Source organism: Pelophylax lessonae (assembly GCF_965119305.1).
Source record: "Pelophylax lessonae genome assembly, chromosome: 7".
In the NCBI taxonomy this organism is placed as follows: Eukaryota; Metazoa; Chordata; class Amphibia; order Anura; family Ranidae; genus Pelophylax; species Pelophylax lessonae.
Window position 1 is genome coordinate 63176952 of NC_138774.1, and position 144179 is coordinate 63321130.

The window sequence follows — 144179 nt, forward strand, 5'->3', positions numbered from 1 at the left end:
TTTAGTAACACTTTAAAGCGGTAGTAAACCGCTATGTGTTTTTTTTTTTCCTGGAACCTGCAAGGTAAAGCCATAATGTGCTAGTATGCATAGACGTGTACAGTCTATTGCATTAGGGTGTGCATCTCAATGCTCAAACATGCATTCCTTTCCCTGCAGCCTCAGTTGCATTGGACAGTGAATGAATGGGAAGTGCTCTGTGTTGAGTGGCTTCCTGTTCATTTACAAACGGAAGCATAGTTAAGTTTACTATGCTTCAGTTATGCATGAACACAGTGAGTGAGTGAGATCACCGTGTTCATTTAGAAAAAGAAGGCATCAGTAAATTACATATTTACTATCCCCTTCCACCGCTCTCCATCCCAAAACATCCCCCGCAGCAGCCAGGGGAAGAGGAGGGTAGTTAGCAGCACTGCGGGGTGGCCAACAAGGGGGCCCAGGCAGTAGGAGGAATCGGCACCGCACCTAATGATTAGTGTCCCCCTGCGCACGCCTATGCTAGTATGCATCACATACTTGCACATTATGTGAAACTTACCTTAGAATGAAGCACTCTCCAGTGGAGAGCTGTCACCGCTGACAAGGCTTCTATCTTCAACTGTCTTCTTTCAGGGTTCATGGACTCCGGCTGTGTGACTGGCCGGAGCTGCGATGACATCACTCCCGCGGCCTTATTATAGGCTTACCTATAGGTACAAAGTATGCATGGGAGTTTACTCCCACTTTAAAGTAGTTGTCAAGTCAGAAGATTTTTATCCTAATGCATTCTATGCATTAAGATAAAAAGCATTCTGTGTGAAGCAGCCTCCCCAGCGCCCCCTAATACTTACCTGAGCCCCATCTCTGTCCACGAGTCCCTTGGCTGTCAAAGTCACTTAGCCAATCAGGAGAGAGAGAGGGGGCGGGCCGAACCGCAGAATGGACAAACAGGAGCTGCTGCTCTGCACGGGTGCCCCCACCATAGCAAGCTGCTTGCTGTGGGGGGCACTCGACAGGAGGGAGGGGCGAGGAGCAGCAATGAGGGACCCAAGAAGAGGAGGATCCGGGCTGCTCTGTGCAAAACCAACTACACAGAGGAGGGAAGTATAACATGTTATTTTATTTTTTTAACTAGTCTATACAATCACTGTAACCAGGGCCGGTGCTTCCACTAGGCAAATTAGGCAGCCACCTAGGGTGCATTGCCACCTAGGGGCGCATTGCCACGAGTCAGCACTCATGCTCCATCATGCATGATCCTTGTGAGCTGAGGAAAGGGGCGGCAGTGGGGGAGGAAGAAGGGACAGAGGAAGATGCCAGGTGTCTGGGGCAGTGGCAGAACTACCAGGCCCTGGCTTTCCACCATTGTTGGGGAGTGCTAGCTGCATAATGATCCTCTTTGTCTGGAGCTGAGCGGCCTAATCCCTGGGCGGGAAGTGACTCTCTAATCTGAGCTGGTGGGCAGCCATTCATTTCCCTGGGTTGGTATTAAGCAGGGAGTGGAGGAGAGCTGAACCTGAGCTCGGCATTGGAGGGCGGCACCTTTACTGGAGCAGAAGCGATGAGGCAAAGGAATGGTCTGAGAATGTTGGTGATGAAGGATGTGCGGAGCTCTCTGACTGCTGCTTCTCCCTCCACCAGGAGCCGGTTGGAGCTGTGATGAGCACTGTAGTCCAGGAGAGGAGCGTCCTGGTAGAAGGAATAAGCAGGATCATGGTGAAGAAGGGCAGAGTGCGGACCACTCTTCATACTGCCCAGTAAGTGTCCCCAGAACAGGGAATCAGGGTCCCTGGGTGTGACATGGAGTATCCCTGGTGTGAAAGAGAATTGCGGTCACCAGGTATGCCATGGGGAATCTGAGTCACCAGGTGTGACATGGGGGAGAGGGGTCACAAGTGTAACAGGGGTTTGGGGTCACCAGGTGTGCCATGAGGAATTGGAAACCCTGGGTGTGCCATGGGGGATTGAGGTCCCCAGGTGTGACATGGAGGAACATCAGGGTCCCCAGGTGTGATATGGAGGAACATCAGGGACCCCAGGTGTGACATGGAGGAACATCAGGGTCTCCGGGTATGACATGGAGGAACATCAGGGACCCCAGGTGTGACATGGAGGAACATCAGGGACCCCAGGTGTGACATGGTGGAACATCAGGGACCCCAGGTGTGACATGGAGGAACATCAGGGTCTCCGGGTATGACATTGAGGAACATCAGGGACCCCAGGTGTGACATGGAGGAACATCAGGGTCTCCGGGTATGACATGGAGGAACATCAGGGACCCCTGATGTGATATAGAGGAACATTGGGATCACTGGGTATGACAGCATTACATGGAGGAACAATCAGATCAGGGTCACTGGATATGACATAGAGCAGTTTCTAACCCCTTCCCTTTTTATTTATTTTTTTTTTTGGGGGGGGGGGCGCAAGTAGCTGATCTTGCCTAGGGCATAAAACAGTCTAGCAACGGCCCTGACTGTAACAGACAGAGACAATCTGCTATTCACTAACCAGCTCGAAAGAACAAAATAAAAAATGAGTTGCCAAAGGCAACATAGCCAGTTCTTTCAGACCCATGGTAAGAGGCCTGACATTTGCAATCAAAACCAGCAATCTGGTTCTCTTTTTTGGGCTCGGCTCTCAGTAGGGGTGCATAATCCACTCTCATGGGAGCCGTTTTAGTTGCTGTGGCAACCAAGATCAGTCCAGCATAGCTGAAAGCCGTGCTTATGAAGCACTCGGCTGTAAATGATCCAAGTCTATAGAAAATCCTGTGCAGACAAGGTAATGCAGAAATGTTTTATTGAACACAACAAACAGCAATTAAAAAAGCAACGAAAAAAAAAAAAAAAAAAAAACACTGAAAACAACTAGAATATTCTAGGCAGTAAACTCCTTGACATGACACAGCCAGCATAGTCCTTTAGATCCAGCAGCGTCAGCTCCTGTGCTGTAAAACCCACAGGTATAAATACAGAAATACCCACATCCTGAGCAGTCCGGTCCTGCGGAGAAACAATCCTGCTGGGCATTTAAAAATGAATACAAGAAAAAATAAAATAAGTCACTGACCCTTCTCCAGCTTTAAAGAGCCAGTGGAGAGGGCATTGCATTGATGATGGCCTACATTGCAGCAAGAAAGGCATTACATTGAAATTCTCCGCTCTTTAGCGTATGTGCTTCAAGGTAGCCATATTGTACCTGGATTCACGCAGCCTATTGAATTACATGGAATAATTTATGCTCCACACATATTAACAGGTAACCACAAAGCTGCAGTGCAAAATGCAGAATCCTTGGCAGCCAGGATTCACTTTACCAAAAGTGGACCGAATAGTAACCTTACAAGCAGTGCCGCTGATAAGGCAGTACAACCGGTGTTCTATCAGATTTCCCTACCCCATCAGATTTCCCTACCTATGTAATTTCCGGTTGAGATCAGCTGTGGATTCGTCATGCAGCACCTTGTAGCCGCGTCACACGTCCTATTGAGCATGCGCAGAATAGGTAGGGAATTTTGATAACATCGTCAGGGGTCAGGCAAAAGTCCTTGCGTGCATGCGCCGGCGCATGCGCACTAACAGGTCGGGCAGCGGGATCTCTTATAACAAACATCCATCCGATCTCCATGCCCCACACTGCGCCGACCCGACAATGAGACAGTGGGGGTGCGCGTGTGGGTAGGGAATAGGATTGTCGCAGTGTGTGCCATGGAGTGTGCCATGGCGATCGGATGTATGTTTGTTATAAGAGATGCCACTGCCCGATCCGTTGGTACGCATGTGCCAGCTCATGCACAGTAGGACTTGTGCCTCACCCCTTACGATGTTATCAAAATTCCCTACCTATTCCGCGCATGTGCAGTAGGACGTGTGACGTCACTACAGCTGGTGCATGACGAACAGGCACCGGAAATGATGTAGGTAGGGAAATCTGATGGGGTAGGGAAATCTGACAGAACACCGGTCCTGTAGTACTGGGCCCAGGCCTCATCAGCTAAACAGGGGGGCCCAGGGCAGCTTTTGTTCATTTCTGTCTACACAAATAAATTAATTTTACCAGACCACACCCCCGCTCCAACTTGCTTACCAGTGATAAAATTACATTTCTCTGGGCCCCGTCGGGTCAACAGAGGGGCCCAGAAGTTGTGACTTTTTTTCATTTTTGGGGCATAGGTGGATAAAGTCAGTGTCACTGTGTTTACTGCACCTTTGGGGGTGGGAGGGGTGTAGGTGGAGTTAGGGGGGCCCAATCAGGTAGCCTGTACGGGGTCCCATGATTTCTAACAGCGGCCCTGCTTACAAGTATGCACAAATACTTTCCTAATATGACAAAATATACAACAATTATAATTTTTCATTTAAAGAGTAACTCCACTTTTGTTGAGAAAAAAAAAAATATTCCCCTCTGGGTGATCTCTGTACATTGTAAGGATTTTACCAAACTTTGTTGCAGATCCCTACTTTTTGTTAATCTGGAGAAATAGCTGTTTGTTTGTCTGTGTCCATGTGTGGAGTGAATCTGTATGGGAGTGGTTTTATAATTATTAACCAGCTGCTGCACCTGCAAGGCTCTAAGGAGGAAACTGTAGGGTCTGCATCTTTTTAGATGTGATTTCCCTTTGGGAATATCTAATCAAAAATGATATTTTTGTTGCAGGCGATGCTCAAAATTGAATTTGTATTAGTGTAGACTTCAGGTGAAAAAAGTGAGCCAATCACACAAGCAGGAAACGACAAACCTGGGGGGCATTCTGTACACCATCTGTTTACAGAACGCCTCCAGGTAGCCATATTGCATTGTATTTTACAGAAAAATACAGAGCTGCAGATTGAAAAGGAAAGGCAATTTTTAATAACATTCAATTACAACATAGTTAAGGTTGAATAAAGACACAAGTCCATCCAGTTCAACCTGTGCTGTGTGTGAGTTTACATAAATATTAAATCCCATATCCCTGTATGTTGTGATCATTAAGGCCCCTTTCAGACTTGTGCGACTTGTCATGCGATTTGGGACTGCAAAATCGCATGACAAGTCGTTCTCCATCGTTTCCAATGAGTCCCATTCATATCTGTGCGACTTGAAGTCGCACCGACTTCAAAGTAGTCCCTGCACTACTTTGGCATGATTTTGATGGAAAAGACATTATAAGCCCAGTCAAACTTGCATCAAAATCGAGTCAAAATCGTGGCAACAAAGTTGCATCAAAATCGCAGTAAAATCGCACAAGTGTGAAAGGGACCTAAGATGCCTGTCTAAAATTTTTTTTAAACTAGTGACACTCCCTGCTGATACCACTGCATGTGGGAGTTCCAAATCTTCACCGCTCTGACAGTAAAGAACCCTCTACACAGTTTAAGTTTAAACCTCTTCTCCTCCAGTTTCAATGAATGGCCGCGTGTCACAGTTGTATACACTAGATTATATTTTTTATTTGCTTATTTTATTTTCCTAGGAAAGTGGAGTTACCCTTTAAGTTACTTCGGTCTGCTGCAGGAAGGTGGAAGTATTTCCTCACTTTCCTCTCCCCCAGTGATCAAACTTTGCATTGTAACTTTGTAGCAAGACACAAGATGAAAGGCAGTAGCAGGGGCCGATCTGTGTCTGACATTTGCAAACAAAACCAAGATCTGCAGAGGCACCAGGATTTACAGGATTGCATCATCTGGCATATCCAGGACTCTAGAGGAAGCCCGGACAAATATGGCTGTCCTTTTGGAGTGAAAGGGGGCATTGTCAGGGGGAGTACTGTGATTTCTATGAGTGGTAATAAATACCTGGAAGTGTTACATAAACACATTACCACCACATTATAAAGTATGCACCAAATATGGAAACCTATATATGATGCTGGGTCCACTCCAAGTCTGATTGGCTGCCATAAGCTACTGCATTTTGCCTGGTTAAGCTCCCAATTTCAGCCAAAATGCTTTTTTTTTTTAATGTTTTGGATTGTATGTGTGGAGGAATGGGGGATTTAAGGATCCCGGTTACATTTTATTATTTTGGATTAGTAATGGGAGTCCCGAGGTCCGGAGATACATGTTTAGTGACACCTGTTGTCAAAAACTAGGGCGGGGAGGCAGTAAAATCGGGCTGTATTTTTTGGCTTGGTTCACATATATAAGAATTGGATGCATTTAACCGCATCCAATTTTCATAACATGTGAATCAGACCGACTTTAAATGGAGCCGGTTCACACATGTCCGGGGCGGCCACGGTCTGTTTCTGAAAAGGGTCAAGTGCGATTTTGGGTTCGGTTTGGGTGCGAATTAAAGTAAAAATTTGCACCTGAATCGCACCTGAAGCAATGAACAAAACCGCACTAGACTCCAGACTGCAAACAGCAGCCGGACACGTGTGAACGTAGCCTTAGGGTGGTCTTTGTTGGGGAGACCTTACTTCCTGCCCTGTTATTAGGGGTCAGAGACACAGGATGCCATAGGAAATCTCGACATTTTAGGAACAGACGACAAAGGAAGGCAACCCCTTTAAAGCGGAGATTCACCCAATATGGGAAGCTTCGCTTGTTTGCTTCTTCCCCTCCACTGCCAGATTTAGCACCTTTCAGGGGGAGCGGATAGCTATCCAAACCAGGTAAGATCGCCCTAATCGTTGTGCGGTGAAGTACGAAATTTCCGGCCCCTGCTCCTTCCCCCCTGCTGCCTTCTGGGAGACACACACAGGTCCTAGAAGACAGCGGGACCATTCAGAAAGTGCAGCGCGACTCGTGCATGCGCAGTATAAAACAGACTGTGAATTTGCAAGGCTTCACTCCCCGTTTCCCTTAGTAAAGATGCCGGCGCCTGCACCTGGAGCCGATGGAGCTTGGGGTGCCGACATCGCGGGATCCCAGTTCTTATATTAGAAGTCAGCAGCTACAGTATTTGTAGCAGCTTTTATTTTTTTTTTTCCCAGGCTGAAACTACTATTTACGTTTTTTTGCCATCTGTGCTTTCCTGTCCCGGTAACTTATTCCCCCCATTTCTTTCCCTGGTGTCACAAAAATTAAAAGCAAGGGAAAATCTCCCAAGTGGGGACACAGGCATCAATAAATAGAAAAGGAATTGCAGGCAAGCTCTTTGGTGCAGAAGAGATACGGTGTGACTTTACTGCAATAAAACAAACTTTCCTGCTGTATCTCAGTATTCTTTAGAATGTGCAAATTATTGTACATTCTCTGCAAAACTTGGTGCCGCAACAACTTCTGTGCACATGCGTGGGAGTTCTGTCATTTTGCGCGCGAAACACGATGGCCAAAGGTCCCAAAACTGGAAAAAGGTAAGAAGAAGGAAGTATAGATTCTCTTTAATAAAGTTCAAACCTTACCCCATGCTATCCAAACATAGAAAAAAGCTTGGGTTGCAGTTGGGCTTTAACCACTTAAGCCCCGGAAGATTTTACCCCCTTCCTGACCAGGGCCTATTTTGCGATTCGGCACTGCGTGACTTTAACGGACAATTGCGCGGTCGTGCAATGCTGTACCTAAACGAATTTGATGTCCTTTTTTTCCCACAAACAGAGCTTTCTTTTGGTGGTATTTGATCACCTGTGCGATTTTTTGATCATGCGCTATTAACAAAAAAAGAGCGTCAATTTTGCAAAAATAACTATATTTTTCACATTTTTTTTTTATATGAAATTCCCCCCCAAAAAAAATGTAAAAATCAAAATTTTTTAACATTTTCGGCCAATTTGTTTTATGCTACATATGTTTGGTAAAAAAAAAAAAAAAAAAAAATCGCAAAAAGCGTATTTTGATTGGTTTGCGCAAAAAAGTTATCGCGTTTACTAACAAAGGGAAAGATTTTTGTCATTTTTGTTGTTTTTTTTAACGCGTAATGGCGGTGATCTGCGATTTTTTTTGCGGTACTGCGACATTGTGGCGGACAGATCGGACCCTTGACTGACATTTTTGACACTTTTTGGGGTTACCAGTGACATTACTGCAGTAATCAGTGCTATAAATATGCACTGTTACTGTAAGATTACACTGGCAGTGAAGGGGTTAACTTTATTTGAGAGGGAGGGGTTAATGTGTGTCCCTAGGGGCGTGATTCTAACTGTGATTGGCTGTGGCTTGAGGTGTAGGAACACTGATCAACGGTCCTACATAGTAGAACCGTATGATCACTGTTTCTACACAGGGGAGAATGACAGGCGGCTTGTTTACATTAGCCTCCTGCCTTTCTCCCTCTGCACCGACGATCGCCGAGTGACCGGCGGACATCGGGTCCGCCGGTCACACGCGCGCAGGGGGGGTCTGTGACCGCGCGGGGGCGAGCGCTCGCTCCCTAGACCCTCACAGGCTAGCGACGTAGTACTACGTCAAGCGGTTAAGGTATTTTTTTCCAAGCAAATCAAAGAAAAACCAAGATGTTTGCCATAAAATCAATATGACTCCAGCTGTCACTTTAGCCCAGGCTAAAATCAGTTAGCTGTTCCCTAACTGGCTGGATTGGGTAACACCTTTTGATTTTAGGGTTCTTCATTGAGGTTCATAAATCAACCTCAATGAAGCCACTAGTGCCCACTGGGGTCCGCATGGTGGCCACACACACATTTAAAGGATTGATTTATTTTACAATCGGTATAATCAATCTATAGTCAACAACCTATTCAATCAAAATGCTACATGCAGGGAAGTGGATTTCGACTGATAGTTAAAAAAAGGATCATAACTTATGATCGTAAGCTATCAATCACATCTCTGTTTCCACCATGTCATTTCATAACCTGATTGATCAAAATACAATCAGAATTATGAACAAAGCATCTCACTGCCGCCAAATGAAGCAAAAGGATTGATCATTTTCTGCCCTGGCCAATCATCGGATTGATCAGATCCAATTTAAATTGAGCAAAAATAATCAGAAGGGAAGATTTGGCTATTCAATTTTTTGCAGATTCAATCATCTTAATTAAATTACACATTGATCAAAAATAAATAAATAAAAAATAATCAAAGTGTGCATGGCCACCATTACACATTGTCAATGCTATGAATTCAAGCAAATCTTATTAGAAGTACCCAGACACAAAAAAAAGATTTTTTATAAAAACCTCTGATTCCGCAAGTGTTGCTGCAACACAAGTGAAGAGTTGCTTGTTCACTGCCTGCAATCCGGAAGACGATCTGGGACAGGGAGTCCTAACTGGACAATGATCCTCACAGTGCGCAGGACTGCTTGTTTTACACTAGAGCTTCCTTGCACCTGCAAATGTTCATGTACCCAATTTTAATTTTTAAAATTTTACAATTGATTTTAACAATTTTTGCTAATTTAAATTGGTTAAAATTAACTTAAATTTTAATTAAAATTAATTTATTTTACAATCCATTTTTTCTTTAAAACTTTTATTTCCATTAGGATGGATTGTATACAACCTATACTCTCCAAAATGTAAAGCTGCCCATGTATGGATCAAACCTCGGCCGAGCCCTGGTGAACTGGCCGAGACTTGATCCATCTATGAAACATGTGTCAAACACAAGGCCCACGGGCTGAATCCGGCCCTCCAGGCCATTTCATATGGCCCTAGCACCTGTCCTGCAGCTGCAGTACACCCAGTGGAGAGGCTTGTCTCTGCCCATGTATGGATCAAACCTCGGCTGAGCCCTGGTGAACTTGCCGAGACTTGATCCATCTATGGCACATGTGTCAAACACAAGGCCCACAAGCCGAATCTGGCCCTCTAGGCCATTTCATGTGGCCCTAGCACCTCTCCTGCAGCTGCAGTACCCCCAGTAGAGAGGCTTGTCTCTGCCCTCCTGATTTAGCAGTCAGCAACAGAGCGGAGGACAAAACTCCTCCTACAGATCCTGTGCCTCTCTGTGCAGCCGCAGCACCCCTTGCCTCTGTCTCCCCTGGTCTCAGCATTTAGCAGACTCCAGCTCTCCTCTGGTTCTCCTCCAGACCCTGGACTTTCTGCTTCACAGCTGTGCCCCCAGCTTCTTCCCAGAAGCAACACAAGGTAAGAGGGGTGCACTGTGATGTAAGGGAGACTCTTGACTTCTGTTGGTGGAGAGCTCTTGACATCTGATGTCAGAGGGGTGGGGTGCTCTGGACATCTAGTCTTACAGATGCAACCGGCCCTTTGAGGGCAACTATAATGCTGATGCGGCCTGCAATTAAATTGAGTTTGACACCCCTGATCTATGGGCATTGATAGACTTCGTACAACCAGCCTGTCAGATTTTTTGCACCCGATTACGGGCAACGGCTATAGTAGTAATCATTGTGTTCTGCCAATAGGGAAGGTTCCCCACTGGCAGAATAAAATAGCGAAGCGGGAGAGGTTCCCCAATCAGCACTGACTTGTGGCTTCAGGAAAGAAAATCGCATCATCTATGGCTTGCCTTATGGCGCTTTTCCACTGCATGGAACCGAACGGTTCGGCTAGCTTTTGTGCTTTTCCACTGCTGGTACCGCATGGTATAGTGTAGGAACGGTTCGGTACGGTACGGCGGCGCTTTTCCACTGCATGGAACCGAACGGTACGGCTCTCAAAAACAGTACCACCTCGGTTGTGGTTCCAAGAGGTACCATACCCGGTACCATATCCCACAATCCTTTGCATGCAGTCACTACTAGCCACTGATTGGTCAGAGAATCCCACCACCCCATTTTTATCCCACCCACTTAACTTTAGTCCTACTTTAGTGGAAAAGCAAACCATACCGTACCGTACTGAACCGTTCCAACACCGTACCATGCGGTACCAGCAGTGGAAAAGCAAACCGGGCCAAGCAGGGCCGAGCCGGTACTTGCAGTGGAAAAGTGCCATTCGTTTAGTGGCCTTTAACAATTTGTGTGCAGTCTTCCTGGACAGCAGACAATATGTCCTCTGCTGCCCTTTATAGTAACCACTGGGTTTAGCAGAAGGCCAATCTGCTCACACTCAAGAATCACCAACCATCTGTTAAGAATCAACAGATTTGGAGATGTCACATCTGAATATGGAAGGCATCTATGGAGGCAGGAACCACACCATCCTAATCCTCTGCTTTCACTGGTATAAGATCTATTAGAGGAGACATAGAGGGGAATATGCTTATTAGAAAACATCATTCAAAACATCAATCGGCACTGTTATTTAGGGATTATTCACACCACAGTGGGCGCACTATTGTGCGCACAACGTGTGCATGATCCTATGTTGAGTGAATGCACACTGCTATACATTACAATGCATTGTTATTACTTTGCAGTGACTGTTTATGTTCCTTCCTTTTTTTTTAACATCTATGTAATTCTATGTCCTGCAGCACGCTGCAATGCATTTTAGTGCAAAAATAAAAAACTTGCACTTTTTATTCAGAGCACATCAAAGTAGCATTTGTTGTGAACTAAATCCATAGGACATAAAGCAGATTGCCTTGTTCTTGCATTGAAACCCTTGGGACTCTTGTTAATAAGTGGGAGACTGTTATGACCGCGTGGTAGGGGGTGAAGACATTAATTACTGCAGAGAAATCTTAAGCACTTGAATCTGCAAGAGACATAAGCCGGTTGGAAATTTCACTCCAAATTGAAGAACAGTTTTTAGCGGTGGAGGCCTTGATCTTTCAACCTTTTCCTTCATGTCCATGAGCACTTTTTACAACCAGATAATATTAGCAGACATCTCCACGTTCTAGTCTTCTAAAGGGTCTAATTGACTCAGTGTCCATTCATCACGATCTTAACTCCTGTATACAGCCAGAGAAATAGTTGGAAAGGTCCATTTCGTACGATCGTTTCTGCCTAAGGGTACCTTTTGGAGGATTCATAATTTTTGCCATAAGGAACTTTAAAAAGCCCCCAATATCAGCCCATTGTTCGACAGCAGATGATTGAGGTGTGGAGGTAGAGGATCCCTGTTTAGTAATAGATAATTACCAGTTGTATAATGGCAATGACCACCCCCCCCCCCTCCTCCCACAGTGCAAATCGCTTCCAAAAATTCAGTTTCCTATAAAAGGTTACAAACAGAACTTTATCTACCTTCAGAAAAAAGTCTTGGGGGTTATAAAGTACCCTAGATAGCCCATTGAATGTTAGATAATGCAAATGAGACCCCCGTCCTGGTGATGTAGAGCAAGGCGCACTACACTTGAGTCATGAAATGAAGTCATGTGACCTGTAGATGAAGGGTTGGTTGAAAGGGATTTAGGTTCTCAAAAAAGGACAAGAGAGGATTGCAGCTGACCGCAGCACAAGAGACGGGACTGGTAAGCTCGATACTGAGGTGCAGAAGGTCCAAGTCAAACTGCGGCAGAGAGAAGAGGAGGCCTCAAGGAGGTATATGGCAGATGTGTGATAAGCAGATGTAGACCACTGAGACGTTACGTGAGCCACTTCTCAATGCATTCCTTATAGACCGTCTCGTTGGAGTGCCACATTGTGTGAACCACTCCTGGGATGGAGTAGACTGAGATCCCTCCTCTTTTATCCAGAGTGCGGAGACCAAATGTATCAGCATCGTACACCTAGGGACAAATAGCTTTGTTTAATATGAGAGAATATTAAAGGGAATTAGCACTAAAGAAAAACACCTGTGTGACTGATTTTGCTGGTTGACATGGGCTATCTGTGCAAACATGGAGCCCCGATGCTTAAAGCAGAACTAAACCTTCAAATCCTTGATAGCTGAGGAGGCTGCCATCGTAGCCTCTGTTTGATCTGCAGTTGCCAAGGTGCTGCACATGTAATCAGTAACATCAGCCAAGCTCGGTTGAGAAGCTAATCGATTGTGACAGTTATCATTCACGGCATGCCTTGAATGTACTGTAACGATTTTGGGAAAAGGTTAAATTGAGGGGTTTAGTTCCGCTTTAAAGCTGAACTCCAGGAACTCAGCCAAACTGTCAAATGTGCTGGCATACTATAAGCTAAATCCAACGGGATGCATGCCACCTGGTGGATTTCTCTCTTTAAAGCAGAGTTCCAGCCTTTTCTGTGTTTATTAAAAGTCATCAGCTACAAAAAGTGTAGTTGCTGACTTTTAACCGGTTGCCGACCGCCGCACGACGATATACGTCGGCAGTCAGCCCCGGCCAGGCAAAGTGACGTATATATACGTCACTAGCCTGTCACTTGCTTGGGAGCCAATAGCGGGCGAACATCGGGTCCGCCGGTCACACGCACGGACTTGCTGGGGAACGAGCCAGGGCGGGAGAGCGCCTCTGCGGGCGCGCGCTCGCCCGCTATTGGCTCCCAAGCAAGTGACAGGGTAGTGACGTATATATACGTCACTTTGCCTGGCCGGGGCTGACTCCCGATGTATATCGTCGTGCGGCGGTCGGCAACCGGTTAAAAGTCACTCGCCGATCGTTGGTGCAGAGGGAGAAAGTCAGGCGGCTGATGTAAACAAGCCGCCTGTCATTCTCCCCTGTGTAGAAACAGTGATCATACGGTTCTACTATGTAGGACCGTTGATCACTGTTCCTACACTTCAAGCCACAGCCAATCACAGTAAGAATCACGCCCCTAGGGACACACACCACCCCTCCCTCTCAAATAAAGTTAACCCCTTCACTACCAGTGTCATTTTGCAGTAACAGTGCATATGTATAGCACTGATTACTGCAGTAATGTCACTGGTAACCCCAAAAGTGTCAAAAATGTCAGTCAAGGGTCTGTTCTGTCCGCCGTAATGTCGCAGTACCGCAAAAAAAAAAAAAAAAAAAAAAAAAAAAAAAATCGCAGATCGCCGCCATTACGCGTTAAAAAAAAAAAAAAACACCACCAAAAATGACAGAAATCTTTCCCTTTGTTAGTAAAACGCAATAACTTTTGACCAAACCAATCAAAATACGCTTTTTGTGATTTTTTTTACCAAACATAGGTAGCAGAAAACAAATTGGCCAAAAATGTTAAAAAATTTTGATTTTTACATTTTTTTTTGGGGGGGAATTTCATATAAAAAAAATGTGAAAAATATTGTTGTTTTTGCAAAATTTACGCTCTTTTTTGTTTATAGCGCAAAAAGTAAAAATCGCACAGGTGATCAAATACCACCACAAGAAAGCTCTGTTTGTGGGAAAAAAGGACGTCAAATTCGTTTAGGTACAGCGTCGCACGACCGCGCAATTGTCCGTTAAAGTCACGCAGTAAAAAAAAAAAATTGCAAAAAAAACCCTGGCCAGGAAGGGGGTAAAATCTTCTGGGGCTTAAGTGGTTAATAAACACATACTCACCTGTCCCACAGTCCAGTGATGCGGTCGCCCGAAGCCTCGATCCTCTCCCTCTGGTCTCGGCGGCACCGGCATCACTGGTGTGGGCACTCGGCTGCGACAGCTTGCGGCTTCACAGCCAGGTATGCACTGCGCATGCGCGAGTTGCGCCGCGCGTCTTGATTGGCCGGCAATCTGTCCCAGAAGATTGCAGGGAGGGAAGGGGAGAGGAGAACTTCCGCTCAGGGTGCCGCGATGCTCCGAGCTGAAGTGGGAGTGGGTACCTGTCAAAACTAGGTACCCGCTCCCCCCCAAATAAAATGACATGCCAAATGTGGCATGTCAGGGGGTTAGGACTACCCAAAGCGGATAATTTTATGGAGCTCTGGGAATACAGCTATCTCTGCACTCCTGGAGCTAGGGCAGGAGAGAAGCTCCCCTATGCTGTCCATTCACTTGAGCCTTTGTATTTGGTAAATAACGTTCACATAACACAAAAACACTCTGTGATTGGGCAGGAGGAATGGAGTGGTGGGCACAGCGGCATAATGCCACACTGCAGCTGTTGGAGCTGAGACTATTGGATACACCGTTGGAAGTGTAGCAAGAGCTATGCTACTGGGGCTCTGAAAAACAAAATTAAAATGGAATTTAAATAAGTCCATGGCGTCGCATGCACCTTGTTAGACTTAACCCCAAAACAATGCAGAACATTTTCCAAAGTGGATGAATTCCTGGAGTTCAGCTTTAAAGGCATGAGAGTTTTCAGTCTCCATGAGAATTTTCTATAACTGTAACACAAAGAAATACTCATTTATAAAACAGGAGGAGTTAGGGACTTTAAGGTGGGCAGCTATGGATATATAAACTGTCACCCTCTAAAGCAGGGTTTCTCAACCAGGGTTCCTCCTGAGGTTGCTAGGGGTTCCTTGAGCAATGGGCAATTTCTGCCTGTTCGATAAGTTCCCAATGACACCATTGTTCCTTTTAGCTGGTAATTCTTCCCAATGATGACAAGAGTAAGGAGCATTCTTCCCACTGACTATCACACTAATGTGTCATGAGTTGTAGATTTTTAATTTCTATCGGGGGTTCCCCAAGACCAGAAATCTATTTCAAGCGTTCCTCTGTGATGAAAAGGTTGAGAAAGGCTGCTCTAAAGTCGTGCAATGGGAACCGATAGGAAATAAGAAGACAGCGATTACCCAGCCCATCTGATACCACTTATATTTGAAATAGTACTACTCAGTCTATTTAGCCAAGAAAATCTGAGGACACCACACACCTGCTGTTGTTGCATCTCCACCACCGTCTCGTTTTCATCATAGAATGCAAAGTGGCTAAAACAAGATAAGAAAGTATTATGGGATATAACAACTAGGGATAAAGCAATTTCCTGGGCTTACTGCAATGGCAAAACAGGACAGCAGAGGGCCCCATCACTCACTACAGATAGGTCACCTGTTCTGCAGTGTTACAGTTAAAACATATACCTGGACTCCCAGGGAGTAATGACGCCATCATTAGGGCCTCCTATGAGAACTAGTTTTCTGAGACGTAGGAAGTTTTGCCTCCATTCTGCCAGAGAAAGATTGAGAGAATAGAATTGAATATATTAGGACAAAAATCTGGCTCAGCAGATATGTACATCTCAATCAGCTGAATTTTCTCTATATACTTGACCATCATTATATTTCAAGTGTATGTAAACCCAAAATGTATTTATATAGGTTTGGCATCATGATGCAATGTATACATTTTTCTTCAATTCATTTTTGTTAATCTTTTAGAGTTTCTTAGCTAGAGATCCAGCCACAGACAGCACTTCCTGTTACAGGCTGACAACGCTAAGCTACAGCTTCACAATTAGCACCAGCGTTGTCAGCCTGTTGTAGGAACTCCTTCAGCTGGCTGTTAGGCTGGACACACACTATCCAACTTTTGTGGTTAGATTTCCTTCAGATTTACCTTTTCTATGTAGTGCGAGGGCCTGCCAGACTGCATACAAATTGAAAGTGTTTAGGTTTGACCTCATATTATATGGTTTTGATAAGTCTGAAGGAAAAAGTCTTCAGAAAATCTTACAGTGTGTATGGCCCATTAGGCTGCATAGGCATCTAAATGGCCAACTGAAGGAATGCACCAGGCAGGCTGACAACACTGCTGCAAATTTAGAGGAGTAGCATTATCACCCTGTAACCGGAGTGCTCTTACTGGCTGGAATGTAAATAGAAGAAACTTTGCAAAAAACATCACAAAAATGTATTCACCACAGAAAGTGGCATACTGAAAACAAATTGAAGGTGTACATACTATTTCATGGATGACTATGGCATAGTACAACAATGAAAATGAATGAGTCCATCTTACTCATCTATACCCTGTCGGCATATTCTGTAGCAACCTACATGGAACACCAAATCATACATATACCGTATTTTTCGGACTATAAGGCGCACTGAAAATCCAAAAATTTGATCAAAAACCGCCTTATAATCCGGTGCGCCTTATGGCACTTTTCCACTGCAAGTACCGGCTCGGCTCTACTCGGCCCTGCTTGCTTTTCCACTGCTGGTACCGCATGGTATAGTGTCGGAACGGTTCGGTACGGTACGGTATAGGTTTGCTTTTCCACTAAAGTAGTACTAAAGTTAAGTGGGTGGGATAACAACGGGGTGGGTGGGATTCTCTGACCGATCAGTGGCTAGTAGTGACTGCATGCAAAGGATTGTGGGATATGGTACCAGTTTGGTACCTGTTGGAACCACAATCGAGTAGGTACTGTTTTTTCAGAGCCGTTCGGTTCCATGCAGTGGAAAAGCAAACCTATACCGTACCGTTCCGACCCTATACCATGCGGTACCAGCAGTGGAAAAGCACAAAAGCGTGCCGAGCCGTTACGGTTCCATGCAGTGGAAAAGCGCCATTATATATGAACCTTGAGTATTGAAGGGAATCTCAAAACAATTTCTGTTTCACATTGCACAGCAACAAACTTGAAGCAGAAATCCTGTAAATCCAAAGTGACTTCAAAATGGCTCCACAAAGGAGACTTGCTTACGAGGCAGATTTTAAATTGAAAGCAATCAACCATGCAAAAGAACATGGAAATAGATCTGCAGCTAGAGAATTCAACATTAATGAGTCCATGGTGAGCAAGTGGAGAAAGCAAGAAGATGACCTACGTCTTGGAAAGAAGACGAAGAAAAGTTTCCGCAGCAATAAATCAACGTTGCAAAAAAAAAAAAAAAAGTGGGCCTTATAATCCGGTGCGCTTCTATATGAAAATAGCTTGAAAATTTACCGTTAACTGATACTGCGCCTTATAATCCGGTGCGCCTTATGGTCGTGAAAATACGGTAAGTCCTGCCATTTAAAGCTGAAGTTTATTCTGCTTTTATTTTGCCTGCCTTGCGTCCTTCTTACACCCCCCCCCCCCCACCTCATCAACATGGTAATGACATTTTTAATTTAAATAAAGCTTTTCCATTTTTATTACATATCTTTTTATTTTAGACCCAGTGATGTCATCATTGCGTGCTTCTCTATGCAACTCAGACAGATCTGGCAAGGGTGCTATATACAGCTTTGAAAAAAACATCACAATGGTCGGGCGGGGGGAAGCCACCCCCCTGGGGTGATTATCGCTAGCGGCTCTAGCGATTATCGTAAGTGAATCCGGCAGGCTCGTTGTACCCAAGTTGATTGAGCGATCAGCTTGGTACATTCAGCCTGCCCATTAACGGTTCAAATCTCAGCCGGTTCGGCAGGAGATTCAAACCGTGTATGGCTGGCCATAGACGCCGCTGACAACACACAGAATACACGGACCAGTGAGCAAAATAATAGCTTCTTATTTCCAAACCTGAGAACAAAAACATGTCAGCTGACCCACCTGTTGTGTTCGGTTCCGGTCTTTCGGAATTTATAGGTGCCAGGAAATCACTGACGTTAATATACATATCATGATGATGAGGATCTGTACACAAAAAGATCACCATTAAGAAAAGAAAAATCCACTTTTGTTTGAAATTTTATAGAATATAAATAAAAGCCATTATATAAACCCACAGAGAAAAAATGTAATATCATGCAGATTACGAGTTCTTAGGTATGGTGGTTGCCCTAACCACTTGCCGACCCCCCGCTGCAGTTTTACTGCGGCAGGCTGGCTCGGCGAAACGACAAAGCCCTGCGTCGTCACGCATGTGGTGCTGGGGGGAGAGCACGAGCCTCCGGCGCGCTTCTGCCCCCACTAGGCAGCGGGGATGCCGATCCGCAGAACCGGCAGCCGCGACTGCCGTCGGGCACCCGCGATCGCTCCATTCACACCTGAGCGTATGATTTTCATGCGTTTTTTTGGGCGTTTTTCAGGCGTTTTGGAGGCAGGCATTGACATCTAACAAAAAAGCTTGCAATCTGCCAAAAGAAGCTCATGTGCTTTTTTGAGCTTCAGGCGTTTTGCTTCAACTGACAAAACGCTCATATGTGAACAGGGGCCATTGAAATGAATGGGATTTTGCTTGTTGGGCATTTTGAGACTTCAGAGATAAGCGTTTTATGAGCTGAAAAACGCTCAGGTGTGAGCAGGGCTTTAGGCAGAACTGCCAAGCTCAACTGCCTGCTACAAGATGTGGTGGTACGGCGCTGGACCTTAAAGTATATTCCGGAACCCAATCCAGCTTTTAAAGGTTGAGGTCTGTTACTTGGAGTGTTCCTAGAGCTTCCTAGATTAGTATGTAGAATATGTGAAGGCACCACAAGTCTAGTAAAGTTTTATTTCTCATAAACAGGGCAAAAGATGCAGCCAACACATTTCAGGAACTCCCAAATCCCCCTTCACCAGGGCTTTATGCTGGTAATGAGAGATCATTGAAGATAACACCGGGCAGGTAAATGCAGAAAACAAAGCCTACAGGAAAAGCAGTGCCAGTTGCCTGTCAATCAGCCGACATCACTGATATCATTGTAATTGTGATCTGCATTTGCGTCAAACATTAACTTCAATCATCTATCAATACTAGGATAAACCCTAATAAAGGGGAATTTCTGAGCCCCTGAAATGCATTAGTTATATCTTTTGATCACTTGTTTACTGGACTTGGTCTAGACTTGTACCGCCTTCATCCTTGTATATACTCTACCAGCACAGCTGCTTGTACAATTAAAGCGGAACTCCACCCAAAAGGGGAAGTTCCACTTTAAGGACTCCTCCCCCCGCTCCTCTTGCACAACTGGCACTTTTGAGGAGCAGGGGGGGGGGGGAGCAGGTACCCGATTTTGACAGGTACCAGCTTCCCACTTCCTCCCCCCCCGCAGTGTTATGGGACACATATGGCGCTTTTCCACTGCATGGAATGGATCGGTTTGGCGCTTTTCCACTGCATGGTTCTGCATGTACGTGTTAGAACGGTTCGGTACGGTTTGGTACGGTGGCGCTTTTCCACTACATGGTACGGCTCGGTACGGCTCGCTTAAACAGTACCACCTCGGTTGTGGTTCCAAGCGTTCCGTACCTATACCATATTGCACAATCCTTTGCATGCAGCCTTGATTGTTTGTCACTACTAGCCACTGATTGGTCAGAGAATCGTTGTAATCCCACCCACTTACTACTTTAGTGGAAAAGCAAACCGAGCCGAGTAGAGCCTATACAGTGCCGACTCGTACCATGCAGTGGAAAAGCAAACTGAGCCGAGCTGGGCCAAGCAGTGCAGAGTGGAGCTGAGCCAGTACTTGCAGTGGAAAAGTGCCATTACAGGTCCCAGAAGATTGCTTCCACCATTCACAATGCACAGTGTGACTTGTGCATGCGCAGTGGGCACCCGGCTGTGAAGCCGCAAGCTGTCACAGCTGGGTGCCCATAGTGAAGATGCCGGCGCCGCAGAGGGAGGACAGAGGATAAAGACGGCTGGGGTGAGTGCACAGCTGGACGGTGGGACGGGTGAGTGGCTGTTTTTTAAAAGTCAGCAGCTACAGTTTTTTGATAGGTGGCTGGAACTTCTCTTGAACCACTTGAAAACCAGGCTTTTTCTGGAAACTTTACAAGTTTAAATATTTTTTGCTAGAAAATTACTTAGAACCCCAAAACATTATATATATATATATTTTTTTTAGCAGAGACCCCAGAGAACATAATGGCGATTGTTGCAATATTTTATGTCACACTGTATTTGTGCGAGTGGTCTTTCAAACGCAATTTTTTGGGAAAAAAATACACTTTAATGAATTAAAAAAAAAAAGACAATAGTTACCCCAATTTTTTGTATAATGTGAAATATGTTACGCTGAATAAAATCAATACCTAACATGTCATGCTTTAAAATTGCACACACTCGTGGAATGGCGACAAACTACAGTACTTAAAAATCTTTATAGGCAACCCTTTAAAAATGTTTACAGGTTACCGGTTTAGAGCTACTGAGGTGGTCTTGTGCTCTCACTCGAACAATCGCAGCGATACCTCACGTATGGTTTAAACACCATTTACATATGTGGGCGTGACTTACGTATGCGTTCGCTTCTGTGTGCGAGCAATGAGGGATGGGGCGCTTTACATTTTTTTTCTTATTTATTTTACTTTTTATTTTTACACTGTCCCTTTATTTTGATTTTTTTATCACTTTTATTCTTATTACAAGAAATGTAAACATCCCTTGTAATAGAAATAAGCATGATAGGTCCTCCTTATTGAGAGATCTGGGGTCAAAAAGACCTCAGATCTCTCATTTACCTTTAAAAGCAACAGAGAAAAAAAATTGTTTATGCCCAAGAATGGGAAGTAATGTTGAAGGTCGCTCCGGTCCTCCAAGGGCAAAGAGCCGAGTGGGGGCCATCTTGCCCTCACTCGACATCCTACCCAGCAAGCGGCTGCATCATATCACTTCCAGGCTTACCCGATGGCTCCAGTAAGCTCGGAAATGACCGGGAAGCGGCGGGAGGGGGCATCTCTCCCACTGCCTCTAAAAGTGATCCCGCGCAAATGTGCCAGTGGGATTACTTTTAACTGACGCAGAATCGCCCATAGTAAAAAAATAACACCGGGATAATGGCAGCTAGCTGCTGTCATGATTCTAGTATTAAATGTCAAAGCAATGACATATTTTTACTATGGGCCTGTCGGCAAGTGGTAATAAACCCTACAACCAGTATTGTAGGTGGGGAGGCATACTAGCTCCATTGAGTGCAGCCCAATGCATGAAGGAACAAAGAGGCCTCACAAGCCCTACCAAAATCTGATCAATGAATGTTCAGTCAGACAGACACTGTACTAACCACCTTAATTTTCATAGTTTTCACTTTCCTGTTACAGCAGTTGTGCAGGGCGTCTACATATGGCTTTGCAAACCAAATAGGCACCAAAGTTGGACCACATTGCTCACTGGACTCCATAATCAGAAGTGGAACTAAACCCATCGATGTAACCGTTTCAAAAACAGTTACGTTCCCGGCACATGCAGGGAATGTAACTGTCACATTGGTTGTGCTCTCCACCAAACTGTCAAACCATCCAATGGCTGGTGTCATAACTGATCACATGTTCAGCATCATGGCAGTTGAAGATCAAACAGAGGCCAAGATGGCAGCTTCCTTGTTTGAAAAGGATAGGAGGGCTTAGTTCCCCTAAACAGTTTAGTTTTTTAGCCCAAAAACCAGACTGGAATGGATGGATGGATGGAGGAATCCGTCCCTACCGGGACACTGTATCCTGACAGAGGGACTCGCCACTGTCACAACACCCTGCTTAGCAGCTGCATCTGCTGATCAAAAAAAAAAAAAAGTTTTCCAGCATGTCCCTTCGAGAGAAATTGAGTAAATGATCAACATCTGCCGAGTGCGGACAGCGACACACGGATCAAAATTTGGCTGGTCCCTGCTAAAACAGCCGAAATTCAGTCTGCGTATGGTCAGCTTCAGTCCGACACCCTCAGCACTAGAAGTCTGTATGAGGATAGATGTGATGAGTTCTGTGACCATTACGCATGTCTGCCAGTATAGAGCACTGAAGTAGGAAGGCAGAAAACTCAGTTGCACTATGGAGGGGGGGGGGGGGGGATGTATCTTAAGGCATTTCCAAAGGAAGTAGGTTAAAAATCATAGCATATGGTGGTACAAGGTTAAGACAGTCCCGAAGTACACCAAAATATGAAGCCCTTATGCTCACTGACTCCCAGATAGGATTACCAGACCCCTCCTAGACCTTGCCTATCCTTTACCAACACAGAGCTCTGGGCCGTGAATGTACACAGCTGATCAGCAGATATAAAATCACGTATGCGTGCACCCTAAGAGCTGGTTCACACTGAGGCGATCCGACTTCGAGGGGCGACCTGTGAAGTCGCGGTGCACAGCATGCACCGTGACCTCGGTGTGACTTGCAGGGACTTCACATAATTGAAGTCAATGCAAGTCGCTCCCAGGTAGTACAGGACCCTTTTTCTAAGTCGGAGCGACTTTTGTCGCTCCTATTAGAACGGGTCCTGTGCTAATCAATGGCGAGCGACCGAGCGTGACTTGTCAGGCTCACAAGTCGCCTGACAAGAAGTCGCGCTAGTCTGAATGGGGTCTAAACCTGGAAGAAGGCAGCGATGTATCAGTAAGTGGTTATTGCACGACATTTCATAATAAAGGATCAAAAAATAAATAAATCGAACCCCCCCCCCGATGTACAGCCCTGGCTTAGGATTCAGTGAGGCTATACAAGAAGATGCCGAAATGCAAGAACCCTCTTGTGTAGCCCCATTGAATCCTAAACCCAGGCTGTACATGGGGGGTTGACTTCTGTTCAGGTGTTGACCAAGCCCTGCCTTTTTTTGGTGCTGAACAACACCCCCTTCAAATACCAAAGCCTACTGCCCTATGCCATTCAAATACCAAAGCCTACTGCCCTATGCCATTCCAATGCCTATTGCACCTTACCATTCCAGAAATTGCAGATGGAGTAAGTCTGGCCATACTGTGTGTAGCAGAATCTGTACAAATTGGATTTCACATAGGTAGGGAACAGATACCGAAGATAATCCGTGTCTGCAAATCAAAACAGAACCTATTAATACTTTTGCGGTTTATGTCAGTCTGTTGTCTGCAAACAATGCAGTAAGTAAGGAATTGATTGAACATTCTATTGTTCTCTGTGCCCCTCTTGGCTGGAGTTCCACTATACATTTCTTGGTGGCTAGTCTGGTTAAGGTGGCAATTGTTTGGTAGAGGACCAGACTTTTGTACTAAGCCAAGCAAAGAACTACTAGGAGGGAACAAGAAAATATAATGCTGCAAACAACGTATGTAAGAATGTAACAGACACATCAAAACAATTTTTAGAGGAAAAAATAGAGACACTTGTAAAAAAAAAAAAAAAAAAAAAGAAGGATAGAAAAACAACCATTGCTGACCGCTATTATCTACAGTTAAAATAACCAGAATACTGCACAAGTAAAAAGGAAACAATCACTTCCTTATGGTGTTCCTCTTTTAGTGACAGAATGTTCATAAAGGAATGTGGGCACATGTGACTGGGGACCCTTCACTAAACATTCCTAGCAATATAGCAGGATATTTATATAGAAAACTAGGACTGGAAGTGTGGGTATGTTATCATTCGGAGACACTGTCAACTGCCAGCGGAATCCATCCTTTACTGATCTGCCTCCAGTTAAGGAAAATCTAACATCTTATCACCGCCCTTAACACTGTCGTGTTTAATGAGGTCACAGTTGTGTGTCATTGCTCCGAGACCCTAAATATCAGTGTTGGGATTGATTTACTAAAACTGGAGAGTGCCAAATCTGGGGCAGCAGTGCATAGAAACCAATCAGCTACCAGGTTTTATTCATTCAAAGCTAAATTGAACAAACTGAGGTTAGAAGCTGACTGGCTACCATGCACAGCTGCACCAGATTTTGCATTCTCCAGTTTTAGTAAATCAACCCCCAAGTGTCAGTGTATCATTACTCTAAAGCCCCGTACACACGTACCGATTGTCGGCCGCAAATATTCGGCCGCCAAACGATCGGCCGATTGTCGGCTTGTTAGTATGATGCTTCCGACAACCGACAGCAACTTTTCCGCCGAACAGAATCGGGTGTGCAGGCTATAAAATTTTTGTTGGCCGTCACCAGAACGGCCGATTGCTCGCCAGTCAGTACAGAATTCGGCCGACAAACAGCAGATTAGCAAGACTGGGCATGCTCAGAGAAGAAAAAACACACGGAAAGTTAACCATCACATGACATCACTTCTGCAGTCGGCTGTTGTTGGCCGACAAAATTCGTGTGCAGACTTTTGCACTTTTCAGCCAACAGGACAGCACTGGACAAAAGATGGCCGATCGTTCGGCTGACATTCGGTACGTGTGTACGGGGCTTAAGGCTCCAAGTGGTGCACCGTTACTCAAAAATCCCAAGTGTCAGTGCATTATTACTCTGGGACTACTCCCAGCCCCCCCCCCCCCTCAATTGTCAGTGCATCACTGCTGTGAGACCATGATTTTCAGTTTGTCATTACCCTGAAACCTTAAGTGTCATCATTAATTTGAGACCCAGTGAATCATTACTCTGGAACCCCAAGTGTTAGTGCATCATTGCTCTAAGACCTTGTGAGTCAGTGTGTCATTACTCTGAGAGCCCAAGTGTCACTGCATCATTATACCGGGAACCCAAGTGTCATTGTATTATTACTCTGGAACCCCAAGTGTCACTGCATCATTATGCTGGGACCCCAAGTGTCATTGTATCATTACTCTGGAACCCCAAGTGTCACTGCATCATTATACTGGGACCCCAAGTGTCATTGTATCATTATACTGGGACCCCAAGTGTCAGTGCATCATTATACTGGGACCCCAAGTGTCACTGCATCATTATACTGGGACCCCAAGTGTCATTGTATCATTACTCTGGAACCCCAAGTGCCACTGCATCATTATACTGGGACCCCAAGTGTCACTGCATCATTATACTGGGACCCCAAGTGTCACTGCATCATTATACTGGGACCCCAAGTGTCACTGCATCATTATACTGGGACCCCAAGTGTCATTGTATCATTACTCTGGAACCCCAAGTGCCACTGCATCATTATACTGGGACCCCAAGTGTCACTGCATCATTATACTGGGACCCCAAGTGTCATTGTATCATTACTCTGGAACCCCAAGTGTCACTGCATCATTATACTGGGACCCCAAGTGTCATTGTATCATTATACTGGGACCCCAAGTGTCAGTGCATCATTATACTGGGACCCCAAGTGTCACTGCATCATTATACTGGGACCCCAAGTGTCATTGTATCATTACTCTGGAACCCCAAGTGCCACTGCATCATTATACTGGGACCCCAAGTGTCACTGCATCATTATACTGGGACCCCAAGTGTCACTGCATCATTATACTGGGACCCCAAGTGTCATTGTATCATTACTCTGGAACCCCAAGTGTCACTGCATCATTATACTGGGACCCCAAGTGTCATTGTATCATTACTCTGGAACCCCAAGTGTCACTGCATCATTATACCGGGACCCCAAGTGTCATTGTATCATTACTCTGGAACCCCAAGTGTCACTGCATCATTATACCGGGACCCCAAGTGTCATTGTATCATTATTCTGGAACCCCAAGTGTCAGTGCATCATTATACCGGGACCCCAAGTGTCATTGTATCATTACTCTGGAATGCCAAGTGTCAGTGCATCATTATACCTGGACCCCAACTCTCATTGAATCATTACTCTGGGATCCCAAGTGTCAGTGCATCATTAATTTGTGACCCCAAACATCAGTGTCTCATTGCTCTGAGTCTCTACGCAAGTGTCCTCGCAATATTACTATGAGTTCCCAAGAGTTAGTGCATCATTTCTCTGAAACCCCAAGTGTCAGTAAATCATTATTCTGGGACCGACAGTGTCAGTGTGTCATTACTCTTGGACCCCAAGTGTTAGAGTCTCAAATTATTGATGCACTAAGTGTTAGTGTGTCATTACTCTGAGTCTCAAGTGTCAGTGCCTAGTTACTCTGCGATCCCTGTGCAGGTTTCCGCATCGCATGTCTCTCACAAGCAGTTCAAACTGCCCCTATGCGAACCGCTGCAGGTGTCAATACAAAGTTTATGACACCCCCAGATCGGTTCGCAGATCACAGTGCAAAAAGTGAAATGGTGAAGGAATCAAACCCCAAACAAGGTTCCTGCACTATTTTGGTCTGAGTGCGATGCGAATTCAGCCATACAATCTGTATGGCTAAATTTGAATTGCACAGACATCACATGTGATCCGCACAGTAATACAGTGCGAATCACATGCAATGTCTGACATCGCAGTAGTGTGAACCCAGGCTCAGTGTGTCATTACTCAGGGACCCCAACTGTCAGTGCATCATTCATTTGGGACCCCAAAGTGTGAATTTACTAAAACTAGAGCAGACAGAATCTGGAGAAGCTGTCACAGTAGCCAATCAGCTTCCAGTTTTAGTTCTGCTAAGCTTTGAAAATTAGGGCCCTTACACACAGGCTGTCCCATCAGGTCCGCCTGTCAGTTTTTAGGCGGACCTGATGGGACCCTCCATTCAACCCTATGGAGCGGCGGATGTCCGCTGACACCCGCCGCTACTAGATCTGGTCTGCAAAATCCAGACGGATGGTGGTCCTATTTTCCATCTGTCTGGCAGATCAGATCGGATAGGATCAGATGAAAAATGGACATGCAGTCCATTTTCACACAATCTCCCCATAGAGGAGAACAGGACTCTGTCTGTCTCCGCTCTGCACAGTGAGCGGGGGCAGACATGTCTTCTGCCTGCTCAGCGGGGATTAGTGTAGCGATCCCCCACTGAGCAAGCGGATTCCGCAAAATGGAGGCATCTGTGTGAAGTGGGCCTTAAGGCCAGACGCTAATTTTTGATCATACACAGCTGCTTCAGATCCTGGCTGCTTCAGTCTTGGTAAATCCACCACCAAGTGTCAGTGCATCTTTACTCAAAGACTCCAAGTGCCATTACTGGGAAACCCTAAATGTCAGTGCGTCATTATTCTAAAACCCTGTGTGTCATCGTGTCATTTCTCTAAGACCACAAGTGTCATTGTGTCATTATTCTGAGACCCCAAGTGCTATCGTGTCATTACTCTGAGACCCCAAGTGTCATTGTGTCTTTACTCTGAAACCCCAAGTGTCATCGTGTCATTACTCTGAGACCCCAAGTGTCATTGTGTCTTTACTCTGAAACCCCAAGTGTCATCGTGTCATTACTCTGAGACCCCAAGTGTCATTGTGTCTTTACTCTGAAACCCCAAGTGTCATCGTGTCATTACTCTGAGACCCCAAGTGTCATCGTGTCTTTACTCTAAAACCCCAAGTGTCATTGTGTCTTTACTCTAAAACCCCAAGTGTCACAGTTTCTTTACTCTGAAACCCCAAGTGTCATTGTGTCATTACTCTGAGATCCCAAGTGTCATTGTGTCGTTACTCTGAGACCCCAAGTGTCATTGTGTCATTACTCTGAGATCCCAAGTGTCATTGTGTCGTTACTCTGAGACCCCAAGTGTCATTGTGTCATTACTCTGAGATCCCAAGTGTCATTGTGTCGTTACTCTGAGACCCCAAGTGTCATTGTGTCATTACTCTGAGACCCCAAGTGTCATCGTGTCATTACTCTGAGATCCCAAGTGTCATTGTGTCGTTACTCTGAGACCCCAAGTGTCATTGTGTCATTACTCTGAGACCCCAAGTGTCATTGTGTCATTACTCTGAGACCACAAGTGTTTTAGAGGAAGAAAGACATTTGGAAAAAAAGAAGATAGGAAAACAACCATTGCTGACTGCTATTATTTGCACTAAATACTCAGAAAAAGATGTACAAGTAAAAAAGAAACAATCGCTTCCTTTTAGTGTTCCTCTTTTACTGACAAAAAACAATTACACAGAAATGTGGGCCACATGTGGCTGGGGACCATTCACCGATCTTTCCTAGCAATATAACAAGGCATTAATATAGAAGACTAGAATTTGAAGTATGGGTTTGCCATCATTCTGAGACACTGTCAGACTTATACCATGAATCAAAATGCCAGTAAAACTCACTGATCTGCCTCCAGTTGAGTGAAATCTAACATCTTATCACCGCCCTTAGCACTGTCAGATTTAATGAGGTCACAGTTGTTGTGTGTCCCTTCTCGCTGAGTGTCAGTGCATCATTGCTCTGAGACCCTAAGTATCAGTGTGTCATTACTTCAAGGCACCAAGTGTCTGTGCATCATCAATTTGAGACCCAAAGTGTCAGTGCATCATTATTCCGAGAACCCAAGTGTCAGTGCATCATTATTCCGAGAACCCAAGTGTCAGTGCATCATTATTCCGAGAACCCAAGTGTCAGTGCATCATTATTCCGAGAACCCAAGTATCAGTGCATCATTATTCTGAGAACCCAAGTGTCAGTACATCATTATTCCGAGAACCTAAGTGTCAGTGCTTCTATACTCTGAGACCTGAAATGTAAGTGCATCATGGCTCAGAAATTCTAAATCAGTATTATTGTTCTGAGGGCCCAAGTGTCAATGTGTCATAACTCCAAATCCCAGTGCACAGTTAACCCTGTGTAAGTTACATGTTGCTTCTCCCCTCTCTCATGTGACAGTGTCCAGGCCTGGCAATAGGCCACTCAGGGTTGGGTAGTACACCCTGGAAGGAAGTGGAGAAAGTCACTTTGCTCTAAATCATAGGTATTTAGGCAGTTAGAATTCACAATACATTCAGTATCTCACAAAAAAGAGTACAACCCTCCCATTTTTGTAAATATATTATATATTTTCATGTGACAACACTGAAGAAATGACACTTTCTACAATGTAAAGTAGTGAGTGTACAGCTTCTATAACAGTGTAAATTTGCTGTCCCCTCAATATAACTCAACACACAGCAATTAATGTCTAAACCACTGGCAACAAAAGTGAGTACACCCCTGAGTGACAATGTTCAAATTGGGCCAAAAGTGTCAATATTTTGTGTGTCCACCATTATTTTCCAGCACTGCCTTAACTCTCTTGGGCATGGAGTTCACCAGAGCTTCACAGGTTGCCACTGGAGTCCTCTTCCACTACTCCATGATGTCATCATGGAGCTGGTGGATGTTAGAGACCTTGCGCTCCACAACCTTCCGTTTAAGGATGCCCCACAGATGCTCAATACGGTTAAGGTCTGGAGACATGCTTGGCCAGGCAATCAACTTTACCCTCAGCTTCTTTAGCAAGGCAGTGGTCATCTTGGAGGTGTGTTTGGGGCCGTTATCATGTTGGAATACTGCCCTGCGGCCCAGTCTCCGAAGGGAAGGGACCATGCTCTGCTTCAGTATGTCAAAGAACATGTATCCATTGATGGTTCCCTCAATGAAGTGTAGCTCCCCAATTCTGGCAGCACTCATGCAGCCCCAGACCATGACACTCCCACCACCATGGTTGACTTTAGGCAAGACACACTTGTCTTTGAACTCCGCCACACACGCTTGACACCATCTAAAACCAAATAAGTTTATCTTGGTCTCATCAGACCACAGGACATGGTTCCAGTAATCCATGTCCTTAGTCTGCTTGTCTTCAGCAAACTGTTTGCAGGCTTTCTTGTTCATCATCTTTAGAAGAGGCTTCCTTCTGGGATGACAGCCATGCAGACCAATTTGATGCAGTGTGCTGCGTATGGTCTGAGCACTGACAGGCTGACCCCCCAACCCTTCAACCTCTGCAGCAATGCTGGCAGCACTCATACATCTATTTCCCAAAGACAACCTCTGGATATGACACTGAGCATGTGCACCCAACTTCGTTGGTGGACCATGACAAGGCCTGTTCTGAGTGGAACCTATCCAGGTAAACCACTGTATGGTCTTGGCCACCGCGCTGCAGCTTCGTTTAAGGGTCTTGGCAATCTTCTTATAGCCTAGGCCATCTTTATGTAGAGCAACAATTATTTTTTTCAGATTCTCAGAGAGTTCTTCCAATGCACTTCCAATGACCAGTATGAGAGAGTGAGAGAGCGATAACACCAAATTTAACACACCTGCTCCCCATTCACACCTGAGACCTTGTAACACTAACAAGTCACATGATACTGGGGAGGGAAAATGGCTAATTGGGCCCAATTTGGACATTGTCACTTAGGGGTGTACTCACTTTTGTTGCCAGCAGTTTAGACATTCATGGCTGTGTGTTGAGTTATTTTGAGTGGACAGCAAATTGACACTGTTATACAAGCTGTACACTCACTACTTTACATTGTAGCAAAGTGTCATTTCTTCAGTGTTGTCACATGAAAAGATATAATAATATATTTACGTGAGGGGTGTACTCACTTTTGTGAGATACTGTACATTTCAACTAGGTTTGGCCAAAGTTCCGCTTTTATAATGCAAGTGAGATGAGAGGAAGAGAGGCCAGTCTATCATAAGACTAGTTTCAGGGAACGAAAGAGAAATAACCCTTTTAACCTGGCTTCTTCCCTATTTAGGTTTTCATGTCATGACATGTAAATATACTACTCGACTCTCTGTTTGCAGATAATAAAGAATGACATTTTTTAAGCATTTCCCCAGTATGTCAATAAGGTGCAGACTACAGGACCAAACCTCACTCTGTAAACATACTTCACCGTGAGCACAACCTTAATAGAGTCCTACAAGCTGGGGAATGTGCCAGTTACAGTAGTGACGCACTCTAGAGATCAGTGGCGTGACAGCTATCCATCTACCTTCGGAAAAAAATACTTCTAGACCATGATTTAGCTATGACCTTAGAAGCTAGAGGATGGGCATGGCAGCCAAGCAACCAGCATTTTCAGAAAAACGGTTTTCTTTAACCTAAATACCTCATATAGTAACTGATATCTGTGGATTCAGATTTCTGGCAAAGAAGGTAAATATAAAGTGACATATCTATAGGTTTGTACTATTGGCCAGAAGCATTATATTCTATTCACCGCCTTATGATTCCAACTTCAGCACACTGCACAGCTAGGCAGGTGCCACATTTCTGTGTAACTTGCCTGCCCATTCGACAAACTAAAAAAGGGTGGCAATGCCAATTCACTGTCTGATGAGTATCAAGGAAGCAAAGAAAGCAGCAAATCCTGTATTCTTGAGTTTAGAGAAAATCTGCCCATTCCTGAGTCTGATTATATAATTAGGATAACTAAACCTAGCAACAAAAATGTAATATATTGCAGCCTACCAGACCTTAGATGTGACGGCTGCATTCCATTTTTTTTTTTTTTTACAGGCTAAGTAAAACTTCTTCAAAGAGGAAGTAAACTTCATTTACGTAAATGCATAATGTGCTAGTATGCAATGCATACTAGCACATTATGTGACACTTACCTGCAACGAAGCCCACGATGTCCCCACTGCCGGCCGCATCCATCTTCGCCCGTCTTCCTTCTGGGTCTGCTGACTGTGGCTGTATTACTGGCCGGAGCCGCGCGACGTCACTCCCGCGCATGCAATGTAAATATCTCCTAAACAGGGCAAGTTTAGGAGATGTTTACAGCACCTATAGGTAGGCCTTATCATAGGCTTACCTATAGGTAAATGTCATCAAAGTGGGTTTACAAGCACTTTAAAGTGGTTGTAAACGCTTACATATACCCAGTGAAGTGACTGGGCCCAGGTGACACACAGAGATTAAACAAATCCTCCTACATAAGTTGTACCTGTTTATCTACAGTTGTCTTTCCCCTACATCCATTCAAAGGGCAGAATTTACACAGGGACTCTCAGCTCTGAAAATCAGGGGGTGGGGAGCTAAAAATACATCAATGAGGAGAGCTCTGGGAGCTGATTGGAGGGAAAGGACACCCCCCCCCCTTCACACAGCACATAGGAAAAGAGCCGAGGTTTTCAATCAGCTGGAAGTCCCTCCCCTGTCACCATTTTTCTCTTGGTGTCAGGAAAACGTGTCAGAAGTGATTAAAGCTGATAACAGAGGCAGCAGACAGAAATGACACTTAGTGCATTGAATTGAGACAGGTACACACTATAGAGGGAAATGCTTTGTTCATATTTCAGTACAAAAGGCTTTACATGAAAATGATGGCTCCTTTTGTACATTTTATTTGCATTTTTTAAGGTAATGTTTCTGTAAAAATCTTTTTTAACAGCTTAACTCCAATTTGCAATAAAAAATAATTTTTATGTGGCTGACCTACCTTCCTAAATAGCAAGGTTTAATGGCTAATTTAGACTAGGGGTGTGTAAAGTAGACAAATACCTTCCCTACTGCTCACTTCTGCAGACTTGCTTCCCGTACAACCGCTCTCATTAAGTTATTCCTCCTTACAAGCTCATGCAGGTGCATAGAAACTGCAGAACCACTGGTAGGATTTCAAGGGCCCACCCCCACTACTGGAAATGGCGGAGATTTCTGAATGCCGATGAGTGAAGAATAGGAAAAGTATTCCTTTACTCTACAGCCCCCTCTAAATAATATTTCACTGCCAACTGGAGTTCAATTTAGGCCCCTTTCACACTTATGCGACCTAAAAGTCGTGAAAATTTATCGCAATTTTGTTGCAGCAATTTTGCCACGATTTTGACTGGACTTGAAGCAATGCCTATGTCTTTGGACCTCAAAAAGCATTAAAATCATCCCAAAGTAGTGCAGGGACTATTTTGAAGTCGTTGCGACCTGAAGTCGTACAGATATGAACGGTACTCATTGGAAATCATGGAGTACGACTTGTCATGCGACTTTGCAGTCCTAAATCGCAGGACAAGTCGAACAAGTGTGAAAGGGGCCTTAAAAAAAAAAATTCAATAGTGCTGTAATTCTACCTTGCTATATAGCTAGCACTACAGACTAGTGATCGACCAATATCATTTTTTTTATTGCCGATACCGATATTTTGGTCATCGCATATAATGGTATCGGCCGATATTTTCTGTAATTTTTTTGAATTTGGCGCCGAGTACCCGGAAGTGAAGTCATGACATAACTTCCGGGTCTTTACACGGAGACCCGATCAGCGCTGAATGCGGCTTTGATCGGGTCTTCGGGGCCATGCAGGCTGGAATGGGAGACCCGGGCGAGCTGCGGAAGGTGGCAGGAGGGGGGGTGAGAGACGACGACATCCCCTCCCACTCCTTGTAATGACAGCCGAGTGGCTTCTCAGCCGCATCGGTTGTCATTACAAGACAGTCGACCATCGGCTATGGACGCCGGTACCAGGGTGATGCCTCTAGCTGCAGACATCACTCCGGTACAAGCACTTTCCCGAAATATCGGCAATATCAGTAACCTCTGGGGCCGATTTCGATATTTCGGGGAAAGTGCATATCGGCCCTTGATATATCGGCTTTGCTGATAATCGGTCGATTCCTACTACAGACTAGAACTACTAATCCTTTGGCAGGTAAGACAGTTCACTTAAATCTACTTCAACTGTGCATCTACCTGTTTGCCTGGAGTTCTACTTTAAGCCAAATGAAAAAAACAAAACAATCTGCTTTTGCAAAAGTCTTACCTCCATACTGTCCCATCTGAGGAGAAGACAAGGAAATGAATGTGTCCACATTGTGATCTGGAATGGTCTCCAAGAGACCCCGACAGATTAATCCTCCTGTATAAAGAAGAATACGATAACATGAAACTAATTTTGCTGAAGGAAAAACAAAAAATATATTACAGGTCAGATAGATACTGTATTTCACATAGCAGATCCTTATGCTTTTCTTTTTCCCCTGGTGATCCTGCCAGTAAAACACTTCCTGTCCTAGGCTGTTCCCTTACTCAGGCTCAGGACAAGGGGTGGGCAGGAGGGAAAGCCACCCAGGGCACAGGGGTAGGGAGGGTGCCTCTTCACCACATGCAATCTCCAGATCAGTGGCTAGCAACCAGCACGGCATTCAGGTCTACTCTGACAGCTACTAATACCACGCATGCTCCAACCCCATCTGCCCACAGAAAACACACTAGGCATAATGATATGAATTTTCATCGCATTCGGACACAACTCACACAGGACTATTTTTTGGGTCCGCAACAGAATCGGATCGAAACTGACAGTTCGCACTGCGATATGCAAACTGATCTGGGGGTGTCGTTAACTTTGTATTGACACCCCCAGCAATTTGCATATAGCAGTGTGAACTGCCTGCGATTTGAATGCGATGCGGGAACCCGCAGTGGAATCGCAGGGTTCCCGCATCGCATATATGTGAACCGGCACTCATTGGGTATTTTTTTTTGCCTTTCTGTGGATGAACTGTGGGTAGAGGATGGCATATACGGAAGTTTTCTATGTGTTTGTTCTTTTCTTTTCTATGTTGGTTCAACTGGACGGACTTGCTCAACGTCTTTTTTTTTTTTAAGAAGCTTAACCACTTCTAGACCGGAAGGTTTTAACTCCTTAATGACCAGGCAGCTTTTTGTAATACAGCACTGCGCTACTTTAAATGACATTTGCGCGGTCATGCAACACTGTACCAAATACAATTGATGTCCTTTTTTCCCACAAATAGAGTTTAATTTTGGTGGTGTTTGATCACCTCCGCGGTTTTTATTTTTTGCACTACCTGTATAAACAAAACAATTAAAAAAAATATATATATATATTATAATATATATATATATATATATATATATATATAATTATTTTTTTTTCTACTTTCTGCTATAAAACACAGCCAATAAAAAAAAAACTAAAAAAAAAATCACTTTTTTCATCAATTTAGGCCAATATGTATTCTGCTACAAATGTTTGGTAGAAAGAAATTTCCAATAAACATAAATTGATTGGTTTGCGCAAAGGTTATAGCGTCTACAAATGATGTGAAATTTTTATTTATTTCTTTTTTTTTTTTACTAGTAATGGCAGCAATCAGCATTTTTTTTTAGCGGGACCGACATTGCGCCGGACAAATTGGACATCTGACACTTTTGAAACTTTTTGGGGACCAGTGACATTATTACAGTGATCTGTACTAAAAAAAATAAAAATAAATGCACTGTCACTGCATTAATGACACTGGCAGGGAAGGGATTAACATCAGGGGTGACCAAAGGGTTAAGAGTGCTCCTAGGGAGTGCTTTCTAACTGTGGGGGGGGGGGGTTGCACTGATTGGAGCAAGACAGAGATCCTGGTTCCTGTTCAGCAGGAACACAAGATCTCTATCTTATCCCCTTGTAGAACGGCGATCTGTGTGTTTACAAAAGGCAGATCGCTGTTCTGCCTCTCCCAGGATTAACCGCGGGTGGCCAGCGGACGCTGGGCCCCCAGGACCTGATTATTGACATCCCCGCTAGCCAATAAAGGTGCAATCGCACTTCCGGCAGCACGATGGCACCATCTAATGTTTATTGAACTAAACGTTTCGCGCAATAGTGACACTTTGCCACAGTATACACATCGCGGCCGGTCGGTAAGTGGTTAACTATAATTTGATAGACACTGTCAATTTGGGTATTTTTTTGCAGGCTGGCAAGCGTGCTGGGACTTTTTTTTTTTTAAATAATCTATTTTAGAAATTGACAGAAAAAAAAAAAAAACAAGTTTCGGGAAATTGTTTATTTGTGATGTGCAAAGCCTTTCCATGTACACCCTACTGCAAAGGCTAGTTATACAATTTGGTAGCTTAGGAGCAGCATTGTTACCCGAGGACAGGACAGGATTTAGAACTAGAAAACACAACCCTCTCCATAACATAGGGAGATGCTTTTAGTTTCCAGAGATAGCTGGGAACAATGTAACTGATAAGAGTACAGCCCAACATCAGCTTTGCAGATTTCTGGCAGGATCAATAGGTATTTTGGCAGAATCAGGCAGGATCAATAGGTATTTTGGCAGAATCAGGCAGGATCAACAGGTTTTTTGGCAGATTTCTGGCAGGATCAATAGGTATTTTGGTAGGATCAGGCAGGATCAATAGGTATTTTGGCAGAATCAGGCAGGATCAACAGGTTTTTTGGCAGATTTCTGGCAGGATCAATAGGTATTTTGGTAGGATCAGGCAGGATCAATAGGTATTTTGGCAGATTTCTGGCAGGATCAATAGGTATTTTGGCAGAATCAGGCAGGATCAATAGGTATTTTAGCAGAATCAGGCAGGATCAATAGATATTTTGGCAGGATCAGGCAGGATCAATGGATATTTTGGCAGGATCAATAGGTATTTTGGCAGGATCAGGCAGGATCAATAGGTATTTTGGCAGATTTCTGGCAGGATCAATATGTATTTTGGCAGATTTCTGGCAGGATCAATAGGTATTTTGGCAGGATCAGGCAGGATCAATAGGTATTTTGGCAAAATCAGGCAGGATCAATAGATATTTTGGCAGGATCAGGCAGGATCAATGGATATTTTGGCAGGATCAATAGATATTTTGGCAGGATCAATAGGTATTTTGGCAGGATCAATAGGTATTTTGGCAGAATTGGGCAGGATCAATAGATATTTTGGCAGGATCAGGCAGGATCAATAGGTATTTTGGCAGATTTCTGGCAGGATCAATAGGTATTTTGACAGATTTCTGGCAGGATCAATAGGTATTTTGGCAGGATCAATAGGTATTTTGGCAGAATAAGGCAGGATCAATAGGTATTTTGGCAGAATCAGGCAGGATCAATAGATATTTTGGCAGGATCAGGCAGGATCAATAGATATTTTGGCAGGATCAGGCAGGATCAATAGGTATTTTGGCAGAATCAGGCAGGATCAATAGATATTTTGGCAGGATCAGGCAGGATCAATAGATATTTTGGCAGGATCAGGCAGGATCAATAGGTATTTTGGGAGATTTCTGGCAGGATCAATAGGTATTTTGGCAGGATCAGGCAGGATCAATAGATATTTTGGCAGGATCAGGCAGGATCAATAGATATTTTGGCAGGATCAGGCAGGATCAATAGGTATTTTGGCAGATTTCTGGCAGGATCAATAGGTATTTTGGCAGAATCAGGCAGGATCAATAGGTATTTTAGCAGAATCAGGCAGGATCAATAGATATTTTGGCAGGATCAATAGGTATTTTGGCAGGATCAGGCAGGATCAATAGGTATTTTGGCAGATTTCTGGCAGGATCAATAGGTATTTTGGCAGATTTCTGGCAGGATCAATAGGTATTTTGGCAGGATCAGGCAGGATCAATAAGTATTTTGGCAGAATCAGGCAGGATCAATAGGTATTTTGGCAAAATCAGGCAGGATCAATAGGTATTTTGGCAAAATCAGGCAGGATCAATAGATATTTTGGCAGGATCAGGCAGGATCAATGGATATTTTGGCAGGATCAATGGATATTTTGGCAGGATCAATAGGTATTTTGGCAGGATCAATAGGTATTTTGGCAGAATTGGGCAGGATCAATAGATATTTTGGCAGGATCAGGCAGGATCAATAGGTATTTTGGCAGATTTCTGGCAGGATCAATAGGTATTTTGACAGATTTCTGGCAGGATCAATAGGTATTTTGGCAGGATCAATAGGTATTTTGGCAGAATAAGGCAGGATCAATAGGTATTTTGGCAGAATCAGGCAGGATCAATAGATATTTTGGCAGGATCAGGCAGGATCAATAGATATTTTGGCAGGATCAGGCAGGATCAATAGATATTTTGGCAGAATCAGGCAGGATCAATAGGTATTTTGGCAGGATCAGGCAGGATCAATAGATATTTTGGCAGATTTCTGGCAGGATCAATAGGTATTTTGGCAGGATCAGGCAGGATCAATAGGTATTTTGGCAGATTTCTGTCAGGATCAATAGGTATTTTGGCAGAATCAGGCAGGATCAATAGGTATTTTGGCAGGATCAGGCAGGATCAATAGGTATTTTGGCAAAATCAGGCAGGATCAATAGATATTTTGGCAGGATCAGGCAGGATCAATGGATATTTTGGCAGGATCAATAGATATTTTGGCAGGATCAATAGGTATTTTGGCAGGATCAATAGGTATTTTGGCAGAATTGGGCAGGATCAATAGATATTTTGGCAGGATCAGGCAGGATCAATAGGTATTTTGGCAGATTTCTGGCAGGATCAATAGGTATTTTGACAGATTTCTGGCAGGATCAATAGGTATTTTGGCAGGATCAATAGGTATTTTGGCAGAATAAGGCAGGATCAATAGGTATTTTGGCAGAATCAGGCAGGATCAATAGATATTTTGGCAGGATCAGGCAGGATCAATAGATATTTTGGCAGGATCAGGCAGGATCAATAGGTATTTTGGCAGAATCAGGCAGGATCAATAGATATTTTGGCAGGATCAGGCAGGATCAATAGATATTTTGGCAGGATCAGGCAGGATCAATAGGTATTTTGGGAGATTTCTGGCAGGATCAATAGGTATTTTGGCAGGATCAGGCAGGATCAATAGATATTTTGGCAGGATCAGGCAGGATCAATAGATATTTTGGCAGGATCAGGCAGGATCAATAGGTATTTTGGCAGATTTCTGGCAGGATCAATAGGTATTTTGGCAGAATCAGGCAGGATCAATAGGTATTTTAGCAGAATCAGGCAGGATCAATAGATATTTTGGCAGGATCAATAGGTATTTTGGCAGGATCAGGCAGGATCAATAGGTATTTTGGCAGATTTCTGGCAGGATCAATAGGTATTTTGGCAGATTTCTGGCAGGATCAATAGGTATTTTGGCAGGATCAGGCAGGATCAATAAGTATTTTGGCAGAATCAGGCAGGATCAATAGGTATTTTGGCAAAATCAGGCAGGATCAATAGGTATTTTGGCAAAATCAGGCAGGATCAATAGATATTTTGGCAGGATCAGGCAGGATCAATGGATATTTTGGCAGGATCAATGGATATTTTGGCAGGATCAATAGGTATTTTGGCAGGATCAATAGGTATTTTGGCAGAATTGGGCAGGATCAATAGATATTTTGGCAGGATCAGGCAGGATCAATAGGTATTTTGGCAGATTTCTGGCAGGATCAATAGGTATTTTGACAGATTTCTGGCAGGATCAATAGGTATTTTGGCAGGATCAATAGGTATTTTGGCAGAATAAGGCAGGATCAATAGGTATTTTGGCAGAATCAGGCAGGATCAATAGATATTTTGGCAGGATCAGGCAGGATCAATAGATATTTTGGCAGGATCAGGCAGGATCAATAGATATTTTGGCAGAATCAGGCAGGATCAATAGGTATTTTGGCAGGATCAGGCAGGATCAATAGATATTTTGGCAGATTTCTGGCAGGATCAATAGGTATTTTGGCAGGATCAGGCAGGATCAATAGGTATTTTGGCAGATTTCTGTCAGGATCAATAGGTATTTTGGCAGAATCAGGCAGGATCAATAGGTATTTTGGCAGGATCAGGCAGGATCAATAGGTATTTTGGCAGGATCAATAGATGTTTTGGCAGGATCAGGCAGGATCAATAGATATTTTGGCAGGATCAATAGGTATTTTGGCAGGATCAATAGGTATTTCGGCAGGATCAATAGGTATTTCGGCAGGATCAATATGTATTTTGGCAGATTTCTGGCAGGATCAATAGGTATTTTGGCAGAATCAGGCAGGATCAATAGGCATGTACTGAACGGACATAACAATTCACTTTCAATGGTACATCTTACAGACTGAAAGGGAGCAAATAAGAGAAGTTCACTGGAGTAAGACGGATGCGGCACTAGTAATGCGGCACTAGTAATGAGGCACTAGTAATGCGGCACTAGTAATGAGGCACTAGTAATGAGGCACTAGTAATGAGGCACTAGTAATGCGGCACTAGTAATGCGGCACTAGTAATGAGGCACTAGTAATGCGGCACTAGTAATGCGGCACTAGTAATGCGGCACTAGTAATGCGGCACTAGTAATGTGGCACTAGTAATGCGGCACTAGTAATGAGGCACTAGTAATGCGGCACTAGTAATGCGGCACTAGTAATGCGGCACTAGTAATGCGGCACTAGTAATGCGGCACTAGTAATGCGGCACTAGTAATGAGGCACTAGTAATGTGGCACTAGTAATGCGGCACTAGTAATGAGGCACTAGTAATGCGGCACTAGTAATGCGGCACTAGTAATGCGGCACTAGTAATGAGGCACTAGTAATGCAGCGTCAGTCTTACTCCATCGCATGTGTGGTCTTGGGTGAACACAGGAGAATGCCGGCACCCCGTCTCCTAGGATCAAAAGGAAGAATCTTCCCTCTGACTTCAGCGGCACTCCAAGTCTTCTATTTAGGTCGCAAAGAGAAGTCCGTTGTCACAATTGCTGGTTGTGCCTGGATTTATTACAAGAGCGGATGTGTTTTAAAAGAGCAGCTGTCCTTTAGTCTGGGTTCACACTTATGTGATGCGAATAGGTGCGATTCTCATGCAGATATTTGCTGGAGTTCGGTGCGATTTGTGCTAAAGACAGTGCGATTGTATTACGAATTTATTGTGTTTTCGGATGGGATTGGGCGCAGCTCCGATTTCTGCGAGGGGGGGGGGAATATGTAAAAATCTACACAGAGAAAGCAGTATTCGCACACATCTGAACACAAGATGTCGTTTCCATTAATGTCTATGGAGAGGAAAAAAAATCAGTCGCACCACAACGCAGTAAAGTCGCACAGGACCCTTTTTGTTTCCGGATCCCATTCGCAAAGCAATTACAATGCATAGATGTGAAGGACTGTCATTGAACACAATGTGTTTTTGGATGACATCTGAATCTAGGCTTTTTGTAAAGCATCAAATTTGCATCAGTGTGAAGCGGCACTTAAAGCCGCTGTCATTGCTCAGCCCACAGATCCTCTGTTCAAATACTATTTGTCAGAGATTTTACAGCCAGGCTAATGCTGACCCAGCATTAGAATTCAGAACGTATGAATAAATGATAGTGATTTCATGAACGGATGTGTATAAGGAAGAGAGCTGAGATGGTGATGTGTACATGTCTACACGTGCCTAAGGCCAATCTATGTGCTGAGTCATGTGACTCATACCCAGGAATGAAAAGCATGCCGCGGGATTAGATGTCACGGTTATCGTTGCCAAGATGGGAATGAGCTGGCATGTGACGGCCACAGAAGAAAAACACTGCCTCATTCATATACAAGAAGATGGGCATTAGGGCGGGTTAGTGGGATCCATGTGAGCAGATGAGACAGAGGTTACAGAATGCCTGGGGTCAGCCTGTCACAGTGTCACACAGTCATTAGCAGCGCATCATGCGGAATGAATGTGCTGTGACTGCAATCATTCATTGAATAACAACACGGGACTCCAGCAACCGCACTGCTGTCCCTTCTAGGAGCAGATTGTGTGAGAGCATTAAAGGGAACCGGTCACCATCTGATCAGCACATAGCTTGGAAATCAGATTTCCAACAAATAAGTATGGCATCAGTCTTGCGATTCGTCTCAGACCAATCTGCATACATTCAGGTGAATCAGAAAACTGTGATCCCCCAATAAAGATAGAATGCAAAATTCACAAAGAAAGAGATATGCTATGGGCCTAATACCAGGCACTAGATGGCATCTTCATAAATCTGTATACACATCAATGCCATGTTTGGATGTTCATACCCAGGTGCAAGCTATATCCTGAGTCAAAGCTCTGGCAGCCCCCCCACCCCCACCTAAGGCCCCTTTCACACATACGGTCCATTCAGTTCATCAGTTCAGTCACGTAAAAATGTATCCGTTTTCCATCCGTTTTTTCGTCAGGTGTCATCCGTTTTTCTTGTCAGGTGACATCCGTTTTTCTTGTCAGGTGTCATCCGTTTTTCGTCCGTTGTCATCCATTTTTCATCCGTTGTCATCCATTTTTCATCCGTTGTCATCCATTTTTCATCCGTTGTCATCCATTTTTCATTCGTTGTCATCCACTTTTCATTCGTTGTCATCCACTTTTCATTCGTTGTCATCCACTTTTCATTCGTTGTCATCCATTTTCCATTCGTTGTCATCCACTTTTCATTCGTTGTCATCCACTTTTCATTCGTTGTCATCCACTTTTCATTCGTTGTCATCCATTTTTCATTCGTTGTCATCCATTTTTCATCCGTTGTCATCCATTTTTCATCCGTTGTCATCCATTTTTCATCCATTTTTCATTCGTTGTCATCCATTTTTCATCCGTTGTCATCCATTTTTCATCCGTTGTCATCCATTTTTCATTCGTTGTCATCCATTTTTCATCCGTTGTCATCCATTTTTCATTCGTTGTCATCCATTTTTCATTCGTTGTCATCCATTTTGTCATCCATTTTTCATCCGTTGTCATCCAATCCGTTTTTTTGACGGATGAAAAATAGGGCATTCATCCGTTCAAAAAAACGATTGACAACGTCAACGGACATTGACGGAAGTGGATGAAAACGGATGTTAACGGATGATCATTCGTTGTCATACGTTTTTACATAAAGATGCATTGATGTCCGTTTTTCATCCGTCAACGGATGGATGAAAAACAGACAAACAGACAGCATGTGTGAAAGTGGCCTTAGGGCTCTTTCACACAGGCGGACCATTCAGATCTGCCTGTCCATTTTTTAGGCGGATCTGAACGGTTCCCCCATGCTTCCCTATGGGGCATCGGATGTCAGCGGAGACATGTCCGCTGACATCTGATCCTGTCCGTCAAATCTGGACGGATGGAAACCCTATTTTCTATCCGTCCAGCGGATCGGATGGGATTGGATGAGAACGGACCAACGGTCCGTTCCCATCCGATTTCCCCCGTAGAGATGCATGGGGAATTGACAGCTGTGTCTCCGCACACAGCGCGGAGACACAGCTGTCATCCTCCTGCTCAGCGGGGGATCGGTGGATCGATCCCCCGCTGAGAAAAACGGAGTCCGCCCGAATGACGGAGTGTGTGAAAGGGGCCTTACTCTTTTTTAGTTATAGCAGAGGTACTGGAGTTGTATGGGTATCAGGTGAGCCCTTGAAAAGTAATTTGGCAATGTCCTGACCTCTTGTGCTGTTTTTTACGAGTGCTCATTGCTTTCATTCTGTGACGGTCAGAGACCCAGGATCTGGGACAAAACAAGGGCAAACCACTATAGGTATGAGATACCTGCAACAGCCCACCCAAACAATTTATAATAGCCAAATCCAGGGCATTTAGACAGGACACACTTCAACTTTTCTGACTGTCAGAGCTTACCACTTTCTTGCCCCCACACATTCCTATTAGCCCATCTCTGACAATGGGAATGTGCAGGAAGCAGAAAGGCACATCCAAGCAAAGCTGAAGCACAGTCACAGATATGAACATGGCGCTGTTTTATCTTCCTTACCCCCAGTAACTAAATATCTTTAGAACTGAACACGTAACGCACAGCTTAAAGGAGGTTGTAAACCCCCCAAAAATAAAAAACCCTGCAAGACAAAGGCATAATGAGCTAGTATGCATCGCATACTAGCTCATTATGAAATACTTACCTTAGAATAAAGCCCCCACAGTGCCGCCCACTCACCGGTGACACAAGAGTCATGTTCGGTCCTCCTGCTTCCTGGTTCGCATCCTCCGGCCATCTGATTGGCCGGAGGTGCAATGACATCACTCCCACGTATGCGCATGGGAGCCGCCGTTAACGGCACAGGGCTCTGAAGGAAGGGCACAGGTGGCCGTTCCTTCAGAGCGCATGTGCCGATGACGTCATCGGCTGCATGAAATGTAAATATCTCCTAAACGGTGCAAGTTTAGGAGATATTTACAGTACCTATAGGCAGGGCTTTTTTTCAGTAGGAACGCGGGGGAACGCAGTTCCGGCACCTCCAGCACTGAATGTATGTAATGGCAAGGGGTGTGCTGTAGAGCAGTGGTCCTCAACCCTGGCCTACAGGGCCCACTAACAGGTCAGATTTTAGGTATTACCTTGGGGAGATTCAGACTAGAATACTGCAATCACTGAGCAGCAAATGATATCACCTGGGATGTATTTCAGTTAACTTGAAAATCTGGCCTGGTAGTGGGCCCTGTAGGCCAGGGTTGAGGACCACTGCTGTAGAGTCTACTGATGCTGGATGCTGGCTGAATCTCATGTTGCTGTAGTGGATCTATTTTTTCGAGGCTTTCTATTGTTGCTGGAAGGGATCTACTATTGTGGGAGGGATCTATTGTACCTAACTGCTGGAAAGTCTATTGATGCTGGCTTTTGGAAGATCTTTTGTTGTCAGGGGTCTATTGTTGCTTAGGTGATATTTTGTTGCAGGGGGTCGACAGTTGCTGGGGTAATCCAATATTGCTGGGGGGGGGGGGTATATTGCTGCTTGCTGAAGGGGGGGGGGGTCTACTTTACAGCTCTTCTTGTTATCATTAACAAATTACTTAGCACAGCAAAATGATACTTGGCTCTGTATTCCCTAAATGAGGTGGTGCTTGGAGGTGGGTAGGGGTTGGAAACAAGGGATGGTGCTCGGAGGTGGGTAGGGGGCAAAGACACGAAAAGTCTCAGAAGGGGGAGTTCCAGTACCTTTTCACTGAGAAAAAAAGCCCTGCCTATAGGTAACCCTTATTAAATGCTTACCTATAGGTAAAAGTTATAAGAGAGGGTTTACAACCACTTTAATGCACGGATTAGATACATATATGTATGTCTATCAAGCCTTAAGATTTACACAGCTCTGCCACACAGCACAGCAGAGAAGGAGACACCTCCAGGTCTTGCCCCTCTTTAGTCTTGAGAGGGATGGTGAAAGGATAAGAAGCAGACTGATGAAGTCATCTCTCTGTCATTCTTTTCTCTCCTCCTATCAGCATGTACCTTTTTAGCACAAGAGCACTGCGACACAGTTGGCTGGCTTATTGTGTTGCTTGTCCCTCCCTCAGTCGGAGCTCCACTGTACAATGGACTGCAAGAGGCTAATATAAAGTTAAACTAATTTGTCTGCATTTACAAAATGACATTTAAGGAAGTGTTTATAAATATAGCACAACATTAATTTGTGTCACTTATATTTGCCTTGAATTTAGCTTTTTACATTTATTCTCTTTATTTCACTTTTGTGGAAACCTCAATACAGCGGTCAGTCTTCCAGCAGTGATCAACAAAGGTGGCCACACTGCATTCTTCTTTATAATGGCTTCACAGCCAGACTGATTGTCTAGGACAGTGATGTCAAACCTTGGCACCCCAGATGTTTTGGAACTACATTTCCCATGATGCTAAACTACACTGCAGATTGCATGAGCATCATGGGAAATGTAGTTCCAAAACATCTGGGGTGCCAAGGTTCGACACCACTGGTCTAGGACCTCAGTGCTTGGGAAAGAAATTGTCTGCACACCTCCGCCGGTCCAATAGATTTATTGAACCATGTATAAAACTGCCACCAGAACAAAGACACAGACCATAGAAAGGTTGACGCGTTTCATACCACCAACGTGCTTCTTCAAAAAGAAGAATCACATTGGTAGTGTGAAACGTGTCAACCTTTCTATGGTCTGTGTCTTTGTTCTGGTGGCAGTTTTATACATGGTTCAATAAATCTATTGGACCGGCGGAGGTGTGCAGACAATTTCTTTCCCAAGCACTGAGGTCCTAGACCAGTGATGTCGAACCTTGGCACCCCAGATGTTTTGGAACTACATTTCCCATGATGCTCATGCAATCTGCAGTGTAGGTAAGCATCATGGGAAACGCATGGTTCAATAAATCTACTGGACCGGTGGAGGTGTGCAGCCAATTTCTTTCCCAAATTGTATACACGGATGCAAGCCGGGGCTAGCACCCAGTCCCACCTGTCCTCAGGATTACACCTCTCACCTGCAGCAGCGAATTGGCCTCTCTGTTTTCCCCAAGGACCTTACTGCACTGGAAATGTCACAGACTAATAAAACTGCACATATATGTTCAAGTTGAGATGTGTTGCATTCACTCGACTGAGGCTGTGTGCTCATCTGCTGGTGACAGGTTCCCTTTAATGCTGTCACACACTCTGCTCCTAGTAGGGACATCAGTGCAGTAGCTGGGGTCCTTAGTAACAGTGCTATGGGCTCCCACATTGCTTGCTATCAACAAAATAAGGAACAGTAATTCTGTTTGGCCTACAGCATTATTAAAGGCCTGGGATGTTCCTCACGCTTCACGATGATCATCTCAGCTTAATGTGAGCAGACAGAGTAGAACCCTTCATAGCAAGTGGTTACCATCTATTTCTAGGCTGTGATTAGCCTGAAAGTCACTCACCTTGAGAATAGCAGAGTAGGTGCACCCCTTCACTGCCAGCATTCTGCATGATAGGATAGATGGCATCCCTGAAGCCCATCACCTGCTTCCAGAGGGGCTGTAAACTCGCTTTGTGGTCAAACAGGTCTATAACTGAAATATTAGTACCTGGATGAGACTGCAGGAACAAAAAGATGAGAATGATATCACCAACACATTGAAGTATAGAAGTTTAGGTCAATTCATAATGTTTATTAAAACAGATGTGACACCATCTGAATCCTCACCAGCTCAATGCAGTACACATGTGGCATAAACCTCATACTGGTGTAACGTGAGAAAACCATACCTCGTGGAAATTCCATACCCACGTCACTTCCCGTCAGAAACGTAATGGAACAGCTGAGCAGCGTAGCAGTGCGCATGCTCACAGCTCCGGATACATCATTGAACAGGCTGAGGAGCTTACTAGTGCACATGCTCAGAGGGTATGGAATTTTCACGGTAGTGTGTTATAACGTTACACCGCCTCAGCTGTTGGGGCGGTTACATTAGAACAGGGGGGCTGCAACATGAGTCATCTCCGCTCCTACCCCTGTCACTTCCCTGATCTCGGCTAGTAAATGTAAAAGCGGCGGCGGGTGTATGAAATCTAAATCACGGAGATCTCGGCTCCGTGATCCGCTTTGGCATTTAGTAGCCAAGTTCAGGGAAGTGACAGGGGTAGGAGCGGAGATGATTCAGGACTGTCCTTGACTGACATTTTTGACACTTTTGGGGTTACCAGTGACATTACTACAGTAATCAGTGCTATACATATGCACTGTTACTGTAAAAATGACACTGGCAGTGAAGGGGTTAACTTTTTTGGAGAGGGAGGGGTTATGTGTGTCCCTAGGGGCGTGATTGTAACTGTGATTGGCTGTGGCTTAAGGTGTAGGAACAGTGACCAACGGTCCTACATAGTAGAACCGTATGATCACTATTCATACACAGGGGAGAATGACAGGTGGCTTGTTTATATCAGCCGCCTGCCTTTCTCCTGCTCTAACGGACGATCGTGCGTGACCGGCGGACATCGGGTCTGCCGGTCACACGCGTGGGGGGGTGGGGGTCCTCCGGCGGCGCGCGCTCGCTCCCTAGACCCTCACAGGCTAGCGACGTAGTACTACGTCGCTTTGCCTTTAAGGGGCTGACCGCCGCAGTAAATAGTCGTGCGGCGGTCGGCAAGCGGTTAAAAACGTATCTTGGTGTTCACAGGCAATTAACATCTTTAGCACAAACAACATCTATTGTACGTGTAATAGATGCCAAAAAATTACTATCACATGAAAAAAGTAAATGGTCACTTACTGACCTTTAACCCTAACAAAGCTCCTTAACCACTTGCCGACCGCCGCACGACTATCTACGTCGGCGGTCAGCCCCTCACAGGCAAACTAACGTAGGGCTACGTTGTTTGCTTGTGAGGGTCTAGGGAGCGAGCGCGCGCCCCCCGGGGCGCGCTCCCGCTCCCGCGTGGTCACGGACCCCCCCGCGCGTGTGACCAGCGGACCCGATGTCCGCCGGTCACTCGGCGATCGGCGGGGGAGAGGGAGAATGTCAGGCAGCTTGTGTAAACAAACTGCCTGTCATTCTCCTCGCTGCAAAGACACTGATAAAACGGATCTGGTATGTAGATCCGTTGATCAGTGTCCTTACAGCTAGAGCCACAGCCAATCACAGTAGAAACCACGCCCCTAGGGACACACACAGCCCCTCCCTTCCAAATAAAGTTAACCCCTTCACTACCAGTGTATTTTTACAGTAACAGTGCATATGTATAGCACTGATTACTGTAGAAATGTCACTGGTAACCCCAAAAGTGTCAAAAATGTCAGTCAAGGGTCCGATCTGTCCGCCGCAATGTCGCAGTACCGCAAAAAAAATCGCAGATCGCCGCCATTACGCGTTAAAAAAAAAAACAACAAAAATGACAAAAATCTTTCCCTTTGTTAGTAAACGCGATAACTTTTGCGCAAACCAATCAAAATACGCTTTTTGCGATTTTTTTTACCAAACATAGGTAGCATAAAATAAATTGGCCGAAAATTTTAAAAAATTTTGATTTTTACATTTTTTTTTGGGGGAATTTCATATAAAAAAATGTGAAAAATATTGCTATTTTTGCAAAATTGACGCTCTTTTTTTGTTTATAGCGCGTGATCAAAAAATCGCACAGGTGATCAAATACCACCAAAAGAAAGCTCTGTTTGTGGGAAAAAAAGGACGTCAAATTCGTTTAGGTACAGCGTCGCACGACCGCGCAATTGTGCGTTAAATTCACGCAGTGCCGAATCGCAAAATACCCCCTGGTCGGAATGGGGGTAAAATCTTCCGGGGCTTAAGTGGTTAAAGTGTCACTAAACTCACATCATAAAAAACTATCAATAAATTATGTATTACATGCTGTTCATACTCACTCGCTCACTGTCCCCAATTTAGATAGCAGCTGTAGTGGCAACTCTGCACATGCTCAGTTTTCAGTGAGTTTCTATGCTGAGCATTTCCTCCCGATCACATCTGAAAAGCCCATGTCACTATAGTCACACTTGTACTTGAAAAAGTATTTTTACCCCATTTTGTCATGTTAGAACCAAAAAATGTAAATGTATTTTATTGGGATTTTATGTGATAGCCCAACACAAAGTGGCACATAATTGTGAAGTGGAAGGAAAATGATAAATGTTTTTTTCAATTTTTTACAAATAAATATCTAAAAAGTGCGGTGTGCATTTGTACTCAGCCCCCTTTACTCTGATACCCCTAACTAAAATCTAGTGAAACCAAATGCCTTCAGAAGTCACCTAAATAGTAAATAGAGTCCACCTGTGTGTAATATATTCTCAATATAAATACAGCTGTTCTGTGAAGCCCTCAGAGGCTTGCTAGAGAACCTTAGTGAACAAACAGCTTCATGAATGCCAAGTAATACACCAAACATGTCAGGAATAAAGTTGTAGAAAAGTTTAAAGCAGGGTTAGGTTAGAAAAAAAATCTCCCAAGCTTTGAACATCTCATGGAGCTCTGTTCAACCCATCATCGGAAAATGGAAAGAGTATGGCACAACTGCAAACCTACCAAGACATGGCCATCCACCTAAACTGACAGGCCGGGCAAAGAGATCATTAACCGCTTGCCGACCGCCGCAAGTAGATATACTGCGGCGGTCAGCCCCGGGCCAGGCAAAGTGACGTATATATACGTCACTAGCCTGTGACCGGTTTGTGAGCCAATAGCGGGCGAGCGCGCGCCCACTGAGGTGCGCGCCCACCCCGGCTCGTTCACTGAAGAGTCCGCGCGTGTGACCGGCGGACCCGATGTCCGCCGGTCACACTGCGATAGTCGGTAAAGCGGGAGAAAGGCGGGCGGCTGATGTAAACAAGCCGCCTGTCATTCTCCCCTGTGTAAAAATGGAGATCAGACGGTTCTACTATGTAGAACCGTTGATCTCTGTTTTTACAATAGTAGACATGTCCCATCACAGTTAGAAACACGCCCCTAGGACACACTTAACCCCTCCCTCTCCAATACAGTTAACTCCTTCCCTGCCAGTGTAATTTTACAGTAACCGTGCATATTTATAGCACTGATTACTGTAGTAATGTCACTGGTAGCCCCAAAAGTGTCAAAAATGTCAGTCAAGGGTCCGATCTGTCAGCCGCAATGTCGCAGTCCCGAAAAAAAAAAAAAAAAAAATCGCAGATCGCCGCCATTACTCATTAAAAGAAAAAACACCAAAAATGACAAAAATCTTTCCCTTTGTTAGTAAACGCGATAACTTTTGTGCAAACCAATCAAAATACGCTTTTGCCGATTTTTTTTACCAAAGATATGTAGCCTAAAACAAATTGGCCGAAAATGTTAAAAAATGTTGATTTTTACATATTTTTTTTTTGGGAATTTCATATAAAAAAATGTGAAAAATATTGTTATTTTTGCTCTTTTTTTGTTTATGGCGCATGATCAAAAAAAAAAAAAAAAAAAAAAAAAAAAAAAAATCGCACAGGTGATCAAATACCACCAAAAGAAAGCTCTGTTTGTGGGGAAAAAAGGACGTCAAATTCGTTTAGGTACAGCGTCACACGACCGCGCAATTGTCCGTTAAAGTCACGCAGTAAAAAAAAAAAAAAAAAACCCTGGTCAGGAAGGGGGTAAAATCTTACGGGGCTTAAGTGGTTAAAGCGGAGTTCCACCCAAAAGTGGAACTTCCGCTTTTAGGCAGTTCTAACCAGGGCCAGATTAACGTAGGGGCTATTGGAGCTGCAGCTCCAGGCCCCTACCCTTTATATAGGCCCCGGGTTGGCCATATTCACTGTTACCGCTCTTCTGTCACTTGTAAACACAGAAGTCTGGCTTCTATGCTCGCTTCCCCAGGCAGCTCCCTCAGAACCTCCCCACACAGCACGAAGGCCGGACAAGGAGGGACAGTTGCCGATGCATGGATGTGTTTATGGGCTTCAGAGACAGCATTCCATGTTGAATTAGGCATGCATGGCTGCACCCTTCCTCCTCTGGGTGCATGCCAAGGCACGGCCCTTAAATCCCTTCAAAATCCTCAGCACCAAGCCCATGATGCTCTTAATCCGGCCCTGGTTCTAACCCCCTGACATGCCACATTTGGCATGTCATTTTTTTGGGGGGGGAGCGGGTACCTAGTTTTGACAGGTACCCGCTCCCACTTCAGCTCGGAGCGCCGCGGCGCCCTGAGCGGAAGTTCTCCTCTCCCCCCTCCCTCCCTGCAATCTTCTGGGACACGTCAGAGGTCCCAGAAGATTGCTGGCCAATCACGACGCGTAGCGCAACTCGTGCATGTGCAGTGCGTACCCGGCTGTGAAGCCGACAACTGTCACAGCCGGGTGCCCACACCAGTGATGCCGGCGCCGCAGATAGAGAGGGAGAAGAGCGAGGCTTCGGGCGGCCACATCGCTGGACCGTTGGACAGGTGAGTGTGTGTTTAGGCTGGAACTCCGCTTTAATCAGAGAAGCAGCCAAGAGGTCCATGGAAACTCTGGAGGAGATGCAGAGATCCAAAGCTCAGGTGGGAGAATCTGTCCACAGGACAACTATAAGGTTTCATGTACACATTAATGGCATCCCTCTCCAATATAGACCCTGGACCACACATGTCCTGCTGGCTACCAGAACACTGGAAAACCACAACCACTCCAAATCTGTCTGATGTCATCATATCCCTACTATGCATAAACTACCAGTTCGAAAAGTCCTTAGCGATTAATAACATGACATTAAACAAATTTAGTAGATATTGGGATTTCTGGTCAACCAAGTGACAGCATGTTATCCTCATTACTACTGCATGTACCAAGGCTTGCTACTATTATGGTTATTGTTAAGTTACTGTTGTTACCATTACTGTCATTGCTATCATTGTTGACTGCACACTTGTTTGTTCAAACCAATGGCAATGCAACATTATTCTTTGCTTGTTATGCTTTCAAACGTTAATAAAAATTAATTAAAAAAAAAAAAGAAAGAAAAAGAAGACACATTAATGGCAATAACTACTTTCACAACCATGTCCATGTATCACCCACCTCGTTGATGTACTCCACCAGTTGCTTGAAGCTCGCAGAACTGTCAAAAAGTCCATGAACCATGATAACTGGTTTATACCCCAATGTAGGATCTACCAGCCACAGCAGAAGCGGCACGAAGAAGAGGAGTGTCGGCAGTGCCAAGGGGCACCCAGCGGCCATGTTTGATGTCACCTATAGACAAACAGAGAGGTAGTGTTATTGACTAGGTGCCATCCAACTCCGGAACAGTGCTATCTGAAGGCAGCTATATATGTGTGAGTGACACAATCCTTACTAACACATACATCCAGGTGGTTCAGATTCATAAACACCTGACGTGTAACCTTCCTGCTCCTCCCAATCTATAATCATCTCTCCATTCCTCTATCTACCTCCTATTTCCTTAATTAACCTTCCTTCCCTATTGTGTCATAACCTCTGATCAGAATGATCTTCTCCCGGCCAGGACACTGTTCCTGTACAGTTTGCTCTCTCTTCCCCTTTCCATTCCTTTGCTCCACCACTTCCAGTTACTTCTCTGTAGCCTCCGGCAAACGCAGATCTAATTTTATCAGGGCTGTTAACTCCACAGAAGCCACAGAGGGAGGTCACAGCCTGCCTGCAGATCGCACATGGATTGCTTCGTTAAAACAGGGAGGGCAGAAACATTTTGTTTTGGTGCCTACTGCATGCAACTGAATTCAGGCATTTGGGTTGGAAAATGACAGCTGAAATCTTATTAGTAGATTAGGACTCACCCTCTTTATTATTCTCGCTCATCTGCTGACACTTATGAAACTCGTCTTGTGATCCATCAACCAATTATGTTTCTTCAATAAAAGGTGCGTTCAGCCTCAAACTCTTAGCCAGCCAACACCTTTTGTTCTTGGTTTCAGAGTGGGGAAGGATTAGAACCCGTTATTTTTATTTATTTTGTGTTTACTTAAAGCGGAGTTCCACCCAAAAGTGCAACTTCTGCTCATTTGTTTCCCCCCCCCCCCCTCCCCTCCAGTGCAACATTTGGCATCTTTCAGGGGGGAGGGGGGAAAGGGTACCTGTTTTTGACAGGTACCCTTCCCCATTTCCGGGAGACGGCACCATCCCTCGGAAGTTTGGCCCCCTGCTCCTTCCCCCGCCGCCAAGCCAATCCGAATGCGCAGCATGCTTCGCGCATGCGCAGTAGGGACCCGCAAGGCTTCACTGCCAGGTTCCCTTACTGGCAATGGCGGCGGCAGCACCCGACAGAAACGCCGGCTGTGGTGCCGACACCGCTGGACTCCAGGACAGGTAAGTGTCCTAATATTAGAAGTCAGCAGCTACATTAGAATATTAGAACTCCGCTTTAAGGTAATTTCCCATTACTGCCCATTTTTTCTTCGGAACAAAAAGTGCATGAAAAAAATTTAAATTTATTTAAAAGAGGCTGTAAACCTCAGAATTTTTTTTTTAAAAAAACGAACACCTGAAAGACAAACACATAATGAGCTAGTGTGCATCGCATACTAGCGCATTATGAAATACTTACCTTAGAACGAAGCCCCCGCAGTGCCGACCGCTCACCTCTCTCATGGGTGACATGTTGTGTCGCCCTTCTTCTGGGTTTGCGGCATCCGGCCATCTGATTGGCCGGAGCCGCGATGACTGTCACGGTACGGGGCTCTGAAGGAACGGCACAAGCGGCTGTTCCTTCAGAGCGCATGCGCAAGTGACTTCACTGGCTGTATGCAAAGTAAATATCTCCTAAACGGTACAAGTTTAGGAGATATTTACAGTACCTACAGGTAAGCCTTATCATTGGCTTACCTATAGGTACAACTTGCAGAGGAGGGTTTACTTCCTCTTTAACCACTTGCCGACCAGCCTGTAGTAATTTTACTGGTGGCCGGTAGCTCCCCTGGGCACCGCAACGTACCTGTAAGTCACGCCAATTTTCCTGGTGTATGGCGCGCGTGTGCCCCCTGCCTCTTGTGCTGTGGTTGGACACAGCACAAGTTCATCAGCAGGCTCGGAGCCAGTGATTTTGGCTGTGAACCTGCTGATTGCGGTGGCCAGATCTGTGTGTGTTAGTAAAAAAACCCAGGTCTGGCTGTTTTTTTCTCCCCGATTCCATGTATGCACTGTTACTGTAATAATGACACTGGCAGGGAAGGGGGTTAACCCTGTGGGTGATCAAGGGGTTAAAGGTGTACCTAGGGGCTTGATTCTAACGGTGGGGGGCGTGGCTTGTGAAATTATCACAGTGACCTGTGTTCCTATATATAAGCATCACAGGGGCTCTGTGATCATTCCAGAGAGAACGGTCAGCTGTGTTTACAACGGGGAACGATCGTGGGTGTCAGACGGCAATCAGAGCCGCCTGCCCCATGTATCGGAGTCTCCGCTGCCGAGTGGGGGCGGGATCGCTTGCCCCCCAGCTGCAGGAGCGTGACCGACGTAGACCTACATTGTTTCGAGCAGGAGGGTCGCCCTGCCGCAGTAAATCGGCGGTGGGCGGTCGGGAAGCAGTTAAATCTCCCTGTTCACATCATGTTTTTGCAGTAACACGCAGGTTACCGTGTGCTTTACCACAACATGTGGCAATGCACATTGATAGCACTGGTGCGATGCAGTGCCACTTATTCTGAATGGCACCCCAACACACCTTCCAAAAGACATGCCCTGCAATGCAAGCATGCCAAACAATGTTTCAGGCACCATTCTGTGTGCTCTCTTGCTGTCTTCTGTCCATCGGAAAGTGCATTTTGGTGCCATTCAGAATTCATGGCAACGCATCGTTGTGCTTGGCCTGCGTTGCAGTGTAACATGGTGCAAATAGACCCTAAGGCCCTGTTCACACATGAGCGATTTTCAGCTCATAAAACGCCTATCTCTGAAGTCTCAAAATGCACAACAAGCAAAATCCTATTAATTTCAATGGCCCCTGTTCACATATGAGCGTTTTGTCGCCTGAAGCAAAGCTTCTGAAGCTCAAAAAAGCACATGAGCCTCTCTTTTGGCAGATTACAAGTGTTTTTGTTAGATGTCAATGCCTGCCTCCAAACACCTGCAAAAAACGCCTGGCAAAAAAGCCAGAGAAAAATGCCAGAAAAAAGCCAGAATAAAACGCCTGAAAATGATACGCTCATATAGAGCATCAATTAGCAGAAAAAAACCCAAGAGGAGTGTTACCTGTCTAACTTTATTCCAGGACTAGACAGTAAGCTTTTGGCTTCACATAGATTATCATTCACATGCGATTGAGTGGCTGAAATTCTTTTGTGTAGCTGGCCCCTAATAAATGGACACACACTGTACAATCCATTTATACAATCTTATGTTCACACTGTAATTCATACAAATGTCACCCTACACAGGAATGAAAAAAGTACAATATGATGGTGACTGCGGCACGACTCTGTACTACTTCGGGGGCGACTTGTGAAGTCCCGTGCACCACGACTTCGGCGCGACTTGCACGGACTTCCTATAATGAATGTCTATGCAAGTCGCTCCGAGGTCGTCCCGAAGTAGTATAGGACCCTTATTCTAAGTCGGAGCGACTTGTGTCGCTCCTATTAGAACGGGTCCTGTAGCACTGCATGGACCGCGACTTGTCAGGCTGACAAGTCGCCTGACAAGTCGCGGTAGTGTGAATGGAGCCTTAGGCCTCATACACACTGGAAGTTATCAAAATGTCAATAGAAAGCTGCAGCTGTAGAGGAGTTTTTCAGCTTTTTTGCAGTAGCTGTTTTTTTTTTTTAGCTTTTTTCAGCTGTAGCGTCTTTTAGCTTTTTTTTTTAGCAAAACTATATTCCTACAAAAGCTTATGACTCAAAAACGTAGATAAACGGCGAAAAGCCACGTTTTTTTTAGCATTTTTACAGCTGAAAAAGGACTCTTAAAACCCACTAGTTCTGTTTTTTTTTTTTTTTTTTACAGACAGAAAACGCCCCTGCCAAAAACTGCTGATAGCAGCCCATGTATGAATGTAGAAAAAATGGCTGTAGAAAAAAATGGCTGACACCAAAAACAGGAGTTTTTCAGTTTTTTTGCGGTAGCGATTTTCAGCATTTTTTAGCTTTTTTGCAGTAGCATTTTTCAGCAATTTTTTGCATTTTTCAGCTGTAGCGTTTTTTAGCTTTTTTTTTTTTTTTTTTTAAGCAAAACTATATCCCTACAAAAGCTTATGGCTCAAAAATGTAGATAAACACAGAATATACAAGTTTTTTGGCGTTTTACAGCAGTTTTTAAAACCCACTAGTTCTGGGTTTTTTTACTGCCAAAAACTGCTGATTAAAGCCTATGTGTGCATGGACACCTAGGAGAACATGATGGGGAGTTTACTGGCTGTAGAAAAAAACGTCTGACACCAAAAACAGTCACTGTAAAAACGTCCCGTGTGCATGAGGCCTAAGGCAGGATCCTCAAACTTTTTAAACAGGGGACCAGTTCACGGTCCCTCAGATACTGTTGGGGGCCGGACTATAGTTTGAAAAAAAATATGAACGAATTCCAATGCGCATATTTTTTATTGTTTTATTTATATAGTGGCGGCTGATGCTCAAATTTATTTTTTGGGGGGGGGGGGGGGGGCGCAAACAGAAAAATGTAATAGGCATTGCTTTGCGGCAAAAAACGCTGTAAAAAATTGCGTGACTTTGAGGTCACAACAGTGTGAAAGGGGCCTTCAGTAATCAAGGTATAGCGTGCCCCCTTCAATGCAGAGTGACCACAGTGTGCCCCCTTTCAATGCAGAGTAACCACAACGTGCCCCCATCAATGCAGAGTAACCACAACGTGCCCCCATCAATGCAGAGTGACCACAGCGTGCCCCCTTTCAATGCAGAGTAACCACAACGTGCCCCCATCAATGCAGAGTGACCACAATGTGCCCCCATCAATGCAGAGTGACCACAACGTGCCCCCATCAATGCAGAGTGACCACAATGTGCCCCCATCAATGCAGAGTGACCACAACGTGCCCCCATCAATGCAGAGTGACCACAGCGTGCACCCATCAATGCAGAGTGACCAGCGTGCCCCCTTTCAATGCAGAGTGACCACAGTGAGCCCCCTTTCAATGCACAGTGACCAGCGTGCCCCCTTTCAATGCAGAGTGACCACAGTGAGCCCCCTTTCAATGCACAGTGACCAGCGTGCCCCCTTTCAATGCAGAGAGACCAGAGTGCCGTGCCCCCTTCAAAGCAGAGAGACCAGTCAGTGCACTGCACTTACCTGCAGCGGCGGCTTCTCCTCAGTCCCCCGCATCTCCTCGAGTCCTCCCGCCTCCTCCTCGGCCAATGGCATGGATACGCCTTTCGGCCAATCAGGAAGCGGGTCTCGGACACGCTTCCTGATTGGCCAGGAGGAGGATCCATGAGACAATAGCGAATTTTCATTCGCTATTGTCACATAAATGGGTGGGCTAGGGCGCAGTGCTCTGTGCCCTGGGTCCACCCTTTTCTGAAGCCCATTAGAGCCTCTGGCTCTAATTAGGTGATTCAGAAAGAAAACAACATGAATGATACATCCCGGCCGGGTTCAGGACCCTGGCGGGCCGCATGCGGCCTGCAGGCTGTAGTTTGAGGACCCCTAGCCTAAGGCCTTGTGCACACTGGAAGTTATCTAAACGTCAGTAGAAAGCTGTAGAAGGAGATTTTCAGCTTTTTTGCAGTATCGTTTTTGAGCATTTTTTAGCTTTATTCAGCTGTAGCGTTTTTTAGCAAAACTATTTTCTTACAAAAGCTTATGGCTCAAAACGTAGATAAACACAGAATATACAAGTTTTTTGGCGTTTTACAGCAGAAAAACACCTCTTAACCACTTGCCTACTGTGCACTTAAACCCCCTTCCCATCCAGACCAATTTTTAGCTTTCAGTGCTCTCACACTTTGAATGACAATTGCACGGTCATGCAACACTGAACCCATATAAATTTTTCGTCCTTTTTTTCATAGAAATAGAGCTTTCTTTTGATGGTAATTATTTTGTGCGCTATAAATGAAAAAATACCGCAAATTTAAAAAAAAACGTTTTTTTTTTTTAGTTTCTGTTATAAAATTTTGCAAATTAGTAATTTTTCTTCATAAATTTTGGCCAAAATTTATATTTCTACATATCTTTGGTAAAAATAACCCAAATAAGTGTATATTATTTGGTCTGCGTGAAAGTTAGAGAGTCTACAAGTTATGGTGCTAATCATTGAAAATTGATCACACCTAATGTACTGACAGCCTCTCTCATTTCTTGAGACCCTAACAAGCCAGGAAAGTACAAATGACCCCCAAATGACCCCTTTTTGGAAAGTAGACATTCCAAGGTATTTAATAAGAGGCATGGTGAGTTTTTTGAAGTTGTCATTTTTTCCCACAATTCTTTGCAAAATTAAATTTTTTTATTTTTTTTTTTTTTACAAAATTTTCATATTCAACAGGTTATTTCTCTCACATGGCATATGCATACTTACAACTACACCCCAAAACACATTCTGCTACTCCTCCTGAGTATGGTGATACCACATGTGTGAGACTTTTTTACAGCCAGGCCACATACAGAGGTCCAACATTGAAGTAGCACCTCCAGGCCTTCTCGGAGCATAAAATACACTTTTCATTTCTCAACCATCTATTACACTTTTGAAGGCCCTGGAGCACCAGCACAATGAAAAAGCCCACTAAATGACCCCATTTTGGAAAGCAAACACCCCAACGTATAATCTATGAGGCATAATGAGTCTTTTGAACATGTCATTTTTTTCCAGAATCTTTCGGAAAATGTGGAAAAAAAATGAAAACGCATTTTTTTTTACACAAAGTTGTCCATTTATAAGATATTTCCAACACATAGCATGTACATAGCAAAAATGACACCCCAAAATACATTCTGCTACTCCTCCTGAGTATGGCGATACCACATGTGTGAGACTTTTACGCAGTCAGGTCACATACAGAGGCCCAACATGCAAAGACACATAGCATGCACATACCATGAATTACCATGAATTACACCCCACAATACATTCTGCTGAGCAAAGGGTAAACAAAAGCTTACCTGTAGTTTTAGAAGCGCAGTTGTCCACAGGAGGTGAGTCCAGGCAGCCGGCAGGGACTTGGTCAGCAACAGTGCATGCAATTCTCCAGGCAAGGATACCAGTCCAGTGTCAGTGCATGTGGCAGGCAGAGGCATGATGGTAGTAAGTCCTCTAGTAGGGCCTCTGTCGGGATAGAATGGGGACAGGGGTAGAGGCTTCTCCCACCCAAATCGCTTTGAAGCCTCTGGGATCCAGACCCTAATCTGAGAAGAAGAAAAACAAAAAAAATTGTTTTCTTCATCCAGAAAAACAATTCTGGTCCCCTCACATATGCGAGACCCCTGTGGTATGAATCCCACTACTTCCAGAGGCAGGCAAAAATCGTGGTCAAACAGTCCAGGGTCAGTTCCAGAGCAGGCAGAGGTAGGTACAAAATCAGCAGGCAGAAGCATGGTCAAAAAACAGGCCAGGGTCAGTTCCGGAGCAGGCAGACATATGTACAAAATCAGCAGGCAAAGGCGTCGTTGAATAACAGGCCAGGGTCATTTCAGGAGCATACAGTGGCATAAGGGGTGAAGGCGGAGGACTACATTTACCATACTAATAATTTAGACAAGTATGGTAACGGCGGAAACAGTCTTCTACACAGAGGCCTGGTTGGGAAGGACACTGGGGACAATAATAGCGGGTGTCTTTTCGAATTCCAGCCTTGGTACACACCCTACATTTTTTCTGCCGTTTTTGGTCTCTTTGTGTGGGAGGGATTTTACTGGGAAAATGGCGTTCAGACAGTCTACTGATTACGTCAGATCGAATGTTTTCTGGTGGGCCGTTTGGAAATATAAGGGCAGTGAAGATTTCCTACAGGTAATAAAAGAAGGGTTGGGGGCTTTCGGTGGACTTGCGGTATAATATGTACGTATTGTATGTGGCCAAATGAAAAAGATAAATTGCTACTTTTTTGTACCAATGATATGTACGTCTTGTGGGTAGATAGGGTTCCATCATTTGGTCGTTGAAATCCACTCCCCCCATGAACAAGTTGTACTCATGTACACACGTTGGCTTTCGGATTGGGCCATTCCTTCTTCGGGCCTCCACGTAGTTGTCATTGTGGATTGAAGACAACATGTAGACGTCTCTTCTGTCCCTCCACTTCACAGCCAGAACTTCCTCATTTCTCAGACTCGCCGTCTCCCCTCTTCTCAGCTTGGTGTTAACGAGCTTTTGAGGAAAGCCTTTCCGTTTTTTTCGGACCGTGCCACATGCAGGAGTCTTCTTTCTGTGAAGGTTTCGGAACAGGGGCAAACTGGTGTAGAAATTATCTACATAAAGGTGGTAGCCTTTTTCCAGGAGAGGGTAAATGAGGTCCCAAACTACTTTCCCGCTTGATCCCAAGTAGTCCGGACATTTAGGGGGATGCAGCTGGGTGTCCTTCCCTTCGTACACCCTGAAGGCATATGTGTACCCTGTGGCTCTGTCACATAGTTTGTACAGCTTCACCCCATAGCGGGCCCGTTTGCTGGGAATAAATTGTTTGATGCCCAGCCTGCCGGTAAATTTAACCAGGGACTCATCCACACATACATGTTGGTCTGGGGTAAATAATTGAGGGAATATTTCCGAAAAATAATTTAGAAGTGGCCGAATTTTATATAGCTTGTCAGATGCTGGGGAATTTCGGGGAGGGCACTGGGTATTGTCATTAAAATGGAGGAACCTCATGATCATCAAATACCTGGCCCTGGGCATTACTGCAGAGTAGATGGGCATATGGTAGATAGGTTTGGTTGACCAATATGCTTGCAATTCATTTTTTTTTATTGAGTCCCATGTTGAAGGTGAGGCCTAAAAAGATCTTGAACTCCTCCACCTTTAGGTCTCTCCACTCAAAGGGACGGGAATAAAATGACGTGGGGTTGCTCCGAATGAATTGTTGTGCATACAGGTTGCACTGGGCCACAATGGACGTCAGCAGGTCCTCCGTAAAAATTAAACCGAAGAAGTCTATTGGGGCAAAGTTCTCCGTGTTGACCTGGACTCCTGGCTGGGCAGTGAAAGGGAGGTTGATGATGGCTTCTCCTGAGTTGGGAGGAAGCCACAAGGGGTTCTGAAGGGCATAGGGAAGGCTGGCGTTGGTCCTAACCCTTTGGGGGCGAGGTGACACCCCACTTGAACTTGGCCTAATTTACTTCGGAGTCAGACTCTGACTCCGAAGAAGATTCCGAAGCAGAAAGCTCCCTGTTGATATCCTCGTCCACACTGAGGATATTGAAGGCCTCCTCGGCTGAAAAAATTTTTTTTGCCATCGTTGGTGACACTGATGGGCACGGTGAGACTGATGGGCACTGTGAGACTGGCACACTGATGGGCACTGTAGGCACACTGTTGAGCACTGATGAGCACTGATGGGCACACTGATGAACACTGATGGGCACTCTGATGAGCACTGTGGGCACACTGATGAGCACTGTGGGCACACTGAGCATTGGGCACACTGATGAGCACTGGGCGGGCACTGATGGGCACACTGGTGGGCACTGGGCACACTGATGAGCACTGGGCACACTGGTGGGCACACTGGTGGGCACACTGATGAGCACTGGGCACACTGATGAGCACTGGGCACACTGGTGGGCACTGGTGATCACTGTGGGCAACTCACGATCTCTCCTCTCCTCACACTGCAGTCTGTGTGTGAGGAAGGAGAGCTGGCAATGAGAGATGATCTCATATGTTTACATTTGAGATCATCCCTCATTGGATGCCTCGATCGAGTGACGAATGGCCGCTGTGATTGGCCATTCGCCACGATCTGTGATTGGCTGTGTCCAAGGGACACGGCCAACACAGCTTTTGCCCGATGCGCGCTCGCGGGAGCGCGCGGGGGGCGTGTTACTGGGAGGCCGTTTAAAGACGGCCTCCCGAAAATTCAAGTCCGCGCTGCAGCCGTATATAGGCTATAGCGCGGATGGCAGCAGGTTAAAACACACTAGTTTTGGGTTTTTTTCCAGCCAGAAAACGCCCCTGCCAAAAACTGCTGATAACAGCCTGTGTGTGCATGGACACCTAGGAGAACATGCTGGGGAGTTTACTGGCTGTAGAAAAAAACATCTGACACCAAAAACAGCCGCTGTAAAAACGCCCCGTGTGTATGAGGCCTTAGTCAAATCCTAGAGACTACGACAGAAAACATTATGCAGAAATTTACAATCACAAAACAAATCTCCTAAGATCGAAAGAAAAAAAAAAAAAAGTAAACTTATCACTGTCTTGCTTAAACCAATATTCAAAGCAGTATTATTCCCAAATCCAAATATGTAAGATATTGCAGCTTACTAGGGCTGCAACTAACGATTAATTTGTCTGTCGACTAATCTATCGATTATTTTTACGATTAGTCGACTAATCTAACGATTATTTTTATTTTATTTTTTTTGCTTAATTGAGTGTTTTTTTGATTAGCTAATTAATCCTGTAATTAATACAGACCCCTCAGTAAGCCCCCCTCCCAGTACAGACCCCTCAGTAAGCCCCCCTCCCAGTACAGACCCCTCAGTAAGTCCCTTCCCAATACAGACCCCTCAGTAAGCCCCCCCTCCCAGTACAGACCCCTCAGTAAGCCCCCCTCCCAGTACAGACCCCTCAGTAAGCCCCCTCCCAGTACAGACCCCTCAGTAAGTCCCTTCCCAATACAGACCCCTCAGTAAGCCCCCCCCTCCCAGTACAGACCCCTCAGTAAGCCCCCCTCCCGGTACAGACCCCTCAGTAAGCCCCCCCTCCCGGTACAAACCCCTCAGTAAGCCCCCCCTCCCAGTACAGACCCCTCAGTAAGCCCCCCTCCCAGTACAGACCCCTCAGTAAGCCCCCTCCCAGTACAGACCCCTCAGTAAGTCCCTTCCCAATACAGACCCCTCAGTAAGCCCCCCCCTCCCAGTACAGACCCCTCAGTAAGCCCCCCTCCCGGTACAGACCCCTCAGTAAGCCCCCCCTCCCGGTACAGACCCCTCAGTAAGCCCCCCCTCCCAGTACAGACCCCTCAGTAAGCCCCCCCCTCCCAGTACAGACCCCTCAGTAAGCCCCCCCTCCCAGTACAGACCCCTCAGTAAGCCCCCCTCCCAGTACAGACCCCTCAGTAAGCCCCCCCCTCCCAGTAAAGACCTCTCAGTAAGCCCTTAAATGGAACCTGCTGGCTAACCAAGGCTGTCTGTAATAGAACAAATTACTGGACCTTCCTGACCCAGATTTTTACTACACAGGGTTGCTGTAGATGAAGTGGAGAGGCACTGTTGAGCACCTCAAATGTCTTCAACACAGGGATGCTGTAGTTGTAGCGAAGATGCACTGTCCAGCCTCTGTAAAATGTCACCTACGCAAGGCTGCTGTAGATGTAACGTGTAAGCAAAGCCCTTTTTAAATGTCACCTACACAGGGCTTCTATAATTTTAGTAGAGAGGCACTATCAAGCACAAATGAAGTGCCATCTAAACAGAGCTGCAGTACATTTAGTGGAGCGGCACCATCAAGCACCTAGAAAATGTCACTTCTGCATGACTGCTATAGCTGTAGTAGAGGGGCTTCGCCAAGCATGTGTAAAATGCTACATGACATTGTATGAATATGCTGTTGTATACAGCATGTCTAGTTTGTGGCTGTACCACCATTTGACACACTCAGAAGAAATATAGAAGAATGACAGTTCATACTGAAGACATTTTTAGGTTTTGTGGCAATCTTTCTGCATTTTGTAAAAATATGGCTAAGCTTTAATTATGTCACAAGTTATGACAATGTTTTATTTCAGTAAGTAAAAAAAAAAAAAAAAAAAAAAAAAAAAAAAAGGGCATTTTACTAACTTTTGCACCAGCAGAGCATTGCACCACATCACTGCCTCAGTGTGCAGAGCGTCGCTCGCCTCCGGGATGTCATGCCGCTCGCCTCCGGGATGTCATGCCGCTCGCCTCCGGGATGTCATGCCGCTCGCCTCCGGGATGTCATGCCGCTCGCCTCCGGGATGTCATGCCGCTCGCCTCCGGGATGTCATGCTGCTCACAGCGGCTGGAGCGCAGCGGGGGCCGGGGACGGGGCAGTGAAGCCTGCAGCGGCCCTAATCAATGCAACGGCCGGCCGTCAATGCGAGCAGGGGGGCATGTGACGTCACGCGTGACGCGTCGACGCCTTTCACGCACGTCGACTAATTTTTGTAGTCGACTAGGTCGACGAGTCGTGGCAGCCCTACAGCTTACCAATCAGTAGATATGGTGGCTGCATTCGTTTTCTTATTTTAGACTTTTTTCCCCCCTCTTTGTTCACCCGGTGTTCTGATCAGTAACACACCTCCTGTATTAAAGTGCCCCCACATCGGATGAAGGAGCATAGGGGGCACCTTGGGGACAGCAGAATTGTCAGTCGGGTGGGGGGGGAGGGTTAGATGTACTAGCAGATCATGGCTGACATCAAAGATGGGAGTGGGTGGCTGCTCTATCTTTTACATGGCAGTCACAGTGGATGTGCGTTGTTGGTCCCTGGGATGTGGCAAGGTCCAGGGTTGACAAGCATTGTTGCAGCCTTATTACTGCAACTGTCTGTATTCAACTATTATTTATATGTTGTTATTGATCTATCATACAAGGCATACCCCCGCTTTATCCCCATAAAAAGTATTTTTTCCGAAACGCGCTGGGTTATGTCCGGGTGTCTCTACTAAAGTTTAAAGCAGAGCTCCATCCAAAAGGGGAAGTTTCGCTTTAAGCACTCCTCCCCCCCTCCTATGCCACATTTGGCATGTCATTTGTTTTTTTTTGGGGGGGGGGGGGCGGGTACCTAGTTTTGACAGGTACCTGCTCCCACTCGGATCGCTTATTCTCCTCTCCCCCCTACAGTCTTCTGGGACATGTCACAGGTCCCAGAAGACTGCCGAACCATTCAGAAGTCGCAACGCAACTCACGCATGTGCAGTGCACACCCGGCTGTAAAGCCGCAAGCTGTCACAGCCGGGTGCCCACAGCTGAAATGCTGGCAGGGGGAGGAGAGGGAGACAAGCAGCGGTTCGGGTGACCACATGGCTGGATCCCTGGACAGGCAAACGTGTGTTTATTAAAAGTCAGCAGCTACAGACTTTTAATAAGCACCAAAACGACCAGAGGCTCCTCTTTAAGCCATGCTAGGTATACTACAAGTTTTTTTTTTTCTTTTGGGATAAAGTTTTTACATGAATAAATAAAAGCTGATAATTGTAAGCACCCCTGTCAGTGGTAAATGGTTTTTCTCAACACTTAACTGATACATCTGCAGTTCAAGTTGTTTGGTGAAAAACAAGACTTATTGGCCAGATCGACATATGAAAATAAAAGAAAAAAGCCTGAAAAAAAAGAAAAGTAATTCCGCCATCACATCTAAGAATTGGTAATCTGCAATATAATTAATGTTTGCTTTTGGGTTTGACACTGCAATATGTTTAAATAGGGTATGAGGTCACCCCAAATGTCAGCATTTCTGAACAATATAAGGTAGAAGGATAGGCTTTGTGTTAATACGCCTTCTATATGTTGCAGGCCCTACTGCTCTTATATTTCTTACATATAGTTTCAAATAAATATAAAAGTAAATATCTTAATACTTTTCCAAGCAGTCATATGACCACAAAGGTCTGGCAAGTGTGTTTTTCTATGCAGCTGATGGGTAGAAAATCATAGAAAATCAGGGTTGGCAACACCTAAGGGTCCTTTCACATGGCTTTCCCGCCTCAGTTTTGCTCAGTGGGGACGGTCTGTTTCCATCCGATTGCCCTATAGAGGAGAGCGGGGTTCTCGTCGTATTTATGTGTAAATTTAGTATCAGTTTTTCTTTTAAATAAAGCTTGGTTGTTAGTTTAAAAAAAAAAAAAACTGGCTCCAAACTTTTTTAGCTGGCTCCTAGATTTCAGGCAAACTTGTCAAGCCCTGCCTAAGGGTATTAGTTGCCACACCCTTATCTACTCCATCTTGTAAAAATTCCAAAACCATAGGAATAGAGGTGGATGCGAAGTCTCTTTGCCTACGCCAGGTACAAAAAGTTTTCCAAACTTTAAGATATATATTTCTAGTGACTGGTTTTCTGCTCAGTAAGAGTGTGTCTATCACTCTGTCTGAGCAACCCTTCATTTTTAGGATCTGGCGCTCACTAACCAAGCTGTCAGATGGAAAAATTCTGGTTTGGGATACACAACCGACCCCTGAGACCGCAGGCCTGGGAGATTTGGGAGTTCCCAGGGGGGGAGCTACTGACATGGCTTTCAGAGTTGCAAACCAAGCTCTCTTTGACCTCTAAGGGGCAATTAGGATAAGGCGCAGGCCCGGAGACAGAGTTCGTTTCTGTAGAATTCTGGGAATTAGCGCCAGGGGAGGAAAGGCATACGCTAGCTTGAACTGCCATGCTTGAGCTAGGGCATCCAAGCCCAACATCTCTTTCTCCTGTGTAAGGGAAAAGAATCCTTTTACTTTCCTGTTTTGCAGGGTGGCAAATAAATCTATCTCTGGGTACCCAAACCTTTGGACCAACAACTGGAAAATTTTGGGATTTAGCTCCCACTCTCCTTCTCTTATGGGGTGACGACTGAGGAAGTCGGCTTGCCAGTTGTTTCTCCCCCTTATGTGAATGGCCATCAGGGAGATTACTTTCCCTTCGGCCCACCCTAGAATTTCCTTGGTCAGTGCTAAGAGGGAATTTGACCTGGTACCCCCTTGACGGTTTATATAAAACCACAGTTGTAGTGTTGTCAGATAGGATCTGAACTTCCCTGCCTAGGACAGAACTTTTGAATGCTGTTAGCTCAATCTTGTCAGGAGGCAATTACAAGATGATATACGACCCTTCAGTCCTAACTCCTCTTGTATAGTGAATTCTCTCTCCGCTGGCCAGGAGATGCGACGACACAGAGCACTTAAGCAAAGCGTAGACACATCTATTTTATTTCAAGTTTCGCTCATATTTAAAGGAAGTTTGAGTGGCAAAAACTGCTTTAAACCAGTTACAATTCATGGGTCAACTTAACAATAGAACATATCTCCACAAAACAATACATAAAAAGGTCCTTGTGTTCCCCATCCATCTTTGTCAATGTGAGGTGTCTCCTGTCTGGAATTGTGTTTTGTGGGAGAGCCGATCCGTCTGTGTTTAGCTATCTGATGTGTTAATGTAAGCAATTGTCAATTGTGTTTAGGTGGTGTCAGTAATCTCTATGCGAAGCCTTAACTTGTCAAGTGTCCAAATGAATGAATGAAAAGGTGTTTAACATGTAAACACCTATCAATGTCTTGTCGTCTATATGCAAAATATCCAACTGTCAAGTGTCCAGGGTGTATGAATGAGGTGTGTCAAATGTCTCGTTAATGTCATTTGCAAGAGCCCACATTCCATCGTAGAATGGGCCCTAGCTGAAATGTAGTATGAAAATATAATATTTTAGTAAGGCACGTTGATACACTCTTTCAAATGTTTTTAGTGCTTCTCCCACTGCTTTCAACTCCCTGAAGTTGGATGAGGCCTGGGCTACTTGTTTGTCCCAGATCCCCTGAGCTTGGGCTCCTTCTAGGTGAGCCCCCATACCCACGTTCTCGCGTCCATAGTGATTTTTACAGGGTTGCACTGACCCCATGGTCTGCCTTTCCCCAAATTGCTTGGGTTTAACCACCACTCTAGTGATGCCTGGACTTGAGGCGGGAGGTTGACAGTCTCTTCTAGGGACTCCATCTTTCTGTCCCAGGAGGACAGGTGGAAGAACTGAAGGTCTCTTGAGTGGAGCTGAGCCCAGACCAACGCTGGGATGCTGGCTGACATTGGTCCCAGGACTCTTCGGATTTCTCTCCTGGAACAGGAGGGTGCGTTTTTGAGAGCTCCTACTGAAGAGACTATTTTTTCCACTGGAAGAAAGAGCCTTTGTGCCTTTGAGTCTACACGGTACCCCAGATAGGTTTGCACCTGGGTTGGTTCCAGGGAAGACTTTTCTAGGCTGATTAGCCAGCCTAGTTTTTGTAGGAATTTTATCCCCTGCCGAGTGTCTGAGTTTACCTGATCTGCTGACATGCCAAAAATCAGCAGGTCGTCCAGATAGGGGATTAAGGCTATACCCTGGAGATGGAGATGGAGATGGGTCACTGCATCTGCTAGAGTTTTCGTAAAACTTCTTGGGCTGGCTGCTAACCCAAAGGGAAGTACCCTGAACTGCCAGTGTGCTGTTCCCTCTTTGGTAACTACCGCAAATGTCAGAAAGGGCTAGTGTTCCTGATGAATAGGAACATGCAGGTATGCATCTCTAAGATCCAGGGTAGTCATGAACACATCTTTCAGTAGGTTTTTGCGTACTGAATAAATGGTTTCCATTGAAAACTCTTTGTATAGTAGAAACTTGTTCAAGTTCTTTAAGTTTATTATGAGGCAATGTTTTCCCGAGGGTTTTGGTACTACAAACACATGGGAGTAAAATCCTTGGAAGAGCTGATCTTCCGGTACAGGGACTATCACTAACTGCTCTGCCACTTTTTGAATCCCCTGTAACAGGGCTTCCCTTTTTGGAATTTCCATAGGAGGATGGGTAAGAGTTATCGTTTGGGGGGGGGGGGGTATTGATGTAAATTGCAGGCGATAACCTTCTTTTATGAGGGAGTGGATATAAGGGGGTCACTGCAATTTCTTCCCATTGGGACAGAAATTGGCTTAGTCTGCCCCACACTTTGATCCCCGCGTTACTTATTATCTCTTGCGCCAGATGAGGGAAAAAGCAAACTGTTTCTTTGCCTCCCTCTTCCAAAGCCCCATCTTTTAGCAAGTTCTTTCCTGTTTTTTCACTGCCTTTGTCTTGGGAGGCCACGAAAAACTTTTCTGGCTCTATCCCTTCTGGGTTTGGCAGGAAACCTTTTCCCCTTTTCTGAGGATCTGGTCAGAACTTCATCTAGGCCTTACCCGAAGAGTAATGACTCCTCAAAAGGCAAACCACGGAGCTTGGTTTTTGATATGAAGTCGCCTTCCCATTCCTTAAGCCAGATGGCCCTTCTGGCTGAGTTCAGAAGAGCCCCCGCTTTAGCTGAGGCTATAACTGATTCCACTGCAGCGTCAGCCAGATAGACAACCGCTTTACCTATAACTGACAGAGTCCTGTAGGTCTTGGGTTTTAACCTGAGACAGGTGTTTAGTCAGTCTTTCCACCCAACAGTTAGCGTTTCTTGCTATACAAGAAGCATCTAGGGCTGGGGCCATTGCTGATGCATTGGCATACCAAGCCTTTTTTAGTAAGGACTCTGCCTTTTGGCTCATGGCATCTTTAACCACTTTACCACTGGAGGATTTTGCCGTCTTACGTCCAGGCCACTTTGCGCTTTTAACTGACAATTGCGCGGTCGTGCGACGCCATACCCAAATGAAATTTACGTCCTTTTTTTTCCCACAAACAGAGCTTTCTTTTGGTGGTATTTGATAACCTGTGCGATTTTTTACTTTTTGCGCTATAAACAAAAAAAGAGCGTAAATTTTGAAAAAATAACAATATTTTTCACATTTTTTTATATGAAATTCCCCCCCAAAAAAAATGTAAAAATCAAAATTCTTTTACATTTTTGGCCAATTTGTTTTCTGCTACCTATGTTTGGTAAAAAAAAAAAAAAAAAATCACAATAAGCGTATTTTGATTGGTTTGCGCAAAATTGATTGCGTTTACTAACTAAGGGAAAGATTTGTCATTTTTGGTGTTTTTTTTTTTTTAACGAGTAATGGCGGCGATCTGCGTTTTTTTTTTGCGGGACTGCGACATTGCAGCGGACAGATCGGACCCTTGACTGACATTTTTGACACTTTTGGGGGTACCAGTGACATTACTACAGTAATCAGTGCTATACATATGCACTGTTACTGTAAAAATGACACTGGCAGGGAAGGGGTTCATTTTATTGGAGAGGGAGGAGTTAATGTGTGCCTGGTGCTTACTAACATGTGTGGGGGGAGGTGACTGAGTGACACAGGGACAGATCGCAGGTTCAGCTAAGCTGAACCCTGCAATCTGACCCTGTCTGTCACCTAGGAGATCTGCCCGCTTTGTTTACACAAGCGGGCGGATCTCCAAACTCGATTCCCCGACGATCGGGGAAGAGCGGTGGTGATCGCCGCCGCTCCTCCCCTGGCCCGACTCCCGCTGTGACTGAATTCAGCGGGAGCGAGCCTCCGGCGGCGCGCATGCGCCGCCCACAAGGGGAGGAGTCCAGCGACGTAGGTCTACATTGCTGGACGGGAACGAGCCACTGTGCCGCAGTAGAAGCACAGTGAGCGGGGGTAAAGTGGTTAATATTGCCTGTATCCACAAAGTAGAGGTCAGACCTCTTTGTTACTTGTGACAGTGGGGCATCCAGTTTGGGTTTTTTTTTTTTAGAAACCTTTCCACCTCTTCCTCTTTAAAGGGAAACCTTCTTTTCCATGACTTTGGTTTGACTAACTTACTTTCTGGAAACTGCCACTCTTGAAGGATTAATCCTTTCAAGGACTGATGCACAGGTACAACCTTTGAAGGGTTTTTTCCTAGCCCCTTATACATTCTGTCCTGTGCCGAAGTTTCCTTCGGGGGTCAGGGATCTCTTTTGAGGCATAAATGGCCTGAAGGAGTCCTTGCATATCCTCCAACTCAAATAAATTCCTATTTACTCCTGAGTCCTCGGCTTCACATTCTGAGTCCCTTTCTCCCTCACCTTCTGAACTGGTTTGGGAGTCTGAGCGGTTTGCCTCAATTGTCAACCTTTCTTCCTCTCTGGGCTGTGCTGGGGGGAGGTTCTGGGAAAGTGGTAAAAACCCAGAAGGACCTGCCCTGGAAGCTGAGCTTTCCTGGGAAGAAACACCTTCTTTAAGGGTAGGCTCACTGGGCTCTGTGACTTGGGGGGAAGCCACCGAGGAACGAAATGACTGTATTGTAGCCAGCATTTCTTCCTGGACAGATTTTAAAGCGGTTGTAAACCAGAAAAAAAAAAAAAAAAAAACCTGCAAGACAAAGGCATAATGAGCTAGTATGCATCGCATACTGGCTCATTATGTACTACTTACCTAAGAACGAAGCCCCGACACGGACCCCCGGACATCGCTGCGGGCGCTGCCATGATCCCTAGGCGTCTCTTCCAGGTTCGGCGGCTCCGGCCAATCACAGCGCCGGAGCCGCCGAGTGATTTTCCGGCAAGCTCCCGGCAAGGAAAACTGAAGGTCCCCCCGGACCTTCAGAGCGCATGCGCCGCTCGCGTGAGCGGCTGCATGCACTGCAAACATCTCCTAAACCGTGCAGGTTTAGGAGATATTAATTGTACCTACAGGTAAGCCTTATTATAGGCTTACCTGTAGGTAAAAGTGTCAAAAAGCGGGATACTACCGCTTTAAAAAATCTTTCATTAATCCAGATGCCTCTTTACCAGCTAATTTATTGATGCATTTATAGCAGAAAGGCTTTGTGTGGGAGCTAGATAGTCTATCCCCGCAATTACCACACTTTTTTGAGGTACCAGTGCCTGTTGATAAGGGGGGTACAGTACTAGAGGTTTCTTGTGAACCGCTATGGGACTCTGGAAGAAAAGATACAGACAAAAAGACAAAGGTATCACTCTTCCATAAAAATAGACCCCGTAGAAAGGACAAAATATGGGTCCGACTAGGGTCAGGGGAAAGGACCTTCCAGGGTTCTTGTTAACGCCAGCAATTAACGTTAGCAATCAGACAGTCAGAACTTACCCGGTTCCAACCTAGGTTTGGCTGCAGTCACCTGGACTGGCCACCTGGACTGGCCTCCAGTCCTAGGTTTGGCTGCAGTCACTCTGTGCCTTCTCCGTGAGGTGGGTTGTAATAGGCTTCATTTCCCCTGCAGCTGTCCAGGCTCCTGGGGCCTGGGAGTCTGCTTTCCCGCTAGCAAGCGGGTCCGGCATCTCCTCCACACTGCTTTTCCTCTTCCGTGCGGCGCTCCGCATGCTCCGCCTCTGACGCTACTCCGGAAGTTCCGGTTTCACAGCGAGGCTTGAGACGCCCATCTGGCGGGCTTTTCGAATTTCTAGCCACTGGAGGAGACTTGCTGGATAGCCGGAGACAGGCCTAAAGGGACACCCTGGTGACCGACGGCCTGTGCAAATGGGGGCGACCTGTGAGAAGCCTGGGGAGGCGGCAGGTAGAGTGCAGCTCTCACCGGCACTCCTGAACCTGGCTCACAGGGGGACCATCAGACTTCCAAGTCTTCAGGTCAGTGAAAACAACAAACGTTTCCGTGTGCAAGAGGTCTAAGAGCTATGGATCCCGGTGGGGGGTCACTGCTCCAAAGATTGGGCGGCATTGTCGGCTCTGCACAGATAGACACACTCGCCAGAGCTTTGAAAAAAGCTTAAGAAAAAGTATTTACATTGAAATTTGGTAAAATATGTGCTGGAAATATGAGAGCAGTAGAGAGGCAACATATAAAAAGGTGAGTTAATGTATAGCTAAAAGAAGAGAGACCATAACAAGGCGGGGGGGGGGGGGGGGGGAGGGTTATCACGAGATATGTTGGTCCTCATGCACTCCCTGGACAGGCCACAATCTTCTATTCCAATCTATTCGGTCGATGGGTTTAAAGCACAGGGGAAAACACTAGAGAGGGGGAGGGGAATTCAATAAGGCTGCTTTCAAAAAAATACATCAAACATATATGCGTCTTTTGCTGCGTTTTCTATGTCTTTCCAGTGCATTTTCTGGGTGCCTATTACCCAGCATGCACCTTTGAAACTTGGACATGCGACTCAAAAAGTGCAAAAAAGCAACGCAGGTTTGATGGGTTTTTGGTGCCTTTTCTATTTCATTTCACAACACCAAAGATGCTACAGGACACTTTTCTGGCGGTATGGCACCTTTACCATGGCCTGTGCCTAATTCATAAAAGCTGTGTGTCAGTTTCGGTACCAGTACCAACACATGTGCCAGATTCAGGTTTTTCTTACTACTGCCGCTTATGGAATCTGCCGTATGAATGTGAAAGATTCTAAAAGAATTACCACCAGTTCACAGATGAGCAACATGGCACTAACAAGACCAACTCTGAGTTGGCATACAGAGAGAAGCCAGTGCTCGTAGTTGGACACGTGTGTCCTGAAGCAGTCATTAACCCCTTCCTGACCGCGCTATAGCCAAAAGACGGCTACAGCTCGATCACCCGGTTCTTGGCAGGCGTCTATGAATGTCCTTCCAGAATCACACCCCTGTGCGCCCGCTTTGGCGCGCTCTGTGCTCGGGGTAAAGGGATAATCACATTGGCCCTTTACTATGTGATCAGCTGTGTCCAATCACAAAAAAATTGAGGCACAGAGGACTTTCATGGTACCGTAAGGACACTAGGCAAAAACTTGTTTAAAAATAATACAAACAAACAAATAATAAACACGTTTTTGCTTAGAGTCCTTAGTCCCCGTTCACACTGGGGCGACCTGTGAGGCGACCTGGTCACCTCACAGGTCGCCGTAGGTCGCCTTCCATAGGGAAGCTGCGGACCCGTTCTAATAGGAGCGACACAAGTCGCTCAGACTTAGAAAAAGGGTCCGGAGCTTCTTTGGGGCGACCCGGAGCAACCGTCATAGACTTCAATGTTATGAAGTCCGTGCCGGCCGCTCTGAGGTCGCGGCGCGCTGCTCGCACCGCGACCTCGGAGGTCGCCCCGGGAAGTCGGATCGCCCCAGTGTGAACGGGGCCTTACGGTACCATGAAAGTTCTCTGTGCCTCGAATTTTTTATTTTTTGTATTTCAATTTAGGACGAGGGTACCATAGTTTCTCTATTCAAGTAGCATTCCCCCCCATTTTTCTTTTCTTTTTTAGCGTGAACGCAGTACCCCACTACCACAAATCATGCATTTGGGGAAATCACAGGGGTCAGCACAGCCGGAGCGCAACGGCTGAGCCTCGTCCTGGGAGAACCACCTCCATGATCATGGCATCTCCCTTGCCAAGTAAGTATCCCCCCCCCTTTTTTGTATGTGTCCAATCACATGTAAACAAACATTATCGGGCATTCCTTTCCTCACCCAATGTCACAACGGGAGGAGAAGAGAGCTGGTAACTGGCAAGCGCGACAGGGGACATTTACACTGATAATTAGAACACAGATCATTAGTGTCCTAATTATCAGTGCTGCCCCAAGAGTGCCGCCCATCAGTGCAGCCTCATCATTGCCCATCAGGGAAGGAGAACATTTACTTATTTGCAAATAACAGAAACTAAGAAAACATTTTTTCATTTGTTCAGCAAAAAAAAAAAAAAAACCCAGTAGTGATTAAATACCACCAAAAGAAAGCTCTATCTGTCTCAAAAAATGATAAAAAATTCATGAGTACAGTGCTGCATGACCGTGTAATTGTCCTTCAAGGTGTGACAGCACTAACCCTAGGTTCAGACTGAGGCCGTTTTGAAATTGTGCAAGTTGAGCTGAACTCGCATGATTTCAAGCTGGCATTTCAGTCCAACTTCAGGGGCAATTTCAAAAACATTTGTGCGGGGTCCAGCACAGATGTCTTTGGAAATTGCCCCCTGAAGTCACCAAAAGTAGTAGAGAAACTACTTTTGGGAATCGGTGCGGCCCCGCAAAGTCGGCGTCGCACCGGTTCAGACGGTGCAATTGCCAGCAATCAGCTCCGATTTCACATCTCAAATCGCATGTCAAATCTGACCAATTTGAACGTGGGCTAAAAGCTGAAAATTGGCCTGGGCAGGAAGGGGGACTGCTAATTAAAGCGGTGTTCCGCCCCCCCCCCCTTCAAAAATTAAAAGTCAGCAGCTACACATACTGTAGCTGCTGACTTTTAATATTAGGACACTTACCTGTCCTGGAGTCTAGCGGCACCTGATGTCTCCATTAGCTGTCGGATGCTGCCGCCACCATTGCCAGTAAGGGAACCCGGCAGTGAAGCCTTGCGACCTCACGGCTGGGTCCCTACTGCGCATGTGCGAAGCATGCTGCACTCGCTTACTGGCCTAGAAGCAGAGGGAGGAGGAGGGGGTGGAACCTCTGACATGCGGCAAGGTCCGACGGAAGTGGGGACAGGGTACCTGTCAAAAACAGGTACCTGCTCCCCCCAAAAGGTGCCAAATATGGCACCAGAGAGGGGAAGGAAACAGATAAGTGGAACTCCGCTTTAAGTGAAACCGGGCTCGTGGTTGCTAGGATGCAAGCAGCCATCAGCTTCCTAGCAACCGACTCAAACCCAATTCCGTTCAGCTGCCGGCCTGGAGATTCCTCAGCCAATGGGTGAAAGTAAACAAAGAATGGGTTTGCTTAACGCAACTCATGCAACAGTGAGTAAGCAAGGACTACTGTCTAGAGGGGGCCCCATAAGAAGTACCAAAGGGCTGCACGCTTAGCACCAGGGATCTGAACGCTCTTCATCACATGGAACTTTAACCCAACTGTCACAGGCAACGCTCAAAGACTGCTTGTTTTCATTGGGTTATATGTGCCTACACTGGGTAGGATGTGCAATTTCAATCAGCCATGTGACACCAGCTATACATGAAATAAAAAAAGAAGCTTTACAGATACCGTATGATGGGTAACGATCAGGGGTGAATGCATGCACGGGGATGGAAAGTGCAGTAACCCACGGCAACCAGATCTGGGCTTTAATAAATCTGTTGCAGTGACAACAATCTATAATAAGCTCTGGTCTCTGTTGGTTTTACTCTTTTATGGAAAAAAAAAAGAATGACGGGAACAGATGGCAGACCAACGGAATATAAACAGAGAGAAGAAAGAGGGCAGAGGAACAGAGGAGATACCTCCTACATAAACAATATATCACAGATTCACATCGTTCTGACAAGAGGAAGAAAATACAAAATAAAAAAATAAAAAGACCACAACAGGCAGATCAGCTCTTACTCTGTGCGCTCTCATTCTTCTCCCGGGACCCCAGGGCTCTCTTATTTTATCTCACCAGCCGTCTCATCCTCCTGCGTTCGCTCTTCAATATCAGCAATTCATGGCTGCTACCAGTCACATGCAACCCACCACTTCTAGGATCTCTTATCTAACTGGAACACGGGTGACTGTCTCTGCCACTCAGCGCTCTCTCTGCTCTCTCTTTGTGCAGTCACTCTGCACACAAGTAAAGTTCAGATCTTGATGGTGACAACAGCTGATGTTTAGGTGGTGCTGTATTCACAGGGAATTACCGGACTCTTTTATATTTTACTTTCTGTGCTCTCTCTCTCTCTCTCTCCCTGACTGATGTCTCTGTGCTCTCTCTCACTGACTGATGTCTCTGGGCTCTCTCTCACTGACTGATGTCTCTGTGCTCTCTCTCACTGACTGATGTCTCTGTGCTCTCTCTCACTGACTGATGTCTCTGTGCGCTCTCTCTCCCTGACTGATGTCTCTGTGCACTCTCTCACTGACTGATGTCTCTGTGCCCTCTCTCTCCCTGACTGATGTCTCTGTGCCCTCTCTCTCCCTGACTGATGTCTCTGTGCTCTCTCTCACTGACTGATGTCTCTGGGCTCTCTCTCACTGACTGATGTCTCTGTGCTCTCTCTCACTGACTGATGTCTCTGTGCTCTCTCTCACTGACTGATGTCTCTGTGCTCTCTCTCACTGACTGATGTCTCTGTGCTCTCTCTCACTGTCTGATGTCTCTGTGCTCTCTCTCACTGACTGATGTCTCTGTGCTCTCTCACTGACGCCTCTGTGCTCTCTCTCTCTCTCTCTCCCTGACTGATGTCTCTGTGCTCTCTCTCACTGACTGATGTCTCTGGGCTCTCTCTCACTGACTGATGTCTCTGTGCTCTCTCTCACTGTCTGATGTCTCTGTGCTCTCTCTCACTGACTGATGTCTCTGTGCTCTCTCACTGACGCCTCTGTGCTCTCTCTCTCTCTCTCTCCCTGACTGATGTCTCTGTGCTCTCTCTCTCTCACTGACTGATGTCTCTGTGCTCTCTCTCCCTGACTGATGTCTCTGTGCGCTCTCTCACTGACTGATGTCTCTGTGCTCTCTCTCTCCCTGACTTATGTCTCTGTGCGCTCTCTCACTGACTGATGTCTCTGTGCGCTCTCTCACTGACTGATGTCTCTGTGCGCTCTCTCACTGACTGATGTCTCTGTGCTCTCTCTCTCTCCCTGACTGATGTCTCTGTGCTCTCTCTCTCTCACTGACTGAAGTCTCTGTGGCCTCTCTCTCCCTAACTAATATCTGTGTGCTCTCTTTCTGATGTCTCTGTGTTCCCTCTAAAGTCTCTGTGCTCTCTTTCTTTCTGATGTCTCTGTGCTCCCTCTGATGTCTCTGTGCTATCTATTTCTCTCTGATGTCTCTGTGCTCTCTCTTTCTTTCTGATGTCTCTGTGCTCTCTCTTTCGCTCCGATGTCTCTGTGCTCTCTCTTTAGCTCCGATGTCTCTGTGCTCTCTCTTTCGCTCCGATGTCTCTGTGCTCTCTCTTTCTCTCTGATCTCTCCCTGATTGCTGTCTCTCTTTACTTTTAGCTGTCTACTCCACCTGTCACTTAGTGAGGTGTCTGTGCTGTCTGGTGTGGTCGGTCTCTCATTGAGTTCTCTTCCTCCTTGTTATCTCTCACTTCCTCTGCTCTTTCCCAGTCCCTGCATCCTTCCTCTCATTCCTCCATCCTCTTAGCAGTCTCTCTGCACTCTTCTCCCCTCACTGTCTGCAGTCTCTCAGTAATCAGTGCACTCTCATCCCCTGAGGTCTCTCTCCCTTCCCAGCTTGGATCTTAGGAGTGTTCAGTAAATTAGAGCAAGTTTTCCTACCTACAGTAGTGTTGCTGTCTGTGTGCAATCAGTGCTCTCCCTGTAATTATCAGTGCAGTCTGTGCTCTCTCCTCTGTGTCTGTGTGCAATGTCCTCTGTCTACTGTGCCCTCTCCTCTGTGTCCCTGGCTGTCTCTCTCCTCCCTGGGCTGTCTCTTCCCCTTCCCTTGTTTACATTGCCTGCAGATGGCCCGCACAAGCCCCGCCCCTCGACCATGCCGTCACTTCCGCCATCCGTTACCCTGGCAACCCTGCTAGGAGGAGTGATTGACAGGCTGCCTGTTCCTACAAACCCCCGTTGTCATCAGTTAAAGAGAACCTGTCACCAATGATTTATCTATGAAAGGCGATGGAATGATGCTAGCAATAGAAATAAAGGGAATCAGCACACTGATTATTACATTGGATCAATCTTCCTTATTCCTGTGTCTGTAGATCAGCATGAAGCCTTGTAAAATCGGGGGGCTCATCCACACCAGCATTGCGTCTTATCCCAGTAGCTATGTGCTGGATGTCCTATGGACTCAGTTCGGTTGGATGGTTCATGTTTGCGCATTGTGGTTTTTTTGGTGCACCGTCCTGCAGGTTCTGCAATACCAGGCCGATGCGAGGAGTGGACGGAGCAAACTCCTCTTCCATCTCCCTTTTCTAAAAAATCCATTTACCACTTTCCACCCCTTCCTACCCAGACCAATCTTCAGCTTTCAGCGATGTCACACTTTGAACGACAAATGCACGGAAATGGTACGCTGTGCCCATATGAAATTGGTATCATTTCTTTGAGACAGATAGAACTTTCTTTTGGTGGTATTTAGTCCCCGTTCACACTAAGGCGACCTGTCAGGCGACCTGGTCACCTCACAGGTCGCCGTAGGTCGCCTTCCATAGGGAAGCTGCGGACCCGTTCTAATAGGAGCGACACAAGTCGCTTCGACCTAGAAAAAGGGTCCGGAGCTTCTTTGGGGCGACCCGGCGCGACCGTCATAGAGTTCAATGTTATGAAGTCCGTGCCGACCGCTCCGAGGTCGCGGCGCGCTGCTCGCACCGTGACCTCGGAGGTCGCCCCTCCAAGTCGGATCGCCCCTGTGTGAACGGGGCATTAATCACCACTGGGGTTTTATTTTTTGCTAAACAAAAGAAAAAATACTGAAAATTTTGAAAAGTTTTTCTTGGTTTCTTTCATACCATTACCTAAAGAAATGTTTCACCTTCACTCATGTGCACTGATAGGCAGCACTAATGGGCACTGAGGTGGCACTGATGAGGCTGCACTAATGGGTATTGATAGGCTGCGCTAATGGGCACTGATAGGCACTGATAAACCTGCACTAATGGGCACTGAGGTGGCACTGATGAACCTGCACTAATGAGCACTGATAGGCTGCGCTAATAGGCACTGAAGCGGCACTGATGAACCTGCACTAATGAGCACTGATAGGCTGCGCTAATAGGCACTGAAGTGGCACTGATGAACCTGCACTAATGAGCACTGATAGGCTGCTCTAATAGGCACTGAGGTGGCACTGAGAGGATGCCCTAATCGGCACTGAGGCAGCACTGATGAGATGGCACTGATAGGCTGCAAATGGGAACTAAGGAGACGGCACTGATAGGCTGCACTAATGGGCACTGATAGGCTGCACTTATGAGCACTGAGGTGACAGTGATAGGCTGCACTAATAGGCACTGAGATGGCACTAGTGGGCACTGATGAGATGGCATTGATGAGGCTGCACTGAGGCGGCACTGATGAGGTGGCACTAATGGGTATTTATAGGCTGCGCTAATGGGCACTGATGAGGCTGAACTAATGGGCACTGATAGGCTGCACCAATGGGCACTGATGAGGCTGCACTAATGAGCACTGAGGCGCCGCTGATAGGCTGCACTAATAGGCACTGAGGTGGCATTTATGAGGCTGCACTAATGGGCATTGAGACGGCACTGATGAGGCAGCACTAATGAGCACTGATAGGCTGCACTAATGGGCACTGATGAGGTGGCACTGATGAGGAGGCACTGATGAGGCAGCACTAATGGGCACTCATAAGCTGCACCAATGGGCACTGATGAGGTAGCACTGATGGGCACTGACAGCCAGCACTGATGGGCACAGATTGTCAGCACTTGTGGGCACTGTTTGGGCTGCACTGATCATCAGGACACTGATGATCAGTGCCCTCATTATTAGTGTAGATGTCCCGTTTCGATTGCCGCTTATCGTCTCTCCTCACGCGCTGTCAGCGTGAGGAGAGGAATGCCGATAACCAGCAAATTCCGTTTACACTGTGGCTGGACACAGCTGGTGACATGGTAAAGAGCTACTGCGATTGGCTCTTTACCCCGATCTGTGATCCACAGCTGATCACAGATCCGTGCCCATTTGCGCCACAGGGGGTGTGCGGGAAGCAAAATCACAGGAGAACGTCCATACATGCCTTCCCAGCAATGTAAGCCGGAGCTGTAGTCGTCTATCCACTATAGTGTGGGCAGAAGGAGGTTAATATATGGTCCCCAGATAGGGGATATATCAGATATTACACTGATAAGAACAGATACTACACTTGATCTTAGCCAAAAGGCAGAGAATGCACACTGTTTTCTGATGTGCTGTGGTGCATTGCAATTACATACAAGTTTAAATTAAAAAAGGAAAAAAAAAGGACTGAAAGGGATTTTTTGAATAACGTACTGCATTGCACATTCACACTGTGCATAAGTGTGGTGCACACAGTAAGGCATGCTGGATAGGTCATTTAAGAATGAGATACAATGCCTGCAGCCCCTTCCATAGACATATACTTAACAAGATCCAGACCTTGGGTAAAGCATAAAAACAGATGGACAGGGAATACCACATCCTATCACCACAGATCTAATTAACCACTTGAGCTCCTGAAGATTTTACTCCCTCCATGACCAGAGCATTTTTTTTTCCAACTCAGCACTGAGTTAAGCCCCGTACACACGTACCGATCGTCGGCATACAAATGTTCGTCTTTTCTCCCCGGGATGTCGGTGTCTGTTGAAAAGTGCAAAGACAGCACAAGGACAGCACAAGAATTTTGTCTGCAGACTTCAGCTGACTGCAGAAGTGATGTCATGTAATGGTTAACTTTCCCTGTGTTTTTAATTTTCTGAGCATGCCCAGTCTTGCAAATCTGCGGTCTGTCGGCCGAATTCTGTACTGACAGGCGAACAATCGTCCGTTCTGGTGTCCGCAGACAAAAATTTTCATGTTTGCACGAAAGACTTTTGTCCGCGGATTGTGCGCAGACATCTGTCGGAGGCACCATACTAACACGCGTACAATCGGCAGATCTTTCGTCCGCCGACGTTTGTATGCCGACGATTGGTACGTGTGTACAGGCCTTTAGTTTAACTTGCCATTGCACAGTCATGCAACACTGTATGCAAATTACATTTTTATAATTTTTTTTTCACACAAATAGAGCTTTCTTTTGGTGGTATTTAAACACTGTATTGTTGGGGGTTTTTTTTGCAATATAAATGAAAAAAAGATGGAAAATTTTGAAAAAAAAAAAAACAATTGGGTTGATTTACTAAAACTGGAGCAATCAGAATCTGGTGAAGCGGTGCATGGTAGCCAATCAGCTTCTAACTTCAGTTTGTTCAGTTAAGCTTTGGCAAAAACCTGGAAGCTGATTGGTTTCTATGCAGTTCTGCACCAGATTTTGCACTCTCTAATTTTAGTAAATCAAACATAGAAACATAGAAACATAGAATGTGTCGGCAGATAAGAACCATTTGGCCCATCTAGTCTGCCCAATATATCTGAATCCTATGAATAGTCCCTGGCCCTATCTTATATGAAGGATAGCCTTATGAATATCCCATGCATGCTTAAACTCCTTCACTGTATTTGCAGCTACCACTTCTGCAGGAAGGTTATTCCATGCATCCACTACTCTCTCAGTAAAGTAATACTTCCTCATATTACTTTTAAACCTTTGCCCCTCTAATTTAATCAACCCCAATATTTTTTACTTTCTGTTATAAAACATATCCAATAAAAAATCCCATTAAGTGTATATTAATTGGCTTGAGTGAAAGTTATAGCATCTACATTATATGGTATATATACTGGAATTTTTATTTTTACATTCTTTTTATACTAGTAATGGCGGTGATAAGCGATTTATAGCAGGACTGTGATAGTATGGCGGACAATCTGACACTAACTGACACTTTGTGGGAACCAGTGACACTAATACAGTGATCGGTGCTAATAATATACACTGACTCTGTACTATTGACACTGGCTGGGAAGGGGTTAAAATCTAGGGGCAAGGCAATCAAAGGGATAACTGTGTGCCTAACAGTGCTTGGTGCATTCACAGTCTGCTATTTTTCCTAAGGGGTGCGCTGGTTTTTATTCCCTGCTTTGCAGGGAAACAAAAACAGGCGCATGGCCACTGTCAGAACAGAGCTCTGTCCTGTCATCCACTTCGCCAATTACTAATCACAACACAGCCACAACGGCGGGCACGGGTCCACACTCCCCCTACCAGGAAGAGCTGGATTACATATTAAATATGTGAGCCAGTGTAGCAGTGTCTCTCTGCACTGTAGTCCTATGTCAGGCGGTCAGCAAGCTGTTATGAACGAGATGTGATGCTAACAGTTCCTTCCACAGACATATACATACCGAGATCCAGACCTTGGGCAAATAAAAAAAACAGATGGACGGGAATACCACGTCTTATCACTAGAGATCTAATTAAAGAAAAAAAACGTACATAGATTTTCTCGGTACCCCATAGAAACATACAACAATTTATTCCAAAATATACATTCTATTACACAAATCAAGTTTAAAAAGCACAAATACATTATTAAAAGATCAGCCTCTACAGTCATGGCGAGAGTTTCCCTTGGCAACTATAAAAGTATAGATCTAATACCCCAATCCCAGAGTGAGGCACATAATAAGGGAATACAAACTCTAACCATATTATGATCCTCTACATCAGGGGTGTCAAACTCCCATTTCATCGAGGGCCGCATCAGCATTATGGTTGCCCTCAAAGGGCCGGTTATATGTGTAGGATTAGATGTCCAGAGCACCCCATGTCCTGGGGGGGCAAAGAGAAACCTTTCTACAGCTGCACAGAGGAGTGCAGGGTCTGGCAAAGGAGTTCTGTCCTCTCTGCTGTCGACTACAGAGATAAGGTGGGGGCAGAGACAAGGGGGGTGCCGCAGCTGCAGGAGACGTGCGAGGGCCACATGAAATGGCCTGGGGGGCCGCATTCGGCCCGCGGGCCTTGTGTTTGACACCTGTGCTCTACATGTTTCACAGTGTGAGCCACTTCTTCAGGAGGCAGAGATGGAGGAAGATTTTATTAACTGATCCACTGCTTGAATGGCAGGAACCCACGCAGAAATCGAAAGCTGAACCCAGGCAAGATCCCTCCCCAAGGGTGGATAGGGGAACAGACCAGTGCAGGTGACAAAACATAAAATCAAAGTCAATAAACCAAGGCTTGTTCAATCCTGCTGAAAGGAGAGGGGAGGCAGAAGAGTATACATGTATATAAAATGTCCTCCAAGCATCCAAAAGCAGTTCACTCACAGGGTCCAATTAAAGGCAGTATGCCAAATCCATTCCAATATGGTGCCTCTCATCACTTTCAGTGTGAAAGCAGCATGGTGTCAGGTGCCCTAAAAAGTTTACTTACTGTGATGCAACGCTCACAGCCCCCTCCTTGGACGTGCATTTACTAAGATCCAACGTTCACAGCCACCTCCGCAGACGTATACTTACCGAGATCCAATGCTCACAGCCCCCTCTTTAGACATGCATTTATCAAGATCCAACGCTCCTCCGCAGATGTATACTTACCGAGATCCAGTGCTCACAGCCCCCTCTTTAGACATGCATTTATCAAGATCCAACGCTCCTCCGCAGATGTATACTTACCGAGATCCAGTGCTCACAGCCCCCTCTTTAGACATGCATTTATCAAGATCCAACGCTCCTCCGCAGATGTATACTTACCGAGATCCAATGCTCACAGCCCCCTCTTTAGACATGCATTTATCAAGATCCAACGCTCCTCCGCAGATGTATACTTACCGAGATCCAATGCTCACAGCCCCCTCTTTAGACATGCATTTATCAAGATCCAACGCTCCTCCGCAGATGTATACTTACCGAGATCCAATGCTCACAGCCCCCTCTTTAGACATGCATTTATCAAGATCCAACGCTCCTCCGCAGATGTATACTTACCGAGATCCAACGCTCACAGCCCCCTTTGTAGAAGTATATTTATTAAGATCCAACTCTCACAGCCCCCTCCATAGATGTATACTTACCAAGATCCAATGCCTGCAACCACCTCCATAGAAGTGTACTTACCCAGACTTTTGCAGATGTAAGCTTACCAAGATCCAACGCTGACAGCCCCCTCCGGGAATGTATGCTTACCGAGATGCAATGCTCGCAGTCCCCTCCAGAATGTATACCGAGATCCCACTCCAACAATCCCCTCTGTAGAAGTATACTTATGGAAATCCAATGCTCACAGCCTCCTCTGCAGATGTATAGTAGAGTTACTTGGATCCGACTTGCCATTAAGATCCATATCCATTCATTAAGTGATTGCTTTGTTTTCTCTTTTTTTTTTTTTTCAACTTTATTAAACTTGGCATTTAATTTAAATTCATTAACAGCAGAGCGTTGCAATGCATTATAGTGATTCTCAATGCAATGAGCTGTTAGGAAAGGTTTCAGTACACACCAACTATTTGAAATAATAGGACATAAAGCAAATTGCCTTGTCTTTGCGTTGGAACTGCGTTGGGAAACACTACCCAATGGGGCTGGTGTGAACAAGCTCTTAAAAAGAACCATGCAGGGTAAAAAGACAGCATCTCTGCAAAGGGCAACCCCCATGGGAGATGGACTGCTGGGGAGGGAGCCAGAACACCAACCTCCCTTGTTACCAGATGACCTGTCACCTTACCAGGTACCATGCCTAATAACTGGTTGCTTGTAGCTTGTTCCTTCACTTGGTTACCCATAGCAACTATACTTCTCTACCTTGTATTGCTGACTTACCCTTTTGTAGCAGTCTTACTTCATACCCCGTATGTGCTTTACAGACCCAGGTTCTTTGGACTACGCCAGAACCAACATGCACCCCGTTTAATAACTTCATACCAGGCTTAGATAGGTCAATGTAACTTTAGAAATTCATCATGATAATACAGAACGAACAATGTCCTTTCCTTAATCCTAACATGATGTAGTGGCCCAGGCATACCTCAGTGAGGTGAGAGACCATAGAGGCTTTGTCCATGACTTGGATGCTGTTTGTGACACCCAGTGTCTTCACTTCTGCTCCTCGGCAGGGCTCTACAGTAGTCTCTGATGGGCAATTACCACTGCAGTTATTGATTCGACGGCTGTCTCTGATCTTAGCGGTCTTCCTCTATATATAACACAGGTGGGCCTGTCAAAATAAAAAGGCCCAGGAACTAGGCCAAAGGGGTCTTAACCCCTTCCCTGCTGCTGGAAAATAACTAAATGCATTTCAACTTGCCTACACACTGCAAGGCAGCAATGCCTGTATTGTGCATTATTGTATGTTGCCATAAAGCATCTGCAACACGGAAGTGTAAATTGTCAATGTTGTATCTGCCTTTATCTGGCCATTGGGGCACCATTCCTCCTACTGAGACCAACAATGGGGGCATAATTCTTGCCACTGACACCAACAATCAAGCACTATTCCTCCCACTGATACCAATTATGTCCACCCTTCCACCCACTGACACCAATGATGGGGCACTATTCCTCCCACATACACCACCAATGGGGTGCTAGTCCTCCAACTGATACCAATGACGGGGCACTATTCCTGACACGTACACCAACAATGGGACACCATTCCTCCCACTGATACCAATGATGGGACACTATTCCTCCCACTGATACCAATGATGGGACACTATTCCTCCCACTGATACCAATGATGGGACACTATTCCTCCCACTGATACCAATGATGGAAGACTATTCCTCCCACGTACACCACCAATGGGGTGCTATTCCTCCAACTGATACCAATGACGGGGCACTATTCCTCCCACGTACACCAACAATGGGACACCATTCCTCCCACTAATACCAATGATGGGACACTATTCCTCCCACTGATACCAATGATGGGACACTATTCCTCCCACTGATACCAATGATGGGACACTATTCCTCCCACTGATACCAATGATGGAAGACTAATCCTCCCACGTACACCACCAATGGGGTGCTATTCCTCCAACTGATACCAATGACGGGGCACTATTCCTGACACGTACACCAACAATGGGACACCATTCCTCCCACTGATACCAATGATGGGACACTATTCCTCCCACTGATACCAATGATGGGACACTATTCCTCCCACTGATACCAATGATGGGACACTATTCCTCCCACTGATACCAATGATGGAAGACTATTCCTCCCACTGACACCAATGACGGGACACTATTCCTCCCATGTACACCAACAATGGGACACTATTCCTCCCACTGATACCAATGATGGGACACTATTCCTTCTACTAATACCAATGATGGGGCACTATTCCTTCCACTGAAACCAATGATGGGACACTATTCCTCCAACTGACACCAATGATGGGACACTATTCCTCCAACTGATACCAATGACGGGGCACTATTCCTCCCACTGATACCAATGATGGGACACTATTCCTTCCACTGAAAGCAATGATGGGACACTATTCCTCCAACTGACACCAATGATGGGACACTATTCCTCCAACTGATACCAATGACGGGGCACTATTCCTCCCACTGACACCAATGATGGGACACTATTCCTCCAACTGATACCAATGATGGGACACTATTCCTCCCACTGATACCAATGATGGGACACTATTCCTCCCACTGATACCAATGATGGAAGACTATTCCTCCCACGTACACCACCAATGGGGTGCTATTCCTCCAACTGATACCAATGACGGGGCACTATTCCTCCCACGTACACCAACAATGGGACACCATTCCTCCCACTGATACCAATGATGGGACACTATTCCTCCCACTGATACCAATGATGGGACACTATTCCTCCCACTTATACCAATGATGGGACACTATTCCTCCCACTGATACCAATGATGGAAGACTATTCCTCCCACTGACACCAACGACGGGACACTATTCCTCCCATGTACACCAACAATGGGACACTATTCCTCCCACTGATACCAATGATGGGACACTATTCCTTCTACTAATACCAATGATGGGGCACTATTCCTTCCACTGAAACCAATGATGGGACACTATTCCTCCCACTGACACCAATGATGGGACACTATTCCTGCAACTGACACCAACAATGGGGCACTATTCCTCCCACCGACAACAATAATGAAGCATTATTCCTCCCAATAAAGATGTGGCATTGCTTACTCCCACTTACACCAGAACATTGTCTAATTCCACTGGCCACAGTCCAGTCCCCCTAAGGTCTGAAGGAGAGTAAACTGGCCCTTTTGTTTAGAACATTTGGAAACCCCTGTTGTACAGGTGAGCAGTAATTTTTTGGGCACAACAATTTTAACTATCAAAAGCCATCTCATGGGTCTTTTCGATTTTTTATTATTTTAATTCATTATTTTATCAACACCTATGCTCTCCTAAATAGATACCTGACCTGAATGATATCAATTATTGCTGATCAGAGGTCAGTGGTATCTTTGGGAGGAAGAAACCTCTGCAATAATTTTTGAATCTGCAATTGCTATTCCTCCCACTGATACCAATGATGGGACACTATTCCTCCCACTGATACCAATGATGGAAGACTAATCCTCCCACGTACACCACCAATGGGGTGCTATTCCTCCAACTGATACCAATGACGGGGCACTATTCCTGACACGTACACCAACAATGGGACACCATTCCTCCCACTGATACCAATGATGGGACACTATTCCTCCCACTGATACCAATGATGGGGCACTATTCCTCCCACGTACACTAACAATGGGACACCATTCCTCCCACTGATACCAATGATGGGACACTATTCCTCCCACTGATACCAATGATGGGACACTATTCCTCCCACTTATACCAATGATGGGACACTATTCCTCTCACTGATACCAATGATGGAAGACTATTCCTCCCACTGACACCAATGACGGGACACTATTCCTCCCATGTACACCAACAATGGGACACTATTCCTCCCACTGATACCAATGATGGGACACTATTCCTTCTACTAATACCAATGATGGGGCACTATTCCTTCCACTGAAACCAATGATGGGACACTATTCCTCCCACTGATACCAATGATGGGACACTATTCCTCCCACTGATACCAATGATGGGACACTATTCCTCCCACTGATACCAATGATGGAAGACTAATCCTCCCACGTACACCACCAATGGGGTGCTATTCCTCCAACTGATACCAATGACGGGGCACTATTCCTGACACGTACACCAACAATGGGACACCATTCCTCCCACTGATACCAATGATGGGACACTATTCCTCCCACTGATACCAATGATGGGACACTATTCCTCCCACTGATACCAATGATGGAAGACTATTCCTCCCACTGACACCAATGACGGGACACTATTCCTCCCATGTACACCAACAATGGGACACTATTCCTCCCACTGATACCAATGATGGGACACTATTCCTTCTACTAATACCAATGATGGGGCACTATTCCTTCCACTGAAACCAATGATGGGACACTATTCCTCCAACTGACACCAATGATGGGACACTATTCCTCCAACTGATACCAATGACGGGGCACTATTCCTCCCACTGATACCAATGATGGGACACTATTCCTTCCACTGAAAGCAATGATGGGACACTATTCCTCCAACTGACACCAATGATGGGACACTATTCCTCCAACTGATACCAATGACGGGGCACTATTCCTCCCACTGACACCAATGATGGGACACTATTCCTCCAACTGATACCAATGATGGGACACTATTCCTCCCACTGATACCAATGATGGGACACTATTCCTCCCACTGATACCAATGATGGAAGACTATTCCTCCCACGTACACCACCAATGGGGTGCTATTCCTCCAACTGATACCAATGATGGGACACTATTCCTCCCACTGATACCAATGATGGGACACTATTCCTCCCACTGATACCAATGATGGGACACTATTCCTCCCACTGATACCAATGATGGAAGACTAATCCTCCCACGTACACCACCAATGGGGTGCTATTCCTCCAACTGATACCAATGACGGGGCACTATTCCTGACACGTACACCAACAATGGGACACCATTCCTCCCACTGATACCAATGATGGGACACTATTCCTCCCACTGATACCAATGATGGGACACTATTCCTCCCACTGATACCAATGATGGAAGACTATTCCTCCCACTGACACCAATGACGGGACACTATTCCTCCCATGTACACCAACAATGGGACACTATTCCTCCCACTGATACCAATGATGGGACACTATTCCTTCTACTAATACCAATGATGGGGCACTATTCCTTCCACTGAAACCAATGATGGGACACTATTCCTCCAACTGACACCAATGATGGGACACTATTCCTCCAACTGATACCAATGACGGGGCACTATTCCTCCCACTGATACCAATGATGGGACACTATTCCTTCCACTGAAAGCAATGATGGGACACTATTCCTCCAACTGACATCAATGATGGGACACTATTCCTCCAACTGATACCAATGACGGGGCACTATTCCTCCCACTGACACCAATGATGGGACACTATTCCTCCAACTGATACCAATGATGGGACACTATTCCTCCCACTGATACCAATGATGGGACACTATTCCTCCCACTGATACCAATGATGGAAGACTATTCCTCCCACGTACACCACCAATGGGGTGCTATTCCTCCAACTGATACCAATGACGGGGCACTATTCCTCCCACGTACACCAACAATGGGACACCATTCCTCCCACTGATACCAATGATGGGACACTATTCCTCCCACTGATACCAATGATGGGACACTATTCCTCCCACTTATACCAATGATGGGACACTATTCCTCCCACTGATACCAATGATGGAAGACTATTCCTCCCACTGACACCAACGACGGGACACTATTCCTCCCATGTACACCAACAATGGGACACTATTCCTCCCACTGATACCAATGATGGGACACTATTCCTTCTACTAATACCAATGATGGGGCACTATTCCTTCCACTGAAACCAATGATGGGACACTATTCCTCCCACTGACACCAATGATGGGACACTATTCCTGCAACTGACACCAACAATGGGGCACTATTCCTCCCACCGACAACAATAATGAAGCATTATTCCTCCCAATAAAGATGTGGCATTGCTTACTCCCACTTACACCAGAACATTGTCTAATTCCACTGGCCACAGTCCAGTCCCCCTAAGGTCTGAAGGAGAGTAAACTGGCCCTTTTGTTTAGAACATTTGGAAACCCCTGTTGTACAGGTGAGCAGTAATTTTTTGGGCACAACAATTTTAACTATCAAAAGCCATCTCATGGGTCTTTTCGATTTTTTATTATTTTAATTCATTATTTTATCAACACCTATGCTCTCCTAAATAGATACCTGACCTGAATGATATCAATTATTGCTGATCAGAGGTCAGTGGTATCTTTGGGAGGAAGAAACCTCTGCAATAATTTTTGAATCTGCAATTGCTATTCCTCCCACTGATACCAATGATGGGACACTATTCCTCCCACTGATACCAATGATGGAAGACTAATCCTCCCACGTACACCACCAATGGGGTGCTATTCCTCCAACTGATACCAATGACGGGGCACTATTCCTGACACGTACACCAACAATGGGACACCATTCCTCCCACTGATACCAATGATGGGACACTATTCCTCCCACTGATACCAATGATGGGGCACTATTCCTCCCACGTACACTAACAATGGGACACCATTCCTCCCACTGATACCAATGATGGGACACTATTCCTCCCACTGATACCAATGATGGGACACTATTCCTCCCACTTATACCAATGATGGGACACTATTCCTCTCACTGATACCAATGATGGAAGACTATTCCTCCCACTGACACCAATGACGGGACACTATTCCTCCCATGTACACCAACAATGGGACACTATTCCTCCCACTGATACCAATGATGGGACACTATTCCTTCTACTAATACCAATGATGGGGCACTATTCCTTCCACTGAAACCAATGATGGGACACTATTCCTCCCACTGACACCAATGATGGGACACTATTCCTGCAACTGACACCAACAATGGGGCACTATTCCTCCCACCGACACCAATAATGAAGCATTATTCCTCCCAATAAAGATGTGGCATTGCTTACTCCCACTTACACCAGAACATTGTCTAATTCCACTGGCCACAGTCCAGTCCCCCTAAGGTCTGAAGGAGAGTAAACTGGCCCTTTTGTTTAGAACATTTGGAAACCCCTGTTGTACAGGTGAGGAGTAATTTTTTGGGCACAACAATTTTAACTATCAAAAGCCATCTCATGGGTCTTTTCGATTTTTTATTATTTTAATTCATTATTTTATCAACACCTATGCTCTCCTAAATAGATACCTGACCTGAATGATATCAATTATTGCTGATCAGAGGTCAGTGGTATCTTTGGGAGGAAGAAACCTCTGCAATAATATTTGAATCTGCAATTGAATTTTACATAAAAATACTCCAAAATCAAGAGCCTGATGTGCAAGCTGTACATTAAGCTGATCTGTCAGATGGATCCTTTAAGGCCACGCTGATCTCAAAAACTAAAAAGGCATGATAATGAGAATACAGCATCATTGTACTTTAGTGAATTGACCTTCACGCCAGTTGCATTTTATTTCAAATTCTTGTTCTAAGTGAACAATCTAAGTAGCTGGAAACCCTATATGAATGGCATTTGTTTGCTCAAGCGCCATGTCTCATAAAAGATTTCTTTTTTTTTAGCTTGTGTTGCTGATCTCTTGCAGCCTCTTTGCAGCCACATACTGTCTATATGCACTCCAGCAATTACATTTCTTTTTTGTAAATTCTATTGAAAATTTTATTGAAAAGGAAAAGGCATATGACAAGTCACAAAAAGGAATACAATGAGCAGTATCAAGATAAAATAGAATACGTAGCTCTCAGTCAACTTTTCTAGTATGAGATAACAGAATAACAATGGACTGGAACGTGAAGATGGATATTATACAATATAATTACGTTGCCCCCTGAGAACATAGCACAGAGAGAGGTATGTTACCAGGTGTAGAACAATAAATGTAAGGACTATCCCGGGGCAATCCCCCGTCACCACCGGCATCTATCACATGGCCGACTACAGGTGCGGGGCGCACCCAGACAGTCACCAGACTGCTCCACGGTCCCAGAGGGGAACGATATAAGCATGTTCGACCGGAGGTAGGACATGGAGCAAGCAGAAAGCTAGAGAAATATGCCGAAGAGGTAAATTTAGAAATAAAGGAGACAGCGAAGAGAGAAAGTCTAATCTGCGGTATCCAGAGATAAGGCAGATTAGAGGCAGTAGGTAGAAAGAGAGGTAAGGGGAGCAGAGGGATGACTGAAGGGATAAGGGGGGGGGGGGGACCGCGCGGCCCGGCGTCACCCGCTTCATCAGATCAGTAAGGCACGATATTCCGTCGTAAATGGGAATCCATGCCAGTAGTACCAGCGCTTCGAAAATTTCTCTCTAGTTCCCCGCTCCGTCGCCATCAGGTCTTCCATTTCATTGATGCATTTCACTTTACGGAGCAACATGGCCACAGTTGGGGGCTGAGTCTGTTTCCAAAGGGGGGGATGCAACTTTTCGCCACCGTGAGCAACAACGGCAGGATGGACTTCCGATAAGACGCCCTTGGAGCAATTACATTTCTTAGGGTGGGTTTTGTGATGGTGACAAATGTGGACCGTACCTATGTAATATGTATGGATTAGCAGCATAACTGGTAGACAGGGACAGTGTTGTCACCCCATAAAGGAATAAAGGCTTTCATGGCAGGTCCACCAGGTATTTTTTAAGGCAAACTGCAGAATTAAACACATTGAAATATACTTTTGAAATTACTTTAACATGATAAATCTTATTTGAGATTTTAATGATTGGGTTTGCATCACTTTATAATGGTTACTGCTGTGGAGATAACCCCACTAGATACACCAAACCTTGGACATGTTGGACACAATATCTGATCTCCAATCAAATTTGACCAATCTTTTTTTCAACTCAGATAAACAAATTTAAGGCATAACCAACTTCACCCATACCCACTATCTCACTCCTCACTGTTTGTGTTCTCTTTTCCTATACAATCAAAGGACACAAGAAAAGAACCATCAAAAACCAGAATACACCTTAGGTAATGGCTGGAGACCACCCTCATAAAGGTAACTGACCATTCCCTCAACCAGACACAGTAAGATCCCTTCAGGGGTGCCCGGAAATGCTCCCTCCAAATAAGAATGTACTGGTTGACCTATTTCCCTTGACCAACATGGCCTTTCCTCTCCCCCTTCTTCCTCTCCTACCCTTATTGACTGTCTATGTGAGTCATAATATATTGTGCCTTGTATTACTCTTGTCCTCTCCTATGAGAGAGATCCACAAAACATGTATACTTACTTATTATTGGAATAAGGAAATGTTGTACTTTGTACTTGACAAACATTTTCAATAAAAATACAGTTAAAAAAGAAAAAAAATATATGGTTACTCCTGGACTACTGAGAAAGTCATGTGTAGTTGGAGGTACTTAGGATAACACACAGGTAAGGGAGAGCCCATGAGAGCTGTAGCCACTGTACTGATGCTCACACGTCCACAAGCAGGCAGGAGGTATGGCAGTGGTACTGTTTGCAGAACTACAGCCCCTGAAAAGTCTTGTCACCCTTCATATGCAGCTACAGAATATACCACAGCAGTGGTAAATGGAACATAAAAGTACATGCGGACATAGTCGATTTTGGGCCATCCGCTTGCTTTTGGCAGTGTTGGGGGTAACGAGTTACAAAGTAACTGATTACAGTAACTACATTACTTTTTTTGGTAACGAAGTAATGTAACTAATTACAATACTAATATTGGTAACTACACTACTTTACTAGGCTATAGGAGGTAACTACACTACTTTACTAGGCTATAGAAACGCGCTTTCCTGCGTTACCCAAGCCGTGCGATACAATCGTTATTTCGAAGAATAGAGAGGGATGAAGTTTATGACTTTTTGTTGCACTTTATGTTTTATTCTGTTTTTTCAGGTTTTGTTCTCATGTTTCCCAAAGCCTGTGTTTATACAATAAACTCTATGCAGAAAGAGTGTCATGTATCTTCTTCTACACGGTCAATTAAAGCGGAGTTCCGGGCACGAAAATGTTTTTTCAATAAACATACCCCCGGGACAGTCAGGGCTAGTACATTCCACAATGGCTAGCCTCTGATCTGTCCCGGTTCGCACTTACCTGCAAGAAGAAATACTCACTTATAAAATTTCTTCTCCAGCGTTGCCATCTCTGTTGTGGGCAGCTGAAGCCGGCACGATCCTCTTCTGCGTCCTCTTCCTTGTCTTCTTCTCCCAGAATGCGCCTGCACCGGCCCCTCTCGTCACTTCCGGTGCGGCGCCGCATTCCTCCACAGCTTCTGGACATGCCCAGAAGCTGTTTAGCAGGGAATGCGGCGTCGCCCCGGAAGTGACGAGAGGGGCCGGTGCCGTCGCATTGATTCCTGGGAGCGATGACGTTCAGCTCCCAGGAATCATCGCGAGGCAGGAAGTGACGGTGGAGCCGCGGCACAGAGGGAGGAAGTGGAGAATAGGTGAGTATTTTCTATCTACAATTACAAGGTGAGTAAAAAAAAAAAATATACCTAACTATCCAATTCCTTTTCAGGTGAAGAAGATCCAGCGGATGGGCACAAAATCGATTAGGTCGATTTTGTGCCCGGAACTCCGCTTTAAGAAAGAGGAAAGTAAAGTAATAAGTAGTGAAGTTACTTTTCAAATGCAGTAACTAGTAAAGTAATCTCATTACAATTTACAGAAGTAACTAGTTACATTTTTTGAGTAACTACCCCAACACTGGCTTTTGGTCACCTGTAAAATAAATGGATAGTTACGATTTTTTTTTTTTTTGTTTACTTACCTTGTTATTGAAGAAACATATACTCACCTTTCTTCCACTTCCTCCCTCAGCGGCCGCGGCCCGCGTTGTCACTTCCTCTTTGCATTGATTCCTGGGAGCTGAACGTCATTGCTCCCAGGAATCAATGCGCCGGCACCGGCCCTGCTCGTCACTTCCGTTGCGTCGCCGCATTCCCTGCTAAACAGCTTCTGGGCATGCCCAGAAGCTGTGGAGGAATGCAGCGCCGCACCGGAAGTGACGAGCGGGGCCGGTGCAGGCGCATTCTGGGAGAAGAGGACACGGAAGAGGACGCATAAGAGGACGCGCTGGCTTCAGCTGCCCACATCCGAGATGGCAGCACTGGAGAAGAAATTTTAAAGGTAAGTATTTCTTCTTGCAGGTAAGTGCGACCCGGGACAGTTCAGAGGCTATACATTGTGGAATGTACTAGCCCTGACTGTCCCGGGGGTATTTTTATTGAAAAAAAATTTTCGTGGCAGGAACTCCGCTTTAATGTAGCACTGTCCTAGATAGGTGCTAGGATTAGTTGGATTTAGCACTGGCTCACTGTGTTCAGTGGAGCTGGGTGTGTTTTGATAGCTTGCCTCACTGTATCCAGTGTGGTAGTAATTATTGTTAGGTAAATTTCGTTCTGCTGACTGTAGCCAGTGCAGCTGATTAATTTGGTTGGTTCAGTGCTCTTAGCTGCTGCCAGTCATAGCTCCCTCTGTTTTTGCTGAGAACTGTGAGAATTCTCCAGAACATAGGTGTGGAGCCAATCAGATAGCCGGAGGACGCGAACCCGGAAGCAGGGCGGCCGGACATGTCGCCGTCCTGTTGCTGAGGTGGCGGCATGGCGGGGGCTTCGTTTTAAGGTAAGTACTACATAATGAGCTAGTATGCGATGCATACTAGCTTATTATGCCTTTCTCTTTACAGGGCTTTTTTTTTCTCGTTTTTTTTTGGGGGGACTTTACTTCCTCTTTAAAGGCATACCAATGAAGATTGCCAGTGTCAGCTTAAAGGCACATCATGGAAGATTGCTGGACTTGGCTTAAAGGCATACCATTGAAGATTGCTGTGCATGACTTAACCACTTGCCGACTGCCTAACGCCGATCTACGTCGGCAGTCAGCCCCTCACTGGCAAAGTGACGTAGGGCTACGTCACTAGCTTGTGAGGGTCTAGGGAGCGAGCGCACGCCGCCGGAGGCACGCTCCCGCTCCCGCGTGGTCACGGACCCCCCCGCGCGTGTGACCAGCAGACCCAATGTCCGCCAGTTACTCGGCGATCGGCGGGGGAGAGGGAGAATGTCAGGCAGCTTGTGTAAACAAGCCACCTGTCATTCTCCTCGCTGTAAAGACACTGATCACACGGATCTAGTATGTAGATCCATTGATCAGTGTCCTTACAGCTCAAGCCACAGCCAATCACAGTAGAAAGCACGCCCCTAGGGATACACACAGCCCCTCCCTCCCAAATAAAGTTAACCCCTTCACTACCAGTGTATTTTTACAGTAACAGTGCATATATATAGCACTGATTACTGTAGAAATGTCACTGGTAACCCTAAAAGTGTCACAAATGTCAGTCAAGGGTCCGATCTGTCCGCCCCAATGTCGCAGTACCGCAAAAAAAATCGCAGATCGCCGCCATTACGCGTTAAAAAAAAAAAACAACAAAAATGACAAAAATCTTTCCCTTTGTTAGTAAACGCGATAACTTTTGCGCAAACCAATCAAAATACGCTTTTTGCGATTTTTTTTACCAAACATAGGTAGCATAAAACAAATTGGCCGAAAATGTTAAAAAATTTTGATTTTTACATTTTTTTTTGGGGAAATTTCATATAAAAAAATGTGAAAAATATTGCTATTTTTGCAAAATTGACGCTCTTTTTTTGTTTATAGCGCGTGATCAAAAAATCGCACAGGTGATCAAATACCACCAAAAGAAAGCTCTGTTTGTGGGAAAAAAAGGACGCCAAATTTGTTTAGGTACAGCGTCGCACGACCGCGCAATTGTCCGTTAAAGTCACGCAGTGCCGAATCGCAAAATACCCCCTGGTCAGGAAGGGGGTAAAATCTTCCGGGGCTTAAGTGGTTAAAGGCGCTCCACTAAAGAAGGTATATCTGGGCTTAAAAGGAACACCACTGAAGATTGCTGGCCTTGGCTTAAAGGCACCCCAATAAAGATTGCCAGCCTTGGTTTATGGGCACACCAATGAAGATTGCCAGCCTTGGTTTAAGGGCACACCAATGAATATTGCCAGTCTCAACCTAAAGGCACACCATGAAAGATTGCTGGTCTTGACTAAAAGGCACTCCACTAAAGATTGCTGTTCTCACCTTGAAGGTACACTTCTAGCAGAGTTGTATAAAGTACTCGAAACCCATACTTGAGTAAAAGTACAAGTGCTCGATCAAAAAGTGACTTGAGTAGAAGTGGAAGTGCTCGATCAATAAGTGACTTGAGTAGAAGTACTAAAGTATTCAACATTTTTTGTACTTAAGTATTGCAAGTAGTGTTTTAAAAAAATTTGCTACTCAAGTACTGAAAGTAAAAGTACAAGTACTGTGTTATGTAGTTATTAAAGAAAGAAGTCAAAAGTTTGAACATCATATTATTTTTTATTATTTCGAATGCAGCTTTTATTTATACATACAGTAGCATTTATTTTCGTATGCGCTGATAATACACATGTTTTGAGCTTCATGAAACCTGCCATCTACCGTTCTGGCAGTGGTAATTTTTATAATTGTAACGAGTAACTATGCAGCACAAAAAAAATCATCGGAGTAGAAGTATTGAAATCATCGAAAAAATGTAGTTAAGTTAAAGTAAAAATTCTACTCCAGGAAAGTACAGATACCGCCTTTCGGTACTTAAGTACAGTAGTGAAGTAGTTCTACTTAGTTACTATACATCTCTGACTTCTAGCCTGTAGGAAGGGCTGAAGATATTACTTGATTGGAAGTAATATTTTGTTGCTGTTTTAGGTTTCCTGTAATCCCTAACCTGTAAAAAACTGTAAACAAAGATTAACAAAGGGGATGTTGGTAATTTGCTCACTACTGGTGGGTCACTGAATGTTTTGGGGCAGCTGAAGGGCCAGAGATCATCAATAGATTTGCTCAGAGGGCCATAAAATCCAGCAGCTCCTTCAGAGGAGGTGAGGGGGGCGCTTCACAAGTAATTCCAGTTTAGCAGCTTCCAGTGAATGTGCCAATTAAATCTGATTGGCTGCCAGGGGCTACTACACATTATTGCTCTGTATTCCTATTAGCTAACCCCAGAAGTGTTAATGTCTGAGCTAAGCCTCCTATGTTGTAATTGATTCAGGCACAGAAGTAAAGAATCATTCATTCATCTTTGTAGTCATGGCAACATTCTTCACTTTGCTTGAATTGCTTCAGGATCAGATGCGGCATCTCCCAGTTGTGCCCTTTAGCAGCAAGAATTCATTGTATTTTCTGCATATAACAGCTGCAAAGTTCTTGGATCTCCAAATCTCTAAACACAAAAAATAAGTGAGGCGGGCCATAAACAGACAGATAATTGCAAGCAATATTCTCAACCTTGAGCTTCAAATGAAGCCACTTCTGATCTCCTCGGGGGGTGACAACAAGTGTCTCTGATGGCTGGAGTCACTTGGTACTACTCAGATAGATTTTACAGATTATGTGACAATATCCCTGAGCGTTTTTTAAACCCAGTGCAGCAGGGTAGAGTATGTAACATACAGCATAGTGCGGTGTATGTAATGTACAGCACAATGTATATTAAGGTGACCAGATTTTTAAAATTAAATCCGCGGACATATCATTTTTTTTACTGGTAATGGCGGTGTTGTAAAATTTTGTCGGACCCGTGAAAAAATCGGACCTCGTCACTTCCGGTGACAGAGCATCACAAAACAGCTGATGGGAGTCGTCCGTGCGCATGCGCAGAAGACATTTTTCGAGGTTTGGCAAAATTATAACAGAGAGCGGACAGCTGACTGAGAGGAGGCGGGGGTGAAGTGCGACGGAGGACACCGCCGCGTCATCGAGACATTACAGGGACGGAGGCACATATGCAGAGCTGATGTGGCAAAATTATAACAGAGAGCGGACAGCTGACTTAGAGGAGGCGGGGCTGAGGTGCGACGGAGGACACCGCCGCGTCATCGAGACATTACAGGGATGGAGGCACATATGCAGAGCTGATAGAGGAGGCGGGGCTGAGGTGCAACGGAGGACACCGCCGCGTCATCGAGACATTACAGGGACGGAGGCACATATGCAGAGCTGATAGAGGAGGCGGGGCTGAGGTGCAACGGAGGACACCGCCGCGTCATCGAGACATTACAGGGACGGAGGCACATATGCAGAGCTGATAGAGGAGGCGGGATGGAGGTGCAGCCGTGTAATAAATGCAGGGCTTAAGCGACTCCTTCTGTTTTATTATCTTTAGTAATTATCGTATTATTTATCCTTAGGATTTCATTACATTTAGTATTTCTTATTTTGTATTATAGAAATACTAAATGTTATGAAATCCTAAGGATAAATAATACGATAATAACTAAAGATAATAAAACATAAGGAGTCGCTAAAGTCCCGCATTTATTACACGGCCGCACCTCCATCCCGCCTCCTCTATTCAGCTCTGCAGATGACGCGGCGGTGTCTTCCGTCCCACCTCAGCCCCGCCTCCTCTCAGTCAACTGCCCGCTATGTGTTATAATTTTACCAAATCAAGATAATGTCTTGTGCACATGCGCACTTGAGACTCCCATCAGCTGTTTCATGACGTAGGGCCACCGGAAGTGACGAGGTCCGATTTTTTCATGGGTCCGAGAAAATTTTAGAACAGCGGCAATCAGGGACTTATAGCGGGACTGCGAGACAAATGGGACACTAAATTACACTTTTTTTTTGGGATCAGTGACATTAATAGAGTGGTCAGTGATAAAAATATGTACTGTCAGTGTACTAATGACACTGGCTGGGAAGGCCTAATATCAATTGCAATCAAGGGGTTAAATGTTTGCCTAGCCAGTTTTTTCTCACTGTGGGGGAGGTGCTTATACTTAGGGAAGGCATAGATCCCTGTCCCTGCTGTGCAGGAACACGGGGTTAATGTCTTCCATACTGACAGACTGCCTTCCGTTCTGCCTGTGTACAGAACGATTGGTGGGTACTGGCAAACATCGAGTGTCCGGGACCCGCTGATCGCTTCCGATACCTGGAAATGCAGGATCACGTCTATATATATATATATATATATATATATATATATATATATATATATATATGATCCTGCGCAGCTCGACCGCCCTGTAGCAGTAAATCAGCTATGGCGCAGTCAGCAACTGATTAAGATCATCAACATTATGATAACACAGGGGGCGCTCTATCATGGCTCTGGCTAGCTCTGTCACAGTGTGTCACATGACATGGCTGCTAGGTGCTGATTTTGTTAAATTATGACCAATAAGCAGCCATGTCATGTGACACACCGTGACAGTGCACTGCCAGCCAGAGCCATGATAGAGCGCCCCCTGCCTGTGAGTTATGATACAATCCATGATGCCAGAGAGACATGCACAGTCAGAGGCGTAACTAGAACCTTCAGGGCCCTGATTCAAGAAACCATGAAGGGCCCCCCAGACCCCTGGCCGGGGCCCTTACCTTCAAGCCCAGGGCTCTTCCCACTAATCCTGGGGCTCTTTACACTTGTTGCATGGCCTTTTATTACGGTCCCGCAGCAGGATTCTTTCACAAGTTCTGCAGTGGGCCCCCTTCCTGCAATCTTGTGGGCCCCCTTCCTGCAATCTTGGGGCCTCCCCACAGTGGTGCAATGCCAGGGTCCGGTCGCAAGTGTGACCTTTGCGATCCTGGAAGTTCACCCACTGGTTTGCTACCGGGCCCCCTGGAGCATGGGGCCCGGTAGCGATTGCAACCCCTGCAACCCCTGTAGTTACGCCCCTGTGCACAGTGCAATGTATGTCTTTTCACAGACACCCCCAAAGCCCCCCTGGGTTGAGGCCTTGAAGGCACTAGCAGCCCCACGATGGGATCCGCTTCCCCTCTGTTCCTACTGCTGGACACTGTCAGCTGAGCTCAGCTGCCTCTCTCTGCCTGCCTCACAAGTCTCACTCTCCGGACCCCGGCTACTACTGGGTGGGGAGCGGAGGAAGATCACTCCGCCAGGGAAGGTAAGGAGATAGGCAGGCAAGCGGCTGGCCGGGACTTGAGCCAAGGCAGAAGAACATGCGAGCGGGAGCGGAAACCGTTCCAAAAAGTTCTGCTTGGATCTTGATGAAGGGGACATACCCTGAAAGCTTGTCCTGAAATATTGTATGTTACTGCAAATAAATAAAAAGTATTATGGACAGTACTTAATTGTCTCTCTTGGAAAATTAAGAAATTTAAAAACATTTTTTTTTTTTTTTTTTAATTTTTTACATACTGTCACCAGTGCAGTACAGCTTCCTAATTTACTTGCTGTTGTGGTAATCAGGGACACTGATTAGTGACAATATGTAAATATTTTCCCTATTTTTTATTCCATTTTTTCTTTATTTTACAATTTTATTTTACATACAGTGACCAGAGCAATACACTGTTACCATATTTACTACTCTGTGGTGATCATGATTTTTTTTTCTTTACATATTATGATTGTACAATTATAAACAACCATTTTTTTCTAAATGAAAACTACTCATTCAGTGTTTACTATTGTGATGAGCTCTGTGATTGGCCACAGCTAATCACATGGTACAGATGGGCTGTGATTGGCCCTGTCTGTACAATGTGATGACTGTGACCAGTCACAGAACCCATCACAATAGTACACAATGAAAGCATGAATCAAAGCCTTTCACTGTGTACAACTGTCGTGTGATCTGCTGTGATTGGTCACAGTGGTCACATGGTACTGGCAGTGGGCCAGTACAGTGATTTGTCGTCAGCCGTGTCTGGTGAACACGGCGGGTGACAGATCGCGCAGCCCGTGGGGCGTGAACCTGGGTGGATGTCGTATGACGTCAGTGCTCCCAGCCAGTCATCATTTTACAATATTACTATTGTGAAGAGCTCTGTGATTGGCCACAGCTAATCACATGGTACAGATGGGCTGTGAATGGCCCTGTCTGTGCCATGTGATGACTGTGACTAATCACAGAGCTCATCACAATAATACACAATGAAAGGCATGAATCAAAGCCTTTCATTGTGTACAACTGTCATGTGATCTGCTGTGATTGGTCACAGTGGTCACATGGTACTGGCAGTGGGCCAGTACAGTGATTTGTCGTCGGCCTTGTCTGGTGGACACGGCGAGTGACAGATCACGTGGCCCGTGGAACGCGAACCTGGGAGGATGTCATATGACATCAGTGCTCCCAGCCGATCGTCATTTTACAATATTACTGTTGTGATGAGCTCTGTGATTGGCAGCAGCAAATGATTGGCCCTGTCTGTACCATGTGATGACTGTGACCAATCACAGATCATTAAAATAGTACTCAATGAAAGGCATGAATCAAAGCCTTTCAATGTGTACAACTGTCGTGTGATCTGCTGTGATTGGTCACAGCGGTCACATGGTACCGGCAGTGGACCAGTACAGTGATCTGTCATCGGCCGTGTCTGGTGTCCCGTAGGGCATGGATGTCATATGACGTCAGTGCTCCCAGCCGGTCGTTCTTTTACAATATGCTGGACAGGAAGGGGTTAAACTCTCAGTTTTTTTTTTAAGCACTTTCATCACCTGATTGAAATCACTTACTGAGTATCTTTTAATCCTTGCCTGTGTTCCAATTTTTACTGCTGCCCCAGGTTTTCTGTTTCATGGTGGCTCCTTTCTCTTGCAGCATCCTTTGGAGCCAGCCTTGCATGCAGGGACTAGAGTTGTGTCTCCCTACACGGTGTGCATCAATAGAAACACACAGCTCCATGGCCTAAAATGGCAAGGCACCCCCCTGCTCCTTCCTCCCCCTCCCATCTTCAAGCTAACAGACTTCACTGTCCGCTGTTAACCCTTTCCTGTGAAGACTGGAGGTTCAAGAAAGCAGCACTGAGAACGCAGGCACCCGCAGCACTGAAAGCTGTAAACTACAAGTGCATTGGTAAGAATTTTACCAAATAGTTTACCGAGGAATGTTTATTTTATCGTACTCAATGTGTTCAGCCAAAAAAACACTGAGGGATTAATAGTACATTAACTAAGAAATAACCGTTGCAGCAAGGAGTCTTGCATACAGGCATTGACAATGGGGTATGTTTCAATCTCCCTTGTTGACCCAGTGTAGGTCAGGTATGAGTGTTTATCGCAGTTCTCAGGACCTCTGTTGTGTCACACACTATCTGTATTACAAGAGTCCTTCATCGTGTTTACACATCCTTATCAGCCGCTCTGTCTGCACTCCATGTTGTAGTGTATGTATTTGTCTCAAGTTATTTATTAGCTGGAGGAGCTCACACGCTCGCTTGCGACACAGCAAGCAAAATGTACCTAAACATTATTATTATTATCTGCCATTTATAAAGCACAAACATATTACGTAGAGTTATTGATGAAGGCAGACGCCGGAAATTGAACCACCCAACGGCGCCCAGTATATCACACCTTATTTTACTGGTCTGTCCACCTGTTGTTACTAATGTGAGCATGATCTATGCCAGGGTGTCTCAACCAGGGTTCCTTCAGAGAAATGGTCTCCAAACTGCGGCCCAGGGGGTAAATGTTGTCTTTTGCTTGCCTTTATCTGGCCCTTGGGGCACTATTCCACTAACTGACACCAATGATGGGACACCATTTCCCCTACTGACACCATCAATGGGGCATTTCTCCCATTAAAACCAATGTTAATGCACTGATGCCAGGGCATTTCCAACTTCAACTAGCCATGGTCTTGCCCCTCTTAAGCCTGAAGGACAGTAAATTGGCGCTTGCTTGGAATGTTTGAAGACACCAGAACCCAGAGGTTGCTAGGGGTTCCTTGAGCAAAGAGTGAATTCTGCCTCTCTGATAGATTACCACTGACGCCATTGATCTTTTTAGCTATCTGTAAGGGGGTAATTCTTCCAAATGACCAAAAGTGTAAGATGCATTCTTACCACTGACCATCACACTAATGTGTCATGAGTTGTAGATATAGTCATTTTAATCAAGGGTTCACTGTGAACCGAAAAGTATTTTAAGGGTTCCTCTGCATTGAAAAGATTGAGAGCACTGGACTTATTCTCTCTGGAGAAGAGACGATTGAGGGGGGATATGATATCAATGTACAAATATTGTACTGGCGACCCTAGCATAAGGAACAAATTATTCAGAGAAAGGGAATACAATAAGACACGTGGCCACTCACTAAAACTAGAGGAAAAGCGGTTTAACCTAAAAATACGTAAGGGGTTCTTCACTGTAAGAGCGGTAAGGATGTAGAATTCTCTTCCACAAGCAGTCGTATCAGCAGGGAGCATCGATAGTTTCAAAAAACTATTAGATGGGCACCTTAAAGACCACAACATACAGGGGTATACAATGTACAACATACAGGGGTATACAATGTACAACATACAGGGGTATACAATGTACGGTTAACAGCAAACACACACACACACATCATAGGTTGAACTGGATGGACTGATGTCTTTTTTCAACCTCACTATGTAACTATGAGAGGTTGATCTACACATACCTTTCTCAACCTTGTTACCCCAGAGGAACCCTTGAAATAACTTTCAGGTCTCGGGGAACCCTTGATAAAACCAATCCATTGGTGGTCAGAGGAATAAATGCCCCTTACATTGGTGGCCAGTGCAAAGAATGTCCTCCTCACAGTGGTGAATAGTCAGAATGCCACCCTTAACCACTTAACCCCCGGAAGATGTTACCCCCTTCCTGACCAGGGGGTATTTTGCGATTCGGCACTGCGTGACTTTAACGGACAATTGCGCGGTCGTGCGATGTTGTACCTAAACGAATTTGACGTCCTTTTTTTCCACAAACAGAGCTTTCTTTTGGTGGTATTTGATCACCTGTGCGATTTTTTGATCATGCGCTATAAACAGAAAAAGAGCGTCAATTTTGAAAAATAACAATATTTTTCACATTTTTTTTTATGAAATTCCCCCCAAAAAAATGTAAAAATCTAAATTTTTTTAAATTTTTGGCCAATTTGTTTTCTGCTACTTATGTTTGGTAAAAAAAATCACAATAAGCGTATTTTGATTGGTTTGCGCAAAAGTTATTGCGTTTACTAACTAAGGGAAAGATTTCTGTCATTTTTGGTGTTTTTTTTTACCGAGTAATGGCGGCGATCTGCAATTTTTTTTGCGGGACTGCGACATTGCGGCAGAAACAGATCGGACCCTTGACTGACATTTTTGACACTTTTGGGGGTACCAGTGACATTTCTACAGTAATCAGTGCTATAAATATGCACTGTTATTGTAAAAATGACACTGGCAGGGAAGGGGTTAATTTTATTGGAGAGGGAGGGGTTAATGTATGCCTGGTGCTTACTAACGTGTGTGGGGGGAGGTGACTGAGTGACACAGGGACAGATCGCAGGTTCAGCTATGCTGGACCCTGCAATCTGTCACTGTTTGTCACTTAGGAGATCCGCCCGCTTTGTTTACACAAGCGGACGGATCTCCAGACTCGATTCTCCGACGATCGGGGAAGAGCGGCGGCGATCGCAGGTGGCTCCTCCCCTGGCCCGACTCCCGCTGTGACTGAAAACAGCGGGAGCGAGCCTCCGGCAGCGCGCGCCACCCACAAGGGGAGGAGTCCAGGGACGTAGGTCTACGTCGCTGGACGGAATCGAGCCACTTTGCCGCTGTACAGTCCCAGTGACTGGTCGGCAAGTAGTTAAAAACAGCTAAAAAATCATTAGGTTCATGCAGCCAACTCTGCCAGGTGGCGTTGACCCGAGAACTATGCAGGTACCATCAAATGAAAGGTAAATCAGTCATAACTCAATGAACCTCTGGCAACCTCAGGAGCAGCCTTTTTCAACCAGGGTGCCTTCAGGTTTCTTCAAGGGTGCCTTGACAAAATGACTGGTAATTGCTCCAAAATTGTATACCAGCCAGCAAGTGGATGAAGCCTGCCTTTTAGTTTCACACGGGTTTTCATTATGCACAATTACGACCTTTTAGCCGCTGGTGTTCTAACAACCAATGACTCTCCCCTGCCCCTCTCTGTCAGTGTTGGGTCACATTAGCTGAGTGATGGAGAAAAACGAAGGGAAAAGAGAAACATTGGAATTCTAGTCAGTACCAGTGTGCAAAAGTGTATTGAATTTGAAAGAATAAATCACCTCTATCATTGGGTGTCCTAGGTGCGTGGGTGGTCATGTGTTTTGTAAAACTATTAGAATAGTTATTTTTCATTTTAGAATGGGGTTCCCCAAGACTGGCCATCATTTTAGAGGGTGCCTTCAGATTGTCCAAAAATTTAAAGGGTGCCTTGACTGAAAAAGGGATGCGATACACTGCTCTGGAGGACCACTATAGTTCCACAGAACCCTAATTGAGAATGGCCAATCTATACTGTCTTGTTATTTGCATTGCGGTATAGGGCTTATTCACATTAAGCGCTTAGTTAACTAACATGTGTTAATGCAACACCTTTTTGGAATTAGGGCGTTTAGTCCCAGTACTTGAGATCCCGTTGTTTTGGTGTAGACAAAGGGCACAGGGGCACTGTCCAGCTCCGCTGCCGGCAGACTATAAAACTTTGCGGGAGGCTGAAAGCTGCTGTGGCTGGACGGTGCAAGGAGTGCTACACATATAGGGCATTATGCGGGCCAAGGACAAATGCTTAGAATGCAGACTGGGTACATTGTGGGGATTTGTCCCTGAGTGCCTACTGCCCTAAATATAAGTAGCACTCCTTGCTCCGTCCAACCACAGCAGCTTTCAGCTTCTCACAGAGTTTTATAGACCGCAGGGTTGAACAGTGCACCTTTTCCTTTTGCCCGCACCAGAACGCCGGGAATCTCATGCACCGGGGCTAAATGCCCAGTGTGAATGAGGCCTTAAAGTGGAACTTTGCTCTCTCAGTCAGTCTATTTTTTTTTTTTTTTAACCATTTTACCACCGGAGGATTTTCCTGCTTTACGTCCAGGCCACTTTTTGCAACTTGGCACTGCGCGATTTTAACTGACAATTGCGTGGTCATGTAACACCGTACCCAAACAAAATTTACGTCCTTTTTTTCCCACAAACAAAGCTTTCGTTTGGTGGTATTTGATCACCTCTGCGCTTTTCATTTTTTTGTGATATTAATAAAAAAAGAGCGAAAATTTTGCGGAAAAATTGACATTTTCTACTTTGACAGTTAAAAAATATCCAATATATTCAATTTTTGTCATATATTTAGGCCAAAATGTATTTAGCTACATGTCTTTGGCAAAAAAAGTCTCAATGAGCGTATTTTTAACCGCTTTAAGACCGGAAGATTTTACCCCATTCCTGACCAGGCCATATTTTGCGATTCGGCACTGTGTTATTTTAACAGACAATTGCGCGGTCGTGCGACGCTGTACCCAAATTAAATTTATGTCCTTTTTTTTCCCCCACAAATAGAGCTTTCTTTTGGTGGCATTTGATCACCTGTGCGATTTTTATTTTTTGAAAAAAAGAGCGACAATTTTGAAAAAAAAACAATATTTTTTACATTCTGATATACTGTATAACATTCCCAAAAAAAATTAAAAAATCAAAATTTTTTAACATTTTAGGCCAATTTGTTTTCTACTAAATATTTTTGGTAAAAAAATCACAATAAGCATGTTTTGATTGGTTTGCGCAAAAGTTATCGCGTTTACTAACTACGGGAAAGATTTGTCATTTTTATTGTTTATTTTTTTTTTACTAGTAATGGCAACGATCTGCGATTTTTTTTTTTGCGGGACTGTGACATTGCGGCAGACAGATTGGACCTTGACTGACATTTTTGACACTTTTGGAGGTACCAGTGACATTACTACAGTAATCAGTGCTAAACACTGGCTGACACTGGCAGAGAAGGGGTTAACTTTATTGGTGATCAAGGGGTTAAATGTATGCCTCATGCTTACTGACATGTGTGGGGGAGGGGACTGTGTGACAAAGACACAGATCGCAGGTTCAGCTATGCTGAATCCTGTAATCTGCCCCTGCCTGTCACATAGGAGATCCGCCCGCTTCCTCACTCGATCCCCGACGATCGGGGAAGAGTGGCAGTGATCACCGCCTTTCCTCCCCTGGCCTGACTTCCGCTGTGTCTAAATACAGCGGGAGCGAGCCTCCGGCGGCGCGGGTGTGCCGCCGAGAGGGGGCGGGATCCAGCGACGTAAGTCTACGTCGCTGGACGATAACGAGCCACTTTGCCGCAGTACCAGCTCAGTGAGAGGTCGGCAAGTGGTTAATCTTTATTTTATTATCAGTGTACAAAAAAAAAGGGGGAGTAATACAGACATATACAGTACATTCCCATAAAAGACAATACGTAATAGGACATTGCTTGGGTTCTACAAAACAGGATGGGAAGTTAACACCTTCAGTCTTATAGCAGAGGAAAACACAGGGAACCCACCATCACATACAGTATATACAGTAGATGCAATGGGGAACGTATAGGGTAAGTGGTTTGGAGTCAACATAATTTTTAAATCTTAGAATGCTAGCATTAGTAAATAGATGGGAAGGTATAATATACCTACTTTTAGACTTTTTTTTTAACATTTCTTCAGTTGTTTCCTGGTTTCTGGCCTAGGTCAAATTATTTCAGGAAATGTCCCGAGCATATATACAGTTAGAACAACAGAAAAATTAATTTACCAATAAGGGGCTTGGCTTCAGTATGACTCATGATCACATGATACTTTTTGGCATACTACACATTTTTAAACTTTTCCCATAACAAATTTACCAATCAAGATGCTCTTATGTGCAACTATTTCTGCAGAGTCAGACAAAGCCGAACAAACAAAATGTTATGACTATAAATCAGGCATAATTGCAGGAATAATAGAAAAGAATATACAGCATGAAAACACCATTAACCCTTCACCCACCAGCCAATCAAGAGGCAGAAAACACAGCACCTAGAAGTCGTTGGGGAGAAGATGACAGTGGCCAGCAAAGGATGCAACCACCACATCGATGGAAGGTGGAGGTGAGTTTTCTCCTGGGTGCCGGTCTTTAGCCTTATTGATTGGCTGTTGTGGGATGATGTCACTCTTGCCCATGTGCAGGAGTCCCACTCACCCTGCCTGGATATCTGCAGCAGCAGGCGGCGGCGGCTTCGGCTTCTTCCTCCTGTCTTCTGCATCTCCTCCCTCCTCCTCCCAGCCCAATGGCATGGCTTCTCTTTTTCGGCCAATCGGGAAATGGGTTTTAAGACCCGCTTCCAGATTGGCCAGGAGGAGGATCGTTGTGACAATAGGGAATTTTCATTCACTATTGTCACACAACTGGATGGGCTCGGAGCGCAGTGCTCTGCGCCCTGAGCCCACCCTTTTTTTTAGCCTGTGAGTCACATGGTTAAAAAAAAAAAAAGGCCCCATTGAACTCCATGCGTCCGGTGCCCCGCATGTAGATTAGGGGGCCGGATGCATGGATGGGAGGGCGGCGCCCCTGTGCCCCATATGCACCAGCCGCCACTGGTTGGGACTAGGATCCCGAAACAGGTCCCAGCCCATCTCTAACAGGCAGGATGTCAGAATGTAAACTGAACTGCGCATGCGCATCTCAGTGTATATTCTACAGGGGATGTACAAACGAACAGGCAGGTAGGTGTATTTTATTTTAGAAGAAGAGCCTTTACCAATAAAGAGCCTGCCTGCACACAAATATTTTTCAACTTTAGTTCTGCTTTAAGCTTTGAAAAAAGGATTCCCTTTGCATCACTGCTGCAAACGCGCATCGTGCTTGTGTTGCTATTGAATACTAATGGCACCGCCAAGCGCAGGTAGCGGAGCGGACGCAACACAAATGCGCTGCAAACACATTGAAAAGCACAGTAAAAAAATGCTTCGCTCCAAAAAAAGTGAAAGTGCTTATTAGGGGCATTTGTCGCGCGTAGGGCAGCCCAATTAGGTCAATGGGCTTCCCTATGCACAATGTGCAATAACCAGGGCTGGATTAAGAGCATCATGGGCTTGGTGCTGAGGATTTTGAAGGGCCTTAAGGGCCGTGCCTTGGCATGCACCCAGAGGAGGAAGGGTGCAGCCATGCATGCCTAATTCAACATGGGATGCTGTCTCTGAAGCCCATAAACACATCCATGCATCGGCAACTGTCCCTCCTTGTCCGGCCTTCGCGCTGTGTGGGGAGGTTCTGAGGGAGCTGCCTGGGGAAGCGAGCATAGAAGCCAGACTTCTGTGTTTACAAGTGACAGAAGAGCGGTAACAGTGAATATGGCCAACCCGGGGCCTATATAAAGGTAGGGGCCTGGAGCTGCAGCTCCAATAGCCCCTACGTTAATCTGGCCCTGGCAATAACGCATGAAAAACATGCAAAAAAAAAAACAGGAGGGAACCGAGTTCATGTTACACGGAGATGTGAATGGAACCCTAAAGAAGCTGATTGGCTGCTGTCCAGGGCTGCGCCAGATTCTGTCTGCTCCAGTTCTGATAAATTGCCCTCAATGTATGCAAGCAGCGTTTACAACTGCTGGCAAGAATCAACTAAAATTCCCGCCCAGCAGCTGCCCCTGGCTGCAGATAAACTGTTGTGTGGATGTAGCTTAAAGTGGAGTTCCCCCCAAAAGTGGAAGCTCTGCTTATCTGTCTCCCCCCCCCTCTTTTGCCACATTTGACACCTTTCGGGGGGGGGGTCGCGTACCTGTTTTCGACAGATACCCGTCCCCACTTCCATTGGACTTGGCCGCAGCGAGGTACGTCAGAAGTTTGGCCCCCTTCCACCTTCCCCGCTGCCGAGCTGCAACTGCTGGTTTCCCTTACAGGCTATGGCACGGTAGCATCCGGGAGCCGATGGAAACATCAGCTGGGGTGCCGACTACGCTGGACTCCAGGACAGGTAAGTATCCTAATATTAAAAGTCAGCAGCTACAGTATATGTAGCTGTTGACTTTTACTTTTTCCGTGGGGGGCACCACTTTAACACATATTAATGCATAAAGGAAACGCATGTTGATGCATTACAACACACCTGCCTAACACTAAAAAAAAAAAAAAAACAACCCATGCACACACGCATCTTAACCACTTCTAACCTGGAAGATTGCCCCCCTTGTTGACCAGACCATTTATTGTGATTGGGCACTGCGTTATTTTAACAGACAATTGCACGGTTGTGCGACGCTGTACTGAAATAAAATTGACGTCCTTTTTCCCCCACAAACAGAGCTTTCTTTTGGTGGTATTTGATCACCTGTGCGATTTTTATTTTTTGCGCTATAAACAAAAAAATAAACAACAATTCTGAAGAAAAGAAAAAAAAACAATATTTTTCACATTCTGCTATACAGTAAATCCCCGCTCCATCGCGGTCCCGGTATATTGCGTTTTTTTTTTTGTAATGTTATTTTACTATATAAATCATTAAAAATGAAATATTTTTGTGTTTTCCATAGGTCTTGCTCTGTCTCTCAGTATCTTTTATGTGTTTAAATGAGTTTCTATTGTTTTAAAAGTGTGTTTAACCACTTGCCGACCAGTCACTGGGACTTTACTGCGGCAAAGTGGCTCGATTCCATCCAGCGACGTAGACCTACGTCGCTGGACTCCTCCCCCTGTAGGCGCGCTCCCGCTGTTTTCAGTCACAGCGGGAGTCGGGCCAGGGGAGGAGCGGCGGCGATCGCCGCTGCTCTTCCCCGATCGTCTGGGAATCGAGTTTGGAGATCCGCCTGCTTGTGTAAACAGAGCGGGCGGATCTCCTAAGTGACAGACAGTGACAGATTGCAGGGTTCAGCATAGCTGAACCTGCGATCTGTCCCTGTGTCACTCAGTCACCTCCCCCCACACACGTCAGTAAGCACCAGGCATACATTAACCCCTCTCCAATAAAATTAACCCCTTCCCTGCCAGCGTCATTTTTACAGTAACAGTGCATATTTATAGCACTGATTACTGTAGAAATGTCACTGGTACCCCCAAAAGTGTAAAAAATGTCAGGGGTCCGATCTGTCCGCCGCAATGTCGCAGTCCCGCAAAAAAAAAATCGCAGATCGCCGCCATTACGCGTTAAAAAAAAAACACCAAAAATGACAGAAATCTTTCCCTTAGTTAGTAAACGCAATAACTTTTGCACAAACCAATCAAAATACGCTTATTGTGATTTTTTTTACCAAACATAGGTAGCAGAAAACAAATTGACCAAAATTTTAAAAAGATTTTGATTTTTACATTTTTTTTGGGGGGGGGGGGGAATTTCATATAAAAAAATGTTAAAAATATTGTTATTTTTTCAAAATAAACGCACTTTTTTGTTTATAGCGCAAAAAGTAAAAATCGCACAGGTGATCAAATACCACCAAAAGAAAGCTCTGTTTGTGGGAAAAAAAGGACATAAATTTAGTTTGGGTAAAGTGTCACACAACCGCGCAATTGTCAGTTAAAGTCGCACAGCGCCGAATCGCAAAAAGTGGCCTGGACGTAAGACAGCAAAATACTCCGGTGGTAAAGTGGTTAAAGACCTTAAAATGCTTTTACACGTACAGTGACAGTAAAATAAACATGCCTACAATGCATTTTAATAGGGTTTTTCTATTTCGCGGATTTTCACTTTTCGCGGCTGGGCCCGGAACGTAACCCCCGCAATGGAGGGGGGTTTACTGTATAACATTCCCAGTAAAAAAAAAATCAAAAATCCAATTTTTTCATCATTTTAGGGCAATTTGTATTCTGCTACATATTTTTGGTAAAAAAAATCCTAATAGGTGTATATTGATTGGTTTGTGCAAAAGTTATCGCGTCTACAATCTAGGAAAGATTTATGTCATTTTTATGTATTTATTTATTTTTTTTACTAGTAATGGCGGCAATCTGCGATTTTGAGTGGGACTGCGACATTTCGAAGGACAGAACGGTCACCTGACACTTTTGACATTTTTGGGGGGGACCAGAGACATTACTACAGTAATCAGTGCTAAAAATTATGCACGGTTACTTTACTAATGGCACTGGCAGGGAAGGGGTTAACACCAGGGGCGCTCAAAGGGTTAGATGTGTCCCTAGGGGGTGCTTTCTAACTGGGGGGGGGGGTGGGCTTGCTGCATGAACACACTGTGTTCCTAAATAAGAGGATCCCTGTGTTCATAACTGCCGTTCTGTCTCCAAGGGGAACGATTGCGGGTGCCCGGCGGCAATCGCAGCCATTGGACCCGCTGATCAGCTTCCCCTCTGGTGAATGGGTGTACGCATGCATCACATACTAGCCCATTATAAAAGACTTACCTGAAAACAAAGCCCTCCAGTCGCCCGCTGTCGCTGCTCCCCCAGACTTCTATCTTCATCTGGTCTTCCTTCCGGGTTCACGGGCAGCAGCCGTTTGACTGGCTGAGCTGTGATGACGTCACTCCCGCGTATGTGTGTGGGAGTCACAACCACGGCCCGGCTTTGTCTATGACAGGACACCATGCTAAAGAAAATATCTCCTAAACGGTGTATGTGTACGTGATATTTTCTGTACCTACAGGTAAGCCTTATTATAAATTAGTGATAATAAATCACTAAAAAAGGCTTTAGCCCCCATTCACATTGAGTGCAATTTTTAAAGCCACATCTTAGCGCAACTTCGGGTGCGACTTTAAAGACATCTGTGTGGCTTCATGCACAGAAATCTATTGAAGTCGCACCCGAAATTGCCAAAAGTCGTGCATGTACTTCTTTTTCAAATCGGTGCGGCACCACAAATTCAGCGTTGCATCAATTTAAACACGGCCATTGCCAGAAATAGGATGCGACTTGTCATGCGATTTGACATGTCAAATCGCATGACAAATCACTCCAATGTGAACTAGGGCTTACAACCACTTTAATATTAAAGAGGTTGTAAACCCTGGGGAAACAAAAAAAAAAAAAAACCCTGTAAGATAAAGGCATAATGAGCTAGTATGCATCGCATATGAAAAACAAAGCCTTCCACCGCTGAGACGGCTGACATCTTCCCCAGTGTTTCTTCCGGGTTCGCTGGGTCTGGCATTGTGATTGGCCAAAGCCGCGATGACGTCACTCCCGTGCATGCGTACAGAAGCAGCTGGTCACGGCACAGGACTCTGAAGAAACGGCACTGGCGACTGTTCCTTCTGGGTTTAGTGCTTATTATTTTATGTTTGTGTTCACTAAAATTCATTAACCACTTGCCGACCGCCCACCAAAATAATACTGCGGCAGGGCGGCTCGGCTGCATCCAGTCACGTAGTACTACTTGACTGGAGTGCATGTGATTTTGGCGGCGCGTGTCTAAACACAGCGGGAGACGGGCCGTGGGAGGAGCGGCAGCGATTGCCGATGCCCTCCCGCGATCATCCGGGAAACCGAGAGAAGACCCGCCTGCTTATGTAAACAAAGCAGGCGGATCTTCTGTTAGACAGGAAGAGACAGATCTGCGGTTTCAGCTAAGCACCGAGCTCTCTGTGCCTGTCACTGAACCCCCTCCCCCCCCCCCCCCCCCACACACACACACAGTCAGCAAGCATATTAGGCATACATTTAAAGCGGAGTTCCGGCCACTAAATTTTTTTTTCAATAAAAATACCCCCGGCACAGTCAGGGCTAGTACATTCCACAATGGATAGCCTCTGTACTGTCCCGGGTCACACTTACCTTTTAGAAGAAATACTTACCTTGAAAATTTCTTCTCCAGCGCTGCCATCTTGGATGTGGGCAGCTGAAGCCAGCGCGTCCTCTTCTGCGTCCTCTTCTCCCAGAATGCGCCTGTACCGGCCCCGCTCGTCACTTCCGGTGCAGGCACGTCATCCCTCCACAGCTTTTGGGCATGCCCAGAAGCTGTTTAGCAGGGAATGAGGCGCAGGAAGTGATGAGCGGGGCCGGTGCAGGCGCATTGATTCCTGGGAGCGATGACATTCAGCTCCCAGTAATCAGTGCAAAGAGGAAGTGACGGCGCGGGCCGCGGCCGCAGAGGGAGGAAGTGGAAGAAAGGTGAGTATATTTTCTTCAATAACAAGGTAAGTAAACAAAAAAAAAAAATCGTAACTATCCATTTATTTTTCAGGTGACCAATAGCAAGCGGATGGCCCAAAATCGATTATGTCGATTTTGTGTCCGGAACTCCGCTTTAACCCCTTTGATCATCCCCAGTATTAACCCCTTCCCTGCCAGTGTCATTTATACAGTAACGGTGCATATTATTTAGCACTGATTACTGTGTTAGTTTCACTGGTCCCCAAAAAGTGTCAAAAATGTCAGTTAGGGGTCCGATCTGTCCCCTGCAATGTCGCAGTCCCGCTAAAAATCGCAGATCGCCGCCATTACTAATAAAAAATAAATAAATAAAAAGTCCAAAAATCCATCCCGTAGTTTGTAAACGCTATAACTTTTGTGCAAACTAATTAAAATACGCTTTTTGGATTTTTTTTTTTACCAAAAATACGTAGCAGAATACAAATTGGCCTAAACTGATAAAAAAAATTTAATTTTAAGAAAAATTTTATTGGGAATGTTTTATAGCAGAAAGTAACAAATATGGCGTTTTTTCAAAATTTTCGCTCTTTTGTTGTTTATAGTGCACAATCTAAAAACCGCAGAGGTGATCAAATACCACCAAAAGAAAGCTCTATTTGTGGGAAAAAAAGGACATCAATTGTATTTGGGTACAGCGTCGCACGACCGCGCAATTTCCCGTTAAAGTAACGCAGTGCCGAATTTTTTAACCCCCTGGTCATTAAGGGGGTAAAACCTTCCGGGGCTGAAGTGGTTAAATTCTATTTTTTCCAAAAATATTTGTGTTTGAAAAACCGCCGCGCAAATATCGTGTGACATAAAAATTTGCAGCTACAACCATTTTATTCTCCAGGGGCTCTGCTTTAAATATATATATATACATAATGTTTGTGGGTTCTAAGTCATTTTCTAGCAAAAAAACAAAATGCAGATTTTTACATGTATGAGAGAAGTGTCAGAACTGGAAGTGGTTAATATATCAGCCACTGTGGGACGTATTGTCACCAGGGTCACACAGCAAAGTGTCCCTGGAAGGGATGTTGTAGATGTCATGGAGGACGTAGCCCCCTCCATGCTCTTCCACACGTATACAAACTCTGTCTGAACACGTGGGACTCCACCCTGCAGCAGGAAGTGTGGATGTGTCCCTCCCATGACACTCAGGCCCTTCCCTCCCCCAGCAACACTTCCAGGCGTATTCCACTACCCCCAGGGGCAGCTTTGTCTGTGTCCAGGAGGGGAGGGGGGGCAGCTGGCACCATGCTCCGAAATCTGATGTACTACGCAGCCCCCCTCAGGGCCACGGTGAGAATCCAGCAGGGTTTCCTCATTGCTTGTTATTGTTTTTATAAACACCTGCAGAGCATTGCAACTTTTACCCCCCCCCCCCCCCCCTGTCTAGTAAGGAAGGGCAGAGCATTGCACACAGCCATCTGTTGACGCACGTCACTTCATATTAGCTGGATGCTTTGGCTTCAATGTGCTGCAGAGCATTCGTGAACCCTGCAGGGAGATGTGACGGTCTGCAGCCTGAGGAAAGTTTGCACACAGGCGGTGTGCTGTGTTAGGGCCCTCTGCGTTTCCAGCCACTCAGAGAACGATTGTGTAATAGTTCCTAACAACCAATTAGAGCCAGACTTGTCAACAGACGAACCTGGGCTCTGGTTGTCATGGGTTACAGCAGCCATTGCCTTTCCTGCTTTTGGTATTTAATAACCTGGCTTTGGTTGCCATGGGTTACAGCATCCCACTGCCTCCTCCTTTGTATTTAGTAACCTGAAATGGGCTGGAATACTGAATATGATTGCTGGGCAACCTGCAGCACCTCAGGACTCAGGCAAGGCATGCTGGTACTTGTAGTTCTTCTATTTTGGGCCTTCTCCCTAAAAGGAAGCCCTGGGGTTTGTGGCTTCTTATGGCTTGTTTTGATGTGCAGCAAACTCCTGAAAAGCAATCTGTGGTGGGTTGCTTTTCAGAGGGCCTTTGACAGGCGGTGATGAGGCAATATGTCACCTCCTAAAATGCCAACCCACCATGCCGCAGCTTTGTGAATAGCAGCAAACGTGGCGTGTGTACAGCCCTGAGCAACCAAGTGTCTGTGTTTAGGTGGGTAGTCGGGGTGGGGACGGTAAAACCGCAGCTCAAACACTTTTCTACCCCCTGGATGCACGTCTGAGGCTGGTTTCACACTATTGTGAACTGGATGCGGGTTTCTCTGCATCCAATTCGCATATCATCAGATTGTGACTGGCTCTCTATGGAACAGGTTTACATGTCTCTGTAGCGGCTCCGGAGCGAATTGCACAGGAGTCCTTTGCGTCTTCTGGCCTGTTTCAGGTCGGAATTCAGTTGAAATTTCGGACTAAAATCGGACCTGAAATGGTGAACAGGGATGCACCGGACCCCTGCTGTGAGCCGCTCTGTGCGGCAATGTGAACCCAGCCTGAAGGAGCCCCAAATCTGGCCATACACTAGTCATTTTTCGAACGAACTTTCATAAAGTACATTCGATGACAGGACAAATGTTTTTCGAAAGTACTTTTAAAAAGAAAAATAAAATGTTCCTTTTAAATGCTTTTTAATTTACCTTATCTCTCGCTCCCGCAGGCTTCCTCTTATCTTAGCGACCTCTCCGCACATGCCACTTCTCTACAGTACTCCGTCCGTCCGGTTGCACACTGACGCCATCACGTACAATGCAGTACCAGCAGTCCTGCATTGTAAGGCTGAGCGTTTGGTCATGCGGTTTACGAAGTACAACAGCGTTCAACATGAAGAATCCCATTAGTCTCAATTATTCATGTCTGAGTGTTGTATTTCCTGTGGCTTGAAGCTTGAAAAAGTACAAGAACTTCTTTGGGACAGAATCACGCATCTTTGGCCTCATAGAATTTAGAGGGCTAGTTCACCTTTTAAAAAACAAAACCTGCCTATATAAGGGGTGTCTATAGATAAAACAAACTGTGCAGCTCTGACTAAAATTGTATAATGCCCTTGCTGTAGGTGTAGGCCGTTTACGTACGTCATGAAGCCTGACTAGAATACTCCCAGGACTTTTCTAAGAGAGGCCTAGTTGTTACTGATCACCTCCACCATCACAGGATTGAGTCTGAAAGCTCTCCCCTGTAATGGTGGAGGTGAGCAGTAATGACTAGGCCTCAATTACCAATGTCTTGGGAGTATTGCGCCTCAATGGGCTAGGCCTTTTGGCTAAGTCGGGGGCTATTTTTGCTACCAGGCCTCAGGGCCTAGCCAGTGCACATTGCGCGGCCACTATTTATTTAATTTATTTTTTCTACTAGCATTTATTACTTTTCACTTTCTAGGAGGAGGATGTGTAGCCATTAGGTTCCCTCCTCTCCTGAACCTGGGGGAGGTTTCTCTTTGGTAGAGCCCCTGGACCTAGTACTCCGTGGTTGGCTTTGGCTGGCCACGAGGAGAGGGGTCTGCCAGGCCTTTTGGCTGGGTAGACCAAGTTCAAAACCTTGTTTCTGTCAGTAGCCTTATGTCCCGGGGGTTCAGGGTAAGGTCCTACAAAGTGTAACCTTAAGTGCGCATTTTTGTGTTTGTGTTTTCACGTGCCCCTTTTTTGCTCACTTAATGGTTTTCATTTTTTCGCACCACCGGAGGATAGAAACAAAACAGTAGAAGGGAGTATTCCAGTCAGGCTTCATGAGGTACATAAATGGCCTACATCTATAGCAAGGGCATTATTCAACTTTAGTCAGAGCTGCACAGTTTGTTTTTTTTTTTATCTACAGATGCCCATTTCTGGATAGGCAGGTTTTTGGTAAAGGTCAACCAACCTTTTACTTGGAACGCCTTAAGCCCCGTACACACACGCTATGAATTTCCGCCGACCGGTCGTCTGTCTTTTGTCCAGAGTGGTGTCCGTTGGTTGGAATGTGCTCTAGACTGCACACGAATTTTCCCGTACGACAGAATTCTACTTCAGAAGTGATGTCCTGTGCTGGATTGCTTTGTATGTGTTCTTTCATCTCTGAGCATGCCTAGTCTTGCTCATAAGATTTTTCCCCCTCTAATGCCCCGTACACACGTACCGATTGTCGGCCGACGATCGGTACATGTGTACGGGGCTTAAATCTGTACTAATGAGACGAAAATTGGACGTGTGTTGACGGAGGACAAAAATTTTAATGCCTGCACATCAGGATTTTTTCAGCCGAAAAGTCGGAGTCGGCTGTCGAAAGCACCGTACTAACAATCCGAAAATCGGCAGATCGGTCGTCAGGCGAAATTTTCCTTCCGAATTTCTTATCGTTTGTACGGGGATTTAAAGTGTGTCTAGGTGCGTTTTTTTCAAGTGTTCTGATTTAAAAGTCTATGGGGCCAAAAATGTGTGAATCTGCACCTGTGCTACAAATGGCGTGTACAAGCACTCAAGAGAAAGGCCTCCTAAATGGCTTGGATGCATTCATACTAAATGTGAATGGGGGCATAGTGAGGATGGCAAGGGTCTGCCCATAGTGGTGGAGGGAAGAGGAGACGTTGGGTTAGGAAGCCAACCCAGATCAATGATAGACAGCCAACGCTGCTTCGAGTGATGCAGACAAGAAGTGGCTTGAGATCAGCAGCACTGAGATGAAACAAAGGATGAAGATGTGAAAATAATAATTTTATAGAAAAATAAATGAAAGTTGTTTATAATACACCGAACACTGAGATTTATAAAAAAAGAATAACCTTGCAGTGAACCTCCCACCCCTCTAAATGCTCATTAAGGGCTCTTTCACACGGCCGCTCCGTGTGTCCGCAAATCATCCTATTTTTTTGCGGATGATTTGCAGACATAATGTAAGTCTATGGCATTGCGGATGTCAGCGGAATACCATCCAGTGACATCCGATTTTCTTCCTTTCAGTTCTGTTCCGTTTTTTGGAACGGAACAGAACCCTATTTTTCCTCCGTTCAAAAAACGGAAAGGAAGGAAAATCGGATGTCAGCGGTGTCATCCGCTGACATCCGCAATGCCCATAGACTTACATTATGTCCGCATATCATCCGCAAACGGATGGGATAATATGCGGTCATACGGAGCGGAAAAAAAAAAAAGTCCCGCAGCGGAGCTTTCACATGGAGCAGCCGTGTGAAAGAGCCCTTAGTCTAGTAATGGAATAGGTCTTATTCCTTGAAGCTGTATTCTAGGCCCCTCTATGCTTATTGTCTACAATGCTCTGGCCTGACGTTGCACTCTGATGTCATGAGGCAAGATGGAAGACTGGTAGTCCTGTATTGTATGTGAGGATGGTGAGGTCCCATCCACAACTCAGAATGTTGGAGAGAAGAGGAGAGTGCTGAAGTATGTTGAATATTACAAGTTCCTCTACCCCTAGATTTAACAAACACTAACCACTTCCCATACTTAGGCCATTTATAAACAGACTAAGGTTTAGGTGGTTATACCAGGATCATATTTGATGGGACAACCATATTTCCAGTATCGCTGGTTTCAGTCGGCGATTCTCTACATGGTAAAAGTGATCATATCGTCGATGGTGCATGTGAGGTATCACCACGAACGCCAGAGCGAGAGCAATAATTTTAGCACCAGACCTTCTGTGTTACTCTAAACTGGTAACCTGTAAAGGTTTCAAAGCGCCGACCATGGAGAATTTTAGGTACCTAGTTTGGCGCTGTTCCATGAGCGTACGCAATTTAAAAGCGTGACATGATAGGTATCTACTTAGTGTAACATTATATTTTTTCTGTTTTATCAAACCATTGCGTATTATATTGTGTTTTTGTGCATTACAATTCATTAAAATTTATTTTATCTAAAGAAGAATTTGAAAACCGCTGCGCAAATATCTTGTGACATAAAAATATGCAACACCCACCATTTTATTCTCTAGAGCCATGAAAAAATATAGAATGTTTTGGAGGTTCTGAGTCATTTTCTAACAAACAAAAATGCTGATTTTGTTTAATGTAGGAGAGGAAAGTGAGAATTGGCCCAGACTGAAAGATGTTAAAACTTTGAAACCTCTGAAAAACGATTAGAAGTGGATTTAGAGGGCAGCTTACAGATTTGTCACCTCCTGGAAGCCTGTTTAAACCACTGAAAGACCCCTGCAACCATGTACATCAGATGCAGTTTCGCCGCGGTTCTATTCACTTGGGTTTAGCGGCGGTACTGCTGCAGTCACAAAACAGTGTGATGCCACCCCCTCCATATTGGGTTAAGGTAGGTGGTCAGTGGGCTGTAAAACTAGAGATTAGCCGCCCGTGGTTGGCTTTGGCTGGCCACGAGGAGAAGGGTCTGCCAGGCCTTTTGGCTAGGTGGACCAAGTTTGAAACCTTGTCCCCCCCCCCCCCCCCCAACCCAGCCGTCAGTGTAAATGAGGCTTTAAAGGACTACTTTACACAGAAATCTGCCTCGAAATTCAAACTATGTATCTGTTCAGGTACTGCTGAGTTGATTCAATTTTGTCTTTGTGTGCTGAAAGAGTTGCTTTTGACCTGCTTCTGAGTTGCTTCCAGCTGCTTTTGCATTCATAGTGACTTGTATGAATAAGAGAAACTGTTTGGACGCAAACAAAAGCCAATATATTTTGGAATTTGTAGTTCATTAGAGCTGGTAGAGGGGCGGCTGGCAGTAATGTCCGGCTATTTACATAGCGGTATTATATGTTCCTGAGTAGCTTTGCCGTGACCAAACGCTGTGAGAACCAATCCCTTCTCTACATTCTCACAGGAGACTTCTGAGGGAAGCTGGGGAAGAAAACAGAACATGATTCAGCCGCATTCAGCGTCTGTCCCCCGTAATTACATTGTTCAGTACAGTACTCTCCCCCCCTCTGAGCATTCAGAACACAGCGCACAGCAAAGCTACCTGGGAAAGAACAAAACGCCCATGTGCCAACATTTACATACCAGCTGCTGCGGTTTAGTCTGCTTATAATGTAGCTGTATATCGATAATGCGGCGGGTGTGATCATTTTTCGCTTTTCAGCGGTTTGTTGAGTCCATCATCTCTGATCTGGTGAAGGCTTATATTTCCGGAGGGTATTTGCCTACTGGAGTTATAAGTATTTGCCTAGATTTGATTATCCCTAGTGCTCAATCTACATGAGGCCTGAGGGTGACCACTTGCAGCCCTTTGGTTCCTATTCACATCTGCTCTTTTAGTATGTCCCCGGTCGCTGTTCATCTCCTGTGGTATGTCCCCAGTCACTGTTCATCTCCTGTGGTATGTCCCCAGTCGCTGTTTATCTCCTTTTAGTATGTCCCCAGTCACTGTTCATCTCCTGTGGTATGTCCCCAGTCGCTGTTCATCTCCTTTAGTATGTCCCCAGTCGCTGTTCATCTCCTTTAGTATGTCCCCAGTCGATGTTCATCTCCTGTGGTATGTCCCCAGTCGCTGGTCGTCTCCTTTAGTATGTCCCCAGTCGCTGTTCGTCTCCTGTGGTATGTCCCCAGTCGCTGTTCATCTCCTTTAGTATGTCCCCAGTCGATGTTCATCTCCTGTGGTATGTCCCCAGTTGCTGGTCGTCTCCTTTAGTATGTCCCCAGTTGCTGTTCATCTCCTGTGGTATGTCCCCAGTCGCTGGTCGTCTCCTGTGGTATGTCCCCAGTCGCTGGTCGCCTCCGGTGGTATGTCCCCAGTCGCTTGTCGCCTCCGGTGGTATGTCCCCAGTCGCTGGTCGTCTCCGGTGGTATGTCCCCAGTCGCTGGTCGTCTCCGGTGGTATGTCCCCAGTCGCTGGTCGTCTCCGGTGGTATGTACCCAGTCGCTGGTCGTCTCCCAGTGGTATGTCCCCAGTCGCTGGTCGTCTCCCAGTGGTATGTCCCCAGTCGCTGGTCGTCTCCCAGTGGTATGTCCCCAGTCGCTGGTCGTCTCCCAGTGGTATGTCCCCAGTCGCTGGTCGTCTCCCAGTGGTATGTCCCCAGTCGCTGGTCGTCTCCCGGTGGTATGTCCCCAGTCGCTGGTCGTCTCCCGGTGGTATGTCCCCAGTCGCTGGTCGTCTCCCAGTGGTATGTCCCCAGTCGCTGGTCGTCTCCCAGTGGTATGTCCCCAGTCGCTGGTCGTCTCCCGGTGGTATGTCCCCAGTCGCTGGTCGTCTCCCGGTGGTATGTCCCCAGTCGCTGGTCGTCTCCCGGTGGTATGTCCCCAGTCGCTGGTCGTCTCCCGGTGGTATGTCCCCAGTCGCTGGTCGCCTCCCAGTGGTATGTCCCCAGTCGCTGGTCTGTCTACTCCAGCATATAACCAGACTCTGACCATCCCCTATAACGGTGATGGCGAACCTTGGCATCCCAGATGTTTTGGAACTACATTTCCCATAATGCTTGATTACACTGTATATGAGCATCATGGGAAATGTAGTTCCAAAACATATGGGGTGCTAAGGTTCACTATCACTGCCCTATAGCATGTCAGCAGTCTTTATAGTAGCATTATATACTGTATACTAAATATTATATGTGTATGTGTGTGTGTGTGTGTATATATATATATATATATATATATATATATATATATATATATATATATATATATATATATATATATATATATATATATATATATATATTATAGTGTGTGTGTGTATATATATATATATATATTATAGTGTGTGTATATATATATATATTATAGTGTGTGTGTGTGTGTGTAGAGGTCCCTTTACCTTGTAAGTTGACAACCACTTTACTAGACATTTTCTGTATATTCTTTGCTTTTCATTGCTTAAAGTGATTGTAAAGTCTGGTGTGTTTTTTTTTTTTTCTATTAAAATAGCAAACATGTTAGACTTGCCTGCTCTGTGCAGTTGGTTTAGCACAAAGCAGCCTGGATCCTCCTCTTTTCGGGTAGCTGGCTGGAGCTCCTGGCCCCTCCCTCCTGTTGAGTGCCCCCACAGCAAGCAGCTTGCTATGGGGCCACCTGAGCCGAGCTGCAGCTCCGCGTATCAATTCAGACACGGAACTGCCATTCGCCCCCACCTCCTGATTGGCTAACTGAATTTGATTGACAGCAGCAGTAGCCAATGGCGTTCCTGCTGCTGTGTCTCAGCCAATCAGGAGAGAGTCCTGGACAGCTGAGGCATTTATGGACATTTCTGGATAGAGAGGGGGCTCAGGTAAGTATTAGGGGTGCTGAGGGGGGCAGCTGCACACAGAAGGCTTTTTATCTTAATGCATAGAATGAATTAAGATAAAAAAACCTTCTGACTTTACAGACAATTTAAAGCATTTTTTAATAGATTGGTAAGAGTCAAAATGTCTGTAACGTTTATATTGCTATTTGTGTTTGAGGGAAAATTTACCCTCACTTCCTGTCCCATTAATTTGAAGACAAGAAATAAAAATGTGCAGGTTAATAAAAACTTGACATAAATACATACATTTTAATGTTCCCCCTACTAATACCAAATTGTGCTTTTGTTGTTTTCTCTGTCCTCATTTAAAAGCAGCATACAGAGGAACCAATCTCCTCCATTTTCTTCCTGCAGCTACAGGAGGAAAGAGGACAGTGATTTCTCTACATGCTGCCCCCGCCGCCCCTCCTATCCAGGTGCCCCTCCTATCCAGGTGTACAGGAGAGCCGCCCGGGCCCCCTCGAGCATGGGGCCCAGTTGCAATTGCAACCCCTGTAGTTGCGCCCCTGGAGTTTGTATATTGATATAGGACCTCCAAAATGCCTGAAAAACGCTCAGCTCAGGTGTGAATAGGGGGTCATTGTATAGTAGTGCCCATCTTTCTGAGACTATCTGGATAAGGATATATGTTCTTAATAAAATTAATTCCTTTTCTTTTCATTTTTGCTTTCTTCCCCACCAGGTCTTCCTCAATTCTCTCCGCAGATATAGCTCCCCCACTTCACTCCCACGACAGCCAGTCCCAGATCTACAGAAAACTCTGTCCCGCTACCTACGCTCTCTCCAGCCTTTGGTCAGCGATGAGGAGCTGGAGAGTACCCGGGAGCTTGTAGAAGAGTTCTTACGTCCTGGAGGACAAGGAGAAGAGCTAGAGAGGCAACTGCACCGAAGGGCCGAGCGCACTGATAACTGGGTGAGACCGCAAGAGCTTACGGCTTGGCACAACTGTGTGCCAATGAGGCTGTTATAGCAATAGCTGTTTAAATAGAGACACTTTGTGGACCATTACTTAGTAATTTGCTGTCTTGGTTAGAAGGGTTTCATGTAAGGGTCCATTCACACTCATGCATTGTGGCTACTTGAAGGTTTCCACAATGCCTGGCAACACACCTGCTGTAGGTGTGGTATGGTGCATTGTGGTGCTCTTCATTGGGAATGGCACCCTAATGCACTGTACAGGCAGTCCCCGAGTTACGAACACCCGAGTTACGAACGACTCATACTTACAAACGGATGTCAATTTCGGTCACTTGTGCTCCACGCTGGTCACAATTACCACTAAGCAGCCATCTTGCACCGCCAGACACATTACACACTGCAGTAGTGTAGGTATTACATGGCCACAAGAGCCCCAGGTAACATGACTGCACTCCCAGAAGCACCCGAAACATCCCACATCCCTGCACAGGCTGAAGTTGCACTTAAAAACGCACTGTTTCAACTTGCAAACAAATTCGACTTAAGAAGAAACCTACAGTCCCTATTGTGTTCGTAACCAGGGGACCGCCTGTACGGTGGAGCCCACACAATATGCAGTGTGTTGTGGTGCGCTGCATTGTTAAAAAAGGGACGTGCACATTTTTTTTCATCTGTAGTAGTGAGTTGGCAGCTGGGTTACCAACCGTCAGTAAATTTCCTGACAGTTTGTAAAATATGTGATTTTTACAGCTGTCAGTAAATGTCAGAGAAATTTGATGTCAGTAAAAATCAGTCCTTTTTTTCCAGGCAGGTTAGTGTTGGCTCGGCAAGTGTGAGAAAGAACCCAGCGACGGCTTGATGCAGCACCAGCAGCCACTTACCCAAGCAGAATTTGGAGCCAGTTGGGATTATTTTTAAATAGAACAGGCTGGAGCCGGAGGCGGAAGGAGCAGATGGCGGCATTTCCAGACCCTGCTCTTCTAGTTCTGGCTGCGTAGTGATCTCAACTGTGCTCCGCCTGCCGCCTCTCTGCATAGATAGGTAGTTGGAACCTGGTGCTTGTCTGGTCTGGTGGCAACAGCTCCTAAAGCCTGTGCCCACGTGCCCCACAGCTATATTACACACTTCTCCTGAGTAACCTATCCTGCTCTTCTTCAGCTGCAGTTCTCTATCAGGTACTGTCAAGTAGGGGGATTTAGTGGTTGGAGTAGAGCACTCTACTGGGGTAGGGGGCAATTTGGGGAGAAAAGGGGGAACCCTTGTACTCTGCAGCTCACCCCTGAACCATGGACTCTGTATGTAGTGAACACCTCAACCCTGGACTCTGTACGTAATGCACACATCTGGCATTTAATGCCCCTTTAACCACTTAAGCCCCAGAAGATTTTACCCCCTTCCTGACCAGGGTTTTTTTTGAGATTCGGCACTGCGTGACTTTAACGGACAATTGAGTGGTCGTGCGACGCTGTACCTAAACGAATTTGACGTCCTTTTTTTCCCACAAATAGAGCTTTCTTTTGGTGGTATTTGATCACCTGTGCGATTTTTACTTTTTGCGCTATAAACAAAAAAAGAGCGTCAATTTTGCAAAAATAACAATATTTTTCACATTTTTTTTATATGAAATTCCCAAAAAAAAATTTAAAAATCAAAATTTTTTAACATTTTAGGCCAATTTGTTTTATGCTACATATGTTTGGTAAAAAAAATCGCAAAAAGCGTATTTTGATTGGTTTGCCTAACTAAGGGAAAGATTTTTGTCATTTTTGGTGTTTTTTTTAACGCGTAATGGCGGCGATCTGCGATTTTTTTTTTTTTTTTTTTTTTTTTTTTTTTTGCGGTACTGTGACATTGCGGCGGACAGATCGGACCCTTGACTGACATTTTTGACACTTTTGGGGTTACCAGTGACATTACTGCAGTAATCAGTGCTATATATATATGCACTGTTACTGCAAAATGACACTGGCTGGGAAGGGGTTAACTTTATTGGGGAAGGAGGGGTTAAGTGTGTCCCTAGGGGCGTGCTTCTAACTGTGATTGGCTGTGGCTACTGGTGTAGGAACAGTGATCAATGGTCCTACATAGTAGAACCGTCTGATCACCATTCCTACACGGGGGAGAATGACAGGCGGCTTGTTTACATTAGCCGCCTGCCTTTCTCCCTCTCCACCGACGATCGCCGAGTGACTGGCGGACATCGGGTCCGCCGGTCACACGCACGAACTTCCTAGGAAACGAGCCGGGCGGGCGCCCGCCCGCTATTGGCTCACAAGGAAGTGACAGGCAAGTGACGTACCCATACGTCACTTTGCCTGGCCGGGGCTGACCGCCGCAGTATATGTACTTGCGGCGGTCGGCAACCGGTTAAGACCCCCCCCCCCCCATTGTTGGTGCTGCCTCCTGAATGTGTTTCTTTTTTTTTTCCCCAGTCAAATGGGAATTTTGCATTGAAATACTGTGTCACAACCTCAAGCCAAGCATTTGGCTTGTAGCTGCTGTGCAGCCCCATTGAGCCCATTGGGAAACTTGACATGTCAAGGTAAAATTTCCACACTATGAAGCTAAGCATCGAGGCCGTGGCAATGTGTTCTCATCCAAACAGCTGCTATGTTCATTTAGAGATAGGGGGTCAGGGAGTGGCTCTGTTTAATCATCCTTTTTTAGGACACTCCCACTATTAGACACAATCTGGTCATGTGCATTGCTCTCTTTGGCATGCATAGCACAACTTGTTTTTCATCGGCATCCCTGCAGGGGGGTGATAATTTATCATGCTGTGTTGACTTTTTAAATGTAAACCAGGCCAATTACCTGGTATGGATATTTCGTGTTTACAGATTGTGTTTATACTGTTTAAATATCAGTTGTTTTCTTTTCTAATAGGAGTTCTGTTATTTTTTTCAGGCTGTCAGTAAAAAAATGTGATTTGTCAGTAAAAAAAAGTTGCAGGAGGTTGGCAGCCCACTCCTAATGAATGTACTGCTGCCTTAATGAAACGCACATTAATGCATGTGTATTATCGCACCACAGCCGATTGCTTAAGTGTGAATGGGGTATTTTAAATGCAGCTAGTATAAAAGCCAGAATTTCCTTTTTATATCTGTGTACAGCAGCACTTAAGGCCCGTACACACGATAAGAAAATCGGAAGGGAAATTTCGTCCGGCGAACGATCTGCCGATTTTCGGATTGTTAGTATGGTGCTTTTGACAGCCGATTACAGAGTTTCAGACAACAAAAACTGGATGTGCAGGCTTTAAAATTTTTATCGTCCGTCAACCCAACGTCAGATTTTAGTTTCATTAGTACAATTTTCGACGGGAAAAAATCTTAAGAGCAAGACTAGGCATGCTCAGAGACGAAAGAACCCATTAGGGCCGTCTTTAACACAGGGTAAAAAGGGCAGCCGCCCTGGGCCCAGTCATTGTTGTGGGGCCCAAAGCAGCTCCCCCTTAAGCCCCCACTGCCTGCAAATAGGTAATAAGTGGATTTTGGAGGGCCCAAGAAAATATTTGCCCAGGGTCCAATCAATATTAAAGACGGCCCTGGAACACATATAAAGCAATCCAACACATGACATCACTTCTGAAGTAGAATTCTGTCGTACGGGAAAATTCATATGAAAATAACCTCTTCACTTTCCACATCAGACTAGCATGCCACAAAAAAACGGACGACAGATCGTTCGATAATCTGATCGTGTGTATGGGGCTTTAGACTGGGGGAGGAAGGGTCAGATGCTGACAGACTCTACACCACCACCACTAGTTTGTATAAAATATTGTATACTTAGTATTTTTAATCCAGACTAGTTTTATTCCATTTTTAGGCCCTGAGGAGGAAAGGGGGGGGGGGGGGGTTCTGGGGGGGTTCTGCCCCCCCCCCCCCAAAGTGCTGAAGTCTTTTTTCCTTTTTTTTTTTTTTTACCCAATTTTCTGTTGTAATAAATGTATTTATTGACTTTAAACTCTCACTGTGGTGCTTCAATCTTCGATTCATTAGGCTGGCCAAACACTTTAGATTTACCAAAACCATATAATATGAGGTCAAACTTAACCACTTTCAATTTGTATGGAATCAGGCAGGCCCTTGCACTACACAATTGAAGGTAAAGCCCCGTACACACGTACCGATTGTCGGCCGAACGATCGGCTGTCCAGTGCTGTCGTGTTGGTTGAAAAGTGCTCAAGACTGCACACGAATTTTGTCGGCCAACAACAACCAACTTCAGAAGTGATGTCATATGATGGTTAACTTTCCGTGTGTTTTTTCTTCTCTGAGCATGCCCAGTCTTGCTCATCTGATTTTTGTTGGCCGAAATCTGTACTGACTGACGAACAATCGGCCGTTCTGGTGACGGCCAACAAAAATTTTATAGCATGCACACCAGATTTTGTTCGGCCGAAAAGTCGCAGTCGGTTGTCGGAAGCATCATACTAACAAGCCGACGATTGGACGTTGGCCGAACATTTACGGCCGACAATCGGTACGTGTGTACGGGGCTTAAATCTAAAGGAAATTGAACAAGAAAATGGTATAGTGTATGGCCAGCCTTACTCAGAGCCAGTCAGGGCTCTCTACTGCTCCGTAGGATGCTGTCAGTTTCACACAGTGAACATGCTTACAGAAGTCAAGGAAGAAAAGGGCAGAGGGCTGACCTCATTGGTGTGCTTCTGCTCCTTTATTGTATAACCAAGAGGATGGGGGGAAAGAAACACTTCAACCACCAATTTTACTTATACACCCATCAGAGGAGCATGTATTAGTACAATGATTTCAGTTGGAGAAGAGCAATAAACCATGCACATGGAAGATTCTTAAACTTGTAAGAGGAAGAAAGGACCAGTATGTGAGGCGTATCATTGAGCCAGCTGATTGGCTGCGATTCCAGCTGCAGAAATCCACTGTCTTGCTCTAATTGCATGTGTGAATGAGTTTCTAAGCCTCCCGTATCTCCGCAAATGTAAGAAGCTAACAAAGCCCTTTCAGAGAAGACTACCCGCTGAAATATTCCTTACTGCTTTGTTACCAGCTTCATTTTGTAAGGCTGCACTGAAATAAATCAGGCTTAGTCCATCTCAATATAAAAATATATACATGCTGTTTTAATTGGGGCAGCAACTGCGCTCTCTCCTACTATCAGCATGTTCACTTCCCAACATATGTGTATGCAGCAGAGCCTGAGAAGCAAGTGAGAACTGAACTAAAGTGGACCTGTATTTACTTCAAACATCCAATCATGTACATGGAAAGCTAACTTTTTAAAATTCTCCTGAACATGATTACATATCTAATTCTTTTTTTTCTTTTTTTTTTACCCAAGAAAAACAATTACATTATCTGAGTCTGGCGCCATTGACTCTGAAAGCAGATACCGAGCCAAGCATCTAACATAGGCGAGCTTCTGATATCTCAGATTACATATGGACGCTAAAATTGTGTATATCAAAACGGTGACCTATAAGGAAGCTTTGAAAGGCATTGCTTTGTAAACTTTATTAGAGGGGGAAAAGAGACAAAAAATAGATGAGTAAATATAGCAGTCTTTCTAAGCCTTTTTACTACGAAGGAAACCTTTAAATAATTGCACTGCGGTAGTGTGTTACCTTGAAGAATGTTTTAGTGCTTTGGCAGCCCATTCATTTCAAAGAGCTGTCTTAACACAATGCACATTAAAGTGTGACCTAATGTTTCGCAAAAATGTAAAGGGGTCCTTAACGTTAAAAGCTAAAGTGGTTTCTGCATTGTTCATTAATATTCACCGCAATTAAGGTCTTGTTTTATGATAATGTCATTTTTAATTCCAGAAATGATCATCTTCACAAACTTCATGCCCAGTTGAATTCATGAAAATAGATATTGTCATACAAAGTTCAAACTAACAAGCTCCATTTTCATCGTTTTACATTACCCTATATTAACACCAGTTGGGGATGTCTAAGAACAACTGAGCAGTCCAGTAGGCACCAGAATTGGACCATACTGCCCTGTGCACTCCATATTTAATAGACCAGGGCAGACACTCTCCCTCTCTTCCTCTGCACTACAGGCCCATTTACACCATGCCCTGGGGTAACCAACGTGTTTTTGTGCTCTTTAATGCAACACCTGGCAATGCAAAATAAATGTGTTTGTGCAACGTGGGGCATTCATTTTAAATGGCACCCCAATACATCTTCCAACAGGCGTGTAGCAGCATAGCTCAGCATGTGATGGCTTACTAATGTGCATTGTGGTGCACTGCAAAAAGTATGGGCACAATTATTTTTTGACAGCATTATAGTATAGGTTAATATGATGCCACGCGTTAGTATGTTACAAACAGGAAAAGGGTCTGTAGGTTTGTTCTTAAGTTGAATTTGTTTGTAAGTAGGAACAGGAACATTTTTTAAGTGTGGCTCCAGCCAAAAAAATAATTTTTACGTTTTGTTTGGATAGCATAGGGAAGGGTCACCACCCCTGCAATGTTTGTTTTTCTGTCTATGTCCCTGTTCAGAAGATATCCCCTCACTTTCTGTGCCTGGGACAATTGGATTTTGAACATTTTGGGTTGTTGTGGAAACAAGGATTGGTGATCAAGCTCCATTGGAAACCCCTTTTTCCATGAGAACTCACACAGGAGTGAATTTCCCTTCCTAGGGGGAGATTTCCTCTCACTTTCTGTTGTCTCCCTCCATTTGTAAGTAGGAGTCCTTTGTAAGTCGCACGTTTGTAACCCAGGGGACTGCCTGTATACCTGTTACCAATGGACAGAGACAACTGCAGAAAGAGAAAGTTACAGATAAAGAAAAAAAAAAACAAAGTGGTATGTTACGAAGACAACCTTGCGTTCCCATTGTACCCAGGGTTTAGGAAAACCGAGTTCTGTGTTCTGATTTTGTATATTCACCCCTATAACCACCCCTCCAGGTATAGACACTCTTTTACATATCTTGAAGCCTCGTACACACACAACAATTATCGGCCGACAGATCGACTTTTGTCCAGAGTTGTTTTGTTGGTTGGAATGTGCCTAGACTGCACACTAATTTTCTCGGCCAACAAAATTCTACTTCAGAAGTGATGTCATGTGTTGGTTTGTTTTCTTTGTGTTTTTTCTTCACTGAGCATGCCCAGTCTTGCTCATCTGATTTTTCCCTGTCGAAATCTGTACTGATTGCACGAAAATCGGGCGTTGTGTTGACGGCCCACAAAAATTTTATAGTCTGCACACCAGATTTTTTTCGGCCGAAAAGTCGGAGTCGGTTGTCGGATGCATCATACTAACAAGCCAAAAATCAGCAGATCGGACGTTGGCCGAAAATTCCCTGCCAATTTTCAACGCGTGTGTACGGGGCTTAAGACTTAGGCACTTTCAGTCAACGGATGGCGCTCTAGACACTGGTCAGTTTTGGGTAATCAACTGTTAAAAAAAACAGTTCCACAGGCAGATCTATTACAATACTTCCTAGGAGGTGTTAGACATGACAATGAGTTCAGGGCGTACTTTTATCAGAAACCTTTTAGGGTAGGGTTTTATGGTGACAAAAACAGATAGTAAATTGCCTATTCAAAGAACTTCAGTTATTGTATAACTAGTGCTCCTTGGGAATACAAAAGTTCAAAAATGATTTAATTTTAATTTAATTAGATGTCTTTTGGAAGTACAAACCATTGTAGGCCCATATTTCCTCATCAGCTGCCACACTGTCACAAGCAGTGTCGGGGTGCCATTTAACGGGCATTGCGGTAAATTATGCAGTAACGCCCATGTTGCCACAATTACACAGAGTGGATGGAACCTCAAAGTCTACGTGAGGAACTTGTGCTGCGGCTCGCAGACATTACTGTGCTAGAGCATGAAGTGGAATAGCAAGAAATTAATTTTCACCAAGAATAAAATGGTAATTTTAAGGTTTTTCAAGCAGAAATCTGTTAAATGTATGATGGTACAGTAATATAAAGAGGTAAAACATTTTTAGGAATTCAACTGGGCTTTTAATTTTATTGATTTATGTATAATTTGTGATATGTATGAACACTGGTGCATTAGAAAAAAATAGGTTCTACAAACTTTGGCCACTAACTGGAACTTTTATTTTTTATTTTCCATAGTGATTTGGCACCAACATATTATGGAAAACATGAGAGTACAAAGAACTAGTCTTTACTTAGAGAAATTTACTATCATGTGTCCAGCAGGTCTATACACACACCAACTAATTGTCCTACTAGTATATTTCTGGCTTGTGGTAGGATGCCATATCTCTTGGAAGAACCCTACAAAACCAGGGGTAACATACAAACTCCATAGCGATAGTAACCACTTAAGCCCCAGAAGATTTTACCCCCTTCCTGACCAGGGCCTATTTTGCGATTCGGCACTGCGGGACTTTAACGGACAATTGCGCGGTCGTGCGACGCTGTACCCAAACAAATTTGACGTCCTTTTTTTTCACAAACAGAGCTTTCTTTTGGTGGTATTCGATAACCTGTGCGATTTTTTTGATCATGCGCTATAAACAAAAAAAGAGCGTAAATTTTGCAAAAATAACTATTTTTCACATTTTTTTTATATGAAATTCCCCCAAAAAAAATGTAAAAATCAAAATTTTCGGCCAATTTGTTTTATGCTACATATATTTGGTAAAAAAAATCGCAAAAAGCGTATTTTGATTGGTTTACGCAAAAGTTATCGCGTTTACTAACAAAGGGAAAGATTTTTGTCATTTTTGTTGTTTTCTTTTTTTAACGCGTAATGGCGGCGATCTGCGTTTTTTTTTTTTTTTGCGGTACTACGACATTGCGGCGGACAGATCGGACCCTTGACTGACATTTTTGACACTTTTGGGGTTACCAGTGACATTTCTACAGTAATCAGTGCTATACATATGCACTGTTACTGTAAAATTACACCTGCAGTGAAGGGGTTAACTTTTTTGAGAGGGAGGGGTTATGTGTGTCCCTAGGGGCGTGATTCTAACTGTGATTGGCTGTGGCTTGAGGTGTATGAACAGTGATCAATGGTCCTACATAGTAGAACCGTATGATCACTATTCTTACACAGGGGAGAATGACAGGCGGCTTGATTACATTAGCCACCTGCCTTTCTCCCTCTGCACCGACGATTGCCGAGTGACCATCGGGTCCGCCGGTCACACGCGCGGGGGGGGGGGGGGTCCGTGACCACGCCTCCGGGGGCGCACGCTTGCTCCCTAGACCCTCACAGGCTAGCGACATAGTACTATGTCGCTCTGCTTTTGAGGGGCTGACCGCCGCAGTAAATAGTCGCGCGGCGTTCGGCAAGTGGTTAATTCTGGGAGGTATGTGCCATCCTGTGTTTACCGGTCATATAGAGGCACATAATTTATGGCCAATCTAATCGGAAGCCAATTGTCCAACCAGCATGTTTTTGGCTTGTGGCAGGAGGCTGTATCTCCTGGAAGAACGTTACATAAACCAGGGGAGAATGTACAAACCCTATACAGCTATCACTGGTCATATAGGCGCAGATGATCTAGTCAGAAGCCACTTGTGCTACCAGTATGGTTTTGGACTGTGTCGGCCATATTTCCTGGAAGAACCACCTAACCTAAATCAAAGGAGAACATACAAACTCCCATAGAGATTGAGCACCATAAGGCCACAGTGCTAGTCACTGGTCCACCAGAGTGTAGCAATGTTACATGGTTAACGTCACCAGTTTTCATATATGTCTACTTTATGTTCCATTCTCTTCCCACGTCTCTTATCTATCTGAACCTTGTATCTTCATTCATCTAGCTGACAGACTGGAGACAAGAATGTATTTACCTAGAGAACCACCTACCACTCCCTGTACATTCCAGCCCGGCTGTCATTCTCCCCCAGAGGGAATACAGAGACTGGAGGGGGCAGCTGAGGTATCATTCTAACCTATTTTCATTATTCCCTCTTCATATATGTCAATTGACCATCACTTAACTGTATTTTAACTGCTACTCCGATTTAAAGTGGAACTTTAGTCCTGCTAGATCACTTCAGGTTGGCCCCTTTTGCGGGTATAGATATGTAAACCATTAAAAATAGGTGTCTATAATGTTTAGAATCCAGTAATGCACCGTCTCACTCTGCTCTGCACATGCTCAGTTGCTCTCCATTTTTACGCACTGCTGAGTTTGTAGAGGCCGATCTGCTGACAGCCTTAAAGCGGAATTAAACCCCCCTATCCTTTACAGCCAAGGAACCTACTTCTGTTTAACCAGTTCTGGACCGGAAGATTTTCCTTCTTAAAGACCAGGCCATATTTTGCGATTCGGTGCTGCGTTACTTTAACTGACAATTGCGAAGTCGTGCGACGCTGTACCCAAAAAAAAAAACATTTGATTTTCTTTTTTTCCCACAAATAGAGCTTTCTTTTGGGGGGTATTTGAACACCTCTGCAATTTTTATTTTTTGCTCTATAAACAAAAAATAGCGACAATTCTGAACAAAAAAAATAAAATAAAATATTTTTCACTTTCTACTATGTAACATTCCCAATCAAAATAAATAAATAAATAAATAAAAAATTTTAATCATTTCAGGTGAATTTGTATTCTGCTACATATATATAAAAAAATCCCAATAAGCGTATTTTGATTGGTTATCACGTCTACAAACTAGGGAAAGATTTTTTTTTTTTTTTACTAGTAATGGCGGCGATCAGCGATTTTTAGCGGGGCTGCGACATCCTGCCGACAGATCGGACACCTAACTGACATTTTTGACACTTTTGGGGGGACCAGTGACATTACTACAGTAATCAGTGCTAAAAATATGCATTGTTACTGTACTAATGACACTGGCAGGGAAGGGGTTAACCCAGTGGCGATGAAAGGGTTAAATGTATGCCTAGGGGGTGTTTTCTAACTGTGGGGGGGGGCTTATGGAATCAACACAGGGACCTGCGTTCCTAAATAGGAGGAATACAGGAGCCCGGTGATTGATTGCTGAGCGGACAATGGTTTGCTGTGTTTATAACAGCAGACCACTGTTCTCTCTCCACGGGGAGCGATCGCGGGTGCCCGGCGGCAATCGTAAGCCGCGGGCCCCGCGGATCAGCTTCCCCACTGGAAAATGGCCCATGATCGCTCCCGCGAAGCACTGCGGTGGCTGGTCGGCAAGTGGTTAAACTGCAATTGCAATGGTGCCGCACATGTGATCAGTTATGACACCAATCATTTGATGGATTGACAGTTGGATTGAGGACACAAGCAAATGTAACAGTTAGCTTTTCTGGCATTCCAGAAATGTAACTGTTTTACGGGTTTAGTTCCGCTTGATGATTTCCTGCTGTTCAGGGGCCCTGGGCTTCAGCAAAATGGCAGCCTCCTGCAAGAAACAGGAGCAATGCTGGAGGCAATTTGCAGCACACACTATTTTTGGTAGCATCATTATTAATGTGGAATGTATGTTTCTTACTAAAGAACATTATTTTTCATCAAGTTGTTATGGGTAAAGTTCCACTTTAGGTGTACCTGTTTCTGTTACACAGTGGAAGTAGTTATCTTGTGTTTAAGAAACGCACTTCTCCTTTCTATAACGGCTATGTCACACCACATGTATCACATAGTACATAACGTATATTCACTGCCATGTGATGTGGATGTGCGCTGCAATGCATTATAACGCAATGCGGTGCTTACTTTTGTTCATTTTTTTTAAAGTGTAAGTTCACTTTTTCAAGAAAAAAGAAAAAGTATCCTGGTGACTCCTCCCCCAGACGCTGCTGCCCATAGTGACCTTAAAGGCCAGTGCTGCCGTTGTGGTCTACACTGCAATGTACAGCCCCGAAGTTGGCTTCTTTCTTCTGGGACACCCTATTGAAAAAAGCCCCAGATGCGCTTCTCATGTTTATGTGGCTGTGCTGACCAATCAGCACTTGACATGGCAAACATTATGATGGATTTTCACTCCGAAATGATGTAGTGTGGTGTATGGTGTACTGATCGCTACACCAGCAGCACAGGGCATTACGGACACTATGTGTAGTAGGGTCTAGAGAGGGGGCCAGGATATTTGAAGCTATTTCAAATTTTAATTTTTTTTTGTGAAAAGGTAAATTTTACTTTTAACTTCAATGTTCATTCTAGGTTCTGGAACGCATTCCAGCGCCTTGTAAAATGCTGCGTTTAACCACTTGGTGACCGCCACACGACTATATACTGCGGCGGTCAGCCCCTCCTGGGCAAAGTGACGTACCGGTACGTCACTCGCCCACGAGCCTCTAGCGGGCGTTTCGGCCCCCGCTCGTTCCCTGACATCCCCGCGCGAGTGACCGGCGGCTCCGATGTCCGCCGGCCACTCGCGATCTCCTGCTGGAGAGGGAGAAAGGGAGACGGCTGATGTAAACAAAGCCGCCTGTCATTCTCCCTAAAGTAACTGCAGAGATCATACGGTCCTGCTATGTAGGATCGTATGTCTCTGTGGTTACATCACAAGCCACGCCCCCCACAGTTAGAATCACGCCCCTAGGGATACATTTAACCCACTGATCACCAATAAAGTTAACCCCTTCCCTGCCAGTGTAATTTTTATAGTAACAGTGCACATTTATACCACTGATTACTGTAGTAATGTCACTGGTACCCCCAAAAGTGTCAAAAATGTCAGTCAAGGGTCCGATCTGTCCGCCGCAATGTCGCAGTCCTGCAAAAAAAAAATCGCAGATCGCCGCCATTACTAGTTTAAAAAAAAACCAATAAAACTGCCATAAATCTTTCCCGTAGTTAGTAAACGCAATAACTATTGCGCAAACCAATCAAAATACACTTATTGCGATTTTTTTTTTTTTTTAAAAATATATGCAGCAGAAAACAAATTGACCTAACATGTTAAAAAAAAAATTGATTTTTACATTTTTTTGGGGGGGGGGGAATTTCATATACAAAAATGTGAAAAATATTATTTTTTCAAAATTATAGCCTTTTTTTTTGTTTATAGCGCAAAAAGTAAAATTTGCACAGGGGATCAAATACCACCAAAAGAAAACTCTGTTTGTGGGGAAAAAAAGAACATCAATTTTATTTGGGTACAGCGTCGCACGACCGCGCAATTGTCCGTTAAATTCACGCAGTGACGAATCGCAAAATAGGCCCTGGTCTTTGAGCAGCCAAATCCTCCGGGGCTTAAGTGGTTAAATGATGCCTGCATTCTTTTATTACCATGCTCACCAACACAGGGCATTATTGTGAAAACGCCTGTACTAAACAATTATATAAGTTTCATTACAGACAACTGCAACAAAACAAAAGATAGGTGCTGGTGTGCGTGATGGCACATCAGCCTTGTCCACTAACTCACCTGATTAGGTGTGGATCCAAGTACCAAATATATGAAACTCAGTAAGAAGTTATACAAAAGAAGGCACTATAATGGTCCTGGTAGTGTGACTAAAAAGGGATTTTATTTGATTAAAAGATAAAGTCAACATGTTTGTAAACCTAGTTACTATAAAAACACACCACCTACATCAAACACCATTTTCATATGACAACGTTGTCACATTAAAAACATTTAGGAGTCCGGATTCTGATTAGTGATCCTAATACTCTAGCTCAGTGATGGCGGATCTTGGCATCCCAGATGTTTTGGAACTACATTTCCCATGATGCTCAACTACACTGCAGAGTACATGAGCATCACGGGAAATGTAGTTCCGTAACATCTGGGTCATCCTACCAGGAAACAATTACCTCTGCTTATAAGCAGATTGCGGTCATGTAATTCAGGAGGGATGTAGCCATTGATGATCTACGAGATCTAATCCAATAAATAGCTAGGGATAACAGTGTATCCAAGTATATTGAAAAGAGTCTTTATGCAATCACTGCAGTTGAGCTGACATATAGCTGGGTAACAATAAAGATACCATTCCTAGGAGCAGTTACCGTCAGTTTAGGAAATATTAGGTAATCCATATGTATGTGCAGGTAGCAGTCTCAAAATATCCCCAATAAAGGACGGAATCCTGTGAAATAAGTTGACCGGCATATTTCAGAAATGAACGGGCAAGTTCTTGAGCCACAAAGGGTACGGAGAGGTGGTTAGTCCAATATCCGTGGCTAAACCGTATGTGGCTGATGAGGTAATGGATAGGCAAAAAATCATAAAGGCCCATTGATAGTTTGTATGGATGGTATGGAATATAACAGAGGGATAAGTGTAGATAGGAAAATATGAAGTCTCTCAAACCAAATGTCAATTTAGTACTCACTTAATCCATGTCATGAATCCAGATACGAGCAGTTTTGGCCATCCATTCAGTATAGCTCCTGTGTGAAAGATGGATCTGCCGCATATAAAACATGTTGACTATTTATTAAACACAATAGGCTAGGTGGGACTTTAAGCGAGACCCCAGCAAGCACTACCTGCTGGGGTCTCACTTAAAATCCCACCTAGCCTATTGTGTTTAAGCAACCAGGGATGGAGACGCCTTGCCTACAGCTTGGTGCCTCATATAAAGTCCCACCGTGCGATTTTTGTGCATTTTTGGTGGATTCAGTCTGATGTGACCTTATTTTTCCGTATACAGGGATGGAGACCAATAGCATGACCTGCTTGTCTCACACAAAATCCCAAATAGGAAATTAGGGATTGAAAGGCATTGTGCTTTAAAGGCCATGCCCCATATATAAAATCCCTATCTGTCTTTATACTGCATCCACCAAGGGGATGGAGGTGTAATGCTTCTCAGCTGGTCCTTTCCAGTTTGTACCATCGTTACAACTTAGTTATTTGAGTTTTGAGACAACAGACCAGTCATGGATGAGGGTGGGTTGGGGGAGGTTGGGCTGTCTCCCTCCCACCTGTTCCCCCATCCACCCATTAGCAGCCATGTGCTTCCAGTGTGGAGACACTAAATTAAGAGTGTTAGGACTGCAGATTTAACAGGGTGCCGTGAAGTGGCTCTGCAGCTTTCACATGCATTTGCAAATGTGTGTCAACTAAACCCCTGTTCTTTGTATCAAGAGACAGGTCTATTTGGTTGGTGACAGACTGGAGGGTGAGTACATCAGACTGGGGGCTGGCTGACTTTCATGCACCTCTTATAATCCTTCAACCTCATTTTTTTCATGTTGACTATTTATCTTTTGATCAAATAAAATCCCCTTTCAGTCACACTGCCTGTACTAAGCAAGACTTTTGGTTGTGTCTTTAAATTGAGACCGGCCTGGGCAGCACTGCTCAACACAGCTCAATAGTGTTGGTGTGAACGAGCCCTAAAACCTAGAGGTTGCCACTAATGTCTATAAGTGGGGACAGGTACCCTTGAATTAAATTACTTACAATGGTCCTCATCATTAGTCTTAACTTGAGCTGGCCACAGACATCAGGAAATTCTGGGATGACCACTAAAACAGAAACATGTTCTGACCCTCTGAAGATGTCCAGCTTTAGGCTGCACACACTTTGGACGTATACAGCCCGTAATATTAGGTGCGCTGTCCAGCCCCAGCAACAGGCAGTCTTCCAGAGAGCTTAACGGGCTGTCAGCAGGGGGGGTTGAACGGGACTACGGCGCCCTCCGACTGCAGCTAAGTACCAGAGCCTCATGCACAAGGGCTAAATGGCCAGTGTTCCCTGGGCCTTCGGCTTGAACATAAGCCGTTGGGTTGCTCAAACATTAATGGAGCAATGAAGGCCAATGTGGCCTGTGACAGGTTTTCCTACTAGGTCAGCTAAGCACCAGAGCCTCATGCACAAGGGCTAAATGGCCAGTGTGCATGGGGCCTTATGCCTCATACACACGCAATGATTGTTGGCCGACCGATCAGCCGTCTTTTGTCCAGTGTTGTGTTGGTTGAAATGTGCTCTAGACTGCACACAAAGTTTCTCGGCCAACAAAAACCAACTTCAGAAGTGATGTCATGTGCTAGTTAACTTTCCGTGTGTTTTTTCTTCTCTGAGCATGCCCAGTCTTGCTCATCTGATTTTTGTCTGCCGAAATTTGTACTGACTGACGGAAAATCGGCCGTTCTGTTGACGGCCAACAAAAATTTTATAGCATGCACACCAGATTTTGTTCGGCCGAAAAGTCGCAGTCGGTTGTCGGAAGCATCATACTAACAAGCCGAAAATTGGCCGATTGGACGTTGGCTGAAAATTCACGGCCAACAATCGTTGTGAGTGTACGAGGCATTAGGCTTAAACATAAGCCGTTGGGTTGCTCAAACATTAATGGAGCAATGAAGGCCAATGTGGCCTGTGACAGGTTTTTCTACTAGGTCAGCAGTATTAACATAGAATGGCTAAAGGCAAGCCAATCTTCTGCCTATCATAGGCACATCATTTGCCAAGATCCATGTACCACTGTTACCATCTTTACCAACTCGTTTCAATTTTGCACAAGTTGGTATCTACATTCCTGTTCCATGTCCTTGGTATCCAAGGATCAACATGACTGTCGAGCAATTAGCTTTTTCGGAGGTGTCTGCATTGGCAGCTCATCATTACATCATTTTTTGTAAATAGCCTCAAGAGAATCATCAGAATGCAGTAAAATCTCTTTGATTGGCTCCGTGCTTGGTATCAATTCTGTCATATTCCGAATATTGACAATTGTGGCATAAATCATGAATGTGTTTTCATGTGTGTTTTTTTTTTTCCACTTTTTGTTTTTATTTATTGAACTATTGCCACATACAGGTTAGTAACAATCAATTGCCCCTCAGTGGTTCCTTTTCCCTCTTCTGTCAGCATAATTATATTCTCAAATGGGGATAAGGAGGTCACGTGGAATGTGGCAACAACTTCTTTAATGGGCATCTAATTTTAATGATTTTGGCTTAGTAAGAAAAAAAAAAGGGGTAATATTAGCGTAACATTGAACAAAAGATAAAATTATCAGCCTGGTAGAGGGGAGCTTTAGATTTGCTAATGGTATTTAAATTGTCTGTCTTCTTTTTATTTTATTTTTTATTTATGCTTTGAAGGTCCCATATTAATTTACTCTTTTGATATGATTTCAGATTTGCCTCCAAATTAATATGTGGGGTTTTGGATTTCAAATCCATAATTGAAAGGTACGTTTTTTTTTTTTTTTTTTTTAAGGGTATCTTTATTGTTTGCAAAGTATAGGGGACAAACAGGAGCAAACAATGCTCACTATTTCTGGTGTATGTGCACAGATAGGATCTGTTTTTAGTGGAAATCATTTTTCCCATATTTTTATAATATTATTACTATTATTTTTAGCCTTTTAATATTTGGACTAAAAATATTTTTTTACAATAAAAAATATTCCTTATGAATAAATTGCATGTTCGGTTTAATTTGAAGAGAGAGCTGGAGTCCAAAAACAATCCTCACAATGCTAACAATTCTTCACAATGCTTTATTTTGTAAATGATAAGCGATCTGGGACATCCAAACAATAACGCTTTTTAGCTGAAGTCTTGAGCTGGCCATAGATGGATAGAATTTCGAACGGAAATTCAAAGGAAAAGTCTCAGCAAAATTTGTACAAAAATTCTCATAATATTTTAAAGGTTTTGCTTGCTTTCAACATTTGATTTTGGAATGAATAAACTTTACCGAAGGAAAACCACACACACACTGTTAAAAATTTGTTTGAGAAAAAATTTCCATCCTGCTTCTTCAAATTTTCTCATAACTGCAGTCAAAAGCAAATGTCAATTTGACCCACTTGTGATTAGAAAAATTAACAAACTTTCTTAGAATATTTACCTAAGAATGTTTGTTCGAAATTAATGGGTAGACGATTTGTTTGTTTTTTCAAACAGCCAGAGGGCTGATCGAAAAAAAAAAAAAAATTAATTTATCTGCACAATAGGAGTGGATGGAGGAATCCTCCCCACAGTGCTATTGTATTCTGACAGCCGGGACTCCTCCACTGTCAGAATACACTGATCAGCACTGCAGCTGCTGATATAATGAAAGTTTTCCAACATCCCCATTTGACAAAAGTTGTTTGCTAGATCAACTTCTGTTGAGAGGGAATGGCTATAGAAGGATAGAAATTTGGCTGCTCCCTGCTGAACTTGCTCAATTTCGATCCATCTATGGACAGCCATAGCTGTTCATGTGCATTTCCAGGTGGAAAAATAGACCCCCTTACCACATGTTTTTTTTCTGGCTCTTTTTATTTGATTTAAAAAAAAATGTTAACAGATGTCAATAGCTCAAGCTATTGTAGCATCCTCTGTGTACAGAGTAGGTATATTTAGTTTGGCTCCTCTGTAGGCAGAGGAAATGGGGTTTGTTTGTGCTAAATGTGCAGAGCTCCAAGGGCTGAGCCTCTGTTACCTCCCCCTGGCTTCTAGAACTTGCTTGATAGTACTGGAACTTAGAGGGAAGAGGAACAGAGGCTGAAGCTTGAAATTTATGGAATCTCCACCAAGCCCTAGGTAGGCAAGGCCCAGAAGGTGGGAGATGGGTCATAAATGTTCAGGTGCCTGACAGTGAGGGAGCAAAGTCTGGGGTCCAGTCATCTGGAGGTGACCCGTTTGCTCTGGGGCTCTGCCCCTGGGCAGAAAGAAAGACAAGGGAGAAAGGAGCAGCTGGAAGTCTCACCCCTTTGCCAGCCTTAGCTAGACTTAGCTAAAGCTACCCTCACAGTGAAGATTCAGGCCTCTACAGCAGCCTCTTGAACTTCAGGATTCATCTAAGAGGGACTAAGCAAGTAACTTCTTTTCATCGTACCCCAAGCCTGGATAGATTGGCGGCAGCAAGGTGCAATACTTTGCATGCCTATAAACAAGGGACCACTTAATGCTAGTTCATAGCCATCAAAGCCATCCTACACTTCTAGCTTGGGTTCAAAGCAGCCAGGTGCAATAGTATTTCCCTAAGGAACACCACCTGCATTCTTTAGTTGGATCTTTTGGTTGTCAGTTTGGCTGGGCCATCAATCCTACTTGAGGACAGCATTTTTTACATTATTACCTAGCAGCCAGAGAGATTAGCAAGTCCTCAAAGATTTCATTCTAGTTTTACAGTTCTGGGCATTCTATGCTTTCCCATTCCCCATCCAAGTTTAACCCCGAAATAAACAAAACAAAAATTGCCTGGACTGATTCCGGAGTCTGTGAGAAAGCAGCAAAATTTACCGTTGCCTGGCTGTGTGTGAAGGGAAGGCCTGAAAATCCAGCAGCCCTTAGTAGGGTTACACAATTTTGTTTCTATTTTT

General features: G+C 45.0%; 2 protein-coding genes across 2 annotated transcripts in view; one reads left to right on the top strand and one right to left on the bottom strand.

Annotated features, from left to right (window-relative positions):
• Positions 1–11668: 11668 nt before the first annotated feature.
• PPT2 (palmitoyl-protein thioesterase 2) lies at positions 11669–76208 on the bottom strand. The gene is made up of 9 exons (XM_082263760.1): positions 75729–76208; positions 51855–52028; positions 46279–46435; positions 33639–33734; positions 23064–23171; positions 18040–18123; positions 15638–15722; positions 15430–15484; positions 11669–12458 (listed from the first exon to the last, which is right to left on the bottom strand). The coding sequence occupies exons 1-9, from the start codon at positions 75741–75743 to the stop codon at positions 12315–12317; spliced, it is 918 nt and encodes a 305-aa protein (XP_082119886.1). The 5' UTR covers positions 75744–76208; the 3' UTR covers positions 11669–12314.
• A 39925-nt stretch (positions 76209–116133) lies between these two features.
• The window catches only part of LOC309559518 (carnitine O-acetyltransferase-like), a 102343-nt gene continuing 74297 nt past the window's right edge, over positions 116134–144179 (top strand). Inside the window, exons 1-4 of the mRNA XM_082262798.1 lie at positions 116134–116296; positions 124789–125019; positions 134789–134907; positions 142000–142053. Coding sequence (XP_082118924.1) covers positions 116252–116296; positions 124789–125019; positions 134789–134907; positions 142000–142053 — 449 coding nt within the window. The 5' untranslated portion in view covers positions 116134–116251. The remainder of the gene's footprint in view (positions 116297–124788; positions 125020–134788; positions 134908–141999; positions 142054–144179) is intronic.

Excerpts from the sequence above, each read along its gene's own strand:
- PPT2 (XM_082263760.1), bottom strand. Across the intron at positions 23,172-33,638 it reads TCAGATGGGACAGTATGGAG|ACACGGATTATCTTCGGTAT; the intron begins GTAAGACTTTTG and ends TTTGATTTGCAG. Across the intron at positions 15,723-18,039 it reads ACCGGAACCGAACACAACAG|AATGGAGGCAAAACTTCCTA; the intron begins GTGGGTCAGCTG and ends TTTCTCTGGCAG.